This window comes from Dipodomys merriami, unplaced genomic scaffold, assembly GCF_024711535.1.
Source record: "Dipodomys merriami isolate MVZ:Mamm:240054 unplaced genomic scaffold, mDipMer1.0.p SCAF_575, whole genome shotgun sequence".
Classification (NCBI taxonomy): Eukaryota; Metazoa; Chordata; class Mammalia; order Rodentia; family Heteromyidae; genus Dipodomys; species Dipodomys merriami.
In genome coordinates, this window is record NW_027206152.1 from 252,336 (window position 1) to 396,514 (window position 144,179).

Sequence of the window (144,179 nt, forward strand, 5' to 3'; positions counted from 1 at the left end):
GTTTGCACAAACGTCAAATAAACTCCTCTTGCTTATTGCATCTCCTGGCCTGGAGTCTGAGTTTTCTGGGGCGCCCTCCCGTTGACGAAAGTATCCTAGGAGACTAGGGTCTTTCAGGAATATGTTCCTAATACTCCTCTTCTACATCCCGTGGGATGGGTGGGATGAAGATATTATACAACTAATGTCAAACAATAGTGACCCGCTAGGGGATTTGGAGGACTATTCTAATTCTCATATGACTTCTCAAACAATTAATTATGAAGGAATGACAGATACCACTCTAATTTGCATAACGCTATCAGGAGAAAATCTCCCTGGGTGTTTGCCTATAAACTATAGAACTGTTTTGACTGATGCCCTTGATCAATCCAATGATAAAAAGTTCTAAAAAAAAGATTGATGTGGGAAATTGGCATGATGACATTAGGCTTTCATACTTATAATGAATCCGTTTTTCATTCCCAAGAGGAATATACATTTAGATAACTGTCTACAAAAATATCATGAAAAGAATCAGTTTGGGGATTCATTAATTACCTCACCAAAATGGTGGGAACGTGGATTTCCAAAGGCCTCTTTTTTACAACCCTATGGGGCACCAGATGGTATTTTTGATGTTTTCCATTGCTAACCCTGATTATGATTATGCCTCCTACTTAAAACATAATTCATGAAAGTTTAATGGCTATGCTCCTGATACGCATGGGGAACCCCTGAAAAGATGGCTCACTCCAGGGTGGGTGGCTTCCATTTTGGTGAGTCACTCTCCCTCTCACAATAAAACTGGCATTCAGCTGGATTTGTTCAGACTTTTTGCAGCAACAAACATGATTTTACTGAAAAAGCCCAAAGAAACTAAGAGTACTGCAATTGGAGTAAGAGCATGTGTGGGTTATCCTATGGGAATTTTAGCTGGAAAACTAGATAATTTAATCTTTATTAATCAAGGAAAATCTTATTATATTAGCGGTAAGGATTGTATTTTTACTAATTGTCTTACTTCTTCTCTGGATAAAACATATTCTGTAATTTTAATTTTAAAAAGACCTTCGTATGTAATGTTATGTGTAGATCTATAAAATGACCCTTGGTTTAAAAATTCTGCTTTACAAATGCTGAAAACACCGGATATTATGTTGCAGCCAAAACGCTTTGTTGCGGCCTTGATTTTAGGAATAAGTGCTTTAATAACAATTATTAGCTATTTAGCGATCTCTACAGCAGCCTTAGTAAATGAAGTAAACATTGCTCATTCTGTTACTGATTTAAGCAAAAATGTTTCATTAGCCCTAGCAAAAAAATAAATAATAGATCAAAAGTTAGAAATGAAAATAAATGTCCTGGAGGAAGTGGTTCTGGCTATAAAAGGTCAGGAAGTTCAAAATTTCAAAACACAATTCTCAGTTAAATGTCATGCTAATTTTAAATATACCTGTGTTACTGCTCTAAAATATAACTTTTCTTTTAATTGGAATACCACCAGAAATCATTTGTTAGGAGTGTGGAGAGATAAAGATATCTCTCATGTTATGGAGGTTTTACAAGAAAGAATTACAGCAGTTAGTAAAGCTCATTTAGATGTAAAAAACAATTACAATCTTTTTTTTTAATTGTATTTTATTTTATTTGAGAACATACTGTATAGAGGGGCTACAATTACATGGGCAGGATAATGCATACATTTCTTACCAAGCATTGCAGCCTCCTCCTTTGTTTACCCTTCACTTCCCTACCCCGCCTCCCCCCTCCCCCCACCCAATTTTACCCCCCTCCCCCCCACACCGACATTGTAAAGCTGGTTTTGACATGACATTTTGTACTTCTCATTGTTGCCACAGGTCCACCTGAATCCTTAAACGACTTGTTTGTCCCCATCTGCTCCACATGTTATACTGACATCAAATATAGTGAAAGCGGGGGTTACACTGTGGGGGAGGGACATACAAAGCAACAAAGAAATAATCTTATAAATGCGTTAGAAACACATGCATGAAAGAAACGAAAACATTAAAATACATATTTAAGGGTTCATTTTCCTAACATCACATTATCTTACCTTTTCCCCTTGACTCATACCTATACTAGATATTGCAAATAAGGGAAACCATGGGACCTATGCTTCTTTGGGCCTGGCTTACTTCACTTAATATAATTTTTTCCAAACCTTTCCATTTCCTAACAAATGGGGAAATGTCATTCTTTCTGATGGAGGCATAGAATTCCATTGTGTATATATACCACATTTTCTTGATCCATTCATCTACTGAGGGGCATCTGGGTTGGTTCCATATCTTAGCTATGGTAAATAATGCTGCAATAAACATAGTTGTGCTGATAGCTTTAGTGTGGTCTTGTTTGTAAACATTTGGGTAAATGCCCAAAAGTGGGATTGCTGGATCATAGGGGAGATCTATGTGAAGTCTTTTGAGGAACCTCCATACTGCTTTCCAAAGTGGTTGAACAAGTTTACATTCCCACCAACAATGAAGTAAGGTTCTTTCTGTCCACATCCCCTCCAGCATCTGTTGTTGTTAGAGTTCTTGATTTTTGCTGTTCTAACTGGAGTGAGGTGATATCTCAATGTTGTTTTGATTTGCATTTCTTTTATGGCTAGGGATGTTGAACATTTCTTCATGTGTCTATTGGCCATCCTTCTTTCTTCTTCAGAGAAGCTTCTCTTTAAGTCTTTCGCCCACTTATTTATTGGGCAGTTGTTTCTTTGAGGATTTGTTGTTGGGTGGTTTAATTTTTTGAGTTCCAACTATATTTTAGATATGAGACCCTTGTCCGTTGTATGGCTAGTAAAGATCTTCTCCCAATCGGTGGGCTTTCTATTGATCTTGCCAGCTATGTCATTTGCCCTGCAGAAGCTCTGCAACTTCATGTAATCCCATTTGTCCAACCTTTCTTTGATTTGTTGGGTTTCCGGGTCTCTATTCAGAAAATTTCGGCCTGAGCCAAGGAGACGTAGGGTTTCTCCTATTCCATCCTGTAATGTTTTCAGAGTGTCTGCTTTGAGTTCAAGGTCTTTGATCCATTTGGAGTTGATTCTGGTGCAGGGTGATATATAAGGATCTAGCTTTAGTTTTCTACATGTAGTTAACCAATTTTGCCAGCACCATTTACTGAAGAGGCTGTCTTTCTTCCATTCTATTGTTTTAGCTTCCTTATCGAAGATTAGATGGCTATAGGTCTGTAGGTTCATTTCTGGGTTTTCAATTCTATTCCATTGGTCCTGAGGTCTGTTCTTATGCCAATACCAAGCTGTTTTGATTACTAGGGCTTTATAGTAGAGTTTGAAATTTGGTATTGATATTCCTCCAGCAGTGTTCTTTCCGTTGAGGAGCGTTTTTGCTATTCGAGGTCTTTTATTGTTCCATATGAATTTTTGGATTGCCTCCTCTATTTCCTTGAAGAATGAGGGTGGAATTTTGATAGGTATCGAGTTGAGTTTGTAGATAGCCTTGGGAAGTATTGCCATTTTCACGATGTTAATCTTGCCAATCCAGGAGCATGGGAGGTTTTGCCATTTTTTAAGTTCTGTGTTGATTTCCTTTTTCAAGATTTTAAAGTTTTCATCATAGAGGTCCTTCACTTCTTTGGTTAAGTTAATTCCTAGGTATTTTATTTTTTGTGGGGCTATTACAAATGGAGTTGCTTTCCTAATTTCAGCCACACTTTTCTCATTGTTGGCATATAGAAAAGCCATTGATTTTTGGGGGTTAATTTTATAACCTGCTACTTTCCCAAAGTTTTGAATAAGCTTGAGTAATTTGGGAGTGGAGTCTATGGGATTCTTTAAATACAAGATCATGTCATCTGCAAAGAGGGAGAGTTTTATTTCTTCTTTCCCTATTTGGATCCCCTTTATGTCTGCATCTTGTCTTATTGCTGTAGCTAGCCATTCTAATACTAGATTGAAGAGAAGTGGAGAGAGTGGGCATCCTTGTCTTGTTCCTGAGTTAAGAGGAAATGGCTTTAGTTTTTCATCATTGAGTATAATGCTGACTGTAGGTTTGTCATATACAGCCTTTATTGTATTGAGGAATGTTCCATGGATTCCTAATTTTTCCAGAACCTTCATCATAAAGGGGTGTTGGATCTTGTCAAATGCTTTTTCTGCATCTATTGAGATAAACATGTGGTTCTTATTCTTGCTCCTGTTGATGTGATGAATAATATTAATTGATTTGCGTATATTGAACCAGCTTTGCATCCCTGAAATGAATCCTGTTTGATCATGGTGTATGATTTTTTGAATGAATTGTTGAAGTCGATTGGCCAAAATTTTGTTGAGAAGTTTTGCATCAATGTTCATCAAAGAAATGGGTCTATAGTTGTCTTTCTTTGATGAGTCCTTGCCTGGTTTTGGGATGAGGGTTATGATGGCTTCATAGAATGTGTTCGGTAGTGAGCTTTCTCTTTCAATTTCATTGAAGAGTTGGAGGAGTATTGGTGTGAGCTCTGCTTTGAAGGCCTTGTAAAATTCCGCTGTAAAACCATCTGGTCCTGGACTTTTCTTAGCTGGGAGGTCTCTTATTGCTGTTTCTATTTCAATGCTTGATATGGGCCTGTTAAGCTGGTTTAACTCATCTTGGTTTAGTTTTGGCATGTCAATATTTGCTAGGAAAAGGTCCATTTCTGTCAAGTTCTCAAACTTATTAGCGTAAAGTTTTGAGAAGTATTCCCTTATAATGTTCTGAATCTTGGTTGTTTCCGTGGTGATGTTTTCATTCTCATCTCTGAGTTTATTAATTTGGGTGTATTCTCTCCTTTTTCTGATAAGGTTTGCTAAGGGTCTGTCAATTTTGTTAAGTTTTTCGAAGAACCAACTCTTTGTTTTGTTGATTCTTTCTATAGTTTTTTTGGATTCTAATTAATTTAATTCTGATTTAATTTTGATTATTTCTTTCTGTCTACTGGATTGGGGTTTATCTTGCTGCTCCTTTTCAAGGAGGTTTAGATGTGTCATTAAATTGTTAGTTTCCGATCTCTCCAATTTGTTGATGTAGGAGCTCAGAGCTATAAACTTGCCTCTGAGTACTGCCTTTGCTGTGTCCCAGAGGAGCTGGTAATTTGTGTGTTCATTTTTGTTGAATAGCATGAACATTTGAATTTCCTTTCTAATCTCTTCCATGACCCACTCATGATTCAGCAGTGTGTTTTTCAGCCTCCATGTGATACCGGACTTTCTTTGGTGGCTTTTGGTGTTGAGTTCTAATTTTATTCCCTTGTGGTCAGAGAGAATGCCAGGTATAACTTCAATGTTTCTGAATTTAGACAAGTTTGCTCTGTGGCCTAAAATGTGGTCTATTTTAGAAAAAGTTCTATGTGCTGCTGAGAAGAACGTGTATTCTGATGCTGCTGGGTGAAATGTTCGGTAAATGTCTGTTAAGTCTAGTTGATCTATGCAGCTGTTTAGATCTGCGGTTTCTCTGTTGAGTTTTTGCCCAGTTGATCTATCTAGTGTGGAGAGTGGTGTGTTAAAATCCCCAACAATTAATGTCTTCGGCTCTATATGGGATTTGAGGGAAAGTAGTGTTTCTTTGATAAATTTGGGTGCTCCATTGTTTGGCGAATAGATATTTAGAATTGTAATATCCTCCTGAAGGAGAGATCCTTTAATCAGTATGTAGCGACCTTCTTTATCTCTTCTCACAAATTTTAGTTTCAATTCTATTTTATCTGATATTAGGATTGCAACTCCCGCCTGTTTATGCTGGCAGTTTGCTTGGTAGATTTTGTTCCAGCCTTTAACCTTGAAAATATGTTTGTTTTTACGGGCAAGATGTGACTCCTGCAGGCAGCAGATAGAAGGGTCTTGTTTTTTAATCCAACTTGACAGTCTATGTCGCTTAATTGGAGAGTTCAGTCCGTTAACGTTAAGAGATAGGACTGAGAGGTATTTGGGAGTTCCTGCCATGTTATCCACCTTCTTGGGGGCTGTGAAAACTGGGTTCTTCCTAAGGTTCTTGGATTCTCAGTTTGGGTGCAGTTTCTTGGCCTTTGTTGCGTTCTTGTTGGTTTTCTATGTGTAGGACATCTTTAAGAATCTTTTGCAGGGCTGGTTTGGTGGAGATGTATTGTTTCAATTTTTCTTTGCTATGGAAGGTTTTTATTTGGCCCTCAGTTATGAAGGAGAGTTTATCTGGGTACAGTATTCTTGGTTGATAGTTGTTTGTTTTTAGGGCATGGCATACGTCATTCCAGGCTCTTCTTACTTTGATTGTCTCTGCTGAGAAATCTGAGGTGATTCTAATTGATTTCCCTTTATAGGTGATTAACCTTTTCTCCTTGACAGCTTTAAGGATCTTTCCCTTGGTCTGGGTTGATCCTGTGTGGATTATAATGTGACGGTGGGATGTCCTATTCTGGTCTGGTCTATTTGGGGTTCTAAAAGCTTCTTGTATCTATATAGGCCTATCTTTTTGTATGTTTGGGAAGTTCTCTGCTAGGATCCTGTTAAACAAATTTCCTAGACCATTAACTTCTGTTTCTAGGTGCTCCTCTACACCCATTATCCTTAGATTGGGCCTTCTGATGGTGTCTTCCAGGTGTTGGATAGACCTATCATATTTCTTGGACTTGTCTTGGATGGTTGTATGTTCTTTCTCTATAATATCTAGGCTGTCTTCAATCCCTGAGATTCGATCTTCTGCATGGTCTACCCTGCTGTCAAGACTCTCTACTTTGTTTTTTATCTCTTTTCCTTCTAATTGGTCAGCTTTGATGGCTTCAAGTTCTTTGTTGAAGCTCTGTTTTAGGTCTTGTATGAATTTCTTTACTTCCTTAATTTGGTGTTCAGTGTTTGTTCTCAAATCACTTAGTTGATTGGTTATGGTTTCTTTGGACTCCCATTCCTTCTGTTGGGTTCCATTCAGCATTCCCTTTGTGGTCTCCCTGACTTCCTTCAGCTCTTTGTTAATGGCTTCCATGAATGCCTTTAGTGATCTTTGTGTATTCTCTACCTGGTCTCTTAATTTGTGAATTACTCTTTGATTAGTTTCCTCCCTTCTGTGGGATTCCTGCAGTTCTCTTTGAGTGTTCTCTGCCTGCTCACGCCATTCCTCCCATTCTCTTTGAGTATTCTAAAATTGTTCACGCAAATCCTGAATCAGTTTTTGAGAAGCTTCCTCACGCTTATGATATTCTTGTATAAACTTCTGGGATGCCTCCTCTCTCTCCCTATCACGCTCATACAGAGTCCTTTGTACATTGTCAAACTTCTCATTTATCATGTTTGCTATTAGCGTTTGTAGAGCTATTTGGGAACTCTCCTCTGGATTATTCTTTATCTGTTCTAATCCCTGATTATCAAGGTTGGAAATTGAGATACCCGAATTTGCCATTTTTCTTGTGTTTTTCCGGCTTACTCGGACCATTTGAGATAAAGATTGCACCAGTTTTGTGCTAGAACACTATCTTAAGGCAACCATCAACCAAAGTTTGCCTTTGTACAGTCAATAGTCTACAGATACAATCTAGTTCAACAGATACATCTATTCAACATCAAACGACTATATGTTAAAGGACTTCGAACCGCAGAAAAGAATTTGGAAAAACAGAAATTATTAGGATTAGGGAGAGATGTGGGTAAAAAATAGGAATAGATTGGTGTGGGGAGGCACAGGGAGAGTTATCTATGTCCTAATCACAGTGCAGTAAATGGGTTGGGTAGGATGCAAGTAGAGAGAGAGAGAAAAAGAAGAGACGGAAAGGGGAATAAAGAGAGACCAGAAAAAGAATAGAAACGTAAAAATTAATGTTATTATAGAGGTTAAAAGACCGTCTATTTAGAGAGGAATGTGAATATGTTCAGAGAAGGGGAGGGACATAGAGGAGATGTGAAAAACTTTAAGGATGGGAAAGGGAGAAGAAAAGATCAGAAGTTCAGTAGAGCTAGATAAAAAACAAAAAGATAATTAAGAAAGAAAGAAAAAGAGAAAGAAGACAAGAAAAGAAAGGAAAACTCTCATTCACGTATTCCTAAAATAAAAATTATAAGATGAGAAAAAAAAAAGTTACTGGAAAACAATTATTTTTTCAGAAGAGGCAAAAATTAAAGATTAATAAAAGTTTTAGAAGGGAAAAAATTTATATATATATATATATATATATATATATATATATATATATATATATATATATATATGGTAACAAAAAACAAAAAACAAGCAAAAAAAAAAGAAAAGAAGAAGAAGGAAAAAAAAAAGTCTTTTGATTTTTTTTTTTTTGGGGGGGAGGAGTGGGAAGAATCCTGTATCTCCCTTTTGTCTGCAACCAGTCTCTTGTTGGAGTCTCTGGTCAGCTTGTGGTCCTGTGGCTTGATTGGTTTCTTAAGTCGGTTGGTTGGAAGAGGCAGAAAAATGCTCTGCTTTACCCAAGATTTTGAGATCCCCCTCCCAGGTTAGTTTTCTGGGAGGGTGGTCTGCTTTGAGAGTCACAAAAGAGGGGGATGTGGTGATGAGGCTAGGTTCTGGGTAGAGTTGAGGCCTTTCAACAAACAGTAGCTTTTCCCTGGGGCTATTTTGTGATAAAGCTCACAGCGCCCAGCCTGGAGCCATTCTCAGGGTTTCTGTTTTTCAATTGATTGTGGTGGCTGCTAGAGGGAGGGGCAGCCTCTGGCTCTGGTTACCCAGTGAGGCAAGGCATTCTGATGGCTGGCGCCTGAGCTGGGTGACTTTTCCCTGGATGGAGCTGAGTCTGGCAGGTCACTTCACCGTTAAGTTCTTGTGACCTGCTAAATGACTCATTTTATTCCAAGGCCTGAGCTGGAGCTAGCAGCTCCTCCGAGCTTTGTCGGTATCCAAGATGGAGATCACCGGTGCTGGGGGGGGAGGGGTGGCCTTCCCTCCTCTGCTCCCTGAGGAGTGAGGACGTCGGGCTTGTACTCACGCCGAGTCTTGGATCCTGGGTCGTCTCTGGTCTGCAAACAGCAGGATGAAGATGTTCGCTCCTTGTCTGTTCTTGTTGGTGTTGAGTAGAATCCGCTCGTCCGCTGCGTCTGGCTCCTTCGTCCCGGACTCTCTGTGTCTCAGGTATAACAATTACAATCTTTGGCAGCATTATTTAAGCATAAATTGGAGGCCCTCAATCCTCTGGATTGGATTTATGCAATAATTATAATTGCCATTGTCAGATCAATTCTCCCAATTCTTATTATTATATTTCCAGTCATTTTCCAGATGATCTTTAGATTTTTCTCTTCTGTGCACCAAGACATTCATGAGCTTCAATTAAAAAATAAAAAAGGAAGAAATTCCATGACATCTCCTGCTGAATCTGCGTAAGAGATCGCGCCAGACAAAGCATAAGCTTCATGGAAGTATGCCTGCAGGAAGGGGGTGTTGGTTTAAGGCTTCCTATATACTTTGGTGCACCTTTATTTCCTCTACCTTTATTCTAACTATATTCTTCTTGGCTGTACATTTGTTGCCTTTATTCTCATTTTGTCTGTTTTTCTATTGATCCATGAACAGAGCATGTGAAGCCACTTCCCCTAGTGCCTGTCCTCGCTCCTCTCTGCTCTCTCTCTCAACCTCCACTTCTCTCGCGGGCCGCCTCACACCCCCTGTGCATGCACACATGCCCCTCTGAGACCCTGGCCACTGCTGCCTCCACAGTGAGGCCCCTGGGCCCTGCCTCCTCCAGCCCTCGGCCCAGTCCCCTCTTCCCCTTGGCTCGACCCCTACCCTTGCCCACAAGAACAACTCTGACTGGGCCCTAAGGCTTCCAGGCCATGGGAATTACAGCTTCACCTCAGCTCAACACTCCCCGCCAACCCTAGCCCTTTCTCAGGGGATCAAATCTCCCCTCAGCCTCACCACTAGAGGAGACTCTCCTCCAAGCCTCTCCACTCCACATATCAAGCACGTGCACAGTGACCCAGTGAGAGAAAGAGAGAGAGAGAGAGAGAAAGAGAGAAAGAGAGAGAGAGAGACTGAGAGACTGAGATACTGAGAGACTGACAGACTGACAGACTGACAGACTGAGAGAAATTGTTGGGGAAAACTACCTCTCAAGGACTCAGAATGTAGCACCCTTTGGGATGACTCAGCACAAAGCATACTTCAAAAAACAGCAAAAAGCACCCTGAGTAAAAGACTCAGCACTGCCCTTTGAAGGACTTAGCATATAATAGCCTTTGGGATGACTCAGCACACAACACCCTTTGAAGGAGGGAGTCCACAGCATGCAGTATATAGGACTCAGTGCATGGCACGCTTTGAAAAACTCAGCATGTAGTACTCTTTTCCAGGACTCAGCACATAGCACCCTGTGTTAAGACTCCATACACACCACCCTTTGAAGGGCTGAGTATGTAGCACCCTGTGTAAAACACTCAGAACACAGCACCCTTTGAAAAACTCAGCACATAGCAGATTTGAAGGACTCAGCACATACCACCTTGAGGAAGAACTCAGCACACACCACTATATGAAAGACAGTTCAGAGCACATTGTCTACAGGACTCTGTACACAGAACTCACTTCATCCCTCTCTTCTCAAGGATGCAGCACATTGCACCCATTGGAATAACTCAGCACACAGCCCTCTTGAAGCACTCAGCACAAGTACCCTGTGTAAAGGACTGGGCCCACAGCACCCATTGAAAAACTCACCTGTCCCTCCCTTCTCAAGGAGTCAGCACATAGCACCATTTGGGATGAATTAGCATACCACACTTTTGAAGGACTCAGCATAAAGTACATTGTGTGATGGACTCAGCACACAGCACCCTTTGAAAAACCCAGCACAGCCCACTCTTCTCAAGGACTCTTAACATGGCACCCTTTGGCATGACTCAGCCCACAGCATGGTTCATGAAGACTCAGAAAAAACACCCTATGTGGGAAGGACCCAGAAAACAGCACCCTGTGAAGGACTCAGCACATTCCTGTATGTCACAAGTTCAGGCGTCATTAGAATTAGGGTGCTTTGTTCAGTATCATCATTCTTCAGAAACACTTCACAAATCCTACTAGTTCACATTTAGCTAATGTGTGTTTTATGGGGGAAGGTCAGCTGGGGGTCTTGAACTCAAAGCTTGTGGCCCCTGTCCCTGAGCTCTTTGGTTCAATGCTAGAACGCTACCACTTTGATTCACAGCTCCAATTTTGGTTTGTTTTTTTGGCGTTGTTCTTTGACAGGCCTTATGGTGATCAGGAAGGCCAAGTTGGGGTGTCCATGGGCAAAGGCTCTTAGCTGGGCCTGGAGCTGACTTCTCACTTCCTTGTGCCCCTGGGATCAGGGCCTCCTGGAGCTCTCTTGGCCTAGGGTGGAACAGATCTACTCTGGAATCATCACTCAGGGTGAGCAAAAGTCAGGTTGGCCCCGGTCACTTCCCCAAATTGAACTCTAGAGGACTATAGTCCCCATGATGGCACAGGGACGCATGTTCCACCTCTGGCCACCAGGAGGCAGGAGTTGTCCACCATAAGGATTGTATTGAGTTGTGTTTACTCTTGTTTTCCTGGGGCTCCCATCATGCTTTGAAGCCACCATGGACAGGAAAGTCCTTGAGACTTCCCTACAAATAACCATCGAAAAGCAAGTGGGGCTGTGGTTCAAGTGGCAGAACACTAGCCTTGAGCAAGAAAACTCAGGGATAGAGCCTTGGCCCTGAGTTCTCTCTCTCTCTCTCTCTCTCTCTCTCTCTCTCTCTCTCTCTCTCTCTCTCTCTCTCTCTCACACACACACACACACACACACACACACACCCCACATGCATGCAAAATCAAAGAATTCTACACTGCAATCTTTGGGTATTCTTTACCTTTTCCCCACTGAGTCTGGTGGCTGTTGGCCTAGATGTTTGATGCATCCAACACCACCTGGCATCTTTAATTTTGGGGAACAGAATGGCTAGAAAGTCAGCCTTTCCCCATACCAGCTCCTTGATTGGTTCAAGGTCTATCCAGGCCCTTTAGGTCTCATTTTAAAGACTCGCCAAGATGCCTTCAAAAGGTATCAAATGCTGGGCACTGGTGGCTCATGCCTGTCATCCTAGCTACTCTGGAAGCTGAGATCTGGAGGGTCATGGTTCAAAGCCAGCCTGGGAAGGAAAGTGTGTGAGACTCTTATCATTGATGAACCATCAGCAAACAAGAAGTGGCCCTGTGGTAGAGTGCTAGCCATGAAAGAAAGAGCCCCAGGACTGGAAGAACAAATCTTTATTGGGCTTATTTTCCCTTTGAAAACAATTTATTCTTTGTGATAAGCATAACATGGGTCTCTTCCCTGGCCACCAATAGGCCATTAGATGTCCCTTGAATATGGGCCACCTTTGCCCTAACCGACCCGCAGTTTACCCTTCCCATGACCAGCAGATGGAGGCCTGAGAGAAGGCCACCTGGCCACCTACTTATGGTGGCTGCTGAGGCTTTGGAGAGTCATTATGTCACAAAGCCATCATCTGCATCAGTCTAGAGAAGAAAAGGAGCGCTCCTCACCTGAGCCCGTGAGTTGTGGGTGGCTCTGGATGTAGGGCAGCTGTGGCAGGATGTGCTTTGTGGGGGAGGCCTCTATGGGGTTGGGAATCTCGATCTCTCCTCTGGCAGTTTCCACACTGCGTTGAAGTGGCAATTCTTCAAAACCTTTCTGCTCCTCCCTCATTGCTCCCTCCCTGGAGCCTGGAGGCATCCAAAGCGGCAGCAGTGACAGGAGGCTCAGCCTGTGCTGGCATCTGGAGCCCGTTGTCCATTTCTTCCCCTGTGAGGAGTGACAGCGGCTCCCGCAGCTCTCTCCTATTCTCCCTCTTCTCCTAGGACAGCTGGTACACACGCTCAGGTTTCTTCTGACACAGCTCAGCCAGAATGAACATCTGCTCTTTACATGCCATGAGGGAATCCTCAACAGTGCGATGTGTGCCGACAGCTGGGTGCATCTATGTTGAAGATCACCCGCTGTACTATGGAAGTCCATCTCATCAGGCAGTTCATGGACATAGTATATTTTCTTCTCGGACGCCCACATGTCCTGATTCCCATCCCCACACAGGCTGTGGTGCCAGCTCATGGGATGGAGGGCCTTTGACTCAAGCTTTCTCTGGCACTGAGCTGCCAGGTGAACTGGGTGCCCGCATCAGGCCTGCCACTCCTGTTGCAGGAGTTTCCCTCTGTGGATTTCATCCACTAAGAGTGCTCACAAATCCACGTCCTTCTCAGTTTGGGGAATGTCTCCATCCTCTGAAATGGTCATGTGTAGGGGGGAGAGTCGACTCCTCACCTTTTGCTTCTCCGGGGTTTTCGACTTCCCCTTCCCCAGGGAAAGTCAGGAAGGTCAGCTGGGCCTGCAGCCGCTCTTCCTGTGGTCTGATTGCTTTCAGGCACTTGAGAGTGTCCTGCCACTTTGGGAGCACCACCTGGTCTCCCCAGTTGGTCGGGCCATGCACTTGCTTCAGCTACTCCAGGAGTTGGGTCTGCCTCTCCAGGTGCTGCTGCAGGGCCTCCTTCTTGGAGCTCAGCCACTAATTGGAGGTGATGTGCTGCTCACAGGTGGCTCTGAGCTCCTGTGGCTGGGCCAGGGACTGCTCCTGCTGGTCTTGAGATGCTTGGCTTTCTTTCTATGTCAGCCACTTCTTTCCATTCCTCTATCTTCGCCTCTGTGTGGACCAGCTGTTCCCGCAGGTGTTTCTTCACCTGCTGCTCTGTGTCTAGGATGCTGGAGAGCTCCTCCTTCTCACCGCTCACCATGTGGAGCGCGTCCCAAAGCAGGGCCAGATGCTCCTCCAGCTGTCCTTCACACACATATGCGCATCATGGGGTCTCAGGGATCTCCTGCCAATCCTTGGCCTTCTCCTCCAGTCTCCAACATTGCTCCTGCTTCTCCGGGTTCTGGAGATGTAGCCTCTTTTTTTCCTGGACCTGGATGTGAAGTTATTCCTTCTGGTTTTTCAACACTATCTGTGTGCAGTACGTCTGGGCCTGGAACTGCCACTTGGCCTGAGATGGGCCATGGTTCCTCCAGCCTGTTCTCTAGGCTGTTCTCTTGCCCCTTGGTCCTTCTCCTCTGTCAGTTGGTTCACCCAACTGACAGCTGCCGGGCCTCCTCCTTTCCTGTGGACCTCTCAATGCTCAGGTCTTCTGTGAAGGTATCTCTCTCTAGATTCGCTGTGTTCACTAGTCAGCTCACATTGTCCAGTAGTCTCTTCAGTAATTCATGCCCCACCAGTGCTTGTTGGAACTTGCAGATTCCTCTCTTCCTGTTGTCCAGAGCACTTCAAGCTTCTCCTATAACTTTGAGTTCACTTGCTCCAGGTCATCGAAGCTTCTGGCCATTTCCTTGAGCAGAAGGGTCACATCATGCAGCTGTTCAAAGAACATTTCAGTCGCATTCAGTGATCAGTGACCACAGAAGCTGACATCTCCAGCTCGGCCATGCACTGCTCTGTGGCCTGCCGGCAACTGGTGAGAGCTTCGTGCTCCCTTTCTGTATCATCGGCCGCCTGCTGCATGCAGGCGGGATTGTAAATTGCTTTCTGCCAAAACCAACCTCTGTATAGGTGCCTTGTGGCTCTCTAGCTCTATTTTAAGTGCTGCATGCACCTGTGCTATCTTCTCCCTCTCTTTCTCCCGTTGATCCTGAAGGTCTGTCTTTTCCTGCTTCAGTGATTGGATCTTGGCATAGAGTGCCTGGTTTCTTCTTTTCTGGGGTCCAGGGTGGGCACCATGTGTCGGTAGCACCTCTGCAGATCCTTGGTGGTATCAGGACCATTGACAATCTAGAACCTCATGGCTGTGACTGTGTCCAAAGGCATTCGAAGCCCATGGAGGGCATCACTTTTGGCCCGACCCTCCATTGAATCACGCTCCCCTGTGGTGTGTCTTGGGGATCCTTCCCTTTTTCATGTTCTTTGTTTTCTTGAATGCTACAGGTCTGTCAGGAGGATTCTTCTACCGGTGTTCTGGCGGCAGTTTCATGCCCGTAGCTTTCTCATGGAGTCTTGTTGTTTCAGACATCTGAGCGCTGAGATGGGAAAGATGGGCTGGCCATGTTCCCAGGCTCTGGGAAATCCTCTCTTCTCCGACTCACTGATTAGAACGTCAATTTCGTACTCTATTCCAAAGTCGCATGGAGTCTCTTGATCACCACTTAGCCACCACTACCTTCCTCAACTGCTGGTAGTGGTGTCAACCAACAGAGGGAATCCTGGTGCTTCCGGGCAGCATGGAATGTGGGTGTGGCCGCCATTCTTGTATCCCATTGGTCAGAAAGAACCGTGAAAGAATGGAGGTGTGACCAGAATACTGTGATGCAGGCAGAATGGGCGGAGTCAAGATGAGAACAGCCACTTTCCCAGGAAACTGTCCAATCCAGTTGGGGACAAGAAGGTGACCTGCTTTAGCTGGATGGCTGCACAGATTGTTCTGTATGTCTGTTTGTTGCCAGTCCCAGACCTTTAACTCAGGATCTGGGCACAGTCCGTGAGTTGCTTTTGCTCAAGTCTAGCCCTCAACCTCTGGAGCCACACGGCTCTACTTCTGGCTTTGTTGGCACTGAAGTTGGACAGAGGTCTCAAGGATTTTCCTGCCTAAGGTGACTTTGACCATGATCCTCCTATCACAGACTTGTAAGTATTAAGGAGGACTGCTGAGAGCCACGGGTGCCTGCCTAATCATTGGTCTTGCTGATGTTTTTGGACAGACCTGTGAGTTCCCTATCCTGGGGATTAAAAGGTGGAAGCTGGAGCCCAGAGTTTGAATCCTGTTCCTGCCACCTCCAAATGGCAGGAGATTCTAAGAAACTCATTCTTATCCATATGAATACCAATGGAATGTGATATATGTCATGATTGAATGGGCACTTCTTGAATGATTCTAGGATAAAATTATACACAATTATATCCTAGGACTCTGATCAATTTTAACTAACATTTCATGAAACTACTGCTTGAGTCACAGTGCTACTTCCGGGTTTCTAGTGGTTTATTGGAGATAAGATTCTCACGGACTTTCCTGCCTGGGCTGGTTTTCAACTGAGATCTTCAGATCTCAGCCTCCTGTGTAGCTTGGATTACAGTTGTGAGCCACAGGTGCCTGGCTTTGCCACTTTTTTTATGTGCATATTTTTCCCACTTGCAAGGCTTGGGGATCTAGGATCTCAGGATTGGCTGTGGCTCCAGTGGCTGCACCCCAGCCTAAGACAATGGAAGCTGAGGCAGAGTTGTCATGACCTGAGTTCAAGAAATTGCTTCGCAAAAAAAAAAAATAAAAAAAAATTGCTCCCTGGCTTGCAATTCACGCTGTTTTTTTTTTTTTTCTACCAGGCTTTGGATTTGAACTCAGGGTCTGGGTAACTCTGTAGCACTGTGGACGAAGGGGAAGCTCACCATGCTTGAAGACAAGAAAGTCCCGCCTGGTCACTAGGCCTGAATTCAAAAGCCCCAGCCCTGGAAACCATACTATTTATATTCATTGTAAAGATAGAATTTGTATTTACCTATAGATGTTCAGTCCATATCCTGTTTGTTGTGGTTATTGATTGTATTTTTGTTTTATTCAATTATTTACCATTTATTGACTGTGATGATATGCATTCCATTTATTATACTGATGACATCCCATCACATAGTATCTAAATTTGTAGACATGATGTCCATCATGTCTGACACCCAGGACTCTCAGAGAAAAGGAAAACAGGTGTCACACTTGGCTTCTTATTCCACAATCCAATTGTTTGCAGTGAACTCAGGGCCTAGCAGACCCAATTCATGAATGAATGTGTCAACACGGCAACCTCTAGCCAAGGAAGCTGCCAGGCAGTTCCCAGACCCTGACATTGAGCCACAGGGGTGGACAAAATAACCATACATGGATAGGCAGGTGGTAGTATACCAATAAATATATATTTGTATAGAATTCCACAGACATCTACTTAGGATTCAATGACATCAACTACATTCCTACCAACTCTTAGGTATTTATTATGCTGCTATTGAAGGAATAGTATTGTTTTCATGCTTAATAAACCATTCATTAAGATCAATCAGCGTCCTAGGATCATTGCATCCCATTTTAGATTAGACCGATGCCCGCAGAAACTTATTCAGTCATGAGTTTCCAAACATTCCATCATTATTCCCGTGCATAGGAACAAGTCTCTTGGGAAGTCTCCCCACTGATAGGTGTCAGGACCAGGATTCAGTATCAGGGCCTTCGATGACATATGGGCCTGTGGCTTCTGCGATAGCCCTCTAGCCTTGGCCAATGCAAAGTGAAGTAAACTTGTATCCATGTCATTCAGATCCAGGTTGGTCACCATGCAAAGGAATAAAATGTAAAAAATCCATACGGTGGCTATTTCTCAGTGAGGGTTTTTTTTTTTTTTTCTCCTGCAAGGCTTCAGGGTCTAGGATCACAGGATCGGCTATGTGCCCATGGCAACTCTGCCTCAGCTTCTGCCTCAAATCTCTTGGTTGGAAAAAAATATAATAAAATAAAAAATAATAAACCACCCTAGCTCAGAATTTGCACCATTTTTTCTGCCATAGCTGGGATTCCAACTCAGATCTGGATAACACTATAGCACTGTGGGTGAAGGGGAAGATCACCGTCCTTGAAAACTACAAGGTCAGGTCTGCTCCCAGGGCCTGAATGGAAGCCCCCACACTGGCAAAAATCATATGCCCACCTATTTCAAACACAGGATCTCTATTTAAATACATGTGTGGAATGCATCATGTGTTTAATGTAGTTATTCTTTTTATTGTGTCTTAGTAAGGGATACATTTTGTATTTTATTGATTATGATGACAGATATAACTGTGCTGGCAGGGATGAGAACTAAATCCCATGTCTATAGCATTGCTTGAGCCTTCTCCATCCTAGCTGAGACTCAATTTTCACAGGGCAGTAAAACAAGTGGACATCTTAGATTCTCACATCTGCATTCCTCTTTTGGCAGTGTTGGGGTTGGAACTTAGATCTTAGCAAACCCAACAGGAGAAAGGGTCAAGGTGAGGATACGATGCTGAGAGCTAATAAGGAACTAAGCTGTTCCCAGGACCTGAGATTGAGCCCCGGAAGTGAAAGGGGGAGAGCACAATACTCATCTATTCATAAGCTGAAGGTAGTCTGCATATTTGTATACAGTAGGAGAGATGGCGACCTGTGATGGAATCCAATTTACCCCATGACTACCGATTCTTGGAGCTTTCCCGATGCCTCCATTTCATGACTGTGATGATTATGGTCAAGCTTCATCAACTCGTCATTGAAAATAATCGATACACAATGAGTCTTGCCTATCATTTCCTACGTGCATCTTGCAGGATGTACTCAAAGATGAGATTGATCGAATTCCACGACCCTTCCAAGTGCCGGAAAAGAGTATCTCAGGATTGCCCGCCATTCCCTCATTGGATGGTGTCTGACCTGGATTCGACCTTGAGGTCTCTGATATCCCGAGGCCCTTGGGCTTCAGCGAGAGCCAGCAGACCTTAAGTCAGTCCAGGTCACCTTCACTCTGTAGGCCGCCAAGTTCGGACCCAGCATGGTCACCAGGCAAAGGAAAATGAACATAAAAGCGCTAGGTGGAACTTCCTGCAACTTTTTTTCCCCTTCACGGCTATTTCTTTTTTCCTGCAAGCCCTGGGGTCCTAGGATCCGATGATGGATTGTAGGTCCAGAGGCTACAGCCTAAGATTATCGGAACTAAAGCAGAGTTACCAAGACTTGAGTTCAACCTCTGACTCTGTTGAAAAAAAAATATGAAGGAATTTGCCTAGCTCCGAATACGCCCCATATTACTGCCAGAGCTGGGATTTGAACTCAGGTCTGGGTAACTCTGTTGCACTGTGGGAGAAGGGGAAGATCACCATACTTGAAGACTACATGTTCAGGCCTGCTCCCAGTGCTTGAATTGAAGCCCAACACTGGCAAAAATCATATGCCCACCTATTTTACACATAGGATCTCTATTTACATACATATGTGGAATTCATCACGCTTTCAGTTTAGTTATTTATTTTATTGTGTCTTAGTCAGAGATGCATTTTGTATTTTATTGAATATGATGATAGATATAAATGTGCTGACATGCATGACAACCTATTCCTATGTCTATAGAGTTCCCTATGCCTTGTCCATCTTAGATGAGACCCAGGACTTTCACGGGACTGGAAAGCAGGTGAACTGATGTACTGCTCACATGAGGATTCATGTTTCGACAGTGTTGTGATTTGAATTCAGAACCTAGCAGGGCCAATTGGTTAAAGGGTCAAGGTGAGGACACTGGCCTGTGAGCAACTGAGGAGCTAGACCATTTCCAGGACCTGACATTGAGCACCAGGGAGGGCCAGGATGGGCATAAATTCATAATTTAAACATAGGATCTCTATTGATATACATGTGTGGACAGCATCTTTCATTCAGTACACTTCTCCTTAATTTGTGTCTAATTCATGGAAATATTGTGTATTTTACTGAATATGGTGACAGGTATAACTGTGCTGACATGGATGTCAACCTGTTCCCATGGCTATAGAGTTGCCTATATAGCATGTACCATTCCTAGCTGAGAAGCAGGACTTTCACAGTACAGGAAAAGAGGAGCATCACTTGGCTTCTCACATCAGTATTCATCTTTTAACAGTGCTGGGATTTGAACTCAAGGCCTAGCAAACCCAAGTGATGAATAGTTCGTGGTGAGCACACCAGCCTGTGAGCCAAAAGAGGGTTAGGTCCATCCCGGGACCTAAGATCGAGCCCTGCCCGGGCTGGCTTTGAACCGTGATCCTCAGATCTCAGCCTCCCGAGTAGATAGGATTACAGGTATGAGCCACTGGCCCCCAGCACTAATATGATTTCTGTGTACTCCTTTTTATGCGCCTGACACAAGTCTGTTTCATGTACTCATCACTGGTCACCTAGTCTTAAATACCTTTTTACAAAGTATGTTTTTTCCCCATAGTGTTTTCATATTGGTCCTCTCCATCAACAAATTACTGTTCCTTGTAAGTGTGCAGAGGGAAGAGCTCAGACACAAATTCTAGTATCATTATTTACTCACTACATTTACTTTTGGCTTTACATTTCTCATCTATAAATGGATGTAATCTACCAGAAATATTGAAGAATACTTTGCTTACTCCTAGAGCAATTAAAAAGAAAAGTGCAGAGTCCTTACATTTCCACCTTAGCTTACAAATAAGGATAGAGTCAAATTCAGATTGTTGGTATAAAGTCACAAATTGCTTCATGCAAAAATAAAAATAAAGTTTACCTCCTGGCTCTAAGGGTTGTGTCCTTTTAAGGCAACTACAGATATGTAAGTGGTATTATGTAAATTGGGTCATGTGTCCACATTTGTATTTAAGAACATACTCAACATATCATTGGAAAACATTGGTTATTGAATAGTATCTATATGAGAATGTTACTTGAACTAATGACACTAAGTTGAAAACTAATCTTTTTCCATCAAAATTTTCTTATTGCTTTATGTGCTGCCAAGTGTTCTTCATAAATTTATACATAGATTTTCTTCAGTGAACTGGATAGAAACTAAAACTGATTAAGGATTTCTGCCTACTGAGTGAAGCAGGCTTGAGGCTTGTGTTGTTACCTTCTAGGTATGTATAACTAAGCTACTGGCTATGTCGGTGGTGAAAGGCTTTCTCCTAAGTTCCCAAGACTAGAACAAACAAGATCATTTGATAACAAAGCACAAATCTTATTATATTTTATCTATGTGGGATAATAAACATGTGAAAATAAACGATTTTATTTATAAGAAAACAATACCACCAAGAAAAGTGAGGATACATTAGAGAGACTGCAAGAACATTAGGGATTTACTGTCTCACCTGATTATGTGATTGTTATTTCTTGATATTGAAACTCTCCTTTTGTTATTCTTATTGTATGTAATCCAACACTGTTTATTATTATGTATTCAATGTGGGAAATCTAAATTCAAAGATGTCTAAAAATTTTTCTTTTTCAATCCTAACATTGCCATTATCAAGGTCACTCTGGTCATCATCATCTTCAAAAAATTACTATTAGCATCATAAATGCTAATTATTGAAAGTCTGGTATGTGTCTATGATTTTGTATTATTTGTATTTTGATTAATAATTTTAATATTATGACTGTGCATGCATCCGTGTTAAATTTTTGAATAAATAAACAAAAAAACTAAACCATAACAGGTAGCTTGATTATGTGATTATAACAAACTATTGAACAGATTTTTGAAGCATTGCCCATTTCTAACCAGTATGAATTAACTTCCCCTCTCTCTGTCATTACACACAAATATTAAAGGGTTTGAACAGAATTTTTTCAAGTAATATATTATAAATATTACTACTACATCATGTGTATATCTAAAATTCGTTTGAAAATAATATATTCTACTTTCAATTGAAATATTAGTCATTTTACTCTAGGAAACTTTTGGAAAAATAGACTATATCTTTGAAATGAAAAGCATAAAAGTTTTAGAGGGAATGTATATATTCAGAAATATATATATGTGTGTGTATAAATTTTATATGTAGAAGTCATACATTTTTAGAGGGAATTTGTCGTCATATATATATATATATATATATATGCATAGAATTATGTGCATTATAGTGAAACAAACATCTTAAAACGTAATTAAAATTAAAAAAAATCATCAAACCAAGTGCCGGTAACTCACACCTATAATTCTAGATCCTCTGGTGGCTGAGATCTAACAATTGTTTTCACATCTAGCCCAAACAGAAAAGTACATGTTAGAATCTTATTCTCCAATTAACCATTCAAAAACAGAAATTAGCCTTGTGCTTCAAGTTGTGCAGTGCTGGCCTTGAACACAAAAAAAGCTTAGGGACAATGCCCAGGACTTGTAAACAACAACAACAACAACAACAACAACAACAACAACCTGTCTCACATTAATTTCACAAAAGCATTTTTTAACTGCTGTGATCATTTCTTAGAAACATGAATATACGCCCTTGGAAATTTTTAAGTAAAAAGTATAGAATATTTATGTCTATGTTAAAAACATGACTATTTAGATTGTGTAAGATATTTAGGTAATGATTAGGAATTAAGTATAATGATAGGTAGGTAATAATTGGGACTGGTCTTTTATTCTATTTTATGATAGTGATAAAATGATACCTGTAATGATTATATAAAATTACTCTTGCTTGGTATTTGAATTATAATAAGTGATAAACATTTTCTGAAGTTTTTTATTGTGAAAATATTGTACCAAGGGGTTACGATTACATGGGCAAGGTAATGAGTATATTTCTTTTCAAGCATTGTTGTCTCCTCCTTTGTTTCCTCTTCCCATCCTTTTCACTCCCCCCCCCCCACTGATCCCCACGCCCTCCCTCCCCCATTCCCAGGCCAAAGTTGTAACATTCGTTTTTTAGACATAACAAAAAATAACTCCAGTTTTCACTGTGTTTTATGTTGGTATAATTTGTCGAGGGTTAGGGAAAAAACAAATCATTTAAATACGAATACAGGTGGAACCACTGCAACAATGAAATGTACAAGTCGTTATGTTGAAAAATGAACTTTACAACTTTGGTGGGGGGGGAGAGGATTGGGTAAAGGGAGTCTGGGAAGTGATGGGATGCGGAAACAAAGGAGGAGTCAACAATGCTTGATAAGAAATGTACTCATTATCTTGTCTATGTAATTGTAAACCAACTGTACTGCATTTTCACAATAAAAAAATACCTCTCAGTCCTATCTCTCAACATCACAGGATTTAATTCTCCAGTTAAGAGACATAGATTGTCTAGTTGGATTAAAAAGCAAAATCCTTCTATCTGCTGCCTTCATGAGTCACATCTTGCCCATAAAAACAAACACATTTTGAAAGTGAAATACTGGAACAAAATCTACCAAGTAAATGACCCCCATAAACAGGTGGGAGTTGCAATCCTAATATCAGATAAAATAGACTTCAAATTAAAATTCGTGAGAAGAGAAAAAGAATGTCGCTACATACTAATTAAGGGATCATGCCCTCAGGAAAATATTACAATTCTAAATATCTATTTGTCAAACAATGGAGCACGCAAATTTATCCTAGAAACACTACTTTCCCTCAAAGCTCACATAGATCCAAAGACATTAATTGTTGGGGACTCTAACACACCACTATCCCCACTAGATAGATCAACTCGGCAAAAACTCAATAAATTGCAGATCTAAACAACTGCAATCATAAACTAGATTTAACAGACATCTAACGAATATTTCACCCAGCAGTATCAGAATACACCTTTGTCTCAGCAGACTATAGAACATTTTCAAAAACTGACCACATTTTAGGTTACAAAACAAAAGTCCAAATTCAGAAACATTGAAGTTATACCTTGCATTCTCTCAGACCACAGGAAATAAAATTAGAATTCAGCGCCAAAAGCCACCAAAGAAATCCTGTAAGGCATGGATGCTGAACAACACACTGTTGAATCAGGAGTAAGTCATGTAAGAGATTAGAAAGGAAATTAAAGTGTTCATGATATTCAACAAAAATGAGCACACAAATTACCAGTTCATCTGGGACACAGAAAAGTCAGTACTCGTGGCAAGTTGGAGATATATGAAACCAACAATTTAATAAGATATCTGCACCTCCTTGAAAAAGAGCAGGAAGATAAACACCAACCCAGTAGATGGAAAGAAATAATTAAAATTAAATAAGAATTAAATGAATTAGATTCCAAAAAAAACATAGAAAGAATCAACAAAACAAGGAGTTGGTTCTTTGAAAACATTAAAAAAAATTGACAGATCCTTAACAAATCTTATCAGAAAAAGAAATAAATAAACTCAGAGATGAGAATGGAAACATCACCAGAGAAACAACCAAGATTCAGAACTTTATAAGGGAATATTTCTCAAAACTATGCTAATAAGTTTGAGAACTTGGCAAAAATGGACCTTTTCATAGCAAATATCGACATGCAGCTGAAACTAAACCAAGATGAGTTAAACGATTTTAACAGGCCCATATCAAGCATTAAGATAGAAAAGCAATAAGAGAAGTCCTATATAAAAAAGCCCAAGACCAGATAGATTTACATCAAAATTCTACAAGGCCTTCAACACAGAGCTCACACCAATACTACTCCAACTCTTCAATGAAATTGAAAGAGAAAGTTCACTACAGAACTTACTCAATGAGGCCATCAAAACCCTCATCCATAAACCAGGCAGCGACTCATCAAAAAAGAGAAGTTTAAACACATTTCTTTGATGAACATTGATGCAAAACTTCTCAAAAAAAATTTGGTCAATTGACTTCAACAATTCATCCAAAAAATAATACACCATGATCAAACAAGATTCATTTCAGGGATGCAAAGTTGGGTCAATATATGCAAATTAATTAATATAATACATTGCAACAAGAGCAAGGATAAGAACCACATGGTTATCTCCATTGCTTGAGAAAAAACATTTGACAACATACAACAATCCCTTTATGATGAAGGCTCTCGAAAAATTAGGAATCCAGGGAACATTCCCCAATAGAATAAAGGCTGTAAATGACAAACCTACAGCCAGAGTTATACTTAATGGAGAAAAACTAAAGTCATTTCCTCTTAAATCAAGAAGGGGACAACGGATTGCTGGGTCATAGGGAAGCTCTATGTGGAGTCTTTTGAGGAACCTGCATACTACTTTCCAAAGTGGTTGAAAAAATTTACACTCCCACCAACAATGCAGTAAGGTTCCCTTCTTTCCACATCCCCATCCAACATCTGTTGTTATTAGAGTTCTTGATTTTAGCCATTCTAACTGGAGTGAGGTGGTATCTCAATGTCGTTTTGATTTGCATTTTTTTTATGGCTAGGGAGGTTGAGCATTTATTAATGTAACTATTGGCCATCCTTCGTTCCTCTTCAGAGAAGTTTCTCTTTAAGGCTTTAGCCCAATTATTTATTGGGCCGTTATTTCTTTGAAGATTTGTTGTTGGGGGATATAATTTTTTGATTTCCAGGTATATTTTAAATATGAGACCATTGTCCATTGTATGGCTAGTGAAGATCTTCTCCCAATCCGTGGGCTTTCTATGGATCTTGCTAACTATGACCTTTGCCATGCACAAGCTCTGCAATTTCATGCAATCCCATTTGTCCAACCTTTCTTTGATTTGTCGTGTTTCTGGGTCTCCATTAAGAAAATTTTGGCCTGTGCGTCATTTACCCAAATGTTCACAAACAAGAACACACTGAAGCTACCAACAAGACTATGTTTATTGTAGCATTATTTACTATAGCTAAGATAAGGAAACAACCCAGATGCCCCTCAGTAGATGAATTGATCAAGAAAATGTTGTATATATACACAATGGAATTCTATGCCTCCATCGGAAAGAATGACATTGTCCCATTTGTTAGGAAATGGAAAGGCTTGGAAAAAATTATATTAAGTGAAGTAAGCCAGGCCAAAAGAAACATATGTCCCAGTATCTGGTATATGACTGTGTCAAGCGGAAAAGGTCAGATAATTTGATGTTAGGGAAATGAACCCTAAATATTTATTCAAATGTTATTTTTTCCTTCATGCGATTGTTTCTAACACAATTGTAAAATTATTTCTTTGTTGCTTTGTATGTCCCTCCCTCACAGTATAACCCCTGCTTTCACTGTATTTGATGTCGGTATAATTTGTAGAGGGGAAGGGAAAAACACATCGTTTAAATACGGATACAGGTGGACCCATTGCAACAATGAGATGTACAATCGTTATGTCGAAAACGAACTTTACAACTTTGGTGAGGGGGGGATTGGGTGGGGGCCTGGGGAGGATGTGAAGGGATGGGAAGGGGAAACAAAGGAGGAGATTACAAAACTTGATAAGGAATGTATTCATTATCGTGCCCACGTAATTGTAACCCCTCTGTAAATATTTTTACAATAAAAAACAAAAGAAAGGGACAAGGATGTCCACTCTCTCCAGTTTTTTTCAATTTAGTATTAGAATGCCAAGCTACAACAATAAGACATGGTGCAAACATAAAATGTATCCAAATAGGGAAAGATTAAGTAAAACTAGCCCTCTTTGTAGATGGCATGATCGTGTATTTAAAGAATCCCATGGAATCCACTCCCAAATTAGTCATAGTGATTCAAAACATTGGCAAAGTTGCCGGTTATAAAATTAAACCTCAAAGACAACGGCTTTTCTCTAATCCAACAATGACAAAAGTGTGGCTGAAACCAGGAAAAAATTCCATTTATAATAGCCCCCCCAAAAAATAAAACACCTAGGAATTAATCAAAAATGAAGGACCCTTATGATGGAAACATTTTTGTTTTTGTCAGTCATGGGTCTTGAACTCTGGGCCCTGGTACTGTCCCACAGGTCTTCAGCTCAAGGAGAGCTCTCTATCACTTGAGGCACAGCACCACTTCCGGTTTTCTAGTTGTTTATTGGAGATTAGAGTCTCACAGACTTAACTTCCCTGGCTAGCTTTGAACCATGATCGTCAGATCTCAGCCTCCTGAGTAGCTAGGATTACAGGCATAAGCCACCAGTGCCCGGCTGATGAAAACTTTAAAAACATAAAAAAGAAAATCAAAACAGTACTTAGAAAGTGGAAAAACCTCCCATGCTCCTGGATTGGAAGGATCCACATTGTGAAAATGGCAATACTTGCCAAGGCTATCTGTAGTGACCGTCCACTCGACCAGCGAGGAAAAACGACCACCACACCAGGAGTCTTCTCAGATCACACTTTATTGGAGAGCCTTTTAGTTGTAGGAGAGCTTGGGCGCGAGAGAGCGTGCACCCGAAACACAGCCGCTTATATAGGAGAATCGGAACGCGGGTCTTTCTATTGTTGGTCGCCTGCCTTTCACCATCACCAGGTGTCATGGGATTGGCTGGGGGCTCTACCTGGCTCGTGCACGCGCACAGCCCAGGCCTCCCACCAAGCACCGTCTGGGGTGGAAACCTCAAAGCTGCAAGGGAGTGGGCGGAGTCTCGCCTCGGCTCCCTACAGCTATCTACAAATTCAATGCGATACCTATCAATATTCCAACCTTATTCTTCAAGGAAGTAGAAGAGGCAATCCAAAAATTCATACAGAACAATAAAAGACCCCGAATAGGAAAAATGATCAAAAACAGAAAGAAAAGTGCTGGAGGAATATCCATACCAAATTTCAAACTCTATTACAACACCATTGTAATCAAAACACCTTGATACTGACACAAGAACAGATTGAAAATCCAAAAATGAACCTACAGACCTATAGCCATCTAATCTTCGATAATGGAGCTAAAAATTAGAATGGAAGAAAGTCAGCCTCTTCAGTAAATGGTGCTGGCAAAATTGGTTAATCACTTGTAGAAAACTAAAGCTAGATTCTTATATATCACCCTGCACCAGAATCAACTCCAAATGGATGAAAGCCTCCGGAGTCAAAGCAGACACTCTGAAAACATTACAGGATGGAATAGGAGAAACCCTAGGTCTCCTTGGCGCAGGCCGAAATTTTCTTAATAGAGACCCAGAAATAAAAGAAATCAAAGAAAGGTTGGACAAATGGGAATGCATGAAGTTGCAGAGCTTCTGCATGGCAAAGGACATAGCTAGCAAGAACAATAGAAAGCCCACGGATTGGGAGAAGATCTTCACTAGCCATACAATGGACAAGGGTCTCATATCTAAATTATACCTGGAAATCAAAAAATTAAATCCTCCAACAACAAATCTTCACACAAACAACTGCCCAATAAATAAGTGGGCTAAAGCCTTAAAGAGAAACTTTTCTGAAGAGGAAATAAAGATGGCCAGTAGATACATGAAGGAATGCTCAACCTCCCTAGCTATAAAATAAATGCAAATCAAAACAACATTTAGATTCCACCTCACTCCTCTTAATATGGCTATAATCAAGAACCCTAACCACAGATTCTGGATGGTATGTGGACAGAAGGGAACCCTACTTCATTGTTGTATGGCTTGTAAACTTGTTCAACCATTTTGGAATGTAGTATGGAGATTCCTCAAAAGATTATACATAGAGCTGCCCTATTTCCCCTCAATCCCACTTTTGAGCATTTATCCAAATGATACAAACATGATTATTTTAAAGCTGCCAACACGACTGTGTTTATTGCAGCATTATTTACCATAGATATAGATATAGAACCAACCCAGATGCCCTTCAGTAGATGAATGGATTAAGGAACTGTGGTATATATGCACAATGGAATTCTATGCCTCTATCAGAAAGAATGACATTGCCCCATTTCTTAGGAAATAGAAAGACTTGGAAAAAAATTAATTAAGTGAAGTAAGCCAGGCCCAATGAAACACAGGCCCCATGGTTTCCCTTATTTGCAATTATGTATATATGTGAGAGAAGCAGAAACGGTCAGATAAGTTGATATGAGGTGAAATGAACCCAAACATAAGTATTCAAATTTTTTTCTTTCTTGTGATTGTTTCTAACGTTTATAAGATGATTTCTTTGTTGCTTTGTATGTCCCTCCCACACAGTATAACCCCTGTTTTCAGTGTATTTGATGTTGGTATAATTTGTGGAGGGGAAGGGAAAAAAACAAATAGTTTAAATAGGGATACAGATGGACCCATTGCAACAATGAGCTATACAAGTCGTTATGTTGAAAAATGAACTTTACAACTTTGGCCTTGGTGGGGGAGTTAGGGAGCACATGGTGGGGGGATGAGAATGATGTGAAAGGGAAACAGAGGAGGAGGCAACAATGCTTGATAAGAAATGTACTCATTATTTTGCTGATGTAATTGAAACCCCTCTGTACAGTATTTTCACAATTGAAAAAGAAATATACTATTCAGGAAAAAATATATAGAATTAGGGGCTGGGAAGGTGGCTCAGTTGTAGAGCACTTGTGTTGCATATGCTTGAGGCCCTGGGTCCAATTCCTCGGCACCACATAAGCAAAAAGAAAAAATCAGCAAGTGGCGCTGTGGCTCAAATGGTAGAGCACTAGCCTTGAGCTGAAGAGCTGAAGGACAGCGCCCAGGCCCAGAGTTCAAGCCCCATGAGAGGACCCCGAAAAATATATATCAGAGAGAATTATAAGATATAAAAATACTTAAGACTCAGGATCATTGTAGCATTAATATTGTAGCATTAACAAATATATGCCCTTTATCTGTTGCATGTATTTTCACTTCTGTTATAGTGTCCTTTGAATTATGAAAATTTATCATTTGATATTATCCGATTGATTCTTGCTTTTCTTTAGCCACGAATGAGCGTCCTGAGCATGTTGGATTACAGGCATAACATATTGGTGCATGTTTGTCTTTCAATATTTTAAGGGTTGTCTTCTTTCCTTTGAATTCAAACATTGTCCTGTCAGTAAATCTGCAAATTCTCCAACTGCTGTTCTCAAAATGATAAGCATCTGTTCGATGGGTAATTGTCCTGTTCATTGTGTTTGACATAGTTCTCATTTTTTCTATTGATTTGCCCTTCCTAATTATTTCATATGATGATTAGAATATTTAATATATAGACTTCGGTTTTGCCTCTATGGAGATTGTCAAAAGAATGTTTTAAAAGATTCTTATAGAGACAGAATTGTGAACTTTATACATAAAAACGAAAAAACTTTTAGTTGGTCATTGTTCCTATGAAGAAATTTTAAAAATAGGATTTAAATTATATAGTAATTATTTTTAAATGCCATATGAACCAAAAATATGATAATCAGCACAATTTTCCCTAGGTGACTGTCCCATTTATTCCCCCACCCCACTTTTCCCTGTTCTGGAGCCTAGAAAGGAAAAGGAAAATTTGTGTTGATTATTAAACATTGTGAAATTCTCAAACTAGCTTTTTAGAAGCTGTAGAGGGTTGGGATGTAGAACTGTGTTAGAGACCAAGCCTTTTATATTCAACCCCCTGCGCTGGATCTTCAGCACTGAGAAAAGAGGAGGAGGAAGAAGAAGAGCAGAAGGAGGAGGAGGAAGAGGAGGAGGAGGAGGAGGAGGAGGAGGAGGAGGAGGAGGAGGAGGAGGAGGAGGAGGAGGAGGAGGAGGAGGAGGAAGAGGAGAAGGAGGAGGAGGAGAAGAAGAAGAAGAAGAAGAAGGAGGAGGAGGAGGAGGAGGAGGAGGAGGAGGAGGAGGAGGAGGAGGAGGAGGAGGAGGAGGAGGAGAAGAAGAAGAAGGATGTCTGGGAAGATGGCTCAGTGGTAAAGTGCTTGCCTTGCATACTCAAGGCCCTGGGTTCGATTCCTCAGCACCACATAAGCAAAAATAAAAAAGCCGGAAGTGGTGCTGTGGCTCAAGTGGTAGAGCACTAGCCTTTAGCTGAAGAGCTGAGGAACAGCACCCAGGCCCAGAGTTCAGGACCATGACCGGACCAAAAAAAAGAAAAAAGAAAAAGAAGAAGAGGAGGAGGAGGAGGAGGAGGAGGAGGAGAAGGAGGAGGAAGAGGTACAGAATCAAATTTATCCACATTTTATTTAATGAATATTTATGGCAAAATAACAGGTTCAAGTTTCATTTTGATCTTTACAGTAGTTCCTATTTAGCCTTTGGATATACATTTCAAGTGGATACCTGAAATCCATGAAGTACTTTATATAGTTAACCCTCAGTATCCAGAATTTCCACATCTAGGTGTTCAATCAACCAGAAATTTAAAATATTCAGGAAAAAAATGATCCCTAAAGATTCAATATAGCAACTATTTACATACTGTTACATAACCTTGATGTAATTTAATGTGTAACTTACTTTGTATGATATACTATGCTATTTTTTATATGGGACTGGAACCTATCCTGATTTTAGTGTACTCAATCAGTTCTGGAAGCAACACTGTAAATACCGAGATGACCATTTTATGCTTTTACCCAACAAATATAATTACAATAAAGCTCCAGGTATAAATTAGGTACAGTAAGACAATTATAACAGTAACTAATAAAAATAGAAAAATTATAACAATATACTGTAAAAAAAAAAGTAATGTGAAATGTATGTGGAAGTGCGTACCTGTAATTCCAGGAAACAGAAGCCTAGGGAGGAAAATAATCAAAGATATATACAGTGAAACTTTAGCTCCAAAAGAACCCAAAAAAACAAAATAAAGGTATTATGTGAATGTTGTCTCTTTCAAATTATGAGATGATTTTCCATTAATCTTTTCAGAGCATAGTTGAGCACAGGTAACTTTTTGGGTCTTTGTCCATCCCAGGAAACAAGAAGGACAGAGGGGTCTGAGGAAAGGTAAGTGCGGTGCTGGCCCATTCTCCAGCCTCCCTCAGCCCGGGAGACAATCAGATACAGCGAGGAGCCAAGTCAAGTAGGAAGAAAACACATTTATTAACAGAGAGCAGCCCTTTTTAAAGCCAAAAAATCGGGTGGCATGGCAGGCAGGGAAGAGGAACCAATCACTGTCAAGGTCACACCCTATCATGCACCTAAGCTTTCACGGGCTGGTTAAGCACTGAACATAAGGTAAATTCGGCTCTGCCAACTCAACTCCCTCTCAGCGCCATCTTTGCTGCCCATGTGCTCTGCAGTAACTAACTACAGAAGGGGAAATTACAGTGAAGGGGACTACTGTATAATTGTTTTGTGAAGAGGAAAACTTATCTTATTAAAAGGTTATTTTCTGAGAAGAAAAAATATGCACAATTCTTTTGCCTTTTTCTGAAACTCTAAGACATTTCACCTCTCCCAACTAACCATCTTCCCACCTGGGTGCTGGAAAGGACAAGCACTCCCAAACTAGCTTAGCTCTGCCATCAAGTTTTTCCATAGCAACAATGTTTGATAAGAAATGTATTCATTACCTTTCTCAGGTAATTGTAACCTCTCTGTACGGTATTTTCACAATTAAAAAGAAAAAGCAGAAGTACAAACATGATTTATTCCTGAGCAATCAAGCTTCCTGTAGACTGTTTCACTCTTCCTATTTTGCTCCCAGATGCCCGGGAGACCTTGGTTTGAAGACATATTCTGTATAGTCAGGTGTGTGAGATAAATGACTTCCTTAGAAGAAAATGTGAGTTTGAGGATTGAAATTGAGAAGGGAAATCAAACTCTTCCATCATTTTTACTAATGACCAGAAAACAATGATAATGTGCTTACTTGGTGAGAGTAAGCAACTTTTGCCACCTGTGGTAATGAATTTAATTTTGATGCTGTTGTGAAATGTATCGGACATGTGTCTTGAACCCTAATTCCTTATTTTCTGAAAGCACCACCTATTCAGAAATTCTGATTTGTGCTGTGAATATTTACTTCCTGTAAAATGCAGTTGTTTGGATATTTTGATTTTGTGAAATCTTGGTTAGTTTGATATTGTTGTCTCATTTAAATTATAAGCAAGTAAAAATCAATTGAACCTGATTAAATGAAGTTCTTTCTACCCATTTACTCTGGTACAGATTTCTCTGATTTAGGAAATCTACATTTTAAGTCATTCTGGATGCCTAACTAGGTCTGTGTATGTGGATGAGTCAATAAGAATTGCAGACTTTGCCACATTGATTTTGGAGCAAAACCTTATAGCTGGTAACTGCGCAATGATTCAAAAGACAGCTGAGTCTGAAGCCACGAGCTCTCCTGCCTGTGTTCAGCTCCAAATCTCTTCTAAAACACCACTCACTTCCCATGCAGTGGTTTCTTTTGCTATCCAAAAAGGTTTATGGAGCTTAATCTTATGCTGGCCTCCTAGTATGCCAACATGAGGGGAGTCAGGAAAGCAAGGCTGATGTGGCAGAGGCATTTTTTTGGTCAGTTGTGGGGCCTGAACTCTGGGACTGGGCATTGTCCCTCAGCTCTTCAGCTCAAGTCTAAAACCGCTGATCTAAACAGCTGCATATATCAACTAGATTTAACAGACATCTATTGAATATTTCACCCAGCAGCATTAGAACACACGTTTTTCTCGGCAGCACATAGAACATTTTCCAAAATAGACCACATTTTAGGTCACAAAGCAATCTTGTCCAAATTCAGAAACATTGAAGTTATACCTTACATTTGCTCACACCACAGGGAATAAAATTAGAACTCAACACCAAAAACCACCAAAGAAAGTCCTATAACACATGGAGGCTGAACAACACACTGTTGAATCACCAGTGGGTCAGGGAAGAGATTAGAAAGGAAATTCAAATGCTCATGATATTCAACAAAAATGAGCACACAAATTACCAGCTCTTCTGGGACAGAGCAAAGGCAGTACTTAGAGGCGAGTTTATAGCTTTGAGTTCCTAATTGGAGAGATCTAAAACAAACAATATAATGAGACATCTGAACCTCCCTGAAAAAGAGCAGCAAGATAAACCCTAATCCAGGATATGGAAATAAATAATTAAAATTAAATCCGAATTAAACTAATTAGGATAGAAGAAAACAAAATTGACAGACTCTTAGCAAATCTTGAAAAGAAGAAAATTCACCCAAATAAATAAACTCAGAGATGAGAATGGAAACATCACCAGAGAACCAACCAAGATTCAGAACATTAAAAGGGAATACTTATCAAAACTGTGCTAATAAGATTGAGAACTTGGCAGAAATGGACCTTTTCATAGCAAATATTGACATACCAAAACTAAACCAAGATGAGTTAAAACATTTTAACAGGACCATATCAAACATTGAGATAGAAACAGCAATAAGAGAAGTCCCATCTAAGAAAAGCCCAGGACCAGAAAGATATGCAGCAGAATTCTACAAGGCCTTTAAAGCAGAGCTCACACCAGTAGCTCTTCAATGAAATTGAAAGAGAAAGTTCACTACTGAACTTATTCTATGAAGACATCATAACCCTTATCCCAAAAACAGTCAGGGACTCATCAAAAAAAGAGAACTATAGACCCTTTTCTTTGATGAACATCGATACTAAATTTTGGCCAATCAACTTGAACAATTCATGCAAAAAAATCAAACACCACGATCAAACAGGATTCATTTCAGATATGCAAAGCTGGGTCAATATATGCAAATCAATTAATATAATTCATCACATCAACAAGAGCAAGGATAAGAACCACATGGTTATCTCAATAGATGCAGAAAAGGCATTTGGCAAGATTCAACACCCATTGATAATGAAAACTCTGGAAAAAATAGGAATTCCGGGAACATTCCTCAATACAATAAAGGCTGTATATGACAAACCTACAGCCAGCATTATACTTAATGGTCAAAAACTAAAGCCATCTCCTCTTAAATCAGGAACGAGACAAGGATGTCCATTCTCGCCACTCCTCTTTAATCTAGTATTAGAATGCCTATCTACAGCAATAAGACATGATGCAAACATAAAATTGATCCAAATAAGGAAAGATGATGCAAAACTCTCCCTCTTTGCAGATGACATGATCTTGTAGTTAAAGAATCCCAGAGACTCCACTCCCAAATTATTCAAGCTTATTCAAACTTGGACAAAGTAACTGGGTATAAAGTTAACCCTCAAAAATCAATGGCTTTTCTGTATGCCAACAATGAGAAAAGTGTGGCTGAAATCAGGAAAGCAACTCCATTCATAATAGCTCCACATAAAATAAAATACCTAGGAATTAACTTAACCAAAGAAGTCAAGGACCTCTATGATGAAAACTTTAAAAACCTGAAAAAGGAAATGAAAACAGAACACAGAAAGTGGCAAAAACTCCCATGCTCCTGCATTGGAAAGATCAACATCATGAAAATGGCAATACTTCCCAAGGCTATCTACAAATTCAGTGCATTACCTATCAATATCCCAAATTCATTCTTTAAGGATTAGAAGAGACAATCCAAAAATTCATATGGAACAATAATAGACCCAGGATAGCATAAAAGATCATTAACAGAAAGAAAAGTGCTGGAGGAATATCAATACCAAATTTCAAACTCTACTACAACACCATAGTAATCAAAACAACTTGGTAATGGCAGAAGAACAGACCTCAGGACCAATGGAATAGAATTGAACCTACAGATATATAGCCATCTAATCTTCGATAAGGAAGCTAAATAATTAGAATGGAAGAAAGATAGCCTCTTCAGTAAATGGTGCTGACAAAATTGGTTAATCACTTGTAGAAAATTCAAGCTAGATTCTTATAAATCACCCTGCACAAGAATCAACTCCAAATGGATGAAAGCCTCCGGAGTCAAAGCAGACACTCCGAAAACAATAGAGGTCTCTTAGCACAGGCCAAAATTTTCTTTGTAGAGGCCCAGAAACACAACAAATCAAAGAAAATTTGGACAAATGGGATTGCATGAAATTGCACAACTTCTGCAAGGTAAGGAACATAGCTAGCAAGATGGATAGAAAGCCCACTGATTGGGAGACGATATTCAGTAGCCATACAATGGACAAGGGTCTCATATCTAAAATATACCTGGAATTCAAAAAATTAAATCCCCCAACAACAAATCCTCAGAAAAACAACTGCCCAATAAATAAGTTGTAAAGACTTAAAGGGAAACTTCTCTGAAGAGGAACAAAGGCTGGCCGGTAGACATATGAAGAAATGCTCAACCTCTCTAGCTATAAAATAAATGCAAATCAACCTAACATTGAGATACCACCTCAGCCCAGTTAGAATAGCTATAATCAAGAATTCTAATAACAACAGATACTGGAGGAGATGGGGACAGAAGGGAATCTTACTGCATAGTTGGTGGGAGGTTCCTCAAAAAGACTCCAGACAGAGCTCCCCTATCACCCACTTTGGGGCATTTACCCAAATGATCACAAACAAGATCATACGAAATCTACCAGCACAACTATTTTTATTGCAACATTATTTACCATAGATAAGTTATGGAACCAATCCAAATGCCCCTCATTAGATGAATGGATCTAGAAAATGTGGTATATTTACACAATGGAATTCTATGCCTCTATCAGAAAGAATGTAATTGCCCCATTTGTTAGGAAATGGAAAGACTTGGAAAAAATTAAGTGAAGTAAGCCAGGCCCAAAAATATAGGTCTCATGGTTTCCCTTATTTGCAATAACTAGTATATTTTTGACACAAGCAGAAAAGGTAAGATAAGTTCATGTTAGGTGAAATGAACCCCAAGATAAGTATTGAAATGTATTTTTTTCTTTCTTGAAATTGTTTCTAACATATTTATAAGATTATTTCTTTGTTGCTTTGGATGTCCCTCCCCCATGGTATAACCCCTGCTTCCATTTTATTTGATATTGGTATAATTTGTGGAGGGAATGGGCAAAGCCAACCTTTAAATAGGGATACATCGGACCCATTGCAACAATGAGCTATACAATTCATTATGTCCAATAACGAACTTTACAACTTTTGCCAGGGGCGGGGTGTTAGGGGGTTGTAGAGAGGAGATCAGAAAAGATGAGAAGTGGAAACAGGAGGAGGCAACAATGCTTGATAAAAAATGCACTCATTACCTTACCCATGTAATTGTAACCCCTCTGTACGGCATTTTGCGGAAAAAAAATTTTTAAAAACGTTTGGCAGAATAATGTCAAAAAGTTTTTGACAGAATAATCATTAGTGTATCACCTAGAATCTGGATATGGTTAGGAACTCTAGAGGATTTTCTCATACTTTCAGAATTTTCCTAAACATACATAATAAGTCAAATGAGGTGTTTTATACATATAATCCTAGCTACTCTGAAAATGGAAATGTCGATAGTTGCAGTTCAAGGTCAAGCTACAAGAGACCTCCAGCTCAATCAATAAAAGCTGGGTGTGCCAATGTGTGGCTGTCTTCCTACCTATGTTGGACATAAAACTATGAAGTTCACTATCCAGATAGCCTAGGAATAAACAAATACAAGATTCTATCTCAAACACAAACAAAGCAAACATTGCTGGATGTGGTATGGTGCAAGTGGTCAGATGCTTGCCTGGCAAATGCAAGGTTCTGAATTTGAATCCAAATACTTACCTCAAAAAATTAAAAATAAACAATATGAATTAATTCTCTAAATCACTTCTCAGTGCAATTATCTTATGTATTCTTCAAATAATCTTGTAGTGAAGGCAGAGAATTGATTAAACCAGATCAATATGATAGGTGAAATGAACCCAAGAATAAGTATTGAAATGTATTTTTTTCTTGCTTGCAATTGTTTCTAACATATTTATAAGATTATTTCTTTGTACTGGGAATGCCTAGCTTCTTCATAGTTCACAGGCTGGTGTGCTCATGTGGACCCATTCACCAATTATTCCTGCTATGCCCCGAGTTCAGATTCCAGCCCTGCCAAAAGATTCATCTTGATGTCAGAAGCAAATCGTTGCCCTGTTTTCCTTTCCTGTGCAACTCCTGGGTTTCAGCTATGATGGAAAATGCATGGGCCATCCTGTGGTCATGGGAATAAGTTGCTATACATGTCAGCCGAGTTATACCTGTCTTCATATACTCAAGAAAATACACAATACATCCATGAATAGCATATAAAATAAAGACAATAACTACACTTAACATACCATGCAGTCCACACACGGATGTGAATATATATCTCATGTTTCAATGATGCATTGAGGACTATTTTGGCCTCCCTGGGGCTCAATCTCAGTTCCTGGGAACAGCCCAGCTCCTTACTGGCTCACAGTCTGGTGTGATCACTTGGACCCAATGGGCAGTTGGGCTTCCTAGGCCTCGATTTCAAATCCCAGCACAGCCTAAAATTCCCCCTGATGTGAGAAGCCAGTCATTGCACCTGTTTTCATGTGCTGTGCAAATTCTGGGTCTCAGCTAGGATAGAGACGGTATAGGCAACTCTATATTCATGGGAATAGGTTGTCATCCAGTTCACCACAGTTATATCTGTCAACCTATACTTAAGAAAATACACAATACATCAATGACTAAGACACAAAATAAAGAGAATGACTACACCAAAGGCAAGGTGTCGCCCACTCATGTTTGGAAATATAGATCCTTTGTTTAATTATGAATTTATGACTATATTGGCCCCCACCAGGTCTCCATCACAGGTACCAGGAATGGCCTACCTCCTTAGTGGTTCACAAGCTGGTGTGCTCACCATGACCCATTCACCAGTTGGGCCTGCTAGGCCTTGAGTTCAAATTCCAGCACTGCCAAAAGATTCATTCTAATGTGAAATGCCCAGGGTTGCTAATGTTTTCCTGTTCTGTGAATGTCCTGAGTCTCATTGAGGATAGAAAATGCTATATAAGCAACTCAATAGCCATGGGAATAGGTGGTCATCAATGTAAGCACAGTTCTATCTGTGACCATATTCAATAAAATGCACAATACATCCATGAATAAGATAAATAAAAATGAATAAAAAGTGTAACTACACTGAATGCAAGATGCATACCACACCTGTAGGTAAAGAGAGATCTTATGTTTAAAAAAGGTGGGCTTGCTATTTTGTCCAGTGCTGGGGCTTCAAATCAGGCCCTAAACCAGGCCTGACATTCTAGTCTTCAAGGATGGTGAACTTCCCCATCCCTCTCAGTGCAACAGAGCTATCCAAACCTGAATTCAAATCCCAGCGCTCACAAAAGATTCTTCCTGATGTCAGAAGCCAGTTGTTGCACACGTTTTCTCCTCTCCTGTGAAAGTCCTGAGTCTCAACCAAGAAGAGGAATTCATAAGCAACCCTATAACCATAGAAACAGGTTGTCATCCATGTCAGCAAAGTTATACCTGTCACCATATTTAGTAAAATACAGAATACCTCCATGAAATAGAGACAAAATAAGAAGAAGTTCACACAAGATGCTGTACAAACATGTATGTCAATATAGATCGTATGTTTAAATTATGAATTCATGACTATAGTGGACCACCCTGGCAATCAATTTCAGATCCTGGGAATGGCCTAGCTCGTTAGTTGCTCACAGGTTAGTGTGTTCACCTTGACTTATTCGTCAATTGGTCCTACTAGGACCTGAGTTAAGATCCCAGCACTACCAACAAGTGGATCTTGTAGTAAGAAGCCAAGTGTGAAACTTATTTTCCTTTTCTCTGAATATCCTGGGTGATCCTGAGAATCCTGGCATGATGGAGAACATTTCTATAAATCTAGATGCTCTGTGATAGGATGTCATCAATGTAATAAAATTAAGGTGTTTCATCTTAGTACAGTCAATGGTAAATAAATGAATTAAACAAAAAATACAAGAACAACCACACCAAACATGTATGGACTGAACATCTATAGGTAAGTATAAATCCTATCTTTACAATGTATATAAATAGTATGTTTCCAGGGCTAGGGCTTGAATACAGGACTAGTGAACAGGCCTAACTTTCTTTTCTTCAAATACGGTGATCTTTCCCTTCATCCACATTGCTGCAGATTTACCCAGATCCTGAGTTCAAAGCCAAAGCCTGGAAGAATAAACAGCGTGAATTGCAAGCCAGGGAGCTAAATTTTTCTTAAATTTTACTTTCCTCAATATGGCGCTTGAACTCAGGTCGAGGCAACTCTGCCTCAGCTTTGATCACCCTAGGCTGGGTTGCAGCCACTAGATCTACAGCTCCTCCTGGGATCATAGACCCTCAGGCCTTGCAAAGAAAGCAATGCACAGAAAAAATATGGCCATTTTATGTTTTCTTCCTTTGCATGGTGACCCTCATAGGTCTGAATGACACTGTTGCAAAGGGTACTTCATCTTGCATAGCTGAAGGCTGCCAGACTATCAGGGATGCCATAGGCCCACGTGGTAACATAGGCCCTGATTTCGAATCCCTGTCCTGAGACCAACCAATGGCAGGAGCTACTAAGAAAATGGTTCCCATCCATAGGATTAACAATGGAATATTGTCAATGTCACGGTTGAATGAATTGATCATGAATGATGCTCCTATAAAATTAGACAGCATCATTTCAGGAGGTTGATGCATTTTATTTAATATTTATGAAGTATTGAAAGAATATTATTACTTAAAGGAATGCAATAATTAAAGGACACTGATTTCATTAACAGTTTAAGGATGAAAACAATTAATTACATTACCTTAATTACATTAATTACATGGAGGTATAATTAATACCCAGGAATTGGAAGGAATGTAGTCTATATAACTGAATACTGTATAGACTTCTCTGACACTCTATAAAGATTTATATTTATTAGCATACTGCCATCTGCATGTCAATCTTTTCTTATTTTGGTCACCCCTGGGCCTTGATCTGAGGACCTGGAAACAGCCTGTCAGCTCAATTTGCCCCAGGATGGCATGCTAACATTCACCCATTCATGAATTGGGCCTTGAAGGCTTGTAGGTCTTGAGTTCAGATGCCAGCACTCCCCAAAATTAATCATGGAGTAAGAAGATGATGGTGATACATGTTTTCCTTTTCTGTGAAAGTCATGGGTGTCAGGTATGAAGTGGAATACATATGCAGACCTATATCCTGTGTAATCAATGTAATCAATGTTTTATGTTCCATAATAGTCAATAAAATAAATGGTCAATACATGAATAAAACAACAAAATAAAATAACTACACTGAATGCAATATGGAGTCAACATATGTATATAAATAAAAATCATACATGTAAATTGTACATGAATAGGATGTTTTCTAGTGATGGAGATCTATTTTAGGCATAAGGAACAGACCTGAATTTCTTGACTTTAAGTTGGTCAGCTTCCCATTCCCACACAGTGCAACAGAGTTACCAAGACATTGAGTTTCAATCCCAGTGCTGGCAGAAAAATGGTACCTTTGCAGTATGTGAGGCCCAATTCTTAAGCATTTCATAATGTCTCCATTTTATGAATGTGATTGTTTAACTGCTTAATAAAGAATTAACTAAAATCAATCAGTGTCCTATAATATAATTGTTTATAATTATATCCTAGAATCATTCAAGAACTGCCCAACCATGACATACATCACATTCCATTGGTATTAATATGGATAGGAATGAGTTCCTTAGGATCTCCAGCCATTTGGAGGTGGCAGAACCAGGATTCCAACTGTGAGCTCCAGCTCCCACCACTTCAACCTGGAGATAGGGTACTCACCGGGCTGTCCAAGAATATCAGCAAGACCAATGATTAGACAGGCACCAGTGGCTCTCAGCAGTCCTCCTTGATACTTACAAGGCTGTGATGGGAGGATCATGGTCAAAGTCATCCTAGTCAGGAAAGTCCTTGACACCTCTGTCCAACTTCAGTGCCAACAAAGCCAGAAGCCCAGGGCTCCAGTGTGGAGGGCGAGCCTTGAACAAAAGCAGTGCTCAGACTGTGCCCAGATCCTGAGTTCAAGGTCCGGGTCTGGCAACAAACAGACATACAGAACAATCTGTGTAGTCATCCAGCTAAAGCAGGTCACCATCTCATCTCCAACTGAATTGGACATTGTTCAGTGGGAAAAGGGCTGGGGGAGCTGCTATCTTCTTGACTCCGCAAATGCTGCTTGCATCACAGAATTCTGGCCACACCCCCATTCTTTCATGATTATTTCTGACCAATGGGATATAAGAATGGTGACCACGCCCACATTCCATGCTGCCTAGTAGTACCCGGGATTCCCTCTGTTAGTTTACAACACTACCAGCAGTTGAGGAAGGTAGAGGTGGCTGAGTGGTGAGGAAGAGACTCAAGCAACTTTGGAATATAGTAGAAAATTGAGATACCTGCCCACACCCTCGCTCCCTCCTCACCTTTCCAAGTTGCAGGATTTCAAACCTCAGGCAATGGTACACTGCCAGCCCGCCTAAAGACCTGACCTGGTCCCTGGCCCTGGTTCTCTGCTCTTGGCCCATGTGTTTGCAATGCCGCTGCCATTGCTGCTTGCCCCACCTGGAGCAGCCTCCAGCAGCTTTTCCCAGCAGCACAGGTGAGTGGCTGCTCCCAAATGACCACTACCTGGGATCAGACACGCCTCTGGGGGCACCATGACCCCTTTCTTGGATCTGAGGAGCCACCTTTCTGTCTTGGGCATTTCTGAAACAGAAACTCAATATATGCTCTAGTTGGATTGGATTGAGGTTCTCCTATCTGGGACAGGTATGCCCCACCAGGCCTGGTCCTCTGTAGTTGTAAACATGTAGCGCCATGCTCAGTCAGCGATTTAGATGGATTATCCCAAACTTTTAGTTCACAGCACCCGATTCTTGACCACAGGTGAAGCTCTGGGTAGGGCCACAACCATCAGACCTCATTCTCCTCACAGGACGGTTTTGAGGAAACAAGGGATTTATAGAGAGGGAATCTCTGGAGCATGGCTTGGCATGGAGTGAGTGGCATACAGAGAAGGTTCTCTGCAATTCTGTGAGCAAATGACAGGAAGATACCCACAAAGGACTCAGGTGGAGCAGTTATTAATCATGCAACAGCTGGGGATTTTGAAACAAACCATGGCTCTCTTTCATCATTACCCTATCCCCATGAGGAAGGGGATCCTTTACTGTGTTGAATTTTGCATCTGGGGAAACCGAGGCACAGAGAAGTCAGGTGACGTCCTTATGACTTCAACTTCACAGGAAGCTCGGCCTGACTTCACTACCATGCTCCCTAAGACAATGGGTGCAATTCAATTCACTTCTTGTGGTAGGAAGTCCACTTCTTGTCACTTGTGGGGTTTGAACCCTAGGCATGGGCACTGTTCCTGAGCTCCTCAGCAAAAGGCTAGTGCTCTATCACTTGAGCCCACAGCACCACTTGTGGTTTTCTGGTGGTTCTTTGGAAATAAAAGTCTCAAAGACCTTCCTGCGGGGGCTGGCTATGAACCATGATCCTCATATGTCAGCCTCCAGTGTAGTTAGGATTAGAGTTCTGAGCCACCGGCACTCAACTTAATTTTAATTCTGACTTCTCTCTCTCTCTTTTACAAAAACTGGTTGAATAGGTGCTGGAGGAGGGGGTCCAGCATCCCCATGTGGTTGGAATCCAAGGTGACCCTCTCATTCTGGAGGTGGGCTGTGGGACAGGAGCTGTCTTGCTCAGCCTGTTGAAACAGCTCCCTGAGGTAAGCCCCACTGTTCCCTGGCTAGACCATGAAATTCATTGTCCATCCAGCCTTACTGGACTTATTGAATTGTATTGCTTTCTACATCATTTTCTAGCACCTGGCCAAACTTATGATACATAGTTACGGAGTGAAAATGTAATGCCTTCTTAAGAAAGTCATTTAGGGCTCTGGGAATGTGGCTTCATGGTACGGTGATTGCCTAGCATGCATGAAGCCCTGGGTTCAATTCCTCGGTAACACAGAAAAAAGAAAAACACTAGAAGGAATGCTGTGCCTCAAGTGGTAGAGTGCTAGCCTTGAGAAAAAAAAGCTCAGGAATAATTCCCTACCCCTGAGTTTAAGCCCCAAGACTGGCAAAAAAATTAGTAAATGGAAAATAAAGAACCCATATTTGAAATACATAATTGCTACTTCCATACTGACACCTAATAATAGCCCGTAATTCATGTATTTTACTTATGTTAGGATACTGTGTTGAAAAAAGTTTTGTTCATTAAGTCACCGCAATTAATGCCAGGAATGTGCTTAGATGTGAGCTGAAGATTAATTCTGCAAATTCAAGGATTCAAGGATTTTGTGTCATCACTGCTCATCACAAAGTGAAAAGTAGTCTAAGTGTGATTTTGAATTCCTTTTGATCAGTTTTGGCATCAAAAAGGCAGAGGCTAATTAATAGTTGTGACAGAAAATAAGGAGTAACTCCAGATGGAAGGAAAAAAATGATAGTAAATAAGGTATACCAGAAACTGGTCTAGAGAACCATTTTTGGTTATTGAAGAAATAGTTGTAAACTAGGCTTTTGCTCATTGCCTTTATCATTCTAAATCTCTTAGGCTACTTCTTAATCTCTGCGTGATAAAAGTTTCTCTTTTTTTTTTTAACTTGTGTGCATTTTTTCCTTTTTTCTTTTTAAATTTTTTTTAATTTTTTATTTTTTATTTTTATTTTTTGTGAACACACTGTACAGATGCGTTACAATTACATGGACAAGATAATGAGTACATTTATCAATCATTGCAGCCTCCTCCTTTGTTTACCCTTCATATCCCTTCCCAGCCTCTCCCAACGCCCCAACCCCAAAGGCCACACCCCGCACCAAAGTTGTAAAGTTCGTTTTTGACATGACAATTTGTACTTCTCATAGTTGCATCGGGTCCACCTGTATCCTTAAACGACTTGTTTTTCCACATCTCCTCCACAAATTATACCAACATCAAATATAGTGAAAGCAGGGGTTGTACTCTGGGGGTGGGACATACAAAGCAACAAAAATATAATCTTATAAATGAGTTAGAAACAAAGGCATGAAAGAATAAAACATTTAAAAACATATCAAGGGTTCATTTTCCTAACATCACATTATCTGACCTTTCCTGCTTTACTCAAACATATACTAAATATTGCAAATAAGGGAAACCATGGAACCTATGTTTCTTTGGGCTTGGCTTACTTCACTTAATATAATTTTTTCCAAGCCTTTCCATTTCCTAACAAATGGGGAAATGTCATTCTTTCTGATGGAGGCATAGAATTCCATTGTGTATATATACCACATTTTCATGATCCATTCATCTACTGAGGGGCATCTGGGTTGGTTCCAGATTTTAGCTATGGTAAATAAGGCTGCAATAAACATAGTTGTACAGGTAGCTTTAGTGTGGTCATGTTTGTGAAAATTTGGGTAAATGCTCAAATGTGGGATTGCTGGGTCATGGGGGAGCTCTATGTGAAGTCTTGAGGAACCTCCATACTGCTTTCCAAAGTGGTTGAAAAAGTTTACATTCCCACCAACAATGAAGTAAGGTTCCCTTCTGTCCACATCCCCTCCAGCATCTGTTGTTGATAGAGTTCTTGGTTATAGCCATTCTAACTGGTGTGAGGTGGTATCTCAATGCTGTTTTGATTTGCGTTTCTTTTATGGCTAGGGAGGTTGAACATTTGCTCATGTGTCTATTGGCCATCCTTGTTTCTTCTTCAGAGAAGTTTCTCTTTAAGTCTTTAGGCCACTTATTTATTGGGCAGTTGTTTCTTTGAGGATATGTTGTTGGGGGATTTGATTTTTTTGAGTTCCAAGTATATTTGAGATATGAGACCCTTATCCCTTATATTGCTAGTGAAGATCTTCTCCCAATCCGTGGGCTTTCTACTGATCTTGCTAGCTATGTCCTTTGCCATGCAGAAGCTCTGCAACTTCATGCAATCCCATTTGTCCAACCTTTCTTTAATTTGTTGTGTTTCCGGGTCTCTATTAAGAAAATTTGGACCAGAGCCAAGGAGACCTAGGGTTTCTCCTATTCCATCCTGTAACGTTTTCAGAGTGTCTGCTTTGTCTCCGAGGTCTTTGATCCATTTGGAGTTTATTCCGGTGTAGTGTGTTATATAAGGATCTAGTTATAGTTTTCTATAAGTAGTTAACCAATTTTGCCAGCACCGTTTACTGAAGAGGCTGTCTTTCTTCCATTCTATTATTTTAGCTCCCTTATCAAACATTAATTGGGTATGGGTCTATAGGTTCATTTCTGGGTTTTCAATTCTATTCCATTAGTCCTGAGGCATGTTCTTATGTCAGTACCAAGAAGTTTTGATTACCATAGCTTTATATTAGAGTTCGAAATTTGGTATTGATATTATACCAGCAGTGTTCTTTCCGTTGAGGAGCATTTTTGCTACTTGGGGTCTTTTATTGTTCCATATGAATTTTTGGATTGCCTCTTCTATTTCCTTGAGGAATGAGTTTGGAATTTTGATAGGTATCGCATTGAATTTGTAGATAGCCTTGGGAAGTATTACCATTTTCACAATGTTAATCTTTCCAATCCAGGAGCATGTGAGATTTTGCCATTTTGTAAGTTGTTTTGATTTCCTTTTTCAAGATTTTAAAATTTTCATCATAGAGGTCCTTCACTTCTTTGGTTAAGTTAATTCCTAGGTATTTTATTTTTTGAGGTGGGATTACAAATGGAGTTCCTTTCCTAATTTCATCCACACTTTTCTCATTGTTGGCATACAGAAAAGCCATTGACTTTTGGGGTTAATTTTATACCCTACTACTTAGTCAAAGTTTTGAATCAGCTTGAGTAATTTGGGAGTGGAGTCCATGGGATTCTTTAAATACAAGATCATGTCATCTGCAAAGAGGGAGAGTTTTATTTCTTCTTTCGTTATTTGGATCCCCTTTATGTTTTTTATCTTGTCTTATTGCTGTAGCTAGGCATTTTAATACTAGATTGAAGAGATGTGGAGAGAGTGGACATCCTTGTCTTGTTCCTGAGTTAAGAGGAAATGGCTTTAGTTTTTGACCATTAAGTATAATGCTGGCTGTAGGTTTGTCATATACAGCCTTTATTGTATTGAGGAATGTTCCATGGATTCCTAATTTTTCCAAAACCTTCATCATAAAGGGGTGTTGGATCTTGTCAAATGCTTTTTCTGCATCTACTGAGATAACCATATAGTTCTTATCCTTGCTCCTGTTTATGTTATGAATAATAATACTTGATTTGCGTATATTGAAACAGCTTGCATCCCTGAAATGAATCCTGTTTGATCTTGGTGTATGATTTTTTGGATGAATTGTTATAATCGTTTGGCCAAAATTTTGTTGAGAAATTTTGCATTAATGTTCATCAAAGAAATGGGTCTATAGTTCTCTTTCTTTGATGAGTCCTTGCCTGGTTTTGGTATGAGGGATATGATGGCTTCATTGAACGAGTTCAGTAGTGAACATTCTCTTTCAATTTCATTGAAGAGTTGGAGGAGTATTGGTGTGAGCTCTGCTTTGAAGGCCTTGTAGAATTCTGCTGTAAAACCATCTGGTCCTGGACTTTTCTTAGCTGGGATGTCTCTTATTGTTGTTTCTATTTCAATGCTTCATATGGGCCTGTTAAGCTGATTTAACTCATCTTGGTTTAGTTTTGGCATGCCAATATTTGCTAGGAAAAGGACTATTTCTGTCAAGTTCTCAAACTTATTAGCATAAAGTTTTGAGAAATATTCCCTTATAACGTTCTGAATCTTGGTTGTTTCCGTGGTGATGTTTCCATTCTCATCTCTGAGTTTATTTATTTGGGTGTGTTCTCTTCTTTTTCTGATAAGATTTGCTAAGGGTCTGGCAATTTTGTTGATTTTTTCGAAGATCCAACTCTTTGTTTTGTTGATACTTTGTATAGTTTTTTTTTGGATTCTTATTCATTTAATTCTGATTTAATTTTAATTATTTCTTTCCGTCTACCTGATTGGGGTTTATCTTGCTGCTCTTTTTCAAGGAGGTTCAGACGTCTCATTAATGTGTTGGTTTCAGATCTCTCCAATTAGTTGACTTGGGAACTCAGACCTATAACTTGCCTCTGAGTACTGCCTTTGCTATGTCGCAGAGGAGCTGGTAATTTGTGTGTACATCTTTGTTGAATATCATGAATACTTGAATTTCACATCTAATCACTTCCATGACCCACTGGGTGTCCAACACTGTTGTTCAGCCTCCATGTGTTACCGGAAATTCTATGGTGGCTGTTAGTGTTGAGTTCTAATTTTATTCCCTTGTGGTCAGAGAGAATGCAAGGTATAACTTAAATGTTTCTGAATTTGGACAAGTTTGCTTTGTGGCCAAAAATGTAGTCTATTTTAGAAAATGTTCCATGTGCTGCTGAGAAAAACGTGTATTCTGATGCTGCTGGGTGAAATATTAGGTAGATGTCTTTTAAATCTAGTTGACCTATGCAGCTGTTTATTTCTGATGTTTCTCTGTTGAGTTTTGCCGAATTGATCTATCTAGTGTGGAGAGTGGTGTGTTAAAATCCCCAACAATTAATGTCTTTGGATCTATATGGGATTTGAGGGAAAGTAGTGTTTCTTGGATATATTTGGGTGCTACATTTTTTGGCGAATAGATATTTAGAATTGTAATATCCTCCTGAAAGAGAGATCCCTTAATTAGTATTTAGCTACCTTCTTTAACTCTTCTCACGAATTTTAATTTGAAATCTATTTTATCTGATATTAGGATTGCAACTCCCGCCTGTTTATGGGGGCCGTTTGCTTGGTAGATTTTGCTCCAGCCTTTAACATTGAAAATGTGTTTGTTTTTATGGGCAAGGTGTGACTCCTGAAGGCAGCAGATAGAAGGATCTTATTTTTTAATCCAACTAGACAGTCTATGTCGCTTAATTTTAAAGTTAAGTCCGTTAATGTTAAGAGTTAGGACTAAGAGGTATTTGGGAGTTCCTGCCATGTTATCCACCTTCTTGGGGTTGCGAAAACTGTGTTCTTCCTATGGTTCTTGGATTCTCACTTTTGGTGCAGTTTTTTGGCCTTTATAGTGGTCTTGTTGGTTTTCTCTGTGAAGGACATCCTTAAGAATCTTTTCTAGGGCTGGTTTGGTGGAGATGTATTGTTTCAATTTTTCTTTGCTATGGAATGTTTTTATTTGGCCTATAGTTATGAAGGAGAGTTTAGCTGGGTACAGTATTCTTGGTGGATACTTGTCTGTTTTTAGGGCTTGGCATACATCATTCTAGGCTCTTCTTGCTTTGATTGTCTCTGCTGAGAAATCTGAGGTGATTCTAAATGATTTCCCTTTATAGGTGATTAACCTTTTCTCCTTGACAGCTTTAAGGATCTTTTCCTTTGTCTGAGTTGATCCTGTGTGGATTATAATGTGACAGTGTGATGTTCTATTCTGATCTGGTCTATTTGGAGTTCTAAAAGGTTCTTGTATCTGAATAAGCCTATCTTTTTGCATGTTTGGGAAGTTCTCTGCTAGGATCCTGTTAAACAAATTTCCTAGACCATTAACTTCTGTTTCTAGGTACTCCTCTACACCCATTATCCTTAGATTAGGTCTTTTGATGGTGTCTTCCAAGTGTTGGATAGATCTATCATATTTTTTGGACTTGTCTTGGATGGTTGTATGTTCTTTCTCTATAATATCTAGGCTATCTTCAATCCCCGAGTTTCGATCTTCTGCATGGTCTAACCTGCTGTTAAGACTTTCTACTTTGTTTTTTATTTCTTTTCCTTCTAATTGGTCAGCTTTGATGTCTTCACATTCTTTGTTGAAGCCTTGTTTTAGATCTTGTATGGACTTCTTTACTTCCTTAATTTGGTGTTCAGTGTTTATTCTCAAATCACTTAGTTAATTGGTTATGGTTTCCTTGGACTCCCATTCCTTCTGTTGGGTTCCATTCAGCATTCCCTTTGTGGTTTCCCTGACTTCCTTCAGCTCTTTGTTAATGGATCCCATGAATGCCTTTAGTGATCTTTGTGTATTCTCATCCTTCTCTCTCAATTTCTGTATTACTTTTTTGCTTAGCTTCTTCCTGTTCATGCCATTCCTGCCTGTCTCTTTGAGTATTCTCAAGAAGCTGCACACGCAAATCCTGTATCAGTTTTTGAGTATCTTCCTCACCCTCATGATATTCCTGTATAGAACTTTTTATTGTCTCCTCTCTTTCCCTCTAATGCTCATACAGAATCCTTTGTAAATTTTCAATCTTTTCCTGCATTGACCTTTTGTTTGTGTCCTCTCTCTTTCTATCATGCTCATACAGAGTTCTTTGTATGGTTTCAACCTTTTCATTTATCATGTTTGCCAGCAGTGTTTGTAGACCTATTTGGGAACTCTCCTCTGAATTATTCATTATCTGTTCTGTCCTCTGATTATCATGAATGGGAATGGAGATACCCGGACCTGCCATTTTTCCTGTGGTTTTCCGCCTTACTCTGCCCATTTGGAATGAAAGTAACACCAGTTTTGTCCAAGAACACTAACTTAAGGCAAGCATCAACCAAAGTCTGAGTTTGCATAGTCAATAGTCTGCAGACACAATCTAGTTCAACAGATACCTTTATTCAACCTCAAACAACTATATATTAATGGGCTATGAACCTCAAAGAAGAATTTAGTAAACCAGAAGTTATTAGGGTTAGGGAGAGATGTGGGTAAAAAAATACTAATGGAGTGATGTGGGAAGATACAGGGACAGTTAACTAAGTCCTCGTCTCAAAGCAGGAAATAGGTTGGATAGGATGGAAGTAGAGAGAGAAAAAACAAGAAGAAATTGAAAGGGAAAAAAGAGACCAGAAAAAAATAGAAAAATAAAAATTAGTAATATGCAGATTTGAGAACAAACTATTCAAAGAATGGGAATATATTCAGAGAAGGGGAGGGATATAACGGAGATGTGAAAATTTTAAAAATAAAAATACTTAAAATGTTATATAGGTATAAAGAGGTAGTACTGCTATTAAGGAATTTAAGTCTCAGAAGTTTTGAATTGAGTAATAAATTTGGATTAAGTGTGTACACAATGGGGGATAGAGCCTAATAGTTAACTACGGGTTTATCTGAGGATGTGCATAACAACAATTAAGTCCCATAAAGAGGAACAAAAGAGAGGAAAAGATGAGAAGGGTAAGGAAGAAAGAAAAAAAAAGATCAGAAATTCAGTCGAGCTAAGCAAAACACAAAAAGAAAAAAATTTTTAAAAGAAGAAAAAAAAAAAGAAAGAAAAACGCACACACACATGTGTCCCTAAAATAAAGATTATAAGGGGGAAAAAAGTTACTAGAAAATATTTGTTTTTCAAAAAAGGTAAAAATTAAAGATTAAAAAAAGTTTTAGAAAAGAAAAAAAAAACTTTTTAAAGGTATAATAAAAAAGAAGAAGAGGAAAAAAAAAGTTCTTTGATTTTTTGGGGAGGGTTGGGAAAAATCCTGTATCCTCCTTGTGTCTGTAATCAGCCTCTGGTTGTAGTCTCTGGTCTGCTTGTGGTCTTGTGGCTTGGTTGGTTTCTTAAGTCAGTTTGTTTGGACAGGCAGAAAAATTTTCTGCTTTACCCAGGATTTTTCGATCCTCCCCAAGTTAGTTCAATAGGAGGGGGGTGTGCTTTGAGTATCACAAAAGAGGGAGATGGCTTTTTCCTCAAGTTTGGAGATGCTGTGACGAGGCGATGTTCTGAGTAGAGTTCAGGCCTTTCAGCAAAGAGTAGCTTTTCCCGGGGCCTAGTTTGTGAGAAACTCACAGAGGACAGCCTGGAGCCACTCTCAGGTTTTCTGTTTGCTGATGTCGAGGCTACTAAAGAGAGGGGCAGCCTGTGGCTCTGATTACCCAATGAAGAAAGCCAATCCTAGGGCTGTCGCCCGAACTGGGTGACTTTTCCCTGGGTGGAGCTGAGTCTGGCAGGTCACGCCATTAAGTTCTTGTGACCTGCTAAATGACCCTAGTTTTATTCCAAGGCCTGAGTTGGAGCTAGCAGCTCCGCCAAGCTTTGTCGGTATCCAAGATGCAGATCTCCGGTACTGGGGGGGGGGAGGGGTGACCTTCCCTCCTCTGCTCCCTGAGAAGGAGTGAGCAAGTCAGGCTTCTACTCATACTGAGTCTTGGTTCCTGGGTCATCTCTGGTCTGCGAAATGCAGATGTCTGCTCCTTGTCGGTTCTTGCTGATGTTGAGTAGGATCTGCTTGCCCTCCGTGTCTGGCTCTTTTGTCCCCAGACTCTCTCTGTTTCAGGTATGTCGGTACCTCCCCCACTGCCACCACTGCCACAACAGCAGCAGCAGTTGCTGGCAAGAGCGCAGATCTGTCACCTTGCCTGGATTTTCCCTCTCTGGCCTCTCTGTCCTGTGATGGCACACTTGGTGTGATTCCTGGCTTAGGACTGTCGACTGGAACTCTATAACTGCTTTCTATGGAAGAGCTTTTTATTTCCCTCCAGCTTCTCCTCTGCCATCTTCCCAGAATTCCCGAAATATACCTCCTTCTATGCTGTTGTTTCATACCTTATTTCCTTTGTTTTCTAAAAATCTCAGTCTTTCTATATTTCTCTATGAACATTTCCTGATAGTAAATACACCTATACAGATGTCACAGGATGCTAATATAAGGGTCCCATAACTCATGAGTCATTAATGTAACAAAATGGAAAAGAGGACATATTTACTGCTACCTCAATTTTTCTGAAAAGCTGCAATGTCATCATTTGGTTAAAATTCCATTCTTTGTCTACACAGTGTCATTCAGTCCACCTAAATGCAAATATGAAATGGGTGCTGTTGGTTTACAACTGTAATCCTAGCTACTCAGGAGGTTAAGATGAGAGGATTGTGGTTCAAAGCTAGCCTTGTCAGGAAAGTCCATGAGACCCTAATCTTCAATTAATCACCAAAAACCCGGAAGTGGTGCTGTAACTAAAGTGGTAGTGCGCTCAACTTGAAATGAAAAGCGGGATCCTGTGCCCAGGATCAGAATTCAAACCCCACAACCAACAAAACAGGTGAAATATGACTTTAAGGTTCCCCAGAAGGAACGGCAAGATCAATAATCTTCCCAAGCAAAAAAAATTAATTCCAAAATTATTCAGTGCACCTACTTTTGGTGAGTTATGTTATGGAATCTGTGCTGGACATATTCTCTAAAAACAAATTGTTTAGGGATTCAGGTGGACCCATTGCAACAATGAGATGTACAAGTCGTTATGTCAAAAAACGAACTTTACAACTATGGAGAGGGGGAGTATGGGAAGGAATGGGAAGGGGAAACAACGAAGAGGCAACAATGCTTGATAAGAAATGTACACGTTATCTTGCCCGTGTAATTGTTACTCCTCTCTATGGTATTCCCACAATAAAAAAAGAAAAAATGTCAAATATTAGCTTCACAATAAACATCTAATATTTCTTCTTTGAAGAGAGACGTCTATACAGTTGATGTCACTTGCCTTTCTTACTATCTTAGTTCGAATCCAACCCTGGGAGGAGAGTCTGTCAAACTCTTATCTGTAATTATACAGCAAACAAGCCACAAGTGGAGTTTTGGTTCAAGCAGTAGAGTACTAGCTTTGGGGGCAGATTAGCAGGAAAAAAAACTGTTCAGGGACAGGATCCAGCCTATGAGTTCAAGCCCCATAACCAACACAAACTAAAAAAAACAAGCAAACACAAAAAACCCAGATATTTCATTGGGACCCTCCTTAAAGGAGTACTGATCATACTCACTGGATGCTTTTTTGGAATCCTTATTCCTCTGGAGAATTCAAGACCAAACTAAAGGAATTGAAAACTGACTCCTGAAACAAGAGAATCATCTCAGGAGTGAAAATACCAGCGGTAAGACACTTTAAAACTTCCATGTCATTGTTTCTTGGCAGTTGAACTGTTTTGGGGGGTCCAGTCGTGGGCCTGAACTCTGGGCCTGAGCGCTGTCCCTCAGCTCTTCAACTCAAGGCTAGCGCTCTACAACTTCAGCCACAGCACCACTTCTGGCTTAAGTTTTGCTTATATAGTGCTGATGAATTGAACCTGGGCCTCATGCATGCAAGGCAAGCGCTCTACCACTGAGGCAACTTCCCAGTCCCTGCATTAGAATATGTTTAAAACAATTTTATTTCTTTTTGTTCTATGCTGGCCTTCAAATGGCACATTATATCTTTTTGTAATTCTCTCAATTAGAAGTTTACAGAAAAGTTATATATGAGTAAAAACACACACGAAAAAGTCGGGGACAGAGTTTGCTTCAAGCCTTGGGACTTTCTTGTACAGTAAAAAGGAAAGCACAAGTTAACTTGAACTTTGTCAATCCTCTATATTCCATTCATCTCCTGGGATCAGTTTCCACATCCAGTAGCAGTTATTTCCAGGAACAATCTACGGTGCTGCCTGAGATATAATGAATGTTTTCTTGCTTCACCGAAATAACACAAAGACACCCTGATCTGAGGTTACACGTGTTTCAGAGACAACTTAGTAAAGAGAAAATATGAAATTTATATTGCTCTTAAATACATTTTCCATTAGTATTTTGAGTTCAAACTTTGTAAGTTCTCTATAAATTAAGGCGAATTTTAAACGGGAAGAAGGTTCTCAGATCATTTTTTTGTAAGTGTATGTGCTGCCCATTATTTCCCAACTGTTCATGAGTTAACAGTAAGAAAACAATAGCAATAATAGGAGAAAGAGAAGTTTTGTGTTTAAGTATAAGGGTTCAATACACTATAGAAGATTCTACAAATAAGACCACATTGAAACAATAAAACCAAGTCCAGTATGTAAATTTGAGAGTGATATAGAGAAAGCACTACTCCTACGTGGAACAGGAAGTATGAGGCCACTCCCTTTCTAAATCACGCTTGCTAATCACGCAACTTTGTAGACAGTAGAATGGAAGCATAATTCTCTTTCCAATGCAATTCAGATATAAGAGCATGGACTTAATTGGAAAAAAATTCCATCCTGAGAGAGCAGGGATTATACTAGCCGTGAACTGGTAGAAAAGATCACATTTATTTTCTTTCTTTTACTTATGTATTTTTTGTTGTTGGTGGTCTTGGCACTTGAACACTGGGCCTGGGAGCTTTCCCTCTGTTATTCAGCTCAAGTCTAATGCTCTATACTTGAGCCACAGTGCCACTTTCAGTTTTCTTGTAGTTAATTGGAAAAAGAGTCTCCGGGACTTTCCTGCCCGGCCTGGCTTTGAACCCTATCCGAATATCTCACCACCACCCAGCTTAGGATCACACTTCTAACAGTGTACACACAGCATATATAATGTGCATGTTCATCTATCTTTATATGAATTCGTAAGTTTAAAATCTAGGCTACAGCTTAGCCTTTACACTCACAAAAATGTTTGTAATTTAAAAGTTGATACTACTGGAGAAATAAAACCTAACAATGTAAAGGTGTATGGGAAGTTCAGTTTGCATCCAGCCAGGGCAGGACAGTCTTTGAGAAGCTATAATTAACCAACAAAAAGCTGGATTGGAAGCATGGCTCAAGTATTGGAATACCACTCATGAGCAAGATTGCTGAATAAGAACTTAACCCTGTTGTATACATGCATACAACCATACACATATATACAGAGACACTTATATGCACACACAAATACACATATGAAGCAACTCTCAGAATATGTGGAAAAGTTGGAAAACAATAGAAAATATGTCCTGAGTAAGACTAGAACCAAGTGATAATTTTTAATGTTAGAAACTCCTCAAGAGAACCTTCTTCAAAAAAGTTTATGAATATTACATAGATAGGGACCAGAGATAGTAAGAGAGTCAAGTAATTATTATTAATGAGAACGGGTCCATGGAGGAATTAATCAGAGACTCCTGCGGGTGCATCTGAAAATGTTCATATCCTGTGTCAAATGTTAGAACATCTTTGAAAAGAGTACATGAACACTTTGAGCAGTATTGTGGATAATATTACTGGAGAAATTCAGAATTGCTAGTCTGTATCTAGATTAAATAAACCAAGAAACTATGGAGGGGCAATGTGATACAAGGCTAGAATTCTAGCACTCAGACTAAGACAGGAGATTAGATAGTGGAATTATACAGTGATACCTTCCCTGGACCAGGTAGTATAATTTTGTCTTAATAAAACAAACCAAACAAGAAAGGAATACAAAGTTGGAAGTTTGGGCTAATTTTGCCATTATGTTTTGAGAAGTCAAGTTTCCTATTGAAATGCAACTCACATGTAATCCTCAGTTGTGTTTGAAATGTTCTCTTCATTACAGAACATTCTTAGATGCAAAATGGCTCATGATTCCCATCCAAAATTTGAAAAACTAAGTAATCATCATTTTGATATATTCCAAGGAAAGGATGAAGGATTACAAAAGCTTAAGCCTGGAAAAACTAAGTAATCATCATTTTGATATATTCCAAGGAAAGGATGAAGGATTACAAAAGCTTAAGCCTGGAAAAACAGCAAAGTTAATCTAATGTAGCACTATGTAGATCTTGCTAAATTAGAGTTTATATTTAAAATAAATATTTTGGTTTTGTTTGTAATTTCATATTCTATAGGATACTACAAAATTCTTTTTAAGTAGAGGTTTAATTGAAAAATTTACAAATGTTTCTTGCATTCTATTTGCCTAGAATTTTCTTTCATGAGAGTAATAATTAGAACTCAGTTAATAGATAATACCAACACTTCATGTATAAAATGATAATGTGAATAATGAAGACAGAGTTGGCAACAAATGGATGATATTAATTTATACATTTAGAAAAAGGGCAATTTTTTGAGGCTTTGGTATAACATCGTATGAAGAGAATAATTGTGTGAAATCTTCTTTCTTCTACCTGTATGTAACACAGGAAGCAATTTCCTTAATTACGTGCCTCTGTATACAGTGAGAAAAATGCTAAGTTTGGGATTTGTTTTATTTTCGTTTTTGATTTATTGGTTTGTCCTAGTCTTGAACTTCGAGACTGGACACTGTCTCTGAGCCTGTTTATGCTCAAGGCCCGTGTCCTACCATTTCCAACCTCAGCTCACTTGTGTCTGGCTTTTGCTAAGAAGTTTATTGGAGATAAGAATCTAGAGAACCTTCCTGCCTGGGTGGGTTTTTCTCAACGTCTAGTGCGTTGGGGTCCCTGGGTAAGGGTAACGAAATCACAAGGACACTGTGGATGCAGAGTGCAAACAGCAATTGTCACTGCATGCTGTGCTTTATTGTTAGTGGTATTTAATGACAAGCAAGCATGATCTTTGCCAAGATTTGGTCAGAAGACATTGACACAAAAATTTCAAAAGATACATTTTTACTTGACCTGTGAGACAATGTCTTGGTATATTATTATCTAAACTATTTTAGAGCAAGCTCAAACCAATCAGGAAAATGCTTGACCAGCTGTTCATCTATGATTAAGCAAGAAGAAGGGCTACTTCCTCAGCCTTCAGGAGTCTGTGACATGTCTTTTGAGATAGGGAGAGAGAACATTTTCCCTCTCTAGCCCGGCATACCAAGAGCTTTCCTAATACTCAAATACAGTCTTCAGATAATCCTGAGGCGAAGCCTGCATCATTCTGCCCCCTAAACATAGACCCTGAGTCTTCACAATTTCCTTCTTTTTTCTTTTGTTTTAAAAGTAAAGCTTTCCACAGAGTTATCATAGATGCTTGCATTGGTTTCATAAAAATCAAATATAACAGTACAAGTGCAAACAAAATAATAACAATCATAATTCCCATACCACTAGCAGTATGTGAAATGCTTTGTAGTATTTCTTTCGGATCCAACCCTTCCAAATGTTTAATGAATGCATTAGCAATATTAGAAGCATCATCATTTGTAAATTGTTTACCAAAAATCTCATGTACATTAAATTGTAACTGAGCAATCAATTGAGCAGCAGTAGAATTTCCAGAAAAATACTGCTGTATTACATTCTAATCATGTATGGATTTCTTATATTTTACATTAGTAATGCAAAAGGTAGTAAAATTCCAATTACATTTTAACAATAACTGTTTTTCTACAACCAATAACTTGTTTCCTAACCATTCCACTGTCTGTTTAAGAATATTAATGTGTTTGTAATAGAGCATCAATTTCTACCTGTGAGACCCACAATTCATGTGAATTCCGGTGCCATTCTTCCACAAAGTGCTAATTTGTAAGGAAGTGTGTAGGGCAATTCCAGACACCGCAGCAACAGTGGTAATAGCAATTAAGCTTAAGATCACAGCTACAATGGCTCCAATCATACGCTTTGCACGTTTTAGTAGTTTGGTAAAAAAAATTCAATAACAACACTATCCACAGAATTTTGGGACTATTCTCTTCCTAATTTATCAGGCCAATATGAGTTCTTTCTTGTAATATCATAGTACGATCACTGTCATTAAAATTAAGAGAGGAATTATGCAAGAACACAGGTGACAATTAAAAAAATAAATAGTAGGAGAAAATGTAAAATTTCCCACTAAAAATGCATAAGGCAGAGGTACACAAGCTGTTGCATCATAAGATTTGTACAAAGTAAAATTATAAGTGGATGCAGAGTTCACCGTCCTTGAAAACGATCCATTTGATAGCATCACAGGTTTCAGCGCCGCTGCGACCTTCCAAAGATGAGTCTGAACAGCAGTGGGTGCAGGCATGAAAACCCATAGAGCATTGGCAATGCTTCCATCTCTGCAGGCCATCAATCGAGCTCCAGTAAGCGATCCATTAATGGCTTCCGGCATCCTAGTAACATTTGATAAATCATATATGGTAATATTCCATTCTGAACATGTGTTAATAAACTGTCCAAAAGGTCCTCAATTAATAAAATTATTGAACATTTTTCCAAATGTTCCTCTACACTCTTGCCACACAAAAGGCTGATATTTTAAATCAATATAAGTAAATCATTGCACATAGGTAAGGATAACTCTCCATCAGTGACATTTTCCCAGCTGCTATTAATGGCCAAGTAGTTAATCGCTGCAGCTGTGTTTTAGAATTGGAAGTGCATTTCCCAGGTAAAACCCAATGTTGCCAATTCATTACTAAACATGGAGGAGGCCCCAGACAAACAGGCAAGGAATGAGTATAGTAAGTAAAATTTTAAAAGCTACCATCATCCTTATTGCAAAATGTGAAATTATTCCAAGGAGGAGATAAAACAGCAGGAACAGTATAGATGGTTATATCCATGTCTACCCAAACAACAGGTTCCAATAAAGGAGGGTTAGGAATAAAGGTCCCAAAACTTACATTAGCATTAGCATGGACAGAGTTTACAGTAAGCAGGGCACACATGGCCAGGAACAAATTCTCAGCTGGGACAGGTTTACCATTGCATTGTAACATCTTTTGTCTTTCTCCAGGCAACTTTTTAACCTGTCCCTAGGTGGGCAGGGGGATTTCTTTTTCCTCAATTGGTGGCTGATTCCTTGAAGGATACAGGGCTGTCCTCACTGGGCCTCATCTGTATCCATCAGGCAGGAAGCTAGTATTGTTTGCCATCCTGTGTAGACACAAAATCTTATCCTCTCCCCTTATGTAATAATGTTCCTAGTTGCCATTCTGCATCCAGTGCAATCTTAATCCATACCGAAGAATTTAAATAAGGTTTCTCTGATATATGTTCAAAATGGTGCTCAGCTCTAGTTAAAATATCTCCTTGTGGTAAGTTTAAAAAATTAAGAATATAAAGAGCTAGATGTAAAATTATTTTAAGATTTTGCATGGAAAACCACAAAATTTCCATACCCTCATCCAACCTTTTCCTCCTTTTTAATTTTTTAATTTGTTGTTGTAGTGTGCCATGAACTCGTTCAATAATGGCTTGTCCTTGGGGGTTATATTCTATTCCTGTAATATGTACCACATCATAAAGTTTACAAAATCTTTTAAATCTGATATTTTATAGGCTGGTCCATTGCCAGTCTTTATTTTAGCAGGCACTCCCATAATGGCAAAAGCTTCCAATAAGTGTTCTATTACATGGTTAACAGTTTCTCCCATAAGGGCAGAAGCCCAAACAAATTTGGAATACATATCTATTGTAACATGTAGAAAGGAAAAACGGCCAAAGGCTTATACATGGATTATATCCTTTTGCCAGAGCTCGTTCTGTTGTAATCCACGAGGATTTTCGCCAGCAGGTACAATTCTCAAATGCATTGGTCTGCATATAGGACACCTTTTTATAATTTGTTTAGTTTGAGAATAAGGTATTTTATAATGCATATGTAAATGGCTAGCATTTGTATGTAAATGAGCATGATCCTGTTTAGCAGAAGCAAAACTAACTAATTTATCAAACTGATTATTGCCATATACAAGGTACCCAAGTAACGAAGAGTGAGTTCTAATGTGAGTAACAAAACTTTGGCATTACGTTGTTGCAGTAATGCTTGTAATTTTTTAAATAGTTGGTTTAGCTGGGGTTTGGATGAATATGTAACTGCAGTGACTATATTAGTCACAACTCCTACAGCATAGGCAGAATCAGTAACAATATTAACATCTCCCACAAAATCTTGTAACATCTTATTAATAGCAAAATGTTCATTTTATTGAACTGATGCTTAAGTAGTTGTTTGTACCCAATATTTATTTGTTGTCCAATAGCACTTTTTGTTTTGGAGCCATCTGTAGAAATGGTAAGAGCAGTGGAAATAGGGGCCGTGGTAATTATATTGATAATGACAAGTTGTTGTTTATGCAAGCAATCCCACAATCTAACTTTGGGAAAATGATAGGAAAATTGCCCAGGAAAATTTACTAATGCTATTTGTAGCGTTTCAGACAGGTATAATAAATATTTTACTTGGACATTTGACAAAGGAAAGATAATTTCAAATAAATCATACACCGATAGGGTAAATACCCGTTGCCTGGCCTGTTGAATAATTATTGACAACTGTTGTTTATAAGGCATAATATATTTTGTAAATCTATGCCTTGTATAAATCCATTCTAATGGTACCTCATTTTGTCGTATAATTCCTGTTGGGTATTTCCATGTATCTAAAATATATAAATTTATGAGTTGATTTAGCGTTACTCGATGTAAAAACATTTTTTTTATTCTCTGTTCTACAAATTGTACTTCTCTTTCAGCTTCCTTAGTTAAAGTTCTTTTGCTATGTAAATCAGGTTCCCTTGTAATAATGAAAAAAATTATATAATTGATAAGTAGGAATTTCTAAGGATGGTCGCATGGAAATAATATCTCCTAGTAACTATTGAAAATCATTTAACTTATGTAATTGATCACGTCGTAAAGATATTTTTGAGGTGTCACTGTTTGTCTACAAACAACATATCCTGATGGAGGCATAGAATTCCATTGTGTATATATACCATATTTTCTTGATCCATTCATCTACTGAGGGGCATCTGGGTTGGTTCCAGATCTTAGATATGGTAAATAATGCTGCAATAAACATAGTTGTGCTGGTAGCTTTAGTGTGGTCTTGTTTCTAAACATTTGGGTAAATGGCCAAAAGTGGGAGTGCTGGGTCATAGGGGACTCTATGTAAAGTCTTTTGAGGAACCTCCATACTGCTTTCCAAAGTGGTTGAACAAGTTTACACTCCCACCAACAATGAAGTAAGGTTCCCTTCTGTCCACATCCCCTCCAGCATCTGTTTTTGTTAGAGTTCTTGATTTTAGCCATTCTAACTGGGGTGAGGTGCTATCTCAATGTTGTATGGATTTGCATTTCTTTTATGGCTAGGGAGGTTGAGCATTTCTTCATGTGTCTATTGGCCATCCTTCTTTCTTCTTCAGAGAAGTTTTTCTTTAAGTAATTAGCCCACTTATTTATTGGGCAGTTATTTCTTTGAGGTTTTGTTGTTGGTGGATTTAATTTTTTGAGTTCCAAGTATATTTGAGATATGGGAACCTTGTCCGTTGTATGGCTAATGAAGATCTTCTCCCAATCCGTGGGCTTTCTATTGATCTTGCGAGCTATGTCCTTTGCCATGCAGAAGCTCTGCAACTTCATGCAATCCCATTTGTCCAACCTTTCTTTGATTTGTTGTGTTTCCGGGTCTCTAATAAGAAAATTTCGGCCTGTGCCAAGGAGGCCTAGGGTTTCTCTTATTCCATCCTGTAATGTTTTCAGAGTGTCTGCTTTGACTCCAAGGTCTTTGTTCCATTTGGAGTTGATTCTGGTTCAGGGTGGTATAAAAGGATCTAGCTTTTGTTTTCTACAAGTAGTTAACCAATTTTGCCAGCACCGTTTACTGAAGAGGCTTTCTTTCTTCCATTCTATTATTTTAGCTACCTTATAAAAGAATAGATGGCTATAGGTCTGCAGGTTCATTTCTGAGTTTTCAATTCTATTCCATTGGGCCTGAGTTCTGTTCTTGTGCCAGTACCAAGCTGTTTCTATTACTATGGCTTTATAGTAGAGTTTGAAATTTGGTATTGATATTCCTCTAGCAGTGTTCTTTCCATTGAGGAGGGTTTTTGCTATTCTGGGTCTTTTATTGTTCCATATGAATTTTTGGATTGCCTCTTCTATTTCCTTGATGAATGAAGTTGGAATTTTGATAGGTATCGCATTGAATTTCCAGATAGCCTTGGGAAGTATTGCCATTTTCACGATGTTAATCTTTCCAATCCTGGAGCATGGAGGATGACATTGCCGCATTTGTTAGGAAATGGAAAGAAGTGGAAATAATTATATTAATTGAAGTAAGCCAAGCCCAAAGAAACATAGTTCCCATGATTTCCCTTATTTGCAATATCTAGTATATGTATGAGTCAAGCAGAAAACCCTAAGATATGTATTTAAGTGCTTTTTTTTCTTTCATGCATTTGTTTCTAACGCAATTATAAGATTATTTCTTTGTTGCTTTGTATGTCCCTCCCCCACAGTATAACCCCTGCTTTCACTGTATTTGATGTCGGTATAATTTGTGGAGGGGAAGGGGAAAAACAAGTCATTTAAATAAGGATACAGGTGGACCTGTTGCAACAATGAGAATTACAAGTTGTCATGTCGAAAACAAACTTTACAACTTGTGGGGGGGATTGGGTTTGTGGGAGGGCAGATGGGAAGGAATGAGAAGGGTAAATAAAGGAGGAGGCTACAATGCTTGATAAGAAATGTACTCACTATATTGCCCATGTAATTGTAACACCTCTGTACCATATTTTCACAATAAAAAAAAAACAAGAAACAAAAAAAAACATATCCTAAACATTTTACCACGATATTTTTTTGTATTTTTCCAGGTGCTATTATTAATCCAAAAATCTTTAAATATGGAGGGTAAACACTGTGACACCATTTCTAATTCTGTCATATTTGGTCCTCCAAATAAAATATCATCCATATAATGAGAAATATAAATGTGAGGCCATTTTTGTCTAACAGGTTTTAAGGCCTTATCAACATATACCTGTCACATAGTTGGAGAATTCATCATTCCTTGGGGCAACACCTTCCATTGGAAGTTCTGATGAGGGGTTTGATGATTTATTTGTGGTAAAGAAAAGGCAAATATTTTATAATCTTTTACATGTACAGGAATGGTAAAAAAGCAGTCTTGTAAATCTATTACTATTATTGGCCAATTTTTAGGAAGGATGACAGGCGACAGTATACCAGGTTGTAAAGCCCCATAGGGTACGTGGATGCCTTACCTCCTTGTAAATCAGTCCGCAATCTTCATTTCCCTGACTTCTTTTTAATAACATATATTGTAGAATTCCCTGGTGACATAGATGGCTCAATATGTCCTTTGGTTCACTGTTCTTCAACTAATTGATGAGCTGCTTCTAATTTTTCTTTAGATAAAGGACATTGTTGAATCCAAAGAAGTTCCTCAGATTTCCATAATATCTTTATGGGCCCCAACTAAAAATGTTAAAATTGAATATGAGCTCCCCATTGTTCCAGTATATCTCTATCAATTATGTTAACTGGAACTTCCATAATATAAGGTTTAAGGACAGCTGTCTGTCTGTCTTCTGATGTTATAGTAACATACGACACTGAGAGTTAGAAAAGAGCAGCGGGAGAGAGCCTCTGGGCCTGGGCTAGGCCTTATCTAGGGTATGGGCAGAGATAGGTGTTGCCACATCAAATTCAGATGTGACCTCAGCGGATGCAGATGTGACCTCTTCCAGGTGTCCCAGTTGCCTAGGTAATACAGGTACTGGGTGGAGACTTTGCTGTGAGAAGGGTGGAGTCTGCTCGCCATCCTGGAGCAGACCTTATATTCCAGCCTTTTAATAATCATAAAATAGGGTGTGGATTCTCTCTGGCTACTTGCTGCTGACAAGGGGGCTTTGACAATAGGGGTAAAAGGCTGGAATTCGGTCCACTCCCAGAGAAGGCAGTGAGCAGCAGTGGTCTCTTGGTGGCGTGAATCCTTAGATGAAGTCTGGAGAAGTCTCATGAGCATTGAGGGGCTGGAAAAAAAATACTAGTGAGCAAATAAATGGTAAGAGGAAGGACTTGTGACTTAAAATGTTGTAGAAATGTCCCTAGCTACTTCTGACATCTGCCGACTAGGTAGAGAAGTCAGGTGACAAAGGCAAGAATTATAAATTCCTGTTCAGTTAATAGATAGATAGGTATAGACATTGGATGGGCACGCTTCTTACTTCCCCTGACCTCCAGACTCTGGTTAATTTTGAAAGGGCAGGCACAAAGTAGCTGATGTGTCATCTCCTCTTACTCCTCTCCATGTTCCCTTGTTCCCCAGACTGGCTGTGTCTAGGTGCTCATTTCTGGGATGGCTTGTCCCAGTTGGTATTCAAGGAGGTTTGAACTCAAGGCCTGGGCACTGTCCCTGAGCACTTCTGCTCAAGGCTAGTGCTCTACCACTTTGAGTTACAATAACACTTCCAGTGTTTGGCTGCTTACAGGTAAGAGTCTTGAGCCATGCTTCAGGCCGGGCTCTTTGCAGGTTAGTTGGGAGATGGAGTCTTAGGGATTTTTCAGCCTGGGCTGGCTTTGACCTACAATCTTTGCCACAAAAGACCTTTATTATTTCAAATTAAAGCAACAGGGAGGAAGTGGCGCTGTAGCTCAAGTGGTAGAGCGCTCGCCTTGAGCTGAAGAGCTGAGGGACAGCTCTTAGGCCCAGAGTTCAAGCCCCATGACCGACAAAAAAAAAAAAAGACTAGCACCTTACTAAAGCAACAGGGAGATCAAGTAGAATAAGTAGAGCTTACCTGGTTCTTATCAAGAATTGACTGACAAATATTCTGAAATGACAAAACTCATTAGATGTGATGAGAATTTCAGTACAGATATGCCCAGTATTTTAAAACCATGTAGTCAGTAGAATACACAACACAAAACAAAAAAGGCAAAACTCAAAACCTAAAATTTTGGCAACAGTGTTTAGACATCTTTGCTAACAAAGCACATCACATGGTTGGGCCTCAGTTACCAGGGCCTGTGAAAAAAGCAAATTGTTAGCAAGGCAGCTTAGAATAGCCAGATGGAGTAGTAAGTTTGGTGGAAGGTTAAGGGCCAGATGGGGCCAAACCCTTAAGCCACCATGTGGCCAAGATGGCAAACTCAAGATGGCGAATTTCTGAAAAAAAATGCAAAGACACCCTGAACAAATAGACCAAGACTACAATTGGCTAGCCTTTGAGATAGAACCTAGAGGGGGTCCCTGGGACCCAGCCTGCGTCGCACTCTTCAGGGCACAAGCCAAAATGTAGAAAAAAGAAAGAGAGAGATAGGGAAAGTTGGACATGAATGGCAGAGAGAGAGCAAAGGGAGCCTGGAAATAAACAGAATTCTGACCATTTACCATTGCAGTAGAAAAACTGTCTACATCTGAGAATGGCATAAACATGAGGTGCTCTGGCTTTCCAGGGAGCGCAGGAGACATTTCAAAGGGGTTTCACGGCTCAGGCATGATTTGCAGCACCCCATTAAATGAGTAGGAGAGTCAGTCTGGTGAGTGAAGGAGAGCTGACCATGCAGAAGGGGCTTCCCGACTTCCCCCAGAGCCCTCTAGAGAGAGCAACAGAGAACCTTAGAGTAGCTTCACTCAACGGAGTAGAGAAGTGGTGTGGACATGGATGTGAAGGCCAGCAATGGTATCGATGCGCTGTTTCCACAGCAGACAGATGGGTTCGCAAAAGGTCATTAGAACTGTGGGTATTCCTCAGAACAAAAAGGGGAAAACAAACAGAAAACGAAAAAAGAGGGAAAAAATACCAGAGAGAAGTCCCAGCTATCCTGACTTTAAGCCCTTTATCCGAGTCATGCCACCATTCATGTTAGGTTTTTAAAAAGAGGTAGCCGAGTAAGAAAAGCACCATGCACGTGATATTCAGGTAAGGGGTAGGTTTATTCAGTAGACCTGCTGGGACCAGGCAAGGTTGGAAATCCACGCGGCTGGGAAAGGCCTAGGAAAGAGAGATCTGGGAAAGAGAGAGGAAAGAAAGAGAGAGCAGAGAGAGCTAGAAAAGAGCAGCAAGAGAGCAGAGAGCTAGAAAAAAGCTGTGAGAGAACAGAGAACTAGAAATGAGCAGCAAGAGAGCAGAGAGAGCTAGAAAAGTACAGTGAGAGAGCAGAGCTAGAAAAGGACAGTGTGAGAGCAGAGAGCGAGAACAGAGAGCTAGAAAAGAACAGTGAGAACAGGGAGAGAGAGAGCAGAGAGCTAGAAAGGAACTGTGAGAGAGATAGAAAAGAGCAGAGAGCAGAGAGAACTAGAAAAGAGCAGCAAGAGAGTGCCTCTGGGCGTGGGCTATGCCTTATCTAGGGTATGGGCAGAGAAAGGTGTGGCCACATCAAATTCAGATGTGACCTCAGGGGATGCAGATGTGACCACTTCCAGGTGCCCAGTTGCCTAGGTAACGCAGGTGCTGGGTGGAGACTTTGCTGCAAGGAGGGTGGAGTCTGCTCTCAATGCTGGAGCAGACCTTACAAGGACCATACACCATCACTGCCTTCTTAAGTTTACCAATATCATCAACAGCAGCACATTCATATCTGGCTGGTTGAGATATACCATTCATAGGGGGTGGTCGAATTAAAGGATAAGAAAAAAATAGGCATTTCATCATCAAACTCACTGTCTGAGCCCTCTGTTTTGTGAGGGATTGATGCTATAAAAATTCCATCGGCCAGTGAAGGAGCCTAAGGCTGCTTTACTTTCACTTTCTCAGGTTCTCTTTTCACTCTGCTAATTTCCAACTCCATATGTTGTAATTTTGATAACAAAAATTTCATTTGCTCAGATATTTTATTTACACTTTCAATTTGTTCCTTTTCACGCTTTTTTACCTCTTGTTTTTTTCTCTGTTAATTGCAATGCATCCTTATCTATTGTGTCCTTAACCTCAGAGTCCAATTGTAAATATAGAATAGAAGGGGTGGCCTCTTTCTTTAAGTCTGCTATTAATCCTTCCTCATTCAAAGCTTTAAAAGGGTATGTAAAATAGCCCAAATGGATCAAAATCTAATAGCAATCTTTTTTAATTTAATTTTATTTGTGAATATACTGTACAGAGGAGTTACAATTACGTGGGCAGGATAATGTGTACATTTCTTACCAAGCATTGCAGCCTCCTCCTTTGTTTACCCTTCACATCACTTCCCAACCTCCCCCCACCCCCCAAATCCCAATCCTTCTATTCCCCCCTTCCCCCCTCCCCCCCCCCCGCACCGACGTTGTAAAGGTAGTTTTGGACATGACAACTTGTACTTCTCATTGTTGCAACAGGTCCACCTGTATCCTTAAACAACAGGTTTTTCCCCATCTCCTCCACAAGTTATACTGACATCAAATATAGTGAAAGCAGGGGTTATAATGTGGGGAAGGGATATACAAAGGAACAAAGAGATAATCTTATAAATGCGTGAGAAACACATGCATGAAAGAAAAAAACAATAAAATACACATCTAAGGGTTCATGTTCCTGACATCACATTATCTGACCTTTTTCGCTTGACTCATACATATACAAGATATTACAAATAAGGGAAACCATGGGACCTATGTTTCTTTGGGCCTGGCTTACTTCACTTAATATATTTTTTTCCAAGATTTTCCATTTCCTAACAAATGAGGCAATGTCATTCTTTCTGATGGAGGCATAGAAATCCATTGTGTATATATACCACATTTTCTTGATCCATTCATCTACTGAGGGGCATCTGGGTTGGTTCCATATCTTAGCTATGGTAAATAATGCTGTAATAAACATAGTTGTGCTGGTAGCTTTAGTGTGGTCTTGTTTATAACCATTTATGTAAATGCCCAAAAGTGGGATGTCTGGGTCATAGGGGAGTTCTATATGAAGTCTTTTGAGGAACCTCCATACTGCTTTCTAAAGTGGTTGAACAAGTTTACACTCCCACCAACAATGAACTAAAGGTTCTCTTCTGTCCACATCCCCTCCAGCATCTGTTTTTGTTAGAGTTCTTGATTTTTGCCATTCTAACTGGACTGAGGTGATACCTCAATATTGTTTTGATTGGCATTTATTTTATGGATAGGAATGTTGAGCATTTCTTCATGTGTCTATTGGCCATCCTTCTTTCTTCTTCAGAGAAGTTTCTCTTTAAGCCTTTTGCCCACTTATTTATTGGGCAGTTGTTTCTTTGAGGATTTGTTGGTGGGGGGTTTAATTTTTTGAGTTCCAAGTATATTTTAGATATGAGACCCTTGTCCGTTGTATGGCTAGTAAAGATCTTCTCCCAATCGGTGGGCTTTCTATTGATCTTGCTAGCTATGTCATTTGCCCTGCAGAAGCTCTGCAACTTCATGCAATCCCATTTGTCCAACCTTTCTTTGATTTGTTGGGTTTCCGGGTCTCTATTCAGAAAATTTCGGCCTGAGCCAAGGATACGTAGGGTTTCTCCTATTCCATCCTGTAATGTTTTCAGAGTGTCTGCTTTGAGTTCAAGGTCTTTGATCCATTTGGAGTTGATTCTGGTGCAGGGTGATATATAACGATCTAACTTAAGTTTTCTACATGTAGTTAACCAATTTTGCCAGCACCATTTACTGAAGAGGTTGCCTTTCTTCCATTCTATTGTTTTAGCTCCCTTATCGAAGATTAGATGACTATAGGTCTGTAGGTTCATTTCTGAGTTATCAGTTCTATTCAATTGGTCCTGAGGTCTGTTCTCATGCCAATACCAAGCTGTTTTGATTACTATGGCTTTATAGTAGAGTTTGAAGTTTGGTATTGATATTCCTCCAGCAGTGTTCTTTCCATTGTGGAGCGTTTTTGCTATTCGGGGTCTTTTATTGTTCCATATGAATTTTTGGATTGCCTCTTCTATTTCCTTGAAGAATGAGGTTGGAATTTTGATAGGTATTGCGTTGAATTTGCAGATAGCCTTGGGAAGTATTGCCATTTTCACAATGTTAATCTTTCCAATCCAGGTGCATGGGACTTTTTGCCATTTTTTAAGTTCTGTGTTGATTTCCTTTTTCAAGATTTTAAAGTTTTCATCATAGAGGTCCATTACTTCTTTAGTTAAGTTAATTCCTAGATATTTTATTTTTTGTGGGACTATTACAAATGGAGTTGCTGGCTGTAATTTTGTCATATACAGCCTTTATTGTATTGAGGAATGTTCCATGGATTTCTAATTTTTCCAAAACCTTCATCATAAAGGGGTGTTGGATCTTGTCGAATGCTATTTCTGCATCTATTGAGATAACCATGTGGTTCTTATTCTTGCTCCTGTTGGTGTGATGAATAATATTAATTGATTTGCGTATATTGAACCAGCTTTGCATCCCTTAAATGAATCCTGTTTGATCATGGTTTATGATTTTTTGGATGAATTGTTGAAGTCGATTGGCCAAAATTTTGTTGAGAAGTTTTGCATCAATGTTCATCAAAGAAATGGGTCTATAGTTCTCTTTCGTTGATGAGTCCCTGCCTGGTTTTGGGATGAGGGTTATGATGGCTTCATAGAATGTGTTCGGTAGTGAGCTTTCTCTTTCAATTTCATTAAGGAGTTGGAGGAGTATTGGTGTGATCTCTGCTTTGAAGACCTTGTAAAATTCCGCTGTAAAACCATCTGGTCCTGGACTTTTCTTAGCTGGGAGGTCTCTTATTGCTGTTTCTGTTTCAATGCTTGAGATGGGCCTCTTAAGCTGATTTAACTCATCTTTGTTTAGATTTGGCATGTCAATATTTGCTAGGAAAAGGTCCATTTCTGTCAAGTTCTCGAACTAATTAGCATAAAGTTCTGAGAAGTATTCCCTTATAATGTTCTGAATCTTGGTTGTTTCCGTGGTGATGTTTCCATTCTCATCTCTGAGTTTATTTATTTGGGTGTGTTCTCTTCTTTTTCTGGTAAGATTTGCTAAGGGACTGTCAATTTTGTTAAGTTTTTCGAAGAACCAACTCTTTGTTTTGTTGATTCTTTCTATAGTTTTTTTGGATTCTAATTCATTTAATTCTGATTTCATTTTGATTATTTCTTTCCGTCTACTGGATTGGGGTTTATCTTGCTGCTCTTTTTCAAGGATTTTTAGATGTGTCATTAAATTGCTAGTTTCAGATCTCTCCAATTTGTTGATATAGGAACTCAGAGCTATAAACTTGCCTCTCAGTACTGCCTTTGCTGTGTCCCAGAGGAGCTGGTAATTTGTGTGCTCATTTTTGTTGAATAGCATGAACATTTGAATTTCCTTTCTAATCTCTTCCATGACCCACTCTTGATTCGGCAGTGTGTTTTTCAGCCTCCATGTGATACCAGACTTTCTTTGGTGGCTTTTGGTGTTGAGTTCTAATTTTATTCCCTTGTGGTTAGAGAATTTGCAAGGTATAACTTCAATGTTTCTGAATTTAGACAAGTTTGCTCTGTGGCCTAAAATGTGGTCTATTTTAGAAAACGTTCCATGTGCTGCTGAGAAAAACCTGTATTCTGATGCTGCTGAGTGAAATGTTCGGTAGATGTCTGTTAAGTCTAGTTGATTTTTGCAGCTGTTTAGATCTGCGGTTTCTCTGTTGAGTTTTTGCCGAGTTGATCTATCTAGTGGGGAGAGTGGTGTGTTAAAATCCCCAACAATTAATGTTTTTGGATCTATATGGGTTTTGAGGGAAAGTAGTATTTCTTTGATAAATTTGGGTGCTCCATTGTTTGGTGAATAGATATTTAGAACTGTATTATCCTCCTGAAGGAGAGATACTTTAATTAGTATGTAGCGAAATTCTTTACCTCTTCTCACGAATTTTAATTTGAAGTCTATTTTATCTGATATTAGGATTGCAATTCCCGCCTGTTTATGGGGGCCGTTTGCTTGGTAGATTTTGTTCCAGCCTTTAACATTGAAAATATGTTTGTTTTTTTGGGCGAGATGTGACTCCTGCAGGCAGCAGATAGAAGGGTCTTGTTTTTTAATCCAACTAGAGAGTCTATGTGGCTTAATTGGAGAGTTCAGTCTGTTAATGTTAAGAGATAGGACTGAGAGATATTTGTGAGTTCCTGCCATGTTATCCACCTTCTTGGGGGCTGTGAAAACTGAGTTCTTCCTATGGTTCTTGGATTCTCAGTTTGGGTGCAGTTTCTTGGCCTTTGTTGGGGTCTTGTTGGTTTTCTATGTGTAGGACATCTTTAAGAATCCTTTGTAGGGCTGGATTGGTGGAGATGTACTGTTTCAATTTTTCTTTGCTATGGAAGGTTTTTATTTGGCCTATAGTTATGAAGGAGAGTTTAGCTGGGTACAGTATTCTTGGTTGATAGTTGTTTGTTTTTATGTCACGGCATATATAATTCCATGCTCTTCTTGCTTTGATTGTCTCTGCTGAGAAATCTGAGGTGATTCTAATTGGTTTCCCTTTATAGGTGATTAACCTTTTCTCCTTGACAGCTTTAAGGATCTTTTCCTTTGTCTGAGTTGATCCCGTGTGGATTAAAATGTGACGGTGGGATGTCCTATTCTGGTCTGTTCTATTTGGGATTCTAAAAGCTTCTTGTATCTGAATAGGCCAATCTTTTTGTATGTTTGGGAAGTTCTCTGCTAGGATCCTGTTAAACAAATTTCCTAGACCATAAACTTCTGTTTCTACGTGCTCCTCTACAGCCATTATCCTTAGATTAGGCCTTCTGATGGTGTCTTCCAGGTGTTGGGTAGATCTATCATATTTCCTGGACTTGTCTTGAATGGTTGTATGTTCTTTCTCTATAATATCTAGGCTGTCTTTAATCCCTGAGATTCGATCTTCTGCATGGTCTAACCTGCTGTCAAGACTTTCTACTTTGTTTTTTATCTCTTTTCCTTCTAATTGGTCAGCTTTGATGGCTTCAAGTTCTTTGTTGAAGCTCTGTTTTAGGTCTCGGATGAATTTCTTTACTTCCTTAATTTGGTGTTCAGTGTTTATTCTCAAATCACTTAGTTGATTGGTTATGGTTTCCTTGGACTCCCATTCCTTCTGTTGGGTTCCATTCAGCATTTCCTTTGTGGTCTCCCTGACTTCCTTCAGCCCTTTGTTAATGGGTTCCATCAATGCCTTTATTGATCTTTGTGTTATCTCTACCTGGTGTCTCAATTCCTGAATTACTCTTTGATTAGCTTCCTCTGGTTTGTGGGATTCCTGCAGTTCTCTTTCCTCCCGTTCGTGGGATTCCTGCTGTTCTCTTTGAGTGTTCTCAGCCTGCTCACGCCATTCCTCCCTTTCTCTTTGAGTATTTTCAAGTTGTTCACGCAAATCCTGTATCAGTTTTTGTGTAGCTTCCTCACGCTTATGATATTCCTGTATATACTTTTGGGATGCCTCCTCTCTCTCCCTATCACGCTCATAGTGAGTCCTTTGTAAGTTGTCAAACTTCTCATTTATAATGTTTGCCACCAGTGTTTGTAGAGCTATTTGGGAACTCTCCTCTGGATTGTTTGTTATCTGATCTGACCCCTGATTATCAAGATTGGGAATTGAGATACCCGGATTTGCCATTTTTCTTGTGTTTTTCCGGCTTACTCTGCCCATTTGAGATGAAAATAGCATCAGTTTTGTGTTAGAACACTATCTTAAGGCAAACAACAACCAACGTTTGCATTTACTCAGTCAATAGTCTACAGATACAATCTAGTTCAACATATACATCTATTCAACATCAAACAACTATATGTTAATGGGCTTCGAACCGCAGAGAAGAATTTGGAAAACCAGAAATTTGTAGGGTTAGTGAGTGTTGTGGGTTAAAAATAGGAATAGATTGGTGTGGGGAGGTACAGGGAGAGTTAACTATGTCCTAATCTCAGTGCAGGAAATAGGTTTGGTAGGATGCAAGTTAAGAGAGAGACAAAGAAGAAAGGGAAATGGAAATGAAAAGAGACCAAAAAAAATAGAAACATAAAAATTAATATAGTTATAGAGATTGAAAAACCATCTATTTAGAGAGGAATGTGAATATATTGAGAAAACAGGAGGGAGATAGAGGAGATGTGAAAAACTTAAAAAAATGCTTAAAATATTATATGGGTATAAAGAGTTAGTACTGCTATTACAGAATTTAAGTCTCAGAGGTTTTGGATTGAGTAATAAATTTGTGGATTAAGTGTGTACTCAATGGGGGATAGGGTCTACTAGTTAACTATGGGTTTATCTGAGGATGTGCAGGACAAGAGTTAAGTCACATACAGAAGAAAAAAAGAGAGGAAAAGTTGAAAAGGATAAGAAAGGCAGAAAATAAAATATCAGAAGTTCAGTAGAGCTAGACAAAAAACAAAAAGATAATTAAGGAAGAAAGAAAAAGAGAAAGAAGACAAGAAAAAAAGGAAAACACACATTCACGTATTCCTAAATTAAAAATTATAAGAGGGAAAAAAAGTAACTGGAAAACAATTATTTTTTCAAAAAAGGCAAAAATTAAATATTAATAAAAGTTTTAGAAAACGAAAAAAAATTTTATATATATATAAGGTACCAAAAAAAGAAAGAAAAAAAAAGAAAAAAGAAAAGAAGAAGAAAAAAAAGTTCTTCCTCTCCCTTTTGTCTGTAACCAGCCTCTTGTTGGAGTCTCTGGTCAGCTTGAGGTCCTGTGGCTTGATTGGTTTCTTAAGTCAGTTTGTTCCAACAGGCAGAAAAATGCTCTACTTTACCCAGGATTTTGAGATCCCCCTCCCAGGTTAGTTTAATGGGAGGGTGATCTGCTTTGAGAATCACAAAAGGGGGGTGATGAGGCTAGGTTCTGGTAGAGTTGAGGCCTTTCAACAAACAGTAGCTTTTCCCTGGGTCTATTTTGTGAAAAACTCACAGAGCCCAGCCTGGAGCCATTCTCAGGGTTTCTGTTTTTCAATTGATTGTTGAGGATGCTAGAGGGAGGAGCAGCCTCTGGCTCTGATTACCCAGTGAGGAAACCCACTCCAATGGCTGGTGCCTGAGCTGGGTGACTTTTCCCTGGATGGAGCTGAGTCTGGTCGGTCACTTTGCCGTTAAGTTCTTGTGACCTGCTAAATGACTCGTTTTATTCCAAGGCATGAGTTGGAGCTGGCATCTCCTCCGAGCTTTGTCGGTATCCGAGGTGGAGATCACCCGTGTTGGGGGGGGAGGGGTGGCCTTCCCTCCTCTGCTCCCTGAGAAGGAGTTAGGACATCGGGCTTGTACTCACGCCGAGTCTTGGGTCCTGGGTCGTCTCTGGTCTGCAAACTTCAGGATGAAGATGTCCGCTCCTTGTTGGTTCTTGCTCCTGTTGAGTAGAATCCTCTCTCCCTCTGTGTCTGGCTCCTTCGTTCCGGAGACTCTGTGTGAGCGCTCAGGTATGGCCGTGGTGGCGGTTTCCGCTGTGACCCTGCCACCTCCGCGGCAGCTGCTGGCAGGCGCTCAGATGTGTCTCCTTGTCTTGGCTTTCCCTCTCTTGTCTAACTCTCTGTCCTGTGATGGCACACTTGGTGTGATTCTCTGGCTTAGGACTGTTCACTGGAACTCTAAAACTGCTTTCTATGTGAGAGCTTGTTCAGATTCCAGCTTCTCCTCTGCCATCTTCCCGGAACTCTCTAATAGGAATCTTTTCCTCTTCTCGAACATCTCTTTCTACTTTATTCTTTACTCATTTCAAATTATCAACATCTAATGTTCCTTCATCTGGGAACCAAGGATTCCATTCCCTAACTACATTAATACACATTTCTATGTCAGAAGAACAAATATTTAGACCATAAGCAGCAAGTAAATGTTTAAGCATATGTAAGTACGGAGTAGATTTAACTTGTCCCATCACCCTGTAATTAAAAGTACTTACCTGAATATCCCATCCTGAATTCAACAATGAAGGGTCCCTGTTTGGGTGCCAATTGTATCGTCTAGTGCCTTGGGGTCCCTGGGTAAGGGTAACGAAATCACCAGGACACTGGGAATGCAGAGTGCAAACAGCAATTGCCACTGCATGCTATGCTTTATTCTTAGTTGGTGTTTAAAGACAAGCAAGCATGATCTTTGCCAAGATTTGGTCAGAAGACATTGACACAAAAATTTCAACACATACATTTTTACTTGAGCTATGACACAATGCCTTGGTATATTATTATTTTTTGGGGGGGGTCCGTTTGTGGGGCCTGAACTCTGGGCCAGGGCGCTGTCCCTCAGCTCTTCAGCACAAGGCTAGATCTCTACCACTTGAGCGACATCACCACTTCCGGCTTTTTTCTTTTGGCTTATGTGGTGCTGAGGAATTGAACTCAGGGCCTCATGCATGCAAGGCAAGTGCTCTACCACTGAGCCACCTTCCCAGCAAACTTAAACCACTTCTCCAATTTCAGGAAAATGCTTGACCAGCTGTTCAACTATGCTTAAGCAACAGAAGAGCTACTTCCTCAGCTCCTAGGAGTCTGTGACATTTATTTTGAGATAGAGGGAGAGAACGTTTTCCCTCTCTAGCCTGACATACCAAGAGCTTTCCTAATACTCAAACACAATTTTCAGATAATCCTGAGCCCGGAGTCTGCATCATTCTGCCCCTTCAACATAGACCTTGAGTCTTCACAGGCTTTGAACTGTAACCTTAAAATCTTAGCATCCTGATTATCTATGATAGTTAAAAAAGTATAAATATAAATAATTTTTCCAAGAATACCAGTAGGGGAAAAATGATGCAACCCAGTATATAGTGATCTTCTTTCCAGAACACGGAGGACATCACATTAGCAGAGGTGCAGTGTATTTTCACAATGGAGATAAGCTATTCTTGATGTGAATTAAGGAAATTTTGAGGTGCACCGTACAAGTTGGAAACTGGTAGGCTAGGATGACTTTATGGCATAAATCTTGTGATTGATGGTAATTAAATAATAGCTTAATCTGACAAACAACTGCTTACTCCCGAAGAATTAATTAAAACATGCTTCATAGTTATATCCTATATCAGAATGTAGCACTTTTTCTGTTCACTTCTCGGTCTGTAACACACCATTGGAAAATTCATCTATTGCCGAATTACATAACATGCAAACAGGTATATTTTGAATCTGTCAGGTATGGAATGTTCAGAATTTGAAAATGAGTAGTTATTAGTCATAGGAATTTTGAAGAACACATACATTCTGTCCTCTTAACAACTTATTTACTTTTAAAAGTTATGGGTTTCCATTGAATTAAACTGTTTTCTGTTTTAGTATAAGAAAGTACTAAATTTATTCTATTTTCGAAATATTGGCAAGTATATTGTGAAAAAATTGTCTAGTTGGATATCATTCAAGTTGATGACCGTCTAATAAAGAAGAGGTAATTAATTCAAATTAGATGCCAAATAATACTGATTTTTGAAAAGGTACTACATAAAGAATAATATTTACTATACCAAAACAGTGAAATTTTATTTCACCAGCTTATTTTTTAAATGTAATTTCAATGTGAAAGTGATGTGCACTGGGGTTACAGCCATTGTAAGGTACTGAATACATAACTTTTCAAACTTGTTATTCCCTCTCTCATTTTTCTCACAGTTTTTCCTTCACCCCAATATGCTTCAAAAGTTGTAATGTACATTTCCAACTTCTTGTCTTGTGAGAATTGCTATTGCATTGGTTTGGTCTTTGTCCTTTGCCTCACCATTATTTTTGTTCGTGTTCCCTTCCCTAATTAAGGTAAATGTATACACAATACACAGGATACCAAAATCAAACACAGCAGGGGATAAACCATACGGGAAAATCTCAAAGAAAATAGAAATCACATAGTACATCAAAAACAACAACCACAAATAAATATTTCTCTTTCCATATCTTGGAGTACATTTTGCTCAGCATCAGCTTATATGGTCATATATACGCATAACAAAGGCACTGGAAAATAGTAGTTTCATGGATACTATATCATGAAACAACATGTTAACTGTTTTTGATGGTAAAGGCGGGATTATGACTGGTGATTTCACGATTCTGATAAAGGAATTTCAAAAGACCTTTAAAATTTATGACAGGTAAATTTTAATTGTTCAAACTTTTTAACAACTTAGCCTATTAAGAAAATTTAATATTGTCTGGGAAAATAGGCTTTCATGCAAAGAAATCCTTGGAGACTTAGCTGAGAGGTAGCAATGTGGGTGAATATGGTTCATTTTCACAGTAAACTAACAAGCCTCACAAACCTTGCTGTAAATCCTGTAGGTTCCCTTGAGAATTGTCCTTATCCAGGAAATATACTCTCACTGTGTGAAACAAGGTAGCAGTGGAATTAAAATTCAAAGTTCTTTAAAAAAAGACATCAAAATTTGTGAATTGACATTTAATTACCAAACAGTAATTCTCTGAAAAAGAAGGAAAGATGTAACTCAAAATCACTTGACTTTATTAAAAGTATGAGAAAAGAGTAGTGAAGAAAGAAACCTTAGAGAACTGTTTTCTCCCCAGTGGTGTAATGGGTTCTTGACCTTGTTTCTTCCCTTCTATCTTCACAAGTTATAAAGTGTATCTCAAGACTGGAGTAACCAGTTCAGACAAAGAATACTCAAAGAATGGGGGCTTGGAAAGTGGCTCAGTGGTAGAGCGCTTGCCTTGCATGCCTGAGGCCATGGGTTCGATTCCTCAGCACCACATAAGCAAAAAAAAAGCTGGAAGTGGAGCTGTGGCTCAAGTGGTAGAGCGCTAGCCTTGAGCTGAAGAGCTGAGGGACAGTGCCAGGCCCAGAGTTCAGGCCCCACGACTGGCCCCCACCCCCCCCAAGAAAAAGAATACTCACAGAAGAAAATATTTGCAGTAGATGTAGGTAATTTATAACCTTTGACAATCTATTTAAATCTGTTCAAAATTCTCCCCTACCACAACTGCACTCTTTGAATAGTTTGTTTGCTTTTCCCATGACTGTCCTTCATTAACTGCTTAAAATTTTGTGAGCTCATATACATACTCTCTAAAGATTGCTGTTTGGTTGTGATTTTTGTGTGTTTTTGTTATATTTGAACTCTAAGTCAAGTTTTCCTAGCCTTGGTAGAACAATTATGGATCTAATATTCCAGAAATTATTTTTGGCCTACTTATGCTGTACTGAAATCTTCCACTCATCATTAGGAGAGGGGTATTAAAAATAATCTTGTGACATTTGTGATTTTGTTTACTCATATGGGCTGGTCATCTATAAATTAAAAGTTTGAACTACAGTACTTTCTCTCATATTTTGTGATCTCATCTTTCATTTTAATTTGCCTTACATTTCACAATTGCTTACGGCTAATTCCTGCAAGGAATTGAGGTGGGTCTTCAATTACTTTCTCTTAGCATGTTGCATGGGCCAAGGTGAGAAGTCTTGCCCATGTTATCTGATGATGCAGGTAACTGGGATCTGATATCCTCAGACCCATGGGTACTTCAGAAGAATAATAGATTTTAGGAATCATATCAGCAAAATTTGTGTATAATCAGTAAGAATGCTTCAGAAATATGGAAAAAAAAAACACTGGGACTAGCGAGTTAACACAATAAACGCATCAGCAGTGTAAACTCTCTTCTAGATTAGAGGAAAACAATATTTTTTTTACAATGTGAATTCAGAAGACCAAGAACACTTAGAAGGTATCACAAGTTTATACCGAAGACATTGCAATGATACTTCTTATATTCTAATATATATTCTAAGCCTAATTATTTATGTTCCAATCTATTTATGGGAATAATTTTCAATTTATTTGCCAAATTATCAATTAATTCTAGTAAGATTCACTGTGTGAAATTTAAGATAAGCATATATAAAATATATAAGTATATATAATATAAGAAATTGTTATGCATTATTCTGTTGAGGTTAGGTTATCAAATGCAACTCTGTTTTAAAGTATTATTCCATTATCTCTACCTCAGTTTTTGGTAGAGTTAGACCTAAAACTTTACCATTTGTAAATTTACAACCTGGAGGCAAGAGGAAACACTTTGATTAAAACATTACCAATTTAAGGCCTAATATCGAGGAGAAATTTATGGACTTCTCCAGGAGCTATGGAAATATTTGGTGATAGAAAGTCAGTAGTGTAAGTTCCTGCCTGTTTGGATGGTAGACAGGTCAGGATATTAGGTAACATGAATATGAACACTTTTTTCACCTTCTTGGCTTTAGCTACTTTTGAAATGATAGGTATAATAAATAATTATATTTTGATAAAATACCTTCTATTCTGAACAATTCTGTCTGAAGTTTTCCTCTCTCTATGAACCCTTGTAACTAAGATTAGTTTTGTTCCAGTAAGACAATCTATGCTGTCAGGGTAAGATATTCTGGTTGGTCTGTTCCTACATGGAAGAAGGGTAAAGGGTCAGGAAGACATTTTTCCCTTGAGCTACCAACTCATGGACAATGTCTAAATGTCCATTCTAGGCTTCCTGATGAAGAGGGGTATACTTACCTCATTTCTAGTATACATGAGGGGCCTTTTTGGAAAGTAGTCTCGGCAGTGTAGTAAGCCAATTAATTTTGGCATCCCAAAGAAGAAATTTGTATGGTATTCTTCTCCATTATTTTCTTGCAATTGATACCTTCCTCATGTTTTCATCTTGTTCCGTGTCTTCATCAGAATTGCCTAACCAGAGACTTTGAGTACCAGTGGGAATGAGGTGTCCATGTATTTCCCCAATAGTTCACGTTGGTTGAAATGGTCAGAAAAATCCGGTGAATTTTCTGCATATGTTTTTTCACCATGATTTATTTTCTCTTTTTCCATTTTTACTATTTTAAATTATTCAGACTGGACAGTAGTGAATTGATAGAGAGCAGAGGAAAGATTTTCCTCCGTATAAAAAAGCACAGACTGAAAATGAGGACCAGTGGTGTATTCATGATTCATGTGCAGCTTATTCTAGGAAGGAGAAAATAGGAAACAATGCCTTCTACGTAAATAATTTGGGAAATACCAAGATATAGTGTAAGAGAACTTACTATTCAATATATTACTTTAAGAGCTTTCTAATAGATCCATTATTTATTGGTAACCAACATTAGAAAAAAATGTATAATGTAGTAGTAAAATAGAAGTCCTATGTATGACTACCTAAATTCTTGTTTTTTTTAAAAAAAAACTTGTTTTCATCTAAAAAAGTAGGCCTGGGCTGGGAAGGTGGCTCAGTGGTAGAGCGCTTGCCTTGCATGCCTGAGGCCCTGGGTTCGATTCCTCAGCACGATATAAGCAAAAAGAAAAAAGCCGGAAGTGGTGCTGTGGCTCAAGTGGTAGAGCGCTAGCCTTGAGCTGAAGAGCTGAGGGACAGTGCCTAGGCCAGAATTCAGGCCCCACAACAGGACCAAAAAAATAAAAAAAGTAGGCCTATCTATTGTCTTCAGGTGATTTTGAATTTTGATGATTGAAGATGCTTAATGAGAATTCAAAATGTATTAGTCGTCCTTTGATATCAATTAAATTTCATTTTTTCTTCTTGGAGAATATAATGATCAAAGCAATAGTTCAGAATCAGCAAGCAATATTTCACCATCATGCTTCCAGTGCAAATGGATCTCCAGTAAGTAATCCTCTATACCATTTTCCACAAAGTTTTGTTACAGATACAATCTGCCTGCCTTCTCTAGCTGCTTTCCTAGCCTGGACCTTTTCTTTCATTGTGCAGGAAAAGTGTGAGTCAACTGATTTCAGTCAGATCGGTTCCTAGAATCATCAAGGATTTTGATTCTTTTTTTAAAAAAAATTAGTTGTGGGGCCTCAACTCTGGGCTTGGGCACCGTCCTTGAGCTCTTCAAATCAAGGCAAGCGCTCTACCACTTGAGCCACAGAACCACTTCTGTGGTTCTGTTTATGTGGTGCTGATTTGGGAAATGGCAGAGCAGAAAGTGAAATGATGCAACCAAAAATATAAAAGCAAAATAAATTAGGATAATTATGGAACAACCATATTGTCTATGAGACTCATGAAAGAGAGAGAGGAAGAGAGATACAGATGTGCAATGACCTAGCTAGCCAAAAAATCCATGCTTCTGATCCATTTACAAAGCAAACAATTTTATTTTTTATTTGTTAAAAGAGATGGAAATAGAATTTATATATTTACTTGAAATTAGTAAATACATTTTTAGTAGCCTGCATAAAGAGACATAGCTTTGAACAAATTACAAACAAGAATCTTAATCCTTGGGCTGGGAAAGTGGCTCAGTGGTAGAATGCTTTTCTTGCCGCTTACTACAGTGAGGAGACTTCTTTCCAAAAAGGCCACTCCTATGAATACTAGGGATGAGGATGAGTATACCCCTCTTCATCGGGAAGCCTAGAGTGGACACTTAGACAATGTCCATGAGTTGGTAGCTCAAGGCAGATATTCACGCAATTACTGTGAATGTCTGGACACCCTTGCACAGTGCTTATATGTGAAACATATTGCAACAGTACACACACCACACACACACACACACACACACACACACACAAACACACACACAAACACACACACACACACATCATCATCATCATCACCATCAGATTTCTTCTTAAGTATTTTTTGTGTATGGTCTTAAGAAGAAATTTACATTACTAACTTGAATTTCTGACAGAACAATATAATCACTATACATCTTGCTTCTATACTCTCAATATTAAATTGCTAAGTATGTGCAATAGATAAGTATAGGAAAAAGCTGGAGCCACACTGGTGGCTCATGTCTTTATTCCTAGATAATCAGAAAGACCAAATCTGATGATTGTGGTTTGAAACCAGACGAAGAAAAAAATCTATTAGATTCTGGTTTGAAAGTAACCAGCAAAAGCTAGAAATGGAGCTGTGTTACAAGCAATAAAATGCTAACCTTGAGAAAACTAAAACAAAACAATAACAAATTTTGGGACAGATCTAGGCCCTGAGTTCAAGCTCTAGTATTAGTATTTAACTAATGAAGGAATGAATTAGTTAAAGAATTACCTAAAATAAATGTAGTGGTCACATGTGGAGGGGCAGATAAAATGTAACTACCATGGTGACTGAATTATGTATTATTTTGTAATAAGGAAATTATCATTTGTCCTAATCACTAATATTTTATTTGAGCTTTTTTGTACAATAAACCCTGAATTTGGCATGCGTGTGCATGCTTGTGTACGTGTGCACACATGTGTGTTTATGTGTGTGTGTGTGTGTGTATGTGTGTGTGCTGTTGCAATGTTGCTTGCCAATATGAACAGGGTGAGGCTGAAAAGAACTGTGTTGCAATGTTTTTCTTTTTATCAGTGTTATGTCCTGTCATTTCAGTGAAACCACCCTTCTGTACATTTTATTTGTTAATAACATCATCATAATCAAAGCATTTACAACATAAGTTATATAAAAGAGATCATTTTCAGTTCTTAATTTATGTTAGGTAAAAAGATACACATATAATTAGGTAGTAAGTTATTGCTGTAAGATGACTGTCACTACAAAATATGTATTTGACTTCTTAAATTGTTTATATATATATATATATATATATATATATATATATATATATATATATATAAAATTTTTTTTTCTTTTTGTCAGTCGTGGGGCTTGAACTCTGGGCCTGGTCTCTGTCCTTCAGCTCTTCAGCTCAAGGCGAGTGCTCTACCACTTGAGCTACAGCGCGACTTCCAGTTTTCTGGTGGTTTATTGGAAATAGGTGTCTCACGGTCTCTCCTGCCCAGGCTGGCTTTGAACCGCGATACTCAGATCTCAGCCTCCTGAGTAGCTAAGATTACAGGCGTGAGCCACCAGCACCCGGTTTAAATTGGTTATATTTTTTAAGAAATATTCATGAAGGGGCTGGGAAGATGGCTCAGTGGCAGAGCGCTTGCCTTGCAATGCCTGAGGCCCTGGGTTCGATTCCCCAGCACCACATAAGCAAAAAGAAAAAAGCCGGAAGTGGCGCTGTGGCTCAAGTGATAGAGCGCTAGCCTTGAGCTGAAGAGCTGAGGGACAGCGCCCAGGCCCAGAGTTCAGGCCCCACAACTGGACCCAAAAAAAAAAAAAAAAAAAAAAAAAAGAAATATTCATGGAGTGATTTTGACCGACTTGACCAAATAGGTATTACTCTCTGGTTATTTCTGTGAAACTCAAGGTGGATAAACTCTTTCCAGATTTCTTTTGAAAATAACTTTCTTTGTAAGATCGTATCTATTCACACTAAGATAATAAACCCCGTATTGTTAAGGTTTGAATATCGCATCATATTGACTGAAAATCAGTATTGTGGCTATGCTTGTTAGATATATATTTAAAAAAAAAAAACATGCGTCATCTCCAGATTGTGGATGCATTTGAAGTTGTTTTGTACATACAAAGGTTTCTTCAATAATAGTTCTTTTGTGGGAGTAACTATCACAACTTTAACAAATAAGGCTTTTCGAATATGTTTTCCAATATAAATAACATCTCAGACCGAGTCTTGCAATCTCTGAAAACCATCTAAATATTTTAGTAATATTTTAGTTCATTGATTATACAGCTAAAGACATTTCTGAAATAAATATTGTTAAGATCTGAAAATGTAAGTGGGTATATAGGCTTTTTTATGGATCATTTTATGAAAAGCCAGTTTTTATGAAACTAAAAGAAATAGAATAAAAGAATGTAAGTGAATTGTGTAACTTAATTAGTATAATTTTGTTTTCTATTAGCACAGTCCTTTGAATGTAGATGATGCAGTTAAATTATTTTTGTGTCACTGTGCTTCAGTTATTTTTAGAATCTTTGTAGTTATAAGAGTGAATTTGCAGTAAAAATAAATGTCTTTTAATATGATTAGGATTAATCTTGTGTTTTGTGTTCTAGTCCCATGAAAATGAGTTATTTTCAAGTGTTAATAGTTTATTATTGAATCTTCAGTATCATAGTAAATTTTGAAAAAAATTGGTAGTATTGATGTCTTTATTTTCGGGGGGAAGGGTCCGGTAGTGGGGGCTGAACTCTGGGCGCTGTCACTCAGCTCTTCAGCTCAAGGCTAGCGCTCTACCACTTGAGCCACAGCGTCACTTCCAGCTTTTTTCTTTATGCTTGTGTGTTGCTAAGGAATCGAACCCAGGGCTTCATGCATGCAAGGCAAGCACTCTACCACTAAGCCACCTTCCCAGCCCTTCATGTCTTTTTAAACCAATAGTATTCACAAGTTGGAGAGTCTTTAATTCATACTTAGGTCTTGGTGTCTATGATTTTTTATCCTCTCATTCCTAATATTAGTGATAGGTCAGAGTGCATTTTTGAGTATAGGAAAGGTAAAATATTTATCTGGGGTCAAAGGTGATTTTTATATCAGTCTTGATTTAATAGCATTTTAAAGTAGTACCTTTCTCTCAAAATGTTAGGTGTAAAAAGCAATCAAAATACTTCGAATGGTAAACAACTTAGTTGAGCTTCAATGTGGAAATGAGACCTGCAGTCTGTTTCCATCAGGAATTGGGGAGGTCATTATTTCAGTAAGACAGTGTTAAACAGAGATAGGGTCCCCAGGGTGTTCAGTGTTGAGTGAAGGGATAAAATATGATTTCTACTATTTTGAGCTAGAAATCAAGAATATTATACTTTAGCAGTTGTTTTCACCAGGGAGCTATGCATTGATTATGAACTTTGAGTTTTTATATTATAGTTCCCTATTTTCTAACAAAGATAAAGTGAAATATTGTGAAAGTGAAAACAATAATTCTGGGAAATTTTCCTAGAATTTGTAAACTAAGTGCAAGTATTTTAGTCATAAAATAGAATGAGGTTAATTGATAGAGTGAGAGATGATCCTCAGGGTAACACTTACCATGAGTGCAATGTTGTACTAATAATTCCAACTCTGAAGACTTCAATATCATCATCTGAGAATTAAAAATGTAAGGAGTTCCACTTTATGCAATTATTGTGAGGATTAAATTATATACCATAGGTAAAGTACTTGGAAAAACAATCAATTAGTATTTGGCACATTCTACCTGTTTTTTATCATGTGATGAATTCTAACATTTTTACCGTGATTTTTTTTTTGATGTATAAGTAATATATTTGCTTGTTTAGTTTTTTTTAATATTATTTTATTTTATTTGAGAACATACTGTACAGAGGGGCTACAATTACATGGGCAGGATAATGCATACATTTCTTACCAAGCATTGCAGCCTCCTCCTTTGTTTACCCTTCACCTACCTTCCCAGCCTCCCCCCTCCCCCCACCCAATTATACCCCCCTCCCCCCCACCGACATTGTAAAGCTGGTTTTGACATGATATTTTGTACTTCTCATTGTATGTGCAATGTGATGTATTGATATGCATTGCATTGATCACTTTTCTGTCACTATGAGGAAAATACCTGCAAAGAAAATGTCTGAGGAGGAAACTATTATATTGACTCATGGTTTAAGAGAACACAGTTAAAGATCAAATGTCTCCATTTTTTAAATCATATTTTTATTATCTTAACTAGGTGTACATGGGAATTTCCTTTCAATAAATGAGTTTTTTAAGTATAATGGATCTTTATATAACTTTTCCCTACCCTTCCAAACCTCACCCCACTTTAATTTTTTCTAGTTTCATATTATTTGCATTGAATATAATGTCTTCACTCTTACTCCATAACTCTCTTTATTTCTTCCCTTTGACTTCCCCTCACATCTTCCAAGTGATAGTTTCCTGGTATTCATTTTGTTGGATTAAAAGTTCAATTTTATAAGAAATGACACCTTTTAAATACTGCTCTGAAAAATGAAAACTTTGGTTAATACTGTTGTTTAACTTGCATAAAATTCTGGCTTCCAAATATGCGACAGAACATGGGTCCTTTGTGTGTATGGCTCTGACTTCATTTACTTAACATATTTTTATATCTATCCCTTTCTTTGCAAATAATGTAACAGTCCTCATAATGGATAGATGTAATCCAATTTTGTATATATGACATACTTTCTACAACCATCCCTCTGTCAAAAGGCATCTTGGCTGTTTCCATAACTTGGCTGTGGTGAATAGTGCAATAATGAACAAGGTTGTGAAAGTGATTTTACTGTAACCTTTTGGAAGAATTCATCACTCTCTTTTTGGGAGCAATCCTCTAGCCAGTTTTCTAGAATAAGCACATTCTTCCTTTCATCTCCATCACAAGATATTGCAAGTCCTCAAATACACACTCTACCATACATGTCTCAATAAGCTAAAACCACACTATGCCCATATTCTTAAAATATATTTTTAATACTTACATAAATTTAGTGAGAACCTTCTATGTGCTTTCCTAATGTGGGAATGAGAGACATGACAACAGAGTAAAAGTATGAAATATACATTTTAATTAGCTATTATTATATTTAAAACTTTTTCAGCTCTAACTCACAGACTCACTCACTATTATTTTAATCTTTATTTGATTACTTCATCTATCCCCTAAATTATAACAGGTGAGTTAAATACAGACAAAAAATTGTGGTTTGATTTTGACACTCATGTGTGAGGATGCACAATATGGGCAAATAGATGGATTGGAATTAATAGCAATTACCCATTTTGTTAAAGTAGAGATGGTTTTTTTCCAAACTGATACATATTTCATTCAACAAAAAGAAACTTGTAAAAATTCCCTTTGTTTTGCTCTTCATTAACTTTTGTTTCCATTTTATTTTATAATGAAGGATGATTTCATATATGTACTGTAGATACAAAAATATGTTAAACTATTTCTACCCCTATGTATTGATATATACATACATACATATATTACACAGGTTACAATGATAATTTATAACTTCTGTAACTATACAATTTACTAAATTATTAAAAACATCGATGGTTCATGCCTTGAATCCTGGTTACTCAGGAGGCTGAGATCTGATGAACATGGTTTAAAGCCATCCTCGGCAGGAAAGTCCATGAGCCTCTTATCTCCAAACAACCAACAGAAAATAAGAATAGGAACTGTGGCTCAAAGTAATAGAGTGGTAGCCTTGAGAGAAAAAGCTCAGGGACATCACCCAGGCTCTTAGTTCAATAACTACAATCTACCCCAAAAAATCTATCTAATTTACATCTGTGTAAGTAGAGTATTTCCATCACCCAAATGCACATCCATGCTCATTTGCAAGGTAAATCTGTTTTGTCTGAAGTACCACTAAACATTATCACTAAAGTAGCATTGGAACGTGGGTTCATTCTATATCTCTAATGGATTTTTCTCCACTAAAATACTCAAGTGTTACAATTATTCCAATTATTTAAAATCATACCTTTTTTCTTTAATACCCCTAATATTACAGTTTGAATTCAGTGTCTTGTGCCCCCTAAATGGGTGTTCTTTCCACTTTGTCATGTGTCCAGCCCTAAATTATCCTGACAATTTTGCAGATAGACACTGGCTTCCTACATGTGTAAGATCTTAGCCTCAGTCCACTTTATGTTATTCTTCCTGGAATTTAGATTAACAAGTGCATGGTATTAGGTAAAGTTTTTTTCTGTCTAGTCTGGGCGTTAGCCACTGTACTCACATCAGTGCACTCCCATGTAGTCAGGATTTTCATAAGCTTGTCATAGCTGATTTTTAAAAAAATCTTTGCATTTCCTGCAGGTTCTTGAGTACTGAATTAATTGTGTTTTCTTGTCTTGTTTTGTTTCATTTGAATGTATGTGTTGAGTTGTTCCTCACTTTTCCTTGTTTCTTTCCCTGATGTTCTTACCTAAAGTGCTGAGAAACCAATTTTTCTTTCTCAAGATTGTCAGGGTGAACATTATTTATTTTAAAGCAATTTCAGTAACAATTAAACACCTTCATATCTATGAATGGTATACAAATGCTAAGCGCTGAGAAGGGTGTTTGTACTTTCACGGTAGACTTTGTCATACACAGATCATGAAATATATGAAGATAATATAACTACAGATGCATGCCAGGAGGAGAAAAACCTATTATTAATGGTGTGACAGAGGCTTCCCTTCTAGTGAAAGAAATATATTGCTTTATGTAGGATTTCACAAAATCATATTGCTAGGAAGATCCTAAGCAATCCTCTAATACTATAGACTTGAGAGTGATGAATTGACTTCCTTAATAATTTACTTTTGGGTCAAATAAATGCAGGCATCCAAAAAGAGTGTAGATTTTAGAGAAACATGATGAATTTTATGTAAATAGGTCCTTAGCTGATTTTGTTAATTTGTGAGCTAATACAGGGAAATAAAGTACAGCAAGGTAAAAAAATAAAGAACTTCACATTGAAATACTCATTTGTGTGTGTGTGTGTGCGGTGCATGTGCTCATGCATGCACTCATAATTCTTGAGGCTTGATAGTGCCTGGGAACTATTCCTCAGCTTCTGTGCCCAAGGATAGTGGTCTACAACTTCAGCCACTTCTGTGGGGTTTTTTTGTTTTTGTTTTTGTTTTGTTTTTGTTTTTGTTTTTGTTTTTTTTAGATAATCGCTTGTATTTTCATGATTGGACTGGCTTTGAAATGGTCATGAGATTTCAGACTCCCTATTAGCTAGTTAAGCTTATTCAGCCTCTGAGTACCTAGTTAAAATTCTGGCTGTCCTCTTTGCTTCACTGCTCTTTTATTCATTTCCTGAGGTAATCACAAGCCTAAGTCATATATATGTCTAATTGCTTTAAAAATACTGTTACTGCTTGGCACCAGGGGCTCCTATCTGTACTCTTAACTACTTAGGAGGCTTGAGAACAGAACCCAGGCCAAAAGTTTAGTGGAATTCCTTCTCAATCTATAGCTGGCTGCATTGGATCATTTCCACCATCCTTCACTATCTAGTTACTACGATTGGAAGGACTGTGGATCCAGGCCAGTCAAGGTAGCAGGCTGGACAAGTTGGTGTTCATCTCGGATGCCACTGATGATGAGAAAGCTAAAAGGACAGATCAGGTGCATGTTCTTGTGGAAAGGAAACACCTATCCTAAAATTAACCACTGATACGACGCCGGCCTAGCAGGAAAAATATACCCCAAGTTGAAATACCCACAATTTCCCACAACCAAAATAAGTATATACATGAACATTCAAAAACTTAGTACAATCTGTTCTTTGCTCTAATATCAGCTTCATCTGATTATCGTATGATGTGACAGAACAGTTTCTTCATTAATCTTATGATAATTTAAAAAGACCTAAAAAAATTCTTTCTCACTTATTAAGTGCAAATTAATGGCAAATTTCATCATTTCTTACATATTTGACTACCACTATAAATTCATCTTATGATTATCATTAATAGTAATATATTCTGATTTATTACTTTACTTTGTAACAGTTTTTAAACTTTTTGCTTTTTTGCTGAAGTTGAAATATTTAAATAGTATCATCAAAGTATATTCCTTGGGTATTTAGGGCAGTTTTTTACGAAGTTTTTAACCAATGGATTCTAAGAATTCTTAATTGGTATATCATTTGGTTTATTTTAAATTTCAATTTAATTTTATTTTAATGGTAGTGTACACAGGGGTTACAGTTACATAAATAAGGTAAAGTAATGAGTACATTTCATAGGGAAGGAACATTGTTATCTCTTCCATCGATTTTTTTTGTACACTCAAAAGAAGAACTACTGATGCTTTTGTAGTTGCTATTGATACATGGGTAATTTTGCTTTCTTTGTTAATGCATTTTTATTATAAAATCAATATACAGAGGGTTTATACTTAATTAAGTCAACTAAAGAGTACACTTCATTTTATTTTCTAAATTTCAAATTTTGGGCTTAAATTATTTCTTTTGTTTCTTTAGGGCAATTCATTTTTTTCAGAGTTGTACGATTAGTTAACTTAATATTTAACATATGACTATTTAAAAATTATTTTCTTAATTTTTATATGGCTATTGATTTTAAATAAATTTATTTTCTTATAGTTATAAACATATTTGTCCAGGTAACAAATACTTACTGTATTTTCAAGAAGCACATACTTTATTAAGAAAGTCTTGGTCACTCTTTGGAAATATTTTTACTTGAATTAAAAAAAAAAGTTTGATCTCCGCATTGTGATTTGTGGCATCCATTTTCTAGCTATGGTGGGAAGTGCAAATAGGGTTTGTAATTCGAGAGATACTGAGAAACTCTGTGACCTTATTATAAAACTATTCAGAATGAAATGATTAGAGATATAGCCATCGCTAGTGTTATATAGGGCACCTCGCTATCATATTCTAAATCTTGAGTTAAAATACCAGTAACATCAATCTTTTGTCAAAATAAAAGGACACATGTTTAAAAATGTTTATTATTTAAACTTATTTGCCAAGATTCTCATGTCTTCTAATAATTTTCAATTTACTTAATCTATTAAAATCCAAGTATATTGTGATTGTTTTATTTCTACTAAACTTTTAAATTGTACGAGCAATATTAAGATTTCATATATTATCATACTTTTACTATTTGTGATAATTTCCTCCATTTAGTATGATAATATCAATATTCCAAATGTGTTTATGTGGTGTGTATGTGTGTGTTTAAGTGGTTTGTGTGTTTGTGTGCTTTGTGTGTACTTTGTAAAGTTTGGGAGATCACACCATTGCTTCACACATGCTAGGCCAATGTTTTACCACTGGGCAATACTGCCTTGTTATAATCCAAATAGTGTTTTAAATCATGACTTTGAAACTTTCATTCCTAGTATGTTTTTTCAAAATTATATATGATAAAATGTGATACATATTCTATCCACGCTAGCAATTTTTATTGTTATTTAGAATATTCCCACTGCCTTTCCACTTCCAAACTCTTGTGTTTGTTATTGATAAAGGTTTTACTTTGCTTCTCTCTTCATTCTTTCTCCCTTTATAGTTTAGCTATTCTTTCTTCTATTTCTTTGGGAATTAATTATCATATTCCTATTAAATTTCCTTACATTGTAACAGGTATATACAATGCTTTATTTCCTATTTTATTTTTTCCCATTTTTACTGACTTTTGGTCCAAACTATTAGATGGATTAAAAAGAAACTTGACTCAGGACACTTTACTTTTCTCCTTCTCTTCTCTGAAGTCTTTCTGTTTTTTGAAACACAATAGCAATGACATATAGCTCCTATGTGGTCCATCATTCTTTCCCCTCTCACTCTCCTCTGTTGTAAAGCTCAAGTTGTTATCATTCAGATTTAGTATGCTACAGCATTATCTAAATCTTAACTCATTCCTAAATTAATTTTATTTGTTTCCAGTATTCTCTAAAGGCATTTCTCTATGTATACTATCTGGGGTCTTGTGTTTTTCCAAGGTACAAAATATGAGTGACTATCAAACATCTAGATATCTCTGTAGAATATTGGTCCACCTGCTCAATAAATTCGTATGTAAATTCAAGGAATACAGGTCAGTCAGAACAATCTTGTAAAATGGTGTAGCTTCAGCCTTCATACTAGCTTTGAATCTTATTACCATGTTTAGTAGTGAAGATAAAATAGTTCTACTATAAGAGCAGATACATAGAAGAATGTAACAGATTTGTCAAAAATCTATTCTTAGTTTTATGAACAATAGATTTTGAAAACTATCCTATGACTTTATGAAATAAAAATAAAATCTTAAATGGGTGTATTGACACTATTGTCTCTTGAGATTTAAAGAATGATCTTAGAATACTACCTCAATCCTTTTTTGTTTTGTTTTGTATTTTTGTCATTCATGGGGCTTGAACTCTGGGCTTAGGCGCTGTCTGTGTGCTCTTCCGCTCAATGTGAGTGCCCTACCGCTTGAGTCACAGCACCAGATCTGGTTTTCTAGAGGTTTATTGGATATAAGATTCTCATGGACGTTTCTGCCTGGGATGGCTTTAAACCGTGATCCTCAATTCTCAGACTCCTCAGTAACTAGGGTTACAGATATGAGCCTCAGACACCCGTCCTACCTCCATCCTTATACAAAAATTTAAAATAAAAATGATTATCAAACTAAATGTGACATGTGAAAACCTATAAAACATAAATGTAAAATTTCATGACATTGCATCACTAAGGGTTTCTAAAAAGTTGACATGGAAAGCATTAGTGGCTAAAGAAAAGCAAGAATAAACTGGATTATATCAAGTGATAGCTTTTCATAATTCAAAGGATACTATAACCGAAGTGAAAACATATCCAACAGATAGAGGGAACATATTTGTTAATGCTACAATGTTAATGTTACAATATTTCTGAATCTTAAGTATTTTTATATCTTCTAATTCTATATAAATTTTTACCTGAATAGGATATTTCTTTGAAGAACATATATAAATTAATAGTCAATAGGAGGAGCATATGAAATAAGTTCTTCTTTAGTTTCTAAGAAAATAGACAAAGAAAACTCACTAGTTTGACCCTAATATAAAAAGATGACAGAAAATATAGTAATGCATTTGTGGAGAAAATGATAAACTCTACATAGGAGAATGATTTGTATAATACTGCGATCATTTTAGCAAGCAAGATTGCAAGTCTTCAAAAGGTCAGAGAGAATTTTATATGATCCAGCCATTAAACTTCTATGTATGTATTAAAGAGAAGTAAAAAACTTGTTTGGACAGGGAATGTAGTTCATTGACAGTGCACTTGAATAATATGTGTGAGACCCTGGAAATAATCCCCAAAACAAATGTGAAAAGACACACTATAGAGGATGTATGCTGGACAAACTCCTATAAGTGAATTTTATATCTTTTTTAATGTCTGTTCTAAAATTTGCAGCATTTCTATTTGAGGAAATGCAAGTTTGTGAAAATTAGGCTTGGAAAACCTATTATTGTACAATTTAATTCCAAAGCACTAAAATGTATACAATAAAAGGAGATTATATATTGATGTGAATTTCATGTCAGCAAAAAAGTAAACTATTGTTAAAAACACTTCACACAAATTGCAGAATACCTAAAAAGATGTGTTCAGTGTTGGCTAAAAATTCCTTGTAAACTACAGCGTTTAAAACAAAGATGTGATTTCTGTGTACTTTGAGTTTTTTTGGTCCGTTGTTTTTTTGAGTTTATACAGAGATAACTCAATCAAAAAGTGTATGTGATAACTGTAATATCTAAGAATTATGCATCACTTATAACTAATTGATAACCTTTTCTGGAAGAAACTTTTAGCAAATCACAGATGACCCAAATCTATGCATCTGCATTCTGTGAAAGTCATATGTTACTTCCTCAATCCAATTGTATTCTCTACTTCGCTAGGAAAATAAAATATTCTTAAGGTAAGAGCCAATAGCAGCGAAAAGAAACAAAATGCATAATCATCTTAATATATTTGTGAAAATAACAAATGAAATAAAACAATTCCAATATTAGTACCTATGAAGATGCTCCAGAATACCAATATCCATTGAATTTTTGGAATTTTAATTTCTACCAACATATAAAAACTAGAACAAGAAAACAAATATAGTCTTAGAGCAAACCAGCCTTGGACTAATTTTTTAAATTGTTTTGACATTACAAAATAATTGATCCCCTGGGAAGGTATGTGAAGGGTAAAAAAAGGAGGAAGCTGCAATGCTTGATAAGAAATGTACTCATTTTCTTGTCCATGTAATTGTAACTCCTCTGTGCAGTATGTTCACAATAAAAAATAAAATTTATAAAAAAGTGAGGAAAAGGAAAAAAAGGAAAAAAAGAAAAGAAAAGAAAAAAATCAAAAGAATTGATACAATTAAGATAATGATTTTTCCTATGGAAATCAACTTAAAATGTTTATTACGTATTATAGCTCAAATACCAAACAAGATTATTTTTATACAATCATTACAAATATCATTTTATTGCTATAGTAAAATAGAATAAAAGACCAGTCCTAATATACTATCATTATTCTTAATTCCTAATCATTACCTAAATATCTTAAACTAAATAGTCATGTCTTTAACATAAATGTAAATATTCTATAGTTTTTACTTAACATTTTCCAGAGGCTTGTATTCTTGTTTCTAAGAAATGTTCACAGCAGTTAAAAGGTGCTTTTTTGAAATTAATGTGATATATATTGTTGTTGTTTGCAAGCCCTGGGCATTATCCCTAAGATTTTTTATGCTAAAAGCCAGCATTCTAAAACTTGAGGCACAGAGGTAACTCCTGTTTTTAGTGGTTAAATGGAGATAAGAATCTAACAAATACTTTTTTGCTGGGGGGGGGGAGGGTCCAGTCATGGGGCCTGAACTCTGGCCTGGGCGCTGTCCCTCAGCTCTTCAGCTCAAGGCTAGAGCTCTACCACTTGATCCACAGCGCCACTTCCAGCTTTTTTCTTTTTGCTTATGTGGTGCTGAGGAATCGAACCCAGGGCCTCATGCATGCAAGGCAAGCGCTCTACCACTAAGCCACCTTCCCAGCCCCCTAAAAAGTATTTTCCTCTCTGAGCTAGTTTCGAACACAATTCTAAGATCTCATTAACCAGAATAGCTCAAATTATAGGCATGAGTCACTGGCACTTGGTTTGATGTATTTTTTTAATTTTAATTATGTTTTAAGATTTTTGTTTCACTATAATGTACATCATTCTACACATAAATTCAGATATATGTATATATTTCTGATGACAAATAATCTCTAAAATGTATGTCTTTCTTCATATAATATATATATATATATATATTTCTGAAGACAGACTTCCTCTAAAATTTTTATGCTACTATTTTTTGATCTTTTTCATTTCAAAGATATACAGTCTATTGTTCCAAATGTTTCCTAGAATAAAATAACTAATATTTCAATAGAATGTAGAATCTATTACTTTCAAGGGAATTTTAGATATACACATGATATTGCAGTAACATTTACAGTATGTTACTTGAAATAATTCTGTTCACACTCTTAAATATTTGTGTGTAGTGGTGTGGAGAGAGGAAGTTCATTCATAGTGGTAAGAAATTTGCAATACTTCCAAAATCTATTCCATAATTTGTTATAAGCACATAGTCAATCTACCTGTTATGGTTTAGTTTTTTTGTTTCTTTATTTGTGCAAATCTTTAATATGGATGCATGCACAGTGGTAACATTAAAAATATTAATCCAGATTTTGTGCATATTTATATTTCTCTTGGGAAAACTAATGAGCTCCCAGAAAATGTCCATAAGGAGACTTTCAATTCTAATATCACGGTTTGTCTTAAAATGCTTTAAATTCTACACACTCTAATGTGGACACAGGGTCATATTATGGAACTTTTCTCTTCAGAGTGTGAGCACTACCCTATTGCTTAACATGGACAATATACCTTCATACATATACTGGGCATGTCAAAGAAGAAGTGGTAGTTGAACAATTTTCTTAGCAGTTTTTACAGATGAAATGGAAATAGAGCACCTATGAACTCAAAAGGATTGTGCAAAGAAGACAAGGGCACAATGTAGAATGTGCCATGACATGCTGAAGTATATTTTCAAATAATGTGCTCAGGTGTGAGGGTGTGTTCAAAGTACAGATTCAGACAATGTACTTGGATATCTTGGGGTGGGGGAACTACTTTAACCTCTTCTGGGATAAATGTACAAGAACAAGCCTATAACTCTGACTCTAATCAGCCACATCATCAACTAGGGATATTTTCCAACTGCAAAGTGAGAAAAAAAAAGGCTCATCACAGTTAGTATTCGGGTTGAAGCAATGGCAATCACATAACTTTTCTCATAAGTTTTCAATTGTTTTGGAGCATTAAAGTAGGAAAAAGCCAAATAATTATTTTGCATGTACCTAAATTAAATGGGATGTATTCTACTGGTCTCTCTTTAACTTGAAAGTTATAGATTATGTCTTATTTACTCTATCTTGGGACAGTGATCTGCTGCCAGTTATTTTCTTCTCGTCCCCTTCTTTTGCCCTTCCACTTACATAATTATTAGTTAAAGAGACAAACTTAAGCTTGCATTTATAAATTCTTCAAAATTATCTGAACTACTTTATACTTCTGGCAGCCTCCTATATCTTTCTCAAGGGAAATATTTTTGACACTACCATTTTTATCCTCCATGATATTGGATAGCTTCCTGCCTAATTCAGTGCAAGATATACATGAAACTCATCCAGATTTCTCAAAACTCGTACCACCATAAAATCCTATCTTACATAGAAATCATGCTTTTAGAATGTCTGGGGAAGTGGCATCTCTCATTTTTGAATGACCCTAAGTGATACTTACATGGAGTCATATTTTAAACCAATATGCCACTCAGTAGATGAACGAATTGACAAAATGGGTTTATGTATGCACGGTGGAATTCTATACTTCAAATTCATACGGGGCTGGAAAGTCTAGGAAAAATCCCACTAAAACCTGTTGCAACAATGAGAAGTACAGAATGTCATGTCAAAACCAGCTTTACAATGTCGGTGTGTGGGGGGGAGGGGGGATGATTGGGTGGGGGGGAGGGGGGAGGCTGGGAAGGGAGGTGAAGGGTAAACAAAGGAGGAGGCTGCAATCCTTGGTAAGAAATGTATGCATTATCCTGCCCATGAAATTGTACCCCCTCTGTACAGTATGTTCTCAAATAAAATTTAAAAAAAAGACATAAAGAAAGAGATTCCGTGGTTTCCTCATTTGTAATAAGTAGGAAATGTCTAGGATATTCCTAGCAGTTGAGCAGAATTGCTCAATAACTATGTATGTATGACCATATAAGATGATGATGAGCAAAATGGACTCCTGGATATGGGAACAGAGTTTTCTGTTGGTGGTTGTTGTTTTTAATGTACTATGTGATTTCTTTTTTCTTTTGTGTTTTCCCTTTGGTTTATCCTTGTTATATTTGATTTCAATATCCCGTGTATTGTATATACATTCATATTAATTTGGCAAGGGAAGAGGAACAACGAAATGGCAAGACAAAGAACAAACGGCAAACCAATGCAATAGCAATACTCACAAAACAACATGTTGGAAATTTACATTACAATTTATGAGGGGTCAATTGGGCTGAAGGAAAACTGTGAGAAAAATGGGGGAGGGGGTAAAAAGTTACACATGTTATGTATTCAGTACCTTATAATTACTACAACCCCTTCTATATATCACCTTGATGATATAATTAAAATAAAAATGAGCTGTATAAAATATAATATTACTGTATTGGTATAGTAAATATTATTCTATGTGTATTAACTTTTTAAGAAATGAAGATTTTTGGCTGCTAATTTGAATTAATTACCCCTTCATCAGAGGGTCATCAACTTGAATATCATCAAACTATTCAATATTTTCAGAATATAATTGTCATTATTTTGAAAAAAACATTGTTTTAGTATTGTCTCATACTAAAACAAAAATAGTTCAATTCTGTTGGAACTCCTAACTTTTAAAACGGAATAATTGTTAAGAGGACAGAGTATATATGTTCTTCAACATTCCTATGACAACTAATTACTCATTTTCAAATTCTGAACATGCAACACTAGAGACATTCAAAACAGTACCTGTTTGCATTTTATTTAATTCTGCAATAAGTACTGTTTTCAATGGGGCGTTACATATTTAAATTCAACAGAAAAAATAGCCACAGTCGGGTAGAAGGTAAAACTATGAAGTGTCTATATTAATTCCTCAAGAGTAAACATTTGTTCATCAAAGTAAGCCATCATTTCTATAATCATCAATCCCAAGTTTTTATGCCATAAAGTCATCCTAGCCCCAAAATTTCCAACTTGTAATGTGCACCTTAAGATTCCTTAAATTCACAACATGACAAGCATATAACTATTGTGAAAAAATACTACACTTCTGCTAATGTGATGCCCTTCGTATTGTGGAAAGAACACTACACTAAACTTTGCTGCATCATTTTCCACCCAGTGTTATCCTTGATATCAGAACACTTGCAAATATTATTTATAGTTATATATTTTATCTACCATAGATATTCAGGAGATCTGAATGTCTGAATATTAAGATCTGAAGACTCTGGTTCAAATCCCACCCAGGAAGGACGGTTCCTTAGATTCTTACCTCCAATAAACTGCTCACGTAAAACCTGACACAAGTGGCACTGAGGTTCAAGTGGTAGAGCAGTAGCCTAGAGCAAAAACAGGCTCAGGGACAGTGCCCAGACCTAGAAGTTAAGATGTCACACAATTACTCTCTTCATACCATGTTACACCAAAGTCTCAAAAAGTTGCTCTTTTGGTAAATTTATAAATTAATAGCATCAATTTGTTGTCAACTTTATCTAGATTATTCACATTATCATGTTACTTATGAACTGTTGAAATTAACTGTTAACTAAGTTCTAATTATACCTTACATGAAAGAATATTTTAGGCAAATAGAATGCCAGAATCATTTGTGAATTTGTAAATTAAATCTTCTACTTAAAAAGAATTTGATAGTAAAGTATAGAATATTAAATTACAAACAAAAATATTTACTTTAAATCTAAATTCTTATTTAGCCAGGTCTACAAAGTCCTACTTTAAATGAACTTTCCTATTTCTCTAGGCTTAAGCTTTTGAAATTCTTCATCATTTCTTTAGAATCTAACAGAATGATGGTTGCTTTTTCAAATTCTTGGTTGGGAATCATGAGCTCTTTTGCATCTAGTAATGTTCTGTAATGAAGACGACATTTAAACACAACTGAGGATTATATATGAGTTGCATTTCAATAGGAAACTTGACTTCTCAAAACATATTGAAAAAATTAGCCCAAACTTCCAAATGTGTATTCCTTTCTGGCTTATTTTTTATTCCTTTCTGGGTTTGTTTTATTGACACAAAATTATACTACCTATTGCACTGAAAGTATCACTATGTCATTCCACTCTCTAATCAGCTGAGTTAGTCTGAGTGCTAGAATTCCTGGCTTGTATCACATTGTCCTACCATAGTTTTTTGATTTATTTAATCTAGATACAGACTAGCAATTCTGAACTTCTCCAATAATATTTTTCACTAGAGTGATGGCTCAGGCTGTTTATGTACTATTTTCAAAGATGTTCTAACATTTGACACAGGATATGAACATTTTCAGGTGCACTGAACGGGTCTCTGATTCATTCCTCTCTGGATCCAATCCCTTTATTAATGATGACTTGAATTTCTTACTATCTCTGTTCCCACCTATGTAATATTCTCAAGCTTTTTGGGGAAATTTCACTTGAGGACTTTCTACTATTAAAAATTATCACTTGATTTTATTTTTACTCAAGACATATTTTCTAACTTTTCTACAGAATCTGAGAGTTGTTCCATATGTGTGTTTGAACATATAAGTGCATCTGTGTGTATGTGTGTATTTGTATGTATATATGTATGCAAAAACCTGAAGCCCTTCTTCAGCAATCTTGCCCATAACTAGTATTCCATCACTTGAGACATTATTCTAATGCATCTTTTGCCTGGTTAATTATAGTATTTTGCCCAAGCTCGATACAATCTGAACTTCCCAGACTGCTTTACATTCTTAAGTTTTATTTCTCCAGGGGTATCAACTTTTGAACTGCAACCATTTTAGTGAGTGTAAAATCTGTTTTCCAGAGTTTTAACTCGAGTTCATATAAAGATAGATGAACATACACATTACATATGCTGAGTATACACTGTTAGAAATGTGATCATAAGCAGGGTTCAAGTGTTTCACACCTGTAATCCTAGCTAATTAGGAGGCTGAGATCTGAGGATTGCAGTTCAAATCCAGCATGAGTAGGAAAGTTTCTGAGGCATTTATCTCTAATTAACCACCAGAAAACTGGAAGTGGTGTGGGGTTCAAAGGTAGAGAAAAAGTTTTGAGCTGAAGAATAGAGGGACAGTGCCCAGGCCCGGAGTTCAGGCCCCACTACCATCAAAAAAAAGAAAGAAAAGAAAAAGTAAAAGAAATGTAATCTTAGCCACTAGTTCATTGCTAGTATAATTCCTACTCTCGACATGGCCTTTTTTCCAGTTAAGTCCATGGTCTTATATCTGAATTGCTTGGAACCAGAATTATTCTTCCATTCTACTTTTTACAAATTTGAATGATTAGCTATCATGATTTAGAGGTAGTAGAAGAAAGAGACTGTTCTCATCCTTCATGTTCCACTTAGTAGTAATGCTTTCTCTATGTCACTCCCATAGATCTACATACTGGCCTTGGCTTTATTATTTGAAAGTTGTCTTTTTTGCAGAGTCTTGTATAGAGTATTGAACCATTATACTTAAATACAGAACTTCTCTTTCTCCTATTCCTATTGTTTCTCCTTCTGTTAACTTATGTACACTTGGATAATAATGCACAACACAAACACTGACAAAAAATGTTTCTGAGTACCTTCTTCCCACTTAAAATAGGTCTGAATTTACAGAGCACTTAGGAAATTTGAACTTAATGTACTCCAGGATATTGTTTTACTTTTTCATGTTTTTTATTGTGAAAATGGTGGACAGAAGGGTTAGAGTTACATAAGTAAGTTAATGACTACATTATCTAACGAGCATTGTTACCTCCTATTTTGTCTTTCCCCTGCCATGCCTTTTCTCCCCACAACCCCAACTCTCCCCTCCTATCCCCAAGTTGTAAAGTTCGTTTTGAACATAGTGTTTTGTTCGTCTCATTGTTACAACAGGTCATACTGTATCCTTGTTTCACCATTTTATTTCCCTTCCCCTCCCCACATTAGAAAAATGTATGTGCAAGGTCACTGATATCAAACAGTGGAAATGGGTTATACCATGGAGGAAGAAAATGGAAGAGAAAAAAAAACCACATAATATATATTAGATACATTAAAAACAATAGTAAGAAAGAAAAAAAACAAGTTATGCCCCTATTTTGGGGCTCATTTCACTTAACATAATCTTATATGGCCATTTGTACATGGATAATGTTTTATAAGCCATGTAAATTCCATATTTTCTCGTTACTAAGTTGTCTCTGAAACACGTGTTACCTCATGCCCAAAGATGTCTTTGTGCTATTTCAATGAAGCCAGAAAATATTCACTTTGCCTGGAGCAGCACCGTAGATTGTTACTGAAGTAATTGGAAGGAACTTTTACAGGAAGTAGAAACTGAATCCAGGAGAGAAATTGAACATAGAGAAATGACAAAGTTCAAGTTAATTTGTGCTGTCCTTTTACTGTACAAGAAAATAATCCAAGGCTTGAAGGAAACTCTGTCCCTGACTTTTTCGAGTTTGCTCTTTATTCATAAAACTTTCTGTAGACTTCTAGTTGAGAGTATTACAAAAGGAAACAATATGCCATTTGAAGGCCAGCATAGAAAAAAATGGAAATAACATTGTTGTACAATGTTCTACTGCAAAGAAACAAGGATACTGAGGTTTTAAAATGTCTTATGCATGGATATTTAACTCCTGAGACGATTCTCTTTGTTGTAAAAGTCAGATATCCATTCCTTTCTTCTGGTCCTGAGTTTGCCATATCAAAAAGCAGGATCCAGTGAGTATGATCAGCAAAAGGAGCCTCTTTTCAAACCAGTGCTTTAAGGATGGTTCCAAAGAAATATGTGGGGTTTTTTTGTTTGCTTGTTTGTTTCTGTAGTTTGTGCTGCTTCTGGGGCTTGAACTCAGAGCCTGGACCCTGTCCCCGAACAATTGTCTTTCCTGCCCAACTGCCCCCACAGCTAGTACACTACTGCTTGAGCCAAAAGCCCATTTCCGGATGTTTTGGTGTTTAATTAGAGATAAGAATTTGACAGATTCTCCTGCCTGGATTGGCTTTGAACTGAGATAGTAAGAAAGCTAAGTGACATCAACTATATGGACTTCTCTTTGGAACCAAGAAATATTAGATGAAGATTATTATAAAGGTAATATTTGACCATTTTTAAAAGAAGAGAATACATCCAGCAAAGAAGCCATAACTTAAATAATTCAGCAAAAGTAGGTTCACTGAATCATATTGGAAAATTTTTTCTGCTTGGGAAGATTACTATTCACTTCATAGTTCCTTTTGGGGAAGCTTAAAGTATATTTGACATTTTTTGTTTGTTGTGGGGCTTGAACTCTGATCCTGGCACTCTTCCTCAGCTCTTGAGCTCAAATTGAGTGCTCTACCAGTTTAGATACTGCACCACTTCCTGATTTCTGATGGTTAATTGAAAATAAGTGTCTCATGTACCTTCTTGACCATGCTAACTTTGAACCACAATCCTCTGGTCTCAACCTCTTTGAGTAGCTAGGATGACAGGTGTGAGCCACCAGCACCCGGCTCATATTTGTAGTTATGTGCACTTAATGACACTGTAGACAAATAATGGAAATTTGAATCAAATGATGACATTTCAGCTTTTCAGAAAATTTGAGGTAGCAATAAATATGTCCTCCTTTTCCATGTTGTTACATTAATGAGTCAAGCTATTGGACTCTTACTTTAGCATCCTCTGATGTCTGTGGCGGTGGACTTAGTATAAATAATTATTAGTAGAGAAATATAGAAAGACAGATTTTTAGAAAGCAATGGAAATCAGATAGGAAAGAATAACATAGAATGGCATTCAATTTATCACACAGAGATTAAGAACTAGCCTAAGTGATATAGAATGCTAAAGATAATGAAGAATAAGCTTGGTTTATAACTAGTTCTTCAATAATCAAATATGGTTCCCTAGAAGAATTTCTGGTATAATTTAGTTATTATTATTGTGAGGTCTGCTCCTGGATGGTTCCTCTCAGCAAAGTCTCCACCCAGTACCTGTGTTACCTAGGCAACTAGGACACCTGGAAGAGGTCACATCTGCATCCGCTGAGGTCAATCTGAATTTGATGTGGCCACACTTTTCTGCACCCATACCCTAGATAAGGCCTAGCCCAGGCCCAGACGCCCTCTCTCTGCTCTTTTCTAGCTCTTTCTCAGGTCTTTCCTTCTCTTCTCTTTCCCAGCTCTCTTCTCTTTCCTAGCTCTCCCTTTCCCACCTCTTTCCCAGATGCTCTCTTTTCTAGCTCTTTTCTCTCTTTGCTAGCTCTTTTCTCTTTACCAGCTCTCTCTTTCCCAGCTGTTTCTCCTTCCCAGATCTCCCAGCAATCTTTCTCAGGCCTTTCCCCACCACGTGGAGGACCAAGATGGCCTGGTGCCAGCTGGAACTAAGAATAAACCTACTCCTTACCTGAATACCACGTGCATGGTGCTGTTTTTACTCGGGTATCTCTTTTTTAAAAAAACTAACAATTCTCATTTATTTCTTCCATCTGGATTTATTCCTTCACTTCTATCACAACTATTAATTAGCTGGTGCCTTTTTAGTGCCATACTGAGCAAAAAGATTTCCAATTCTCACTGAGACGACCCTTCTCATTGTGATTAGCAGTGACCACTCAAAAACCTGGAATCTTTGAATTTCCAGGATTAATCTTTAGTTGATATCTAAGCACATTCCTGACATTAATTGCAGTGACTTACTAACAAAATGTTTTTTTTCTCAACACTGCCTTCTAATATAGGTAAAGTACATGAATTAAGAAATATTCTTAAGTTATTATTGGAAGGAGCAATTTTATATTAAAATATAGGTTCTTTATTTGGCATTTATTAGCTAAAGAATTTTTTGCCAGTCCTGGGGATTGAACTCAGGGCCAGGGAACTCTTCCTGAGATTTTTCTTTTCTTTTCTTTTCTTTTTTGCTTAAGGCTTGCACTCTACCACTTGAGGCACAGCACCACTTCCTTTACTGTTTATGTGGTACTGAGGAATTGAACCCAGGATTCTTGCATTCTAAGCAATCACTGTACCATGAAGCCACATTCCCAGAGCCCTAAATGACTTTCTTAATATGGCATTACTTTTTCATTAGATTACTATGTAGTATAATTTAGGCTAGGTGGTAGAAAAGGAAGTGGAAAACAATACTAAGTCCAGTAAGGCTAACATTCCTATCACATCCCTAAAGAAGTACAGTGTTAAGACCTGCAGGACTCATAGGGATGTTGCATGTTACATTATTATATAAAAAAACATAAAAATTCATCCCTGACATCCACAACATTATACTTACACATTCAAATTCAAGAGCCAAAAATCTAAACCTTTTTATTGATTGATTTTATTTATTGTATTTCCTAGGAAGGAAGAAGGAGAATGTAGAAGGTGATGTTGAAAAAATATGTATATTGGCTCCTAGTCCACATTTTTGCACTTTTAAAAAGTGCTACTGATGAACTCCACATCTACTTTAATATGCTGTCTGCACAAAATGCAGAAAATGAAGACATTTATTCTGGTGGATAGTCACATATATTAACAAAATACAGTTCTGGATAAAAAAGTTACCATTATAAAGTCTTGTCTATAAAATTGTTTCATGTCCTACTAGAACAAAATGTAGTCTTGAAATTAGTCCAGCTTTCTTTGAGATTTTATGCTGTCTCAGTATTAAGATGTTCTCTAATTCCAGTAACATGGAAGCATAAAAGACATGATTTGAAGATCTCAGTAGTTTGAGAAACAAAAGTACATAATAGTTTCCTTCCTGCAGAGACATGTGATGGCAAGTATGACTGATTGTATTATAGTTCTCTTCTTTTTCTTCTTTATCTCAAGTACTGCATATCTTGGCATATTAGTCTGTCCTGCATCAGCTTACTGTAGGTGAGATTTACCTCTACTCTGCAATGTCAAGATGGGTCATGTCACTTACTTCGGCTTACAAAAATGAACCAGAAGTGGTCAAAGGCTATTTCTAGGGGAAAATTTCTATCCTATGGTCTGTGTCTAAGAGCTAACTTCTTTACTCTTACCGATAAAAATAGCATATTTCCAGAGGGAATCTTTTTTCAACTTATATACTGGAAGAATATAGCATTTAAAATTGAAGCAAAACTCAAACACAGCAAGAATTAAGCGAATATTAGTATGTGATATTAGTATGTTAGTTCCTTACCATTCTTGTATGACTATAGCACATCAGAATTTAAGAAATACTAAACAAGTACTAAACAAATAGATAACACTTCCTGTTTGATGCTATTACATTTTTTAAATAAATAAGCATTCTCTATGTGATCACTTGAGGGGTTAACTCTTTCTATAAATGTTTTCAATCACTCTAGAGTACTGTATCTAACATCCACAATCATTATCAAGAACTTGTGATTGAGATGAGAAAGAAATACCTAGATTTCTCGCTTCTCTTTTCCTCTTCTCCTTTTTCTAGTGAGAATTCTCAGCCTTTCTCCAAATTCTCCTATTAATAAAGAAAGAATGACACATTGTGGATATCAAGCAAAAGGCTTCAAAGCCAGAATTTTATTCTTTCAGAAATAGATGAAATAAATCAGAGTGGCTCAAGGAAGAAGAAAAGTATGATTTTTCTCTTTCTGGCTTCAACAATAGAGAGTGAACACGACTCTAAACAGTTTTCCTTGGCTATTTTTTTAAAAATATTGTTTTTTAATAAATAATACTTTTAACAATTAAAAAATTTAAAATATGTAGTAATTTGCTGTTTGCTTTTAGTAGGCATGAAATATGGAGTGATATTCCCATTCATTTATATGTTGTTTAATGATCAAGCCACATCATATCCATTAATTTCTGCTTGTAACATTTCTTTATGGGGAGAATGCTCAAAAACTTATCTTCTGACTGTGATGAAATATCTATTCTTAAGTATAATCACTTTGCTTCTTGTAGTATAAAATTAATATATTTACTTTTAGTCATGGAAGTTTGCTAATTAAAGTTATATAAAACTTGAATTGTAAAGTGAAAGAAATGCCTAGTTCCTTTACTTGTTTAAAGAAAATAATTATGCATTTTTTCAATTATATTTCTTTGGGAATGTGTAGCATTCATTGATTTAACTGTTAAAATTGATAACAGTTACATTATATCAAGTAGATTCAAACTTGTATTTGAAAATTGCACACTTAACACAAATATACTTTACTTTCTTCTGAAACATAATTAAAAGAATAGTATAGCAAAGCTTGGTGTTAGTTGTTCATGTGTAGAATCATAGAAACTCAGGAAGCTAATACCTGAATATTTTAGCTCAATATCAGTACAAACAGACAAAAATATGAAAATTTATCTCCAATTATCCAGCAGGAGGCAGAAGGTGAGGAGTGGTTCAAGGAATAGCGTGTCATTAGCCATGAGCAAAAAATACAAGGGAGACCATTAAACATTGTGTTCAAGCACTAAAAATGGCATATACACAAAAGACAACAAAAAAGTTGTATGAGCATCAATAATGAAGACAAAATAGTAGAAAAGATCATGAGAAATGTTGGGAAAACATCTGGAAGACAGAAATTATTAGACAGAATTTTGATTCATGAGAGGGAAAAGTCACAGTATAATTTGGACAATCTCATTGTAGTCATATGTGTTGAAACATGGCTATTGGGTAACATGTAAAAGAGCAGACTGGATTACCTGACATATCAGACTTCGTCTGTAACTATGCATCATCTCACTCTGCAAAAATCTAAAATCGTGCTTGTTAATTTAAGAAGAACCTCATGTTAGAGACTGTTTGGTCCACACAGAATGGGGTCCTTATTTTGAGGCTTCAGACCAGTGCTTTATTTTTATAACCACTCCTGTTTTACCCCTCTTCCCTGGTTCAGCTATACCTTACTAAGCTGGCACCAAGCCAAGGCTTTGAACTAGACCCCCCCTGCCTTTTTACATTTAGAAGCATTATTTGTTGCTGGGTTATAAGCTGCAAACCCTTGAGTATTAATAAAGTCATTTCCTAAGAGATGACAGTAGCTGTGTAAACAAACCTAAAATGTCAAAGACATATCACAATCTGTAGGTGTAGATTTATTTTTCCCATTGTTCCATGGGACCCATTTTTGTTAACAGATCACATTCTGCTGTCTTTTCATAAGAAATCATAGAGGTGATTTTTTGCCTCTTATTCAATTATATCTAATATTTTAAAATAGATTTGTTGGTCTGATTTTTTTTCCAGTAAATCTTATCGCTTACAATAAATGAGAACATGTTGTTTCAGTATCCTATTAATATAACAAAATACATTATAAAATTAACTTAAAAGGAGGAAAGATAAATCTTGACTTCTGATTTTATACATTTCATTGTATGTTTCTTATCCTCATTGCTTTGGATTGCTGGTGGCACTGTACCCCATGTCAGGAATATGTGATGGATTATTTGTATTCATGAAAGCGAGGAAGTAAAGAAGAGGTGGAATAGGAGTGGGGGAAGGGAGAAATAGGAGGAGGGGAAGAGGGAGAAGGAGAAGGAAAAGGAGAAGGAGAAAGAGAATTAAAAGAAGGAAGAGGAAGAAAGGACTTTTATGTTAACATCCTCTTTGATCACAAGTTCTCAGTGACCAAATCTTTATGACTATGCCCACTTGAAAGGGTTCACCTCTTTATGGCAACATAGTGAAAGCTCATTATTAATCCCAGTCCTTTTTGATTTCAGATTTCATTTATTGCGTGGTGGATAGATACATCTATACAATTGTGATAACTTCTATTCCTAAATATTTACATGACTTAATCAGAGAAGCTATTTGGCATAAAGGTGGTTTGGTTATACCATTGCTGGAGAAATGAATGAAATATTTAGAGTACAAATGCTTTTAATTTGGCAGATAAGGAAGCTTCAAGAGATTTCATCTTTGACCTTCAAAAATGACTATTTCATCGAACTCATAATAACTTGAATTTTTCATAATTATATGGCATTTTCATTCAAGTATGTGTCATCTATAGTGAGGTTCTTTCTTTCTAGTTGAAGTAACAATAAATACTATCATGATCATTTATTTTTTAGTTATTCTATAGAGAGTAGCTATTCAAAAATAAGTTCTATTAAAGGCTGTTGGAATAATTGGATAACTGATGGAATATCGTGCTTTAGTTATCTCATATTGAGATTGATTTACTTCTAAAATCACTACTGACATATAATACATGAAATTCAGTGTTTCTCTGAAATGACTTGTTATTCAAACCTTAGAAATACATGACAAATAACTGAGATTTTTATATACCCCAAAATTTATGAATCTACTTTTTTCTGTCAAATATAGCTTATGTTTAAAGGAAGAGAAAATTATGTGACCAAAGTATATAATATTTAATGAAAAGTAAAATTGCTTAATTCAGCCTGACAGAGCCTGTTGCTTTTAGTTTACATGAGAAATTTGATTAATGATTCTTTTTCGCTTTTGAATAATAGAATATTTCAATTTGTCCAAAGATTCTGTCATCTAAACCTTTGAGTGTATATGTTTTAAATAAAAATGAAAACTAGTTTTCACACTGCATGTTCAAGTTTAATAACTAAATAAATATCTAAACGTTAATTTGTTAAATGGAGCCTCTAAAATCCAAATAATATGAAATTTAATTTATTCTTACACATATTAAATCTGTGCTAAGTGTAGGTGTCTCAAGTTTGTAATCCTCACTACTCAGAAAGCTGCGGTTCAAAGCCCAAACACATCACAACACACACACATATCACACACAAATCATAACACACACACACAAACACACACACACACACACACACACACACACACACACACACACACACACACACACACACACACACACACACACACACACAAAGCCAAAAACGGAATTCTGGCTCAAATGATAGAGAAATACCTTTGAGGGAAAAATGAAACTAAGTTTTAGGTCTTGAGTTAAAATCACAAGAACCACACACACATACACAATATTATGTCTAAATTCTTATTTTAGTTTGAAGAAATAATATCATGAAAAGTATGATTTGTTACATATCTTGCAATGGTTGTGAAATTGTTTTTAGTATAATTTGTCAAAATATAACAGGATATTTAAATTCATATTAATGTAGTTATATTTATAATTACTCATAATACCTTGTAGTACAACAGTTGGTATATTTTCTATTGCCATAAGAAAGATTCTCAGTAAAAGAAAGAAAGGAAGATAGAAAGATAGAAAGAAAGAAAGGAAGGAAGGAAGGAAGAAAGATAGAAAGGAAGAAAGGAAGGAAGGAAGGAAAGAAAGAAAAAGAGAGAGTAGGGATGGAAGGAAGGAGGAAGAAAGGAAAGAAGTAAAGAAGGAAGGAAGAAAAAAAGGAAGGAAGGAAGAAATGAAGGAACAAAGGAAGGAAAGGAGGGTGAAAGGAAGAGACAAATCTAATTTCTAAAATCTATTAGTCCAACAGAAACTCGATGTAATTAACCCTTTAGTAAATTCAAGTTTGCAATTTTCACTTCTTTGCATGTTCTCCAAGCATGAATGAAAGTAACGAATAGAGGATCATGAATAACCAGGTATATGTGTTTGCATGTGTAGTAATATGCATGCAAATCTTTCTCTCATTGTCTATACATTGCAAACAATTTACACTTATAAATATTTTAAAAAATATAAACAATCTAAAAATTGATGTAACCAACGAATGTCAATGTATTATATAATGTGAATATTACTATTTTAGTGCTATTAACGTTACATTCTTCATGTTATATTAATTACAAAAATTTATTATGTATTTTATCAGAGAAATTAATATCCTCTGATTTTGGTGTCTGTGAAAGTCCTAATAGCAGAAAGTAATTAAAATCAAATGATATCTGTATTTGCTGGCTCAAACGAATATTTATGAAAGTAATTAAGTCATCAGAGATTCTTCAAATATATCAGAAAGGCCTTAGAAAGACTGTACAATGTTTACATGGTTACCTATGATGTGATTCAAGAGCCATTAACCTATCATACTTCACTTTGCCATCACTATAATTATTCCTATTTTAAGAAGAATCATCCACATAAGTCAAATGATATAAGCTTGTCCTTAAGTTATTATCTTCTATGAAATAATATCCAAATGATATACTACCCTAAGTTAAAGCAAAAGTTGCAAAGTGTATTGGACAATGTAACTCCTTTCAGATACACATGTTGAAAATATATTCCCCTGTCAGGTGACATTAGAATCAACCTTTTAGAGATGACGCTGCAATAATGATCCTGATTAAGTAAGCCCAATATAAATTACTCTGCCTTATGAATGTCCAGCAAATAATTATAATGAACCAGAAAATGGACCCCCATGAGAAAAATAATTGCTTGGAACAACCATTTTTATAATCAATGTTCAAGCTTCTAGAGTATGGCTAATATACTGCTTTTGATTTTATGCCACTTACTTTGAAGTATTCTCTCATAAAAGCCCAATGGCTAACAAAGAGCAAAGTAGTATGGAGTTAAATATCACAAATTTTGATAAAAATATTTATAGTATTTTATTATTTGAATTGTATTCTCCAAGTCTCCAGGTTAGAAATATTTTTAAATTGGAATTGAATTGAGGTTCAACTCTATTCAACTATCATAATTAATTTTCAAAAAGTTTTTATCTTTAAGTAGTTGTACAAAGGAATTGACATTCACTGAAACAGTATATAGGATACAGTGTATCTTGATCAATATCACCCCTTTCAACATTCTCATCCACCCCTCCCAATCAAGCCCAATCCTTAAGTGTCTCAATATTTTGTTATGGAATTACTTGCCATTTAACAAAGCAGTTTATGTGTACAATGCACCTGGAATTGTGTTACCACTTCAACACCTCCACCCCCATTTCACACTACCCCTTCCTTTGTATATTTCAATTCTGGGAATTATACAATGGATTGTTGTCTGTATTCTATCGTTTTCCCCTTCAATTTCCTACCCCTCTCACATTGCCCCCCACTGTCCTCTCTTGCAGTACACATTTACTGTTATTTATTTTGCTGGGCTTTGACAGTCTTTTAAGAGAATTATAGTATGTTCACTCTCCACGGACTATGACATTTCAGAAAATTCATTTGTATCGCCTTGCATCCCGTAAGTGGATTGCTGGATAATAGGTAGCTCTCTATTCAGTTTTGTGAGCAACTTCCATAGTTTTTTCCAAAGTGATTGAACAAGATTACAGTCTCACCAACAATGAAATAGAGTTTCCTTTGGGCCACAGCCATATCAGTATCTGTGATGGTTCGTTTTTTTCATAATGAAATTGTAACAGGGTTGAGATGAGTCTCAGTGTTGTTTGGATTTGCATTTCTTTTATGGAGAGAGATGTGTCTATTTGTTATTCTTACTTCTTCTTAGAAGTTATCTTTAAGTATTTAACCATATTTTAATTGGGTTCTTTTTTATTTGAGGGTTTATTGTTGTTGGGTTTAACTTTTTCATTTCTAAATATGGGTTAGTTATGAAAACCCTTGTCTGATGATTAGCTAGTAAAATTCTTCTTCCATTCTGTTCTCTTTCTATATATCCTGCTAACTTTTCCTTTGCCATGAAATAACTCTTCAGTTTGATGCAATTCTATTGATCCAGATAGAATACTATTACGCCATTTATAAGGAAATGGAAAGACTTAGAACAAACATATTAAGTGAAGAAAGACACACTCAAAGAAATATAGGTTGCCTGATTTCCCTCATTTGTTTTATTATAATGTGCCTCTAATTCTACAAGTAAACACTCTTGGATGGTAAAAGAGAAAACATTACAATTGGACACGATAAATTATTTGGGATTTTAAACATGTATACAGTGAGATCAAAGCAGGATGCCCTTTGAGAGGATCACAAAAGCTCAATAGTTATATGAATATCATCATATAAAATAAAGTTCATCAAAATGATCTCCAATAAATGATAATGAAAGATTTTTTATTTGTTTGCTTTTTCCTTCTTTCTTCTGATGCTGGGTTTTTTTTCTGCACCTTTGGTCTTATATGTAAGTTTTCAAAGGGCAAGGGGGAGCAGAAATGGTGGGACAAAGGGTGAACAAATGCAGCAGTCCTACTCAATAGACACTGCATTAAAAATGAACTATACAACTTATAGGGGAAGGAGGTTGAAAGGGAAAAACTGGGAGAACATTAAGGAAGAGGTGACACTTCAAAAAGAAATGTGCTCATTATCTGACTTAAGTAATTGTAACCCTTCGGTACATCATCTTTAAAAATTAAAAATGGACCTCATAAACAGGCCAGAGTAGCTATACTAATATTAGATAAAATAGGCTTTAAATTAAAAGTGGTATGAAGGTATAAAATAGGCATTAAATTAAAAGTGGTATGAAGGTAAAAAGAGACAAAGAAAGACATTACATATTGGTAAAGAAAACTATCCATTAGGAGGATATAACAATTCTAACTATCAATGCCCTGAATCCTAGAGCTCCCAAATTTATCAGACAAATACTACTTACCCTAAAAACATGTATACATCCAAACACATTGTTGGTTGCTTGAACACATCATTCTTACCTCTGGACAGGCCAGCCAGGTAAAAACTTAGCAAAAAACCTTCAGTGCTAAATAACTGTATTGACAAACCATACCTAACAGATATCTACAGAATTTTTCATCTAGCAGTGTCACAATATATATTTCTCTCAGCAGCCCACAGAACGTTCTCCAAAATAGATCATATCTCAGATCACAAGGAAAATCTGTGAAAATTAAAAAAAAATGAAATTACTCCTTGTAATCTGTCAGCCCATGATTGGACCAAATGAGATCTCGACATCAAAAGGCATCACAGAAAATTCTGAAACACAGAGACTGAATAACACATTGCTAAGTCATCAGTGAGTTACTGATGAGATATGGAGGGAAGTTCCAACGTTTATAGAATTCAATGGAAGTGAAATAGACAAAATGCTACCTCCTCTGGGATACAACAGCACAGGCAATACTCAAGGAAAATTTATATCTTTGAGTGTGTATATCAACAAATTAGAACAATCTTGAATCAGCATTAGGTACTTGAAAAACAGGAACAAGCCAAACCAAATCCAGTAGACAGAAATAATACAAATTAGAATAAAGAAATAAATGAATCAGAGTCTCAAAAACCATACAGACAATCATAATTGACTTATCTTCTAGTAGCTGACAACTTCTCCCAATGAGCTCACAACTTCTCCCAATGAATGTCAGTGTATCTATTTTCAAAGATAGACTCAACCAGCCCAAACCAGTGAACAAAGCAAACTATTAGGATTCTATGAAACAACATTTTGTTTGCCTTTAAATAAATTTAGTCTGTTATTATTAAGGTGATTTATAGAGGGATTACAATTACATGCGTCAGGTACATTTCCTTTCATAAAATGTCTTCAGTTCCCTCACTTGTTCCCAGTCCTACCCTCCTGTCCCTACCCGTTTGTTAAATAGTTCACTTTTATCAATGTTCAATGAACTCCACTGCTACAATTTTTCACTAAAGCTCTGTGCCCACCCCATACCTTCCTGAAGACATACAATGAATATACCAGGCATGGGATAAAGACTATAGAATCATCACAAATTATAAACAACAACAACGAACACAAAACAAAAAAGGAGTTTTTTTGTTTCCATATCACAAACTTTGTTTCAGTATATATATTATATAAATATAATTATTTTTATCATAAAATCAATTCAGGGATTGAAGAGTGATAACGTAATTTTGCTTTCTATTTAATAATACTTTTTATTCTAACATTAAAGATGTAAGTAACACAATTGAAGTCCTATGAAATTTGAAGGTTTTGATTTAAAGTTATATTTTCAAAAATTCTAATAGTTCCATTTCGGCAACCAAAATGAATAACAGGAATGTTTTATACTCAAGAATGTCATTATTTCATGTGCAAAAACTAAAATAAGTGTAATATTAATGTAGTGGAAATAAGAAATCAAATACTTATGCAATGCATCAATTCCATAGATTATGAGATTTATTGATAAAATTAATAAAACTTGTTTTAAGTAGATTACTTAAGACATGAAGCAAGTGATAATTTTCTTTTCTAGGTGAAGTTGATATAGAAATCAAAGCCCAAAGATTCCAGAGTCCTGTGTGCTTGATGCGTGGCAATTTACACATATGCTTGTCTCATCTCAAAGTTATTTTAAAATAACTGTTAACAGGAGTAGAATGAAAAGAATCACTCAAATGTTTACTTTTATTTTGTGACTAAATATGCCTTTTTATATGTATTTTATTTCAAAAATCTGGTAAATTTATTTAAATCATACCAACAATAATGAGAAATAAACAGCCCCACTCTCCTTAAAAGACAATCAATAAAAAAATGAAACAACAAAGAAAAAAAATGAACCTCATTTTGCACATGGTCTTTTATATTGTGGTGCTTTGTAATTGTGGATTATATGACTATCTCATGAGTCTGGGCTTGAATCACTAGGGAGGGCTACTGGAAGAAAATTTCATATCTAGAGCAGCTAACACAGCTCTGCAGTTGTTTGTGGGTTTCACTACAGTAGCAGCAGGACATATGATGTACAAAGGAAATGATTCCAGTGTTTTATAGGCCAGAATGTGATGAAAAGCATACTTTTATCTTCTTAGATGAAATCAGAAGACCACACTTTTAAAGATTACTAAATGATCAGCCCTTTAAAAAGCATTGCCATCTTTTAGGGACTCCAGGTAATTCAAGTCCTTCATCTCCCCACAAACATTGCTGCCATTCACAATCATTGCTAAGGTGAATAACCAGTTCTTTTTGACATTTCCAATGGTTTAGGAGCAATATAAACAATAATACAAGTTGTTGAGAAAAGTTAATTTAGAATCAGTAAACAAATCAGATTAAACTCTATAGCATAACCTTTAGGAAAAATGAATTAAGGAATATGGCATGTCCTTTGTAATTTAATATTAGACATTAGGGCAAAATGCCAGAAACAGACTCTGCAAGGAGGAAAGAGAAGTCTTTGATATGATATATTAAAGATTAACTAGGGAGAAGTAATTTTACCTACAATTTCTCTTATATGATAACATACTTTTGTCTACTAATCAGAGAGACTCAAAAAGATTTTTAATTATGATATGAAAAATGCATCGTCATGAATGAATAAAATCACGGAGTAGATGGCTCATTATTCTCATTATTTTGAATGATCTGGTGTTTTTGTTTGTGTGGAAGTATGAATGAATTTTATGTCTGGGGAGGAAAGTTTGATTATTAGATCATTGTGTGATATCCAATGTCAGGAACCTAACATGAGTCAAAGTGGTAAATATGTATGTGAATGTGTGTGTGTGTGTCTGTGTGTGTGTGTGTGTGTGTGTGTGTGTCGGTCGTGGGGCTTGAACTCTGGGCCTGGGCACTGTCCCTCAGCTCCACAGCTCAAGGCTAGTGCTCTACCACTTGAGCCAAGGTACCACTTCCAGAAGCTATTATTCTTATCAAGAAAGGACTTCACATTGACAGGTATAATTACAAGAAGTAAAACGATAAATATTCACAGTGGCACAAAAATCCCTTAGGTGCCTAGCAAGACAGCACATTTTTCCAGACACGGCATGTTTGTGATGTGAGCGATTTGCAAACAAAGCGACCGTAGAAGATGTTGGACCCTAAACAAAACTGACAATTGCATAAACCCAGTCCTCTATGACAGATGTAGCAAGGCCTATCTTGGAGATTCTTGTTAGAAACTTGATGAAAAATTTATAGTTTAGTTGTTATTACAGAACTCTTTTACACCTGTCCCTCAGCCATTAACTATATTTAACATAGTTTCTTTTGCTCTAACATATTTTTTTCGCTCAGGAAACTCTTTTTTGTTTGTGAAAACTTGATTGTTCACAACATAGACATGAGTCTTTTAAACCTTTTGAAATTGCTGCTCGCATAGAATTCAATGAGATGAGCTACTCTTTGTCATTTCATAGGAATAAACTTACTTTGATTCAAACCTGGACAGCAGCTAGCTTGTTCTCCCTCCTAGAAATCCATCTGTGTAGACTTCTTTACATGTAAACAGACCCTCATTTACTTGCAAAAGTCTGTCAGTGAGTCAAAACTAATTCACCCAATGAGGTGAATTCCTTTCCCATGCTTCCTTTACATTAAAAATACAAACAATTTTTACATTTTGTTGAACATTAAAAATGTTCAACAATGTGCATACTTTTTAATGTGAAGTGTGATTCCTATTTTCCATAATGTGAATCAAACAGAGAAATCATTTTAAGATGTGAAAGAGCCTTTCAAACAGTCTTTGACCTTGAAAATTTTCCTGGGTATGAATTTTTTGAGAAAAATCTCTTTTCAAAAATAAAGTACTGCGGGGCGCTGGTGGCTCACGCCTGTAATCCTAGCTACTCAGGAGGCTGAGATCTGAGGATCGCGGTTCAAAGCCAGCCCGGGCAAGAGAGACCATGAGACTCCTATCTCCAATAAACCACCAGAAAACCGGAAGTGTCGCTGTAGCTCAAGTGGTAGAGCACTCGCCTTGAGCTGAAGAGCTGAGGGACAGCGCCCAGGCCCAGAGTTCAAGCCCCATGACCGACAAAAAAAAAAAAAGTACTCATTTTTTTATATTGTGCTGGTACTCGGGTTTGAACTCCCGGCCTTGCACTCTACCTGTGGAAGGTCTGCTCCTGGATGGAGAGCAGACTATATCCTCCTTGCAGTGAAGTCTCCACGCAATAACTGTGTTACCTAGGCAACTGGCACACCTGGAAGATGTCACATCTGCATCTGCTGAGGTCACATCTGAATTTGATGTGGCTACACCTATCTTCACCCATCCCCTAAACAAGGCCTAGCCCATGCCCAGACGTGCTCTTTCCCAGGTCTTTCCCAAGTTTTTCCCAGGCCTTTCCCAGCAGCGTGGTGGACCAACATGGCCTTGTGCCAGCGGGATTGATGAATAAACCTACTCCTTACCTTAATACCATATGTGTGGTGTGGTTCTTACTCAGCAACATCTTTTTAAAAACCTAACATAAATGGTGCCATTTGAACAACGGAAAGGTTTAAAGTCAGGATAGGAGGTGGGATTCCTCTCCTTTTTTTTTTTCTTTCTTTTGTTTGTTTTTCCTTTTTTTGCTCTGAGGAATACTACAGTTCTGAAGGCCTTTTGGGAACCGGTCTGTCTGCTGTGGACAAAGTGAATCAATTCCTTGCTGGCCTCTGCATCTACCTCCATGCTTGTACATTTTGGTGAGTGAACTACTCTCTAAGGGTTCTCTGTCCCTCAGTCTCTCTCCAAATGTGATTCCACGTCAAAGAACCTGCTAGGCCTTTAATTGAAAGCCCAGTCACGTCTGGAGCTGAGGGCACTTGACTCTGGTTGCTTGGCCACTCCCTCCTAGAGGGCTCAGTGGTAAGTTGTGGGCCCACTTCCATCCAATAAGCCCACCTTCACTCACTGATTATTTTTCTCTCCTACACCCTTAATGGGGAGCTGTGTGTAACTCCAGTGCCTTGAAACCCCTCTGAAATGCCTCCTGTACTCCCTGGATAGCCAGAGCACCTAATTTTTTAGTCTCTTCTCAGATTTAGACAATTTTTGCCTCTGCAATGGTAAACGGTCAGAAGTCTGTTCATTTTCAGGATCTCTTTGCTCTCTGCTAATCATGTCCAACTTCGTGTATCTCTCCCTTTCTTTTCTACAACGTTTTGGATTGTGCCCTGAAAAGTGTAATGAGAGTTGGGTCCCGGGGACCTCCTCTAGCTTCCCTATCAAAGACTAGCCAATCTAGGCTCCATCTATTTGTTCAGGCTTTCTTAGCATTTTTTCAGAAATTCACCATCGTGAGTTTGTCATCTTGGCCATATGGTGGTTTCGGGTTTTGGTCCTATCTGACCCATAACTTTCCACCAAGTTTACTACTCCTCCATCCATCTATTCTATTGTATCTTGTTAACAAGTTGCTCTTTTCTCAGACCCTGGTAACTGAGGCCCAACTATCTGATGTGATTTGTTAGCAAAGATGTCTAAATATTAATGTAAAAAAATTTAGATTTTGAGTTTTGCCTTTTTGGTTTTGTGTTATGTATTCTAGTACCGACTACGTGACTCTAAAATATTGCGCATATCTGTGCTAAGATTCTCACATCTAACGAGTTTTGTCATTGCAGGATATTACTTTGTCAATTCTTGGTAAGGACCAGATAAACTCTACTTATTCTTTTTGATCTCCATGTTATTTAATTGGAAATAATAAAGAATTTTCGTGAAAAAATTGCAATTCAAAGCCAACAGGGGCTAAAAAAATCCCTAAGACTCCATCTCCCAGTTGCAAAGAGCCAGACTGGAAGTATGGCTGAAAATTCTTAACTCTAACCAGCCAAACACTGGAAGCGGTACTATAACTCAAAATGGTAGAGCACTAGCCTTGAGTAGAAGTGTTCAGGCACAGTGCCCAGGCCTTGAGTTCAAATCTCCATGAATTCTCACTGAGACAAGTCATCCCAGAAACGAGTACCTAGACTCAGCCAGACTGGGGAACAAGGGACCATGGAGAGGAGTAAGAGGAGATGATGTCATATCAGCCATTTAGTGCCTGCCCTTTCAAAATTAACCAGAGCCAGGAGGAATATAAGTAAGAAGCCTACCATCTAATGTTCATACCTGTCTACCTTTTAACTGGATGGGAATTCACATTCTTGCCTTTGTTACCTGAATTCTCCTCTACCTAATCACCAGACAGGGACATTTCTACCAACATTTTTCACCCCCAAGTCCTTCCACTTGCCATTTATTTTCTCTCTAATAATTTTTTCCAGGCCCTCAATGCCTCATGAGACTTTCTCTAGACTTCATCCAAGAGACTTGCCTCCACCAGACTTTATCAAAGGACTCACACTCACCAAGGGACAGCTGCAGCTCACTGCCTTCTCTAGGATAGGACCAAATTCAAGCCTTTTACCCCTAATTTCGACACACCTTGTCAGCAGGAATTAGCCAGAGAGGATCCACACCTTATTTCATGATTATTAAAAGGCTGGAATATAATGTCTGCTTCTGGATAGCGAGCAGATTCCACCCTCCTCCAAGCAAAGTTTCCTCCCAGTACCTGCGTTACCTAGGCAACTGGCACTCCTGGAAAATATCACTTCTGTATCTGAAAGTGATGTGGCCACACCTTTCTCCACACATACCCTAGATAAGGCCTAGCCCAGCCCTAGATGCTCTCTTTCTCAGGTCTTTTCCAGGTTTTTCCCAGGACTTTCCCAGCCGCATGGAGGGCCAACATGGCCTGGTGCCAGAGAGAATGATGAATAAACTTACCCCTTTCCTGAATACCTCGTGTTTGTGTGGTTCTTACTCGACCACTCTTTAAAAACCTAACAATCTGGGCTTTAATTCTCAATGTTACTCTATACTTCCTGAAACACACTTTCACTTCTTCCTTTTACCACAAGTGGATAAAAGAATCTCTTAGGTTTATCTACTTGGAATAGCTTTGAATTACAATTGTCAAATTTGAACCCACCTTGTATGGAGCTGTAAGCCACTGGTGCTCTGCTAGAACTCACTTCTTAATAATAAATATTCACAAAAAGAGGAGAAAACATATTTGTTCAATAACGTATGTATTGCCAGATAAACCAAATCACTTGCTACTGGAAGAGAAAAAGAGAGAAGTTAGAAATGAATATGGAGGAGAGAGACATAAAGAAAGAAGAAGGGAAGCGAGGGTAAGTGATAGGAGGGGAGGGGAAGGAAGGATGGAAGAGGAGGGGGAGCTGAGTATAGTTGTCTATTCCTCACCAAGGTATTGTTGAACAATCAGTGCCTTTGCATTTATGTAACCAAAGCTTTCTATTTTTGGTAGTAGTAAGCTGAGATATAAAATACAAATTTACGTGTAAAACCTGTTAGTGTGCTTATTCTTGCAGGAAGGAAGCCACAGTTAGGTTACTGTTAGAGACAAGGCAAGAGTAAGCAGTTTAAGTGATTCTGAGAAACAATAATTGATATGCCAGGAATGCTCCCTTGCCCAAGTATTACTCTTGTTCCCTGCTCCAGTATTCCTTTCTAAAAGGATAGCAGAAACAGGGAGGCTGGGAAGGGATGGGAAGGGGAAACAAAGAAGGAGGCTACAATGCTTGATAAGAAATGTACTCATTATCTTGCCCATGTAACTGTAACCCCTCTGTAGAGTATTTTCACAATAAAAATAAATAAAAATTAGCAGAAACAGAAGAGGAAGGAGATATCTGAGCAATGATCATCTTTCTGTTTACCCTCATCTGTTTACTCTCATCCCCTCAAACAATAAAGCCAAAGGAGACTTAACCTGAACTAGTAGGGGAAAATGGGGGGGGATTTCATTCTAACTTAATGTGAAAGTTCTAAAATAATTGGGACAGCATTTCAAATATTGAAATAAAGCTTTTTTAATTATTAATAAAAAGTAATTCAAAATTTATTGAAAATTTAGAAGACTACAGCACTCACTACATAGTGGATTGTGCATAATTAAAACTGACTCCTGTTTCTATCATCAGAAATTGAAAATCGTCCTTAAACTTCCAATACTAGGTAAATTGTCCTGAATATTCACTTAAAATGTGCGAATATAATGCAGAAAACATAACTTTAAATTTATACTGTTGAAGTGATGAGTGATGGACATTCATGATGGAAAGCATAATATTGAGAGCATGGAAATTATTTTCCTTCCATCTTCAGTGTGTAGAAAGTGAGAAAGCTCTGTTTGATGGCCCTGAAAGTCCAATTCTAAATTTAGGACAGAAGGTGAATAATAAAGGAGACCTATCTCAGGCATTCACAGATTGAAAATGTGGAGAAATAGCCTCATTTATGTAGGTCAAATATGGAAGTGAGGATGTGGCAATCCCAAAGCCAAATGCCAAAGGAAGAGATATTTTACAAAATACCATGAAGATGAAATAAGCCTTAAATAAGGAGCTGGGCTTAAAGGGAGTAGGACAGAAGAATGGAGGGGGAAATGTTGGACTAATGCAGTCAGATCACTCAACTCGGAGAATATAATTAGGAAACTTGAAGGGATAGGTGGGGTTGGGGAAAGGGAAGGAAGAAAAGTGGAAAGATTTACAATGATCCAGATGTGTTGTACAATGAAATGTACATACACTCTATTCCACACTGACATGATGGAGTGAAACCCCTTTGCACAACTAGCTAAAGATTAAAAAAAAATTGGTTTTAATATTAAGAGACCAGAAGCATAAACTTTTAGAGATAAATAACAGGATAGCATTGACATATTGTTGAGGCTTATGCTCTTTTCAATATACAAAATTTAATAAGTGTCAAGTCTGCTGTAAATGTAAATTTTACTTTGCCAATTCTTTTTGCAAATTGCTTAAACTAGAGAACCAAATTCCAATATCGCTTCTCTTCAAATAAAAAAATCTTATAGACCTTTAGTTGTTTCTAAATATCTTAAGGTAATGCATTTTAACTAATTTCATTCCAAATTTAAATTTAAATTTTAAAGCAGTAAAGTCATTTAAAATCCTCTCACGTGGGCACATGTATAGATAGATAACTAATATGGGCAGAATCAGAATTATTCAGATGGTTGTAAATGGATGCTTACCTAGTTTTCTCCCTGCGGGATCATAGAATACTGACTATCCTAATTGGAAAAATTTAGCTTTCCCAGGTTTTCTGCATATAAACACTCCATCAAAATTTTCTCTTTTTCTAATTTTAATTTTATTTTTTGTGAACCTACTGTACAGAGGGGTTACAATCACATGGGCAAGACAAAGAATACATTTCTTATCAATCATTGAAGGCTCCTCCTTTGTTTACCCTTCACATCGCTTCCCAGCATCCCCCCGCCCCCCCCACCACCACCCCCCCCGCACCAAAGTTGTAAAGTTCGTTTTTGACATGACGACTTGTACTTCTCATAGTTGCATCAGGTCCACCTGTATCCTTAAACGACTTGTTTATCCCCATCTCCTCCACAAATTATACAGACATCAAATATAGTGAAAGCAGGGGTTGTACTCTTGGGGAAGGACATGCAAAGCAACAAAGAAATAACCTTATATATATATATATATATATATATATATATATATGTTAGAAACAGTCACACGAAAGAAAAAAATCATTTGAATACATATTTTAGGGTTCATTTCCCTAACATCACCTGATCTGACCTTTTCTGCTTGACTCAGATATATACTAGATATTGCAAATAAGGAAAACCGTGGGACCTATGTTTCTTTGGGCCTGGCTTACTTCACTTAATATAATTTTTTCCAAGTCTTTCCATTTCCTTACAAATGGGGCAATGCCATTCTTTCTGATGGAGGCATAGAATTTCATTGTGTATATATACCACATTTTCTTGATCCATTCATCTACTGAGGAGCATCAGGATTGGTTCCATATCTAAGCTATGGTAAATAATGCTGCAAAAAACATAGTTGTGCTATTAGCTTTAGTGTGGTCTTGTTTGTAAATATTTGGGTAAATGCCCAAATGTGGGATTGCTGGGTCATAGGGGAGCTCTATGTGAAGTCTTTTAAGGAACCTCCATACCGCTTTCCAAAGTGTTTGAACAAGTTTACACTCCCACCAACAATGAAGAAAGATTCCCTTCTGTCCACATCCCCTCCAGCATCTGTTGTTGTTACAGTTCTTGATTATAGACATTCTAGCTGGGGTGAGGTGGTATCTCATTATTGTTTTGATTTGAATTTATTTTATGGCTATGAATGTTGAGCATACTTCATGTGTCTGTTGGCCATTCTTCTTTCTTCTTCAGAGAATTTTCTCTTCAAGTCTTTAGCCCACTTATTTATTGGGCAGTTGTTTCTTTGAGGATTTGTTGTTGGGGGATTTTATTTATTGAGCTCTAAGTATATTTTAGATATGAGACCCCTGTCCATTGTATGGCTACTGAAGATCTTTTCCCAATCTGTGGGCTTTCTATTGATCTTGCTAGCTATGTCCTTTGCCATGCAGAAGCTCTGCAACTTCATGCAATCCCATTTGTCCAACCTTTCTTTGATTTGTTGTGTTTCCGGGTCTCTACTCAGAAAATTTCGGCTTGAACCAAGGAGGCATAGGGTTTCTCCTATTCCATCCTGTAATGTTTTCAGAGTGTCAGCTTTGACTTCGAGGTTATTGATCCATTTGGAGTTGATTCTGTTGCAGGGTGATATATAAGGATCTAGTTTTAGTTTTCTGCAAGTAATTAACCAATTTTGCCAGCACTATTTACTGAAGAGGCTGTCTTTCTTCCATTCTATTATTTCACCTCCCTTATCGAATATTAGTTAGGTATAGGTCTGTAGGTTCATTTCTGGGTTTTCAATAATATTGCATTGGTCCTGAGGTTTGTTCTTATGCCAGTACGAAGCCGTTTAATGACTCTGGCTTTATAGTAGATTTTGAAATTTGGTATTGATATTCCACCAGCAGTGTTTTTTTCCATTGAGGAGGGTTTTTGCTATTCGGGGTTTTTATTGTTCCATATGAATTTTTGGATTGACTCTTCTATTTCCTTCAAGAATGAAGTTGGAATTTTGATAGGTATCGCATTGAATTTGTAGATAGCCATGGAAAGTATTGCCATTTTCAGGATGTTAATCTTCCCAATCCAGGAGCATGGAAGATTTTGCCATTTTCTAAGTTCTGTTTGGATTTCCTATTTCAAGATTATGAAGTTTTCATCACAGAGGTCCTTCACTTCTTTGGTTAAGTTGATTCATAGGTATTTTATTTTTTGTGGTGCTATTTCAAATGGAGTTACTTTCCTAATTTCAGCCACACTTTTCTCATTCTTGGCATAAAGAAATGCCATTGATTTAGGGGGGTTAATTTTATACCCTGCTATTTTGCCAAAGTTTTGAATCAGCTAGAGTAATTTGGGAGTGGAGACTATGGGATTCTTTAAATACAAGATCATGTCATCTGCAAAGAGGGAGAGTTTTATTTCTTCTTTCCCTATTTGGATCCCCTTTATGTTTGCATCTTGTCTTATTGTTGTAGCTCGGCATTCTAATACTAGATTGAACAGAAGTGGAGAGAGTGCACATCCTTGTCTTGTTCCTGAGTTAAGAGGAAATGGCTTTAGTTTTTGACCATTAAGTATAATGTTGGCTGTAGGTTTGTCATATACAGCCTTTATTGTATTGAGGAATGTTCCATGGATTCCTAATTTTTCCAGAACCCTCATCATAAAGGGGTGTTGGATCTTGTCGAATGCTTTTTCTGTATCTATTGAGATAACCATATGGTTCTTATCCTTGCTCAGGTTGATGTGATGAATAATATTAATTGATTTGTGTATATTGTACCAGGTTTACGTCCCTGAAATGAATCCTGTTTGATCGTGGTGTATGATTTTTTGGATGAATTGTTGAAGTCGATTGGCCAAAATTTTGTTGAGAAGTTTTGCATCAATGTTCATCAAATAATGGGTCAATAGTTCTTTCTTTGATGAGTCCCTGCCTGGTTTTGGGATGAGAGTTATGATGGCTTCACAGAATGTCTTCCGTAGTGAACTTTCTCTTTCAATTTCATTGAAAAGTTGGAGGAGTATTGGTGTGAGCTCTGCATTAAAGGCCTTGTAAAATTCCGCTGTAAAACCATCCGGTCCTTGACTTTTCTTAGCTGGGAGAGCTCTTATTGCTCTTTCTATTTCAATGCTTGATATGGGCCTGTTAAGCTGGTTAAACTCATCTTGATTTATTTTTGGAATGTCAATATTTGCTAGGAAAAGGTCCATTTCTGTCAAGTTCTCAAACTTATTATCATAAAGTTTTGAGAAATATTCCCTCACAATTTTCTGAATCTTGGTTGTTTCTGTGGTGATGTTTCCATTCTCATCTCTGAGTTTATTTATTTGGGTGCGTTCTCTTCTTTATCTGGTAAGATTTGCTAAGTGTCTGTCAATTTTGTTAAGTTTTTCGAAGAACCAACTCTTTGTTTTGTTGATTCTTTCTATAGCTTTTTGGATTCTAATTCATTTAATTCTGATTTAATTTTAATTATTTTTTTCTGTCTACTGGATTGGGGTTTATCTTGCTGCTCTTTTTCAAGGAGGTTCAGATATCTTATTAAATTGTTGGTTTCAGATCTATCCAATTTGTTTATTTAGGAGCCCAGCGCTATAAACTTGCCTCTGAGTACTGCCTTTGCTGTGTCCCAGAGGAGCTGGTAATTTGTGTGCTCATTTTTGTTGAATAGCATGAAGATTTGAATTTCCTTTCTAATCTCTTCGATGACCCACTCGTGATTCAGCCGTGTGTTGTTCAGCCTATATGTGTTACTGGACTATCTTTTTGTATGTTTTGGGAGTTCTCTGCTAGGATCCGGTTTAACAAATTTCCTAGACCATTGTCTTCTGTTTCTAGGTCCTCCTCTACACCCATTATCCTTTGATTACATTTTCTGATTGTGGCTTGCAAGTGTTGGATAGATCTATTATATTTCTGGGACTTGTCTTGGATGGTTGTATGTTCTTTCTGTATAATATCTAGGCTATCTTTAATCCCCGAGATTTGATCTTCTGCATGGTATAACCTGCTGTCAAGTCTTTCAACTTTGTTTTTTTATTTATTTTCCTTTTAATTGGTCACCTTTGATGGCTTCAAATTCTTTGTTGAAGCTTTGTTTTAGATATTGTATGGACTTCTTTACTTCCTTAATTTGGTGTTCAGTGTTTATTCTCAATTCATTTAGTTGATTGGTTATGGTTCCCTTGGACTCCCTTTCCTTCTGTTGGTTTCCATTCAGGATTCCCTTTGTGGTTTCCCTGACTTCCTTCAGCTCTTTGTTAATGGATTCCATGAATGCCTTTAGTGATCTTTGTGTATTCTCATCTTGCTCTCTCAATTCCTGTATTACTCTTGCTTAGCTTCCTCCCGTTCATGCCATGCTTATAGTTCTCTTTGAGTGTTCCCATGCTCTTTAGGCCATTCCTGCCTTTCTCTTTGATTATTCTCAAGATGTTCACGCAAATCCTGTATCAGTTTTTGAGTAGCTTCCTCACGCTCATGATTTTCCTGTATAAACCTTTGGATTGCCTCCTCTCTCTCCCTATCCCCCTCATACAGTATCCTTTGTATGTTTTCTATCTTTTCATTTATCATGTTTGCCAGCAGTGTTTGTAGAGGTGTTTGGGAACTCTCCTCTGGATTATTCGTTATCTGTTCTGTCCCCTGATTATCAAGATTGGTAATTGAGATACCTGGCTTACTCTGCCCATTTGAGATGAAAATAGCACCAGTTTTGTGCTAGAACACTATCTTAAGGCAACCATCAACCAAAGTGTGAATTTGTACAGTCAATAGTCTACAGGTACAATGTAGTTCAACAGATACATCTATTCAACATCAAACAACTATATGTTAATGGGCTTCAAACCACAGAGAAGAATTTGGAAAACCTGAAATTATTAGGGTTAGGGAGAGATGTGAGTAAAAAATAGGAATAGATTAGTGTGAGGAGGCTCAGGGAGTGTTAACTATGTCCTAATCTCAAAGCAGGAAATAGGTTGGGTAGGATGCAAGTAGAGAGAGAGAAAAAAAGAAGAATGGGAAAGGGAAACGAAAAGAGACAAGGAAAAATAGATGAGTAAAAATTAATGATATTAAGGAGAAACAAAAACAATCTATTTAGAGAGGAACGTGAATATACTGAGAGAAGGGGAGGGACGTAGAGAAGATGTGAAAAACTTAAAAAATGCTTAAAATGTTATATAGGTATAAAGAGGTAGTACTGCTATTAAGGAATTTAAGTCTCAGATTGAATTGAGTAATAAATTTGTGGATTAAGTATGTACACAACGGGGGATAGGTTCTACTAGTTAGCTACGGGTTTGTCTGAGGATGTGCAGGACAAGAGTTAAGTCATTTAAAGAAGAACAAAGGAGAGGAAAAGGTGAAAAGGATAAGAAAGGGAGAATAAAAGATCAGAAGTTCAGTAGAGCTAAACAAAAAACAAAAAGATAATTAAAAAAGAAAAAAGAGAAAGAAGACAAGAAAAGAAAGAAAAATGCACATTCATGTATCCCTAAAATAAAAATTATAAGAGGAAAAAAAAAGTTACTGGACAGCAATTTTTTTTCAAAAAAGGCAAAAATTAAAGATTAATAAAAGTTTTAGAAAAGAAAAAAATTCTTTTATATATAAAGTAACAAAAAAAGAAGAAGAAGAAAAAAAAAAGTTCTTTGATTTTTTTGGGGAGGTGTTGGAAAAATCCTGTATCTCCCTTGTGTCTGTAACCAGCCTCTTGTTGGAGTCTCTGGTCTGCTTGAGGTCCTGTGGCTTGACTGGTTTCTTAAGTCAGTTTGTTCCAACAGGCAGAAAAATGCTCTGCTTTACCCAGGATTTTGAGATCCCCCTCCCAGGTTAGTTTAATGGGAGGGTGATCTGCTTTGAGAATCACAAAAGAGGGGGATGCAGTGATGAGGCTAGGTTCTGAGTAGAGTTGAGGCCTTTCAACAAACAGTAGCTTTTCCCTGGGGCTATTTTGTGAAAACCTCACAGAGCCAAGCCTGGAGCAATTCTCAGGATTTAGGTTTACTGATTTTCAATTGATTGTCGAGGCAGCTAGAAGGAGGGGCAGCATCTGGCTCTGATTACCCAGTGAGGAAAGCCACTCCTATGGCTAGAGCTCGAGCTGGGTGACTTTTCTCTGGATGGAGCTGAGTCTGTCAGGTCATGCCGCTGTTAAGTTCTTGTGACCTGCTAAATGCCTCGTTTAATTCCAAAGCCTGAGTTGGAGCTAGCAGCTCCTCCGAGCTTTGTCGGTATCCAAGATGGAGATCTCCGGTGCTGGGGGGGTGAGGGGTGGCCTTCCCTCCTCTGCTCCCTGAGAAGGAGTGAGGACGTTGGGCTTCTACTCACGTCAAGTCTTGGTTCCTGGGTCGTTTCTGGTCTGCAAACTGCAGGATGAAGATGTCCGCTACTTTTCAGTTCTTCCTGGTGTTGAGTAGAATCCGCTCACCAGTTACATCTGGCTCCTTTGTCCCGGACTCTCTGTGGCTCAGTTATGGTGCCCTGCAATTGCCGCCACGACTGCTGCCGCCGCCATGGCAGCTGCTGTGAAGTGCTCAGATGTGTCTCCTTGCCTTGACTTCCCCTCTCCTGCCTAACCCTCTGTCCTGTGACGGCACACTTGGTGTGATTCTCTTGCTTAGGACTGTTCACTGGAACTCTAAAACTGCTTTCTATGCAAGAGCTTGTTTAGATTCCAGCTTCTCCTCCACCATCTTCTCGGGAACCGCTCTTTTTTAGGAAATGTGTTTAACAGGATCCTAGCAAAGAACTTCCCAAACATGCAAAAAGAAAGGACTATTCAGATACAATAAGCTTTAGGAACTCCAACTAGACCAGACCAGAACAGGACATCCCACAGTCATATTATAATCCACACAGGATCAATTCAGACCAAGAAAAAGATCCTTAAAGCTGTCAAGGAGAAAAGATCAATCACCTATAAAGGGAAACCAATTAGAATCACCTCAGATTTCTCAGTAGAGATAACCAAAGCAAGAAGAGCCCAGGATAAGGTATGCCATGCCCTAAAGGCAAACAATTATAATCCAAGAATATTATACGCAGCTAAACTTTCTTTCATTACTGAAGGTCAAATATAAACCTACCATAGCAAAGAAAAATTGAAACAATATATCTCTGCCAAATCAGGCCTAGAAAAGATTCTTAAAGATATCCTACACATAGAAAACCAACAAGACCACAATAAAGCCAAGAAACTGCTCCCAAACTGAGAATCCAAGAACCATAGGAAGAACCCAGTTGGTACAGCTCCCATGAAGGTGGATAAAATGGCAGGAACTCCCAAATACCTCTCAGTCCTATCTCTCAACATTAACGGAATGAACTCTCCAATTAAGCAACATAGAGTGCCTAGTTGGATGAAAAAGCAAGATCCTTCTATCTGCTGCCTTCATGAGTCACATCTTGCCCATAAAAACAAACACATTTTGAATGTGAAAAGCTGGAACAAAATCTACCAAGCAAACAGCCCCCATAAACAGGCAGGTGTTGCAAGCCTCATATCAGATAAAATAGACTTCAAATTAAAATCAATGAGAAGAGATAAGGAAGCTCACTACATACTAATGAAGGGATCCCTCCTTCAGGAGGATATTACAATTCTAAAGATCTATTTTCCAAACAACGGAGCACCCAAATTTATCCAAGAAAAACTACTTTCCCTCAAATGCCACATAGATACAATGACATTGATTGTTGGGAACTTGACACACCACTCTCCCCACTAGATAGATGAACTCGGCAAAAATTCAACAGAGAAACCGCAGATCTAAACAACTGCATAGATCAACAAGATTTCACAGACATCTACCGAATATTTCACTCAGCAGCATCAGAATACACGTTCTTCTCATCAGCACATGGAACATTTTCCAAAAAAGACCACATTTTAGGTCACAAAGCAAACGTCCAAATTCAGAAACATTGAAGTTATACCTTGCATTCTCTCAGACCACAAGGGAATGAAATTAGAACACAAAACCAAAAGCCACCAAAGAAAGTCCTGTAACTCATGGAGGCTGAACAACACACTGCCGACTCTCGAGTGGGTGTTGGAAGGAATTAGAAAGGAAATTCAAATGTTCATGTTATTCAACAAAAATGAACACACGTATTACCAGGTCCTCTGGGACACAGCAAAGGCAGTACTCAGAGGCAAGTTTATTGCTCTGAGATGCTATATCAACAAATTGGAGAGATCTGAAACCAACAATTTAACGAGACATCTGAGCCTCCTTGAAAAAGAGCAGCAAGATAAACCCCAATACAGTAGATGGAAAGAAATGACAAAATTAAATCAGAATTAGAATCCAAAAAAAAACATGGAAAGATTCAACAAAACAAAGAGTGGGTTATTCGAAAAAATGAAAAAAAATTGATAGCCCCTTAGCAAATCTTATCAGAAAAAAGAAGAGAATACATACAAATAAATAAACTCAGAGATGAGAATTGTAACATCACCACAGGAACAACCAAGATTCACAACTTAATAAGGGAATAATCCTCAAAACGTTTTGCTAGTAAGTTTGAGAACTTGGCAGAGACAGAACTTTTCCTACCAAATATTGACATGTTGTAACTAAACCAAGATGAGTTAAACCATCTGAACAGGCCCATTTCAAGCATTGAAATAGAAAGAGCAATAAGAGACCTCCCATCTAAGAAAAGACAATGACCAGATGGTTTTACAGTGGAATTCTACAAGTCCTTCAAAGCAGAGCTAACACCAATTATCCTTTAGCTCTTCAATGAAATTTGAAAAGAAAGTTCACTACCGAGCTCATTCTATAAAGCCATCATAACCCTCATCCCAAAACCAGGTAGGGACTCATCAAAGAAAGAGTACTATAGACCCATTTGTTTGGTGAACATTGTTGCAAAACTTTTCAACAAAATTTTGGCTAAACGATTTCAACAATTTATCCAAAAAATCATGCACCATGATCAAACAGGATTCATTTCAGGAATGCAAAGCTGGCCCAATATATAAAAATCAATTAATATAATTCATAACATCAACTGAAGCACGGATAAGAACCGCATGGTTATCTCAATAGATGTGGAAAAAGCATTTGACAAGATCCAAAACCCCTTTATAATGAAGGTTCTGAAAAAATTAGGAATCCATGGAACATTCCCCAATAGAATAAAGGCTGTATATGACAAACCTACAGCCAGCACTATACTTAATGGTCAAAAACTGAAGCCATTCCCTCTTAACTCAGGAATGAGACAAGGATGTTCACTCTCTCCACTTCTCTTCAATCTAGTATTAGAATGCCTAGCTACAGCCATAAGATATAAACATAAATGGGATCTAAATAGGGAATGAAAAAGTAAAACTCTCCCTCTTTGCAGATAATATGTTATTGTACTTAAAGAATCTCACAGAGTCCACTCCCAAATTTCTCAAGTTGATTCAAAACTTTGGCAAAGTAGCAGGGTATAAAATTAACCCTCAAAAATCAATGGCTTTTCTGTTTACCAACAATGAGAAAAGTGTGGCTGAAATTAGGAAAGCAACTCCATTCATAATAGGCCTCCAAAAAATAACTAGGAATTAAATTAACCAAAAAGTGAAGGACCTCTATGATGAAAAATTTAAAAACGTGAAAAACGAAATCAAAACAGAACTTAGAAAGTGGCAAAAACTCCCATGGTCTTGCATTGGAAAGATCAACATCGTGAAAATAGCAATACTTCCCAAGACTATCTACAAATTCAATGCGATATTTATCAATATTCCAAACTCATTCTTCACGAAAATAGAAGCGGCAATTGAAAATTTCATATGAAACAATAAAAGATGCCAAATAGAGAAAATGATCCCTAACAGAAAGCGCAGGGCTAGAGGAATGTCAATACCAAATTTCAAACTCTACTACAAAGCCATAATAATCAAAACAGCTTGGAACTGGCACAAGAACAGACCTCAGGACCAATGGAATAGAATTGAAAACCCAGAAATAAACTTACAGACCTATAGCCATCTAATTTTCGATAAGGGAGCTAAAATATAGAATGGACGAAAGACAACCTTTTATGTAAATGGTGCTGGCAAAATTGGTTAACTACTTGAAGAGAACTAAGGGTAGATCATTAGATATCACTCTGCACCAGAATCAACTCCAAATGGATGAAAGACCTTGGAGTCAAAGCAGACATTCTGAAAACATTACAGAATGGAATAGGAGAAACCCTAAGACTCCTTGGCAGAGGCCTAAATTTTCTTAATAGAGACCCAGAAACAAAACAAATCAAAGAAAGGTTGCATAAATGGGATTGCATGAAATTGTAGGGCTTGTGCATGGCAAAGGACATAGCTAGCAACATCAATCGAAAGCCCACTGATTGGGAGAAGATCTTCACTAGCCATACAGCAGACAAGGGTCTCATATCTAAAATATACCTGCAACTCAAAAAAATTAAATCCCCCAAAAACAAATCTTCAAAGAAACAACAGCCCAATAAGTCAGTGGGCTAAAGAAAAGGAGAAACTTCTCTGAAGAGGAAAGAAGCATGGCCAATAGACACATGAAGAAATGCTCAACCTCCCTAGCCATAACAAAAATGCAAATCAAAACAACATTCAGATACCACCTCATCCCAATTAGAATGGCGATAATCAAGAACTCTAATAGCAACAGATGCTGGAGGGGATGTGGACAGAAGGGAAGCTTACTGCATTGTTGGTGTGAGTGTAATTTTGTTCAACCACTTTAAAAAGCAGTATGGATATTCCTCCAAAAGCACCATATTGAGCTCCCCTATGACCCAGCAATCCTACTTTTGTGCATTTACTCAAATGACCCCAAACAAGACCACACTAAAACTACCAGCACAACTATGTTTATTGAAGCATTATTTACCTTAGCAAAGATATGGAACCAACCCAGATGCCCCTCAAGTGATGAATGGATCAAGAAAATATGGTATATATACACAATGGAATTCTATGCCTCCATCAGAAGGAATGACATTGCCCCATTTGTTAAGAATTGGAAAGACTTGGAAAAAAATTTTAAGTGAAGTAAGCCAGGCCCAAAGAAACATAGGTCCCATGGTTTCCCTTATTAGCAATAACTAGTATATGTCTGAGTCAAGCAGAAAATGTCAGATCAGGTGATGTTAAGGAAATGAACCCTAAGATATGTATTCAAAAATTTTTTTGTTTCATGCAATTGTTCCTAAAGTATATATAAGATTTTTTTGTTGCTTTCTGTGTTCCTCCTCCACGGTATAACCCCTGCTTTCATTGTATTTGATGTTGGTATAATTTGTGGATGGGAAGGAAGAAACATATCGTTTAAATAGGAATACAGGTGGACCCACTGAAACAATGGGAGGTACAAGTTATTATTTTGAAAAACTAACTTTAAACTTTTATGAGGGGAGAAGAAGGGGAAGAAGATTGGCTGGGCGGCGCGGGGAGAATGGGAAGGGATGGGAATGGTAAACAAAGGAGGAGGCTACAATGCTTGATAAGGAATGTACTTATCTTTCACTTGTAATTGTAACCCCTCTGTACAGTATTTTCAAATTAAAAAAGAGAAATGATTAAAATTGGAAAAAAGTTCGGAATAGACCTCTTTTCCTAATAGCCATGAAAGTAGCCAGTGGGTTTACAAAGTCGTGTTTAATACAACTTCTATGTTGGCTTAATGCTTTTGGAACAGAAGTCATTAGAGAAATGCAATTCAAAGTTACTATGATACTACTTCATAACTATTATAACACTTATCCAAAAATCAAGCGAACCTGGTGTGGTGGTAAAGGCTTGTAATTCCAAGCATTTAGCAGGTTGGAGTAATAGGATTTTATTCTAAGGCCAGTCTGGGTTACTGCACATAGTACAAACCTGCCCTTAAAAAAAAGGTAATAATGTTGGTGAGAATGTGGATAAAAGAAATTTTCTAGGGCTGGGAAGGTGGCTCAGTGGTATAGCGCTTGCCTTGCATGCCTGAGGCCCTGGGTTTGATTCCTAAGCACCACATAAGCAAAAAGAAGAAATTTTCTACACTCTTAGTCAAAATACAGGTTAATATTCTCGTTGTAGAAAGTAGTATGCAGTTTTCTAGAGAAATGTAAAGTTGAAATATCATCTGACCCAACGATCATGTATTTATTTCTCTTTGGGTAACTGATAAATATATCTATAGTTCATTGCTATTCACATTATTCACAATAACGGCCAAGATATATAAATCGAAGTTAAGGGTAGAACTACAGACTAATAAAGCACTGTGTTGCATGCACAATATATTTTTGTTTCATCTTTAATATAGCAAGAGTCTTCTCCCAGTAGCCACAATTTACAATAACCTGAAAGATGTATTCTAAATGAAGAAAAATGTCTTCTGATCTTTGTAAAACCACACACGCACAAACACACACACAAACACACACACATACACACACACACACAAACACACACATACACACACCAACATCAACGATTTAGAGAAAAATGATTTTTTTTATTCCCAAGAATTTTTTTATTGTGAAAATACTGTACAGAGGGGTTACAATTATATGGACAACATAATGAGTACATTTCTTGTAGTGCCCACGTTGCTGGACCCCCACCAAGAAGACTAACAAGAGTCAGATGTTCTGAAATGCAAAAGCATGGTTTCATTTAGACGGGTTAAAGCTCGGGCCTCGTCCTACACTCCCACACAGTGGAGCCTAGGAGGAGAGCCCTGAGCTAAATAAAGATTTGCAGGGCTTATAAAGGCAAACAACCAGGTGTTTGGATTACCACCACGTGTTGCTCTGCTAGCTGAGATAAACAAGCAACAAATGATCACTGCCTCAAAAATGGAGTTACTTTAACCCTTCCTCCCCCCTTGACTTATGGTCCTGAGACACAATATTGTGGCTCCAGCCCAAAACTTCACTCCAACAGCTCTCGATCTTGACTAGTCCCTCTATGACCATAGCCATGTTTTCTTTTGCTATTCCTGAATAGTCAATGTGAAAACAACAGTCTTCTCCTAGGACAGCACAAAGTTCCCCTTGTTGTACTGAGCGACTCCCAGGAGTTATGCAAATGATAATTGAAACAATAACAATAACACTCAGTCCATTTTTCTTTTCTTGAGTTATATATGGAGTGGTTGGGTAGGATGCTTAGAGACTTCCCATGTTTCCCCATGGTCATCCTGGGCAATGGGGTCAGCCGGTCTTTCATGGGTGCAGTGGATCTGAGCAGCAATGCTGTCCACCTTAAGGGCAGTGTGTGTAGCCAGAGGTACCATGTAAGGTCCCTTCTACTGTGGTTCCAAAAATCTCAAGTTGTACCTTCGAACAAACCCACAGTCCCCTGGTTTAAACAAATGGGGGGTAGGAATAGAAGCAGAATCATATAATGATCTAAGCTGGGTCCACCCACTTTTGTGGACAAGCTATAGATAGTCAAGTTTACATAGAAATTCAGTGTCACTCAAATCAGCAAGTAATCCAGTCTGAAAGCTATGGATAATAGGTGGAGGATGTCCATACATTATTTCTAAAGGAGTACAGCCAAGGTGATAGGGTGAATTTCTTATTCTAAAGAGGTCAAAAAGAAGGAGTGGTACCCACTCTGTGCAAGTCTCCAAAGCCAATTTAGGTAAGGTCTCTTTTAGAGTCTGATTCATTCTTTCTACCTGCCCTGAACTCTGGAGTCTATAAGCAAGGTGCAATTTCCAATCCGTCCCCAGTGCCACAGCTATCCCCTGACTTACTTTTGAGACCAAGGCCGGTCCATTTTCCGAACTGATGGTGGATGGGAAGCCATAGATGGGTAGGATTTCTTCCAGGATCTTCTTAGCCGCGAAGTTCACGATCTCATGCTTTTTTGGGTAGGCTTCAACCCATCCTGAAAAGGTGTCTACAAAAACTAGCAAATATTTATTTCCAACTTTTCCACTTTAAATTTCTGTGAAGTCTAATTCCCAATACACATCTGGCCTATCTCCACAGAGGCTAGCTCCTTTTGTAACCAGTTGATTGGGGGCATTGGTGAGCTGACAGGCTTTACAATTTTTAACAATGTCCTCAATGAGTTGATTTCCTTGCTTAATTTTTATTTCTGAGTGTTGGAGCAAGTCCTGCATTCTTCGGGTTCCCATGTGAGAGGCCTGATGGATTCTCTTAAGAATCCCCTTGTCCAATCTTTGTGACAAGATAAGTTTCCCCTCACCAGTTTTACACCCGTCTTTATTTTCTTCTCTGCCTGGGGGTTTATAGGCCATGGGAATTTTCTTTATCCACTCCAAGTCTTCTTGGGAGTACTGAGGCTCAAGAGGCAAAGCTAGAGGCCTGGCGTCTACTAGAGTAAGTACTCCCCCTCTGGGATGGAGGGCCGCCTCCTTAGCTGCCTGATCGTACAAGTTATTTCCTTTGGTTGTTGATTCAGTTCCCTTTTGATGGCCAAGGCAGTGCATAATGGCAATATTTGCTGGTTCCCATAAGGCCTGGACAAGTCTTAAAATTTCTTGTTTGTTTTTAATAGCCTTTCCCTCAGCTGTCAGCAGCCCCCTCTCTTGGTAACTGGCTCCCTGGACAAGCATGGTAGCAAAAGCATACCGATTGTCCATGTAAATGTTTAATCCCTTCCCTTTTCCCATCCATAGGGCTTTTGTTAGTGCCACTAGTTCTGCTCTTTGTGCAGATGTTCCCTGGGGGAGTGCTTCAGCCTACACTATCTCAGTGTCCATGGTGACTGCTGAGCCCACGTACCTTTTTCCATCTCGAATGAAACTGCTGCCATCTGTGAACCAGGTATGCACGGAATGTGATAGTGACAAGTCAAACAAGTCTGGCCTCTTTTCCTTGGCCTAGTCCCTCTTTTCATGCTCAATTTCACATTCTTTGCCCTTCCTTTCCTTTCTTTGCTCCTCTGTCTCTCTCTTACTGTAAACCTTTTCCACCATGGCTATTAGATCCATAATGGACTTTTCACCAAGTCTTTCTAGAGCCTGCAACTTTTGCTTTCTGTCTGAGGCAGACTGATTTATATAGGAAAACATAATAATGTGAGCTGACTCCAGGGTCTCAAGATCATACAGGGTATATTGACTAAAAGCTTCCATGAGCTGTTCAAGTTACCTTGCCGGACTTTCACTTCCTCCCTATCTAACATCATAGACTCTGGCCATATTAGTAGGTCGGTGAGCCACCACCTTGAGACCTACAAACAGAGCCTGGTGATAGATGAGGAGTCGCTCCCTACCTTCAACCATATTGTAGTCCCATGTTGGTCAGATCTCAGGAAAATAGGAAGCAATCATGGCAGGATCTGTGATGGGCACTCCTGTGTGGCCAGGGATTTGTTTCTGGGCCGCCTCTCAGATACAGTCTCTCTCTTCGGTGGTAAAAAGGACCTGTAAAAGCTGACTTCAATCATCTCAAGTGGGTGATGAGTAAAGAGAATGGTTTCAAGCAAACGAATTAAATCCTGGGGTTTCTCAGAAAAGGTGGCATTTTGGGTGCACCAATTGTATAGATCACTTGTAGAAAATGGCCAATATGAGAATTACTGTTGACCATTTGCATCCACAGGACCTAATGTGCTTAAGGAAAAAACAGCTGCATTAGAAGGGGGAGAGGGGCTGATCCCATGGCTTCCTCTAGTGACTGGCCCCTCAGAAATTTTAAGGGCAGGTGCCGAGGGTTCAGCTGCTGGTTCTATAGCTACCTCCTCCTCTTGATCATTCTCAGGCTCTGCCAAAGTAACCTGGGAAGCTGAGTATGGGATAGGAAATATTTTTTCCACGTTATCTCCCTGAAAAACCAGGGGGTACAATATCTTTTCCCCTTTCTTAGTTTTTTTCTTTTTTTAAGTCTAGGGGGTTAGATGGAGTGTTGCCCATGATTTCCAGTCCCATTAGTCGTACAGTCCAAAAAACAATACACAGTACAAACAAAACATTCACAGCCCTGACAGTTAAAAAAAAGGTTACGAAGTGGAGATCTCCTGAATTGGTCCGCTGACCCCTGTAATAGGGAAGCAGAAGGAGCAGACCCACAGTGAGTGAGTTGGGCCTCAGTTATGAGGCCCTCTTGGTCAGTTCTGGCCCAACACCAAACCAACCTACGCACCACAATTTTCATGGCAGGGATCCAAGGACCATCCCCCTCACAAGAGGATCTGGGATGTTTCCCAGATCCTCCAGGGTTGTCATGCAAGCGCGTCCGCTATGACAACCCTTTACACAATACGAATTGGAGCTGCCGTCCTCACAAACAAAAATGAAAGTAAAACAGATAAAGAGAGGAACGACAGGACAAGACAAATTTGACAGCACTGTTTTACTTTCGGGGTCTGAGGTCTCGTGGGTCTCTTGAGGTATCCAGGACCAGCCCTCACTAACATGTAGTGACCATTTTGCAGGACCCCCACAAAGAAGACCAACTAGAGTCAGACGTTCCAAAATGCAAAAGCAAGGTTTTATTTAGACGGGCTGCAGCTTGGGCCTCATCCTACACTCCCACACAGTGGAGCCTAGGAGGAGAGCCCTGAGCTAAAGATTTGCAGGGCTTATAAAGGCAAACAACCAGGTGTTTGGATTACCACCACATGTTGCTCTGCTAGCTGAGATAAACAAGAAACAAATGGCCACTGCCTCAAAAATGTAGTTACTTTAACCCTTCATTCTTATCAAGCATTGTAGCCTCCATCTTTATTTCCCATTCCCATTCCTTCCCAACCTCCCCCACACCAAATCCTCCTCTTCCCCCAAAGTTGTAAAGTTCATTTTCAACATAACGTGTTTTACATCTCATTGTTGCAATGGGTCCACTTGTAACCCTATTTAAATGATTTGTTTTTTTCCCTTACCATCCACAAATTATACCAACATCAAATACCATGAAAGCGGGGGTTATACCATGGGGAAGGGACATACAAAGCAACAAAAAAAATCTTATGAATACTTTAAATACAATTGCATGAAAGAAAAAACATTTGAATACATATCTTAGGGTTCATTTCCCTAACATCAACTTATCTGAACTTTTCTGCTTGACTCAGACATATACTAGTTATTGCAAATAAAGGAAACCATGGGACCTATGTTTTTTGGGCCTGGCTTACTTCACTTAATATAATTTTTCCCAAGTCTTTCCACTTCCTAACAAATGGGGCAATGTCATTCTTTCTGATGGAGGCATAGAATTCTATTGTGTATATATACCACATTTACTTGATCCATTCATCACTTGCGGGGCATCTTAGCCATGGTAAATAATGCTGCAATAAACATAGTCGTCCTGGTAGCTTTAGTGTGGTCTTGTTTGTTGCTGGGTGATAGGGGAGCTCTTTGTTGAGTCTTTTGAGGAACCTCCATACTGCTTTCCAAAGTGGTTGAACAAGTTTACACTCCCAATGCAGTAAGGTGCCCTTCTGTCCACATCCCTTCCAGCATCTGTTGTTATTAGAGTTCTTCATTATAGCCATTCTAACTGGGATGAGGTGGTATGCGATTGTTGTTTTGATTTGCATTTCTTTTATGGCTAGGGAGGTTGAGCATTTCTTTCTATGTCTACTGGCCCTGCTTCTTTCCTCTCCAGAGAAGTTTCTCTTCAAGTCTTTAGCCCACTTACTTATTGAGCAGTTGTTTCTTTGAAGATTTGTTTTTGAGGGATTTAATTTTTTGAGTTCCAGGTATATTTTAGATATGAGACACTTCTCCGTTGTATGTCTAGTCATCAATAAAGGAGCTAAACAACATAGAATGGAAGAAAGACAGCCTCTGCAGAAAATGGTGCTGGCAAAATTGGTTAACTACTTGTAGAAAATTAAAGCTAGATCCTTAGATATCACTCTTCACCAGAATCAACTCCAAATACTTCAAAGACCTCTGAGTCAAAGCAGACAATCTAAAAACATTACAAGATGGAATAGGAGAAACCCTGGGTCTCCCTGGAATAGACCAGATTTTATTAATAGAGACCCAGAAACACAACAAATCGAAGAAATGTTGGACAATTGGGATTGCATGAAATTGCAGAGCTTCTGCATGCCAAAGGACATAGCTAGCAAGATCAATAGAAAGCCCTCAGATTGGGAGAACATCTTCACTAGAGAGAATCTTTTTAAAAAGTAAAGCGAAGTGGAATTCCTGGGGCATTTAGGTCACAATGTAGAAGGCAGTAGATATACTTGATGATCAAGTATAAAGTTGTAATGTACAACATGAGGATACAGGGGGCAACACTGGCCTTACAAAGGAATGAAGATAAGTAAATAGGATTTCTTCTTCCTAATGGGGATTGCTCTTTTAGTTGTTCTTCCTTCAGTAATGGATAAGCTGAACATAATTCTTTAAGTATATCTGACTTTTGCCCCATTTGTCCGGAAATGGACAGACTTGGAAAAAATTATATTAAGTGAAGTAAGCCAGGCCAAAGAAACATACGTCCCATGGCTTCCCTTATGTACAATAACTAGCATATGTCTGAGACAAGAAATAACGGTCAGATAAGTTGATGTTAGGTGAAATGAACCTCAAGATAAGGACTCATTTTTTTCTTTCTTGCTATCATTTCTAAGATATTTATAGGTTATTTCTTTGTTGCTTTGTGTGTCCCTCCCCCACGGTATAACCCCTGTTTTCACTGAAAAGTGTAATAGAGTTCCCATTTGGCTACATCCACCTCAGCATTTTCTATAGTGAATTTTCTTGATAATGGCCCTCCTACCTGGGACGAGGTAGAATCTGTCTTGTTATTGTAGATTTCTAGGCACCTTCTAGCTACCATAAATGAATGAATCCATGAAACCTATATTGCTCTGAGTGTGCATTCCTATCTCTTAGTATAATTTCCCCCAGCCTTTCATTTTCCTTAAGACTAGTGAAATGTCATCCCTTCTGATGGGTGAATAGAATTCCATTGTGTATGTGTGTCTGTGTGTCTGTGTGTCTGTGTAAAATGACTATAGGCCCATGAGTTCATTTCTAAGCCTTCTGTTTCATCTGTAATTTCATATTAAATTTGGATTGCTTTCCCTACTGCATTGAAGAACATTGTTGGGATTTTGCTGGGTATTGCATTGTCAATTGTTTGGGGGTAATATTGCAGTTTTCACAATGTTAATTCTTCCAACCAGGAGCATTGAAAGACTTTCCATTTCCTTGAATCTCCTTCAATTACCCATTTTAGAGTTTTAACGTTTTTACAGTAGAGGTCCTTCACATTTTTAGCTAAATTAATTAATTCCTAGTTTCGTTGTTGTTTTGTTCTGTTTAGTTTTGATTTGATTTTGAGCTAATATATATCAGGTTGTTTTTTGGATTCCAGCATGGATCTTCCCAGTGTTGATAACAAAGAACAACTACTGATTCTTGTGTATTTTATACCCTGCTACGTTGCTGAAGGTTAGCATCACCTTTACTAACTTGAGGGAGGAAGCTCTAGGGTCCTTTAAATACAGGATCATTTCATCTGTAAAAAGAGATAATTTTCCTTCTTCCCTATTTGGATCACCATTATGTTTTTATCTTGCCTATTGCTCTTGCTAGGAACTCCACTACTATATTGAACATTAGTAGAGAGAGTGGACATCCTTTTATCATTCCTGATTTTAATGTCTTCATGCTTCCACCATTAGTTACATGTTTATTATCTCTTTGTCATATACATACTCTGTATTATATTGAGGAATGTTCCATGCATTCCTAGCTTCTCAGACCTTTAATCATAAAGGGGTACTGGTGTTTGTTAAAAGCTGTTTTTACATCTATGTATATATGATAATGTGGTTCTTGTCCCTGCTTCTGCTGATGGTTTATGTTATGTTTATTGACAAGTATATTGGATCCAATTGGATCCTAGAATGAATACTGTTTGATTATAGTATATGATTTTTTTCTTAGTTGCTAAAATTGGTTGGGGAGAATTTTATTGAGAAGTTCTGTATCAATGCATACCAAGAGTTGAGTTCATAGTTCTCTTTCTTTGATGAGTCCCTATCTAATTTGGGCAAGAGTCTAATTCTAGCTTCATAGAATGTGTTTGATAATTTCATTTCCCTTTCTATTCCATTGAGGAGTTAGATCTGAGTATTGCAAGCTCTTTGCAGGCCTTAATTTCACGGTAAATCCATTGAGTCCTAGATTTTTCTGGTATGGGAAATTGTTTATTGATATTTCATTTTCATTACTTCTTATGTATTACTTCCTGGTTCAGTTTGAGTTAGGAAAGCATAAATTTGTCTAGAATTCTCCAGGTGACTGGCATACGGTTTCCAAAGTACTTTCTTATCGCATTCTCAATTTTGCTTATTTATGTTGTGATGTCTAATTTTTTCCCTATTTCTCTATTTGGGTGAGTTCTCTTATTGTATTTTCAGGGGTTTTTTTATTATGAAGGTGTTACACGGGGGGGGGGTTCATTAAAATAAGCAATGAGTACATTACCCCCAACCTTGATATCCCATCCCCACAAAGTTATAAAGTTCATTTCTAACATAGCACCTAGTGTATATCACTGTTGCTTTGGTTAATCTTTGTCCCACCATTTCTGTGATTTCCCTTCTTTCCCCAAATCAGATTAAGTTAGGTATAAGACAAAGTTTATGGAAATCAAAAACAGTGACTACAGGGAATAAACCAAAGTGGAAAAGGTAAATAGAAATAACAAAAACAGTTCACTATACAATTATCTTGTATCCATTTCTTGGAGCTCATTTCAATAAGTATCATTTTCTCTGGTGATATGCATATAGCTATTGAGCTATTGTGCTCTTTTCTAAGAATATCCTAGGTATATTCTAGTTTTTCCAAATGAGTGAAAACATGTAGCCTATGACTTTTTGTGTCTGGCTTTTTTGACTTACTATGTTTTCCAAGTCTTTCCTTTTACTTACAAATGGGGCAATGTCATTCTTTCTAACGGAACCATAGAATTTTGTTGTGAATGTATATGACATTTTTTTGACCGATTCATCTACTGAGGGGCATCTGTTTTGGTTTCCTATCTTAGCTATGGTAAATAATGCTACATTGGACATAGTTTTGATAGTAGCGTTAGTGTGGCTTTCTTTGTGGTCATTTGGGTAAATGATCAGGAGTGGGATTGCTGGGTCATAGGGGAGCTCTTCTGAGAAAACTGTACACTTCTTTATGGAATATTTGAGCAAGTTTACATTTCCACCAATAATGTAGTAATGTTCCTTTTTGTCCATATCCCCACCAGCCCAGCATCTGTTATTATTAATTTTCTTCATAATGGTCATTCTAACTGGGGTGAGGTGGAATCTCAATGTTGCTTTGATTTGCATTTCTATTACCAGAAATGTTGCATATTTCTTCATGTGTCTATTGGCCATTCATATTTCTTCTTCAGAGAGGTCTCTCTTTCAATCTTTAGCCCACTTATTAAGAATGTTGTTGGTTTTTGATTATTTGTTTTTTTGGGGGGTTAACTGTTGGGCTCTAAATATATTTGAGATATGAGGCCATTGTCTGTTGCAGAGCAAGTAACGATCTTCTCCCAATCTGTGGGCTTTCTATTTATCTATTTATATAAATTCTCTTCTTAGTCGGATTTGATAAGGGTAGGTCAATTCTGTTAATTTATTGAAAGAACCAACTCAGTTTTGTTGATCTTTTTATGTTTTATTTTGTCTTTATTTAGGTATTTCTGATTTAATTTTTTTAGTAGGTCGTAGGGCTTGACCTCTGGTCTTGGGCACTGTCCCTGTGCTCTTCACCTCAAGGCGAGAGCGTTACAGTTTGAGCCACAGTGCCACTTCCGGGTTTCTATTGGTTTATTGGAGATAAGAGTCTCACGGACTTTCCTGCCAGGACTGGATTTGACCCTGGATCCTCAGATCTCAGCCTCCTGAGTAGCTAGGATTACAGGCGTGAGCCACCACCTGTGTGCGTCTCTGATTTACTTCTTTTTTTTGTTTCTGTCTACTGTTTTGGGTTTGGGCTTGTTCCTGTTTTCAAGAAGTTTGAGGTATATAATTAAAATACAGACTTGAGATTTCCCCAATTGCTTGATGTAGGCACTTAGAGGTATACATTTTCCTCTGTGTACTGCATTACTGTGTCCCAGAGGAATTGGTATTTTGTGTATTCAATTTGTTAAATTTCAGAAACTTTCAGATTTTCATTATAATGCATTCAGTGCCCCAATGGTCATTCAGTAATGTGTTGTTCAGTCTTCATGTGTTTGAGATTTTTTTTTTTGCTTTAGCTGTTTAATTCTAAGTTTATTCTGTTGTGGTCTGACATGATTTGGCAAGTCAATTTATTTTTCTTTCATTTTGGATAGAATTTCTATGTAACATAGGATATGTTCTATTTTCAAGACTCTTCCAAGAGCTGCTGAGAAGAATGTTTCTATTGATGCTGAATGTATATTCTGTAGATGTCTGTTAGGGCTAGGCGGTCAATTTAGTTATTTAAGCCTGCAGTTTCTTGGTTGAGTTTTTCCTGGATAACCTATCCAAGGATAACAATGATGTGTTGAGATGTGTTTTTAGGTTAAGTAGCATTTGGTTGATGAAGTAGGGGTGCTCCAGGATTCAGGGCATTGATGTTTAGACTTTTTATATCCTCCTAATGGAGAGTTGCTTTTATCAATATATAATGTCTCTTCCTCCTATTTTTAACTTGAATTCTAGTTTATCTTATGTTAGTAATTCTACTGTAGCCTGTTTATGGTGTCCATTTGCTTGAAAATTTTACTTTCAGCCTTTCAGTTTGAGTATGTGTTTGTTTTTGTAAATAAAATGTGTCTCTTGTAGATTCTAGATGGATGCATCTTGTTTTTTTGATATTAGTATCTAATCTATGTCTTCTATTTGGATATTTAAGTCCAATGATATTGAGAGTTAAGACTTTGAAATATTTGATAAGTCCTGCTGTGTTATGCACCTGTTGTTAGGAGCTGTGCCTCATCTACTCTTAATATACTTACCTTGTTCTCTGGTAGGGAGCATTCTATGTAACCAGTTCCTGTTCTTCTTGATCTTCCCTATGTAGGATGTATTTGATTAACTTCTATACTGCTGATTTGGTGGAGATACATTGTTTCAAGTTTTCTTTGTCATGAAATATTTTTATATATCCTTTAAATATAAAGGATAGTTTGGCTTGGGACCGCATTCACGGTTGGTAGTTGTTTCCCTTTAATGTTTGTCATACATCATGCCAGGCTCTCCTTTTTACCATATCAGCTAAGAAATCTGTATTTATTCTGACTCTATATCTTTTATAAATAATCCGTCTTTTGCCAGGTGTGGATTTGATCTTCTGTTGTGATTTCTATTTCTGGATTTAGGTATTTGTCTAGACCATTAAGTATAGGAGAAGAGATCAGTTGTGGTGAGATGTTGTCATGTTAATACTCGTGGTTACAATGACAGTTCGGACTGCCCAGTGGTAAGGTGAATTGAGTCTGTGTTTAGATGTGACTGTCTCTGTTCATGATTTAATTCCCATGTGGCCCTTTGTTTCCACACTGTAGTTGTGCTTTTGAATATGTTGGCCAACACAGTCACAGCAGTC

General features: G+C 37.8%; 1 long non-coding RNA gene across 1 annotated transcript; it reads left to right on the forward strand.

Annotated features, from left to right (window-relative positions):
• Positions 1–41,485: 41,485 nt before the first annotated feature.
• On the forward strand, positions 41,486–103,545 carry LOC138813024 (uncharacterized). The gene is made up of 3 exons (XR_011367683.1): positions 41,486–41,763; positions 42,775–42,894; positions 103,445–103,545. It is a non-coding gene; the product is annotated as an uncharacterized lncRNA (long non-coding RNA).
• Positions 103,546–144,179: the final 40,634 nt, after the last annotated feature.